The 113,455-nt window shown below is 36.3% G+C and overlaps 4 protein-coding genes across 7 annotated transcripts; 2 read left to right on the top strand and 2 right to left on the bottom strand.

Moving 5' to 3' along the window:
• The first annotated feature begins 430 nt into the window (after positions 1-430).
• On the top strand, positions 431-5,048 carry Droj2 (DnaJ heat shock protein family (Hsp40) member A4-like). Its single transcript, XM_076115625.1, has 8 exons — positions 431-647; positions 1,085-1,292; positions 1,462-1,706; positions 1,994-2,152; positions 2,352-2,507; positions 2,936-3,107; positions 3,201-3,328; positions 3,529-5,048. Exons 2-8 carry the CDS (start codon positions 1,094-1,096, stop codon positions 3,679-3,681), a joined length of 1,212 nt encoding a protein of 403 aa, XP_075971740.1. The 5' UTR covers positions 431-647; positions 1,085-1,093; the 3' UTR covers positions 3,682-5,048.
• A 2,257-nt stretch (positions 5,049-7,305) lies between these two features.
• On the bottom strand, positions 7,306-9,284 carry wcd (U3 small nucleolar RNA-associated protein 18 homolog wicked). The gene is made up of 2 exons (XM_076115624.1): positions 9,118-9,284; positions 7,306-8,601 (listed from the first exon to the last, which is right to left on the bottom strand). Exons 1-2 carry the CDS (start codon positions 9,156-9,158, stop codon positions 7,326-7,328), a joined length of 1,317 nt encoding a protein of 438 aa, XP_075971739.1. The 5' UTR covers positions 9,159-9,284; the 3' UTR covers positions 7,306-7,325.
• A 341-nt stretch (positions 9,285-9,625) lies between these two features.
• LOC142973673 (uncharacterized) lies at positions 9,626-54,701 on the top strand. 3 transcript variants are annotated; one of them, XR_012959520.1, is made up of 9 exons: positions 9,626-11,282; positions 22,704-22,827; positions 32,604-32,745; positions 44,953-45,077; positions 45,295-49,671; positions 50,079-50,184; positions 50,426-50,809; positions 51,424-51,674; positions 52,453-52,586. XR_012959520.1 is itself a non-coding variant. In XM_076115621.1 (9 exons), the coding sequence occupies exons 1-9, from the start codon at positions 10,264-10,266 to the stop codon at positions 52,733-52,735; spliced, it is 6,816 nt and encodes a 2,271-aa protein (XP_075971736.1). In that variant the 5' UTR covers positions 9,627-10,263; the 3' UTR covers positions 52,736-54,701. The 3 variants fall into 3 exon arrangements, 2 of the variants coding, with proteins under 2 accessions (XP_075971737.1, XP_075971736.1); XM_076115621.1 differs by lacking the exon at positions 51,424-51,674 and adding an exon at positions 52,058-52,313 and having other exon boundaries at positions 9,627-11,282; positions 52,453-54,701; XM_076115622.1 differs by lacking the exon at positions 51,424-51,674 and having other exon boundaries at positions 52,453-52,607.
• A 24,810-nt stretch (positions 54,702-79,511) lies between these two features.
• timeout (circadian regulator timeout) lies at positions 79,512-92,024 on the bottom strand. Of its 2 annotated transcripts, none has more exons than XM_076115619.1 (22): positions 91,625-92,024; positions 91,336-91,519; positions 90,951-91,085; positions 90,455-90,711; positions 90,033-90,230; positions 89,633-89,815; positions 89,064-89,351; positions 88,855-88,979; positions 88,249-88,405; positions 87,951-88,031; positions 87,754-87,863; positions 87,623-87,676; positions 86,887-86,962; positions 86,367-86,565; positions 84,929-85,077; positions 84,270-84,364; positions 83,288-83,494; positions 82,770-82,937; positions 81,303-81,500; positions 80,485-80,681; positions 79,884-80,340; positions 79,512-79,673 (listed from the first exon to the last, which is right to left on the bottom strand). In XM_076115619.1, the coding sequence occupies exons 1-22, from the start codon at positions 91,876-91,878 to the stop codon at positions 79,579-79,581; spliced, it is 3,867 nt and encodes a 1,288-aa protein (XP_075971734.1). In that variant the 5' UTR covers positions 91,879-92,024; the 3' UTR covers positions 79,512-79,578. The 2 variants fall into 2 exon arrangements, with proteins under 2 accessions (XP_075971734.1, XP_075971735.1); XM_076115620.1 differs by having other exon boundaries at positions 86,887-86,959.
• Between the last annotated feature and the right edge of the window lie 21,431 nt (positions 92,025-113,455).

Below are 113,455 nucleotides of genomic sequence, written 5' to 3'. Positions count from 1 at the left end.
ACTTCGACTGTTGGAAGAATGTTTAGAGGAAATTTTGTGATCAGTTTAGCGATCTCGAATAAAATTCATCAATGACGAAGACAACTTGTATAGTATTATGAAAAACGTAGACATTGCTAAAACACGTAACAAATTATAAACAGTGAATATCCTGCCTCAGGGTAAGATTACTATTGAGTAGGTATCTACCTCCTGTTATTTTTAAAAATTACGAAGGTTGGTACAATATATATTTTTTTCGTACCTATAAACAGTTATAATTAAACCACCAAGAAACGTAATTATCAATAACCCAGACATTATTTTAAAACTTTGAGGCGATTATTCATTTAAGGCGAGTTCCTGATCTCTATCGCCTAAAAATTCGTAGTGTAGGAGTGCCATTATTGCTATCGTTTATGCCCAGCACTATTTTGTAGAAGTTTCTGGAACTTACCAGCCATTGACTGACTCTGAAAACCTGCGGTACCCTTGTTCGATCAAATCAAACGTCATTTGAACGAATCTCGTGTGCCCGTGCGATCGACGACGTGTTTCAAGTGCTCATCTATTTTATCGTGGTAGTGCAATTTGTGAATCAGTGATTCTGGAAGTTTTCCGTGTTCTATTTATCATAAATAAGGTCTTTAAGCAAAAGAAAATTATAGGTAAGGTTATTATGACACTCTATTTCATCGATTTAGTTGAAGTTGAAAAGCGGAATGATAAATGGAGATTGTGCAGATTTCGTCAGAAATCGAATGATTTCACGATAGTTATGCCCAAAACTCCTCTTTTGGTAGTCCTATTTCATCGTAGTTTCTAATGTAGACTAATATTTAGGAATATTCCAGAGCTATGGTATTTATTGATATATGTTGCATGGTATTTGCTAGACACGTGAAATATCGAGACAACGCTAATGTATATTGATTTTTTATTCATACAGTCAACTTATTATTGTGTTAGCTGCTGATATGATATTAGTCTTCTTTTGATCGATAGTTTGTACGTTCACTATAGGTACCTACTAGAATTTTCCATAACTTTATGTTCATGAAAATGTATGTATCGGCCGACATAATAATGATTGTTCTATCCATAGGTTCTAAAGATGGTGAAAGAAACGACATATTACGATATCTTAGGTGTTAAAACCAACTGCACAACAGAAGAACTGAAAAAAGCCTATAGAAAATTAGCTTTGAAGTATCACCCTGATAAAAATCCAAATGAGGGAGAGAGGTTCAAACAAATTTCACAGGCATATGAAGTGCTATCAAATCCAGACAAGAGAAGAATCTATGACCAAGGTTTGTAAATAAGGTTATTTACAATAGTCAGTACTAGAAGAAAATCCTTTGTTATACTTTACCAACTTCCATCTTTGATTGTTTTACAGTGTCATTCATTTGTTTGTTTAAACATCTATCACATAAATACAAAACATTGCATATGCATAACATTTTTCTTATGTAACAGGTGGAGAGCAAGCCTTGAAGGAAGGAGGTGGTGGCAGTGGATTTTCATCACCTATGGACTTGTTTGACATGTTCTTTGGTGGTGGGTTCAGTGGAGGTCGTCGGCGAGACCGTGAAAGGAAATACAAAGATGTTATTCATCAACTGTCTGTAACACTTGAGGAGCTTTATTGTGGAGCAGTACGAAAATTAGCATTGCAGAAGAATGTTATCTGTGAGAAATGTGAGGGACGTGGTGGTAAGAAGGTATGTATATTAGTATGTTATTGATATTGTTCTTTTAGTGCAGGCATCAGTCATTCAGTATACTAGATGATCTCTCCAATGATTGACTGGTCCAATGCCAGTCATCCATACATCACTTCAATAATTCAGCCAGAAAACTGTATATCCGTTATATAAGAGCTGAAAATCATTTGTTTGTCAAGCATCAAAATTAACTTGCTTGTATTTTAGTCTATGTTCTGTGTTCATCAATTAATAAATTTGTTGGGACAAACCCTTTACTCATTTACTGTTTTTTTAATTCTCAGGGTGCAGTCCAAACTTGCCCTACTTGCCGTGGCACTGGCATGCAGGTTCAGATTCAACAGTTAGCTCCAGGCATGATCCATCAGATTCAGACTGTGTGTACTGAATGCCGTGGCCAGCGAGAGATCATTGACCCTAAGGACCGCTGTAAAGTCTGCCAGGTATGGTATCAATGCGTAACATTTTATGTTCCATGTATCTAAATTTAAATTTGTCAAGGTTCATTTAATTGGAACAAAGGAAATAAATAATAATCAGTATTAAATCAGAATACTTAATTTGTATTGTTAAGTTACAGCTTTACAGTTGACCATGTAAGTAGGTTAACAATTTTGAAATACCTATATATTTGGATTACAGGGCCGCAAAACTGTGCGTGATCGTAAAATCCTAGAAGTTCATGTTGACAAGGGTATGACTGATGGCCAAAAGATTGTGTTTGGAGGAGAAGGTGACCAAGAGCCCGGCCTGGAACCGGGTGACCTTGTTATCGTTTTAGAAGAAAAGGAACATGATGTAAGTTAAATAGTTACTAGTTATTAAATTATTATGCAAAGGGGAAACAATGTTGTATTGTAACAATGCACCATAGAAATGAATGATATAATTTAATCCAATTACTTTGCATGCATAGGTTAGCTAGTCTAACAGACTGACAAATCTAGCAGTGTTTACTGGAATTTCAATAGCAGTCAATATACAGTACAGTAATATGGATATACCTGTACTATTATTAAGTATATCCCAAACTAAATTAATTAATACAGACTACAACTATTTGATGGTTTTCGTGTCTCATGAGTGTTCTTTAGAGTTTATTGGAAATCCCTGACTTATTTTGTTAGCCTCCCACAAAGACAAGCAAATACAAAAAAATATGTAGGATAAGACAATCCACTGCCTATAAATAGTACAGATCTGATGTTTATTGTTTTCTTTTCTAGGTATTCAGACGTTCAGGCAATGATCTCATTATGCGCTTGAATATTGAACTTGTTGAAGCCTTGTGTGGATTCCAGAAAGTAATCCGAACTCTGGATGACAGAGACATTGTCATTACTGTATTGCCTGGCGAGGTTACCAAGCATGGTAGAGTCAAGTGTGTTCTGAATGAAGGTTTGTATTTCATCTAAGTTATCTGACATATCTGAACTAAATATTTTTGTCATTATGCTGTCATGAATTGTAAACTCAACACTCTCATTATAGGTATGCCAATGTACAAAAATCCATTTGAGAAGGGCCAACTCATCATACAATTCTTCGTGAACTTCCCTAATCGCATTCCCCCTGAAGTCATTCCTGCCCTGGAGAACTGTCTGCCAGCTAGACCAAGAGTAAGTCAAATTTTAATTACATTTATTCAAATATCTAAGACTAAAAGACGGCGTAAGTGTATTGCGTCATTTCACTTGGTTGGATTATGCAATGTCATGCTTAGTATAAATGTTCAATGTAAGTTCCTATGAAGAATGATTAGTGAATAACATATTCACTAATGATAAAGTTAATCAACACATAATTTGTTGTGTTTTAGATTGAGATTCCCGAACTAGCTGAAGAATGTCAGCTTATGGATTTGGATCCTCAACAAGAAGCACGTAGACAGCGTGCCCACCAATCATCAAATGCTCATGACGAGGATGAAGACCATCCTGGTATGAATAGAGTCCAATGTGCTACAAGCTAGACATCACCGCTTATCTGTCATATAAGTGCAGTCGATGGACCTAAACTAATCTATCACTTTATCACTATTTAAATACATAATATTATATTGGACACAATACTTCATACACATAATATAGACATACTTGAAATTATGTAATATGTTGCTAATTTCCTACTACATTTGGTTAGACAATGTTTTTAACATAACTAGATTTACTGAAATAACTGTCATTGTAGAACATTCTATTGTGATTGTAACTGGTGAAATTTGGAATTGATCCTTTAGACCTAGCTTCTAAGCAATGTCTAGAGTGCTGACTATACATGCAATCGTTTCTAGATTGGTATAATTCATAACAATTCCAGATTGAGCAATGATTTAACATACGCTTGTTTGTATTTTCATAATAATTTCATAAAATTCTTGACACAGTAGACAATAGTAAACTTTAGTTCTTCAATGTTTTTTACTTTAAAACATGTCTTAAGTTAGTAAGTGTTTCATTGTGTTAAAAAATGTATTGAGAACTAGCAGTATTAAGAATTCAGGCATCTTTTTTCTGTAGTGTTGCTATAGCCAATCGTTTGGGTTATCCAGTCTCAATTTAGGTCCATTGAAGTGTCTCACCTTCATGTATTGATTGACGTAACCATGCTGTGATTTTGGTTTTCTATATGTTTCTTTTATATGACAATTTATATGTATACTGATGCTTAACATTTACATTTTATTTTAGCTGCATACATTGTTTAAAACTCAGACGCGTTATATTCCTTACCGGTATAATGATGTGTAACATGTTTCCTGCCAGTAGCCATTGCATCATAATAATATACTATCTTTTTATTCTGCAGTACGCTATTAATTCTCCTAATGAACAGAATTCGGCATGTTATTTATCCTTGCTAGTAAACTCATTGCAATATAGGAAGAAGGGACTGTCATTGCATGCAAACATTTTTAAACAAAATGATCAGTTTTTATTTAATGTAAATAAATAAAAGCTTTACATTTTGTGAGAGACAAGGTAATTTAAGGAAATATGCGGAATATAATATATATTCCTAGATTTGATTTGATTTGATTGACACATTAACTCTGGCACTGTAATGAAAACATGAACACTTTCAAAAAGTTTTGTAATAATCCAGAAGCCCTATTTATTTAATTTATAATTTTGATCATAACTTATATTATACATCAGTTAGTTTAAGTTTTTAAAGGGAACATTTACTACCATCCTCTACATATTGTAGGTCTGTGATTTATTTTATTTCTTGAACTTGTGGTTGAATGGTTATGAGTACCCAATGGCTTGTGTTACAATTTTTCTGGTGAAATAGCTGAATAAATATTAGATTTAAATAAACTTTTTGTCTCATAAAGCTTGTTTTATTTTGTACCCATATATTTTTAGTTCTGTACATAGTCAGACGCATAAAAATACGCGTATTTTGGCACAGCTACGCGCACGAACGATGCGCAAACGCATATTATAGGCAGAAGACATTGTCACTGTGTGCTATTTATTCTACAGTTATTCACGGTAGGTATGGAGTGAGTGTTTTATAATAAATCCATTGTATTGTCTGTCCGCTAATGTCCGTATACCCAGCAGGGCCCTTCGTCTGATTCGATTGAATACTAAAGTTTCACTTAGGTAATATTTTATACCTTCCGAATAGTGTAAGTAAAATAATTGTACCTCAACAGTTATGCGAGAAAATTTAATTAATTTCCAGCAGGGCCCTCCGTGGTTTGAAGGTCTTCAGACCTGTAGTGTATGTGCCTGTATAGCGGTGCATTAGTACCTTTAGATTATCTTTGTTTTCTTGAAAAAAAGTTATTAGTTTATAAGAAATATACCTACAAAATGTTTATAATGCCAGCAGGGCCCTTTTTTGTTTTGGGGGTTTCAGTCCAAACAATCATATTTCCTAGCAGCATTCTATTTGTACTTTTCAAAAAACTTATCGCTTAATTCAAATAATGAATAATAATAAGTAAATAAATCAGATAAAAAAATCTAAAAAAATAAAATTACTCTGATATCTAAAGATGGCTATACTTATTATTTGATTATTTATGTGATGCGACCAATGAAATAAAAATCAGTTTGTATGTTATACTAGCTGTTGCCAGCGACTCCACCCGCGTGGTCAAATGAATGAGAGGTTTTACCGCGGTAAAAAGTAGCCTATGTCACTCTCCAGTCTCATAAATCTCCAAAATCATAATTACCATAACATCGCATATACTTATTGTTGTATTATTTATGTGATGCAAGCAATTAAATAAAAATCAGTTCGTATGTTATATCAGGTACGTATATTAATAATAATCAAATAATAAGTATAGCCATCTTTAGATATCAGAGTAATTTTATTTTTTTAGATTTTTTTTATCTGATTTATTTACTTATTATTATTCATTATTTGAATTAAGCGATAAGTTTTTTGAAAAGTACAAATAGAATGCTGCTAGGAAATATGATTGTTTGGACTGAAACCCCCAAAACAAAAAAGGGCCCTGCTGGCATTATAAACATTTTGTAGGTATATTTCTTATAAACTAATAACTTTTTTTCAAGAAAACGAAGATAATCTAAAGGTACTAATGCACCGCTATACAGGCACATACACTACAGGTCTGAAGACCTTCAAACCACGGAGGGCCCTGCTGGAAATTAATTCAATTTTCTCGCATAACTGTTGAGGTACAATTATTTTACTTACACTATTCGGAAGGTATAAAATATTACCTAAGTGAAACTTTAGTATTCAATCGAATCAGACGAAGGGCCCTGCTGGGTATACGGACATTGTCCGCTACCGCCGAGACCTCGATAAGAACCACAGATGATTTTTGAAGATAATTAGTTGACAGCGCAAAGGCAGGTATATCACACTGCGAAAATTATGCACTAAGGGCGCGTTCCCACTATGTCGTGACGACAGATAGTCGTGTAGTTCAAATGTCGTCTTTAGCTGTTCCCATTATATCGACTGTTTGTCATCAAAAAATGTTATCGTGCCCAGTCAACTTGGGTAACATTGAACGTGGGAATTTGAACTAGTTTCGCTTATTTTTTGATATGAAACCAACACAATTGATAAAGATTCATTTTAGTTTTGAAAACTTTTATTAATTGCGTTGGTTTCATATGAAAAAATAATCGAAACAAGTTTAAATACCCACGTTCAATGTTACCCAAATTGACTGTAGTGACTGTCGTATCTAGCTGTGCCCATTGGATCGCGATATTTTATCGTTTCATGGCAGTCGCTGTATCGTTTGCACATAATTAGCAAGCCGCCGATACCACTGCGTCGGGAGGTCGTGGGTTCGATTCCCATACGGAACAATTATTTGTGCGATGCACAAATAATCGTTTTGGGTCTGGTTGTACTTTATGTCCGTTGTTTTTATGTTTGTAAAAGTCACCGCGACACAAGAGCAATTCTTAGTGCGGGTGTTATCTAAAAAAAAAAAACAAAAAAAAACTTCTGCATCAGCCTCTTGGTCACACTAATTAAACTCTTCAATGCTTGAAATAAAGACATTGCTCAAATCAAATCAATGAAGATAACTTAATGCAATAATTAATAACAATGAAGATTTTTTTAAATAAAAACAAGTGTATTCTAGAAAAAACATATTTATTAATAATTTTTGTAATACTTCAGTCTGTACAAGTAAGCACACCCTTTATTGTTCCCCAAAGCCATGTAACCACTGTTAGGTGAAAAACTCATAGTGTTCACATGATTTACATTATTAGATTGATTGGGGAAATTTGCAAAAACATGATATGATGGAATATGAACAAGTTTAGCAGCATTTGGATAATAAGATGATGATGCCGCAAGTATTTCTGTAGTTGCATTAAACTTCAGTGTCGTTATTTTTGTTGTTAAGTTTGATATTACTTTAAATGGCAAAGGTTCTGATGTGGTTAAATTGTCTGTCTGATAAATGTTGACTATTCCCTCACCACTACCTGCAGCTAACAATTTGCCACAAGGGCTTGTTGTCAAACAAGATGCTGTGACACAACCATTATCATAGAACTTTTTTAGAACCCTATATGTTGATAGATCCCATATGGTAATTTGTCCATCAATACTATAACAGTACAGCTGACTACAGTCCTGGTTAAATGCTACTGATGCAATATTGGAGTTATGCTTTAAAGATTTCAAAAGTTCTTTAGAAGCTGAACATATCAAATATACCTCCTCAAACCCATCACATGTTACAATGTATTTGCCATCTGATGATAATTGGAAAATGTTTGGTCTTTTTACCACTTTTGGGAGTTGGATCAACTTAGGTTCAGCCTTAACTAGGTTGTAAACACAGTATGTGTGGCTGCTTTTAGCTGCTATGAATGCTTCAGATCCATCAGGAGTAAACTGTGCTGCACTAATATTCCATTTTTGTAAATCAAAACTGTGTATTTTGTTATTTTCATCACCACCAATGGAGAATAGAGACACAGCACCAGAATTTCCAGCAACAAGAGCAGCACTAATCTTGGGATGAAACTCTATGCAAGATATAATTGAACCCTCATTCTTAGTAGCTGCATTAATTTGTGGGAACTTTTTGATCTCTATAAAATCTTTTGGTAAAAGCTTCGATTTACTTTTATGCAAATGACCAACAGTTCGTAATATTTCATCTTGTTCATCATTATCCTTACTTCTTTTATTAAGAGCAGCCCAACTCGGTGTACCCATTAAAGTTTCATACTTCAGTTTAAGTTTTTCAGTGTACAATGATTTACTGTTCACATTTGGTATGATATTTGCTTGAAAATTCTCATCATCTTCATCAATCCATGCAGGCTTAAAGTCGGCGTGGACTTCATCTTTACTCTTAGCGTTTAAATTTTCTATGAAATTCTTTGATTTGTTGAACAGCAGCTGTGAAACCCTGTAATAAAAACAAGTAGTAAATAATAAATACATATTTAGACAACTTACACACATGGTCATCTAATTCTAAACAATGGGTGGAAATCAATTAACATAGATGTTATTTGACAACTCACACAAAATCATGTGTTTGTAAACTAAACAGAGCTTGTGCTGTGGTTATCGAAAAACTGAAATAAATATATACTACTAAATACATACCTGTATTCATAAATTATTAACTAGGCTCAGAACAACTACTCGTGATACACATACATACATTTATAAAATCACGCCTTCCTCTCACAGGGGAAGGAAGAGACCATATCCCTTTATTTATGTACATTAATTTAATTACATGCAAATATAACCTCATTTAAATTCACACCCTGAAGCAGATCTTAACAATAATACTCATAATTATCGTATCGAGGTATTGGATAAGATGATATATGAAAACGAAGTTAACGTGTTTTTTATGTTATAATTTACATTATTGTCGAAATAATAAGAGCAATAGCATAATTTTACATACTTGGCCTCTTCGTCGTGTAAATTGGACGATTTTCGCTTCATTATAGTAGCTTTTAATTAATACACAAGCTTGTGTTAGGATAACAATTCGATTCACGCTTTTAAAATAGGTTATAGGGTAGCACAGAACAACATTTTACATTCATAAACATATGACAAAAACGTCAAATTCAATAGTACGTCAAGTATGAATGAAAAAAAAAAATATATGACTTATTTTAAGTCTACCTATTTTTTTTTGCAAAAGCTAAAATACGACGAAATGATACAGTGCATGTTTAAATTATATAAAATAATAACGTTTTTATCCCATGCTACTATCAAATATGTACATGAATACAACTCATGAAATTAAACTAAAATGCAAAATCTCGTCGCTAACAACTACGAGAATGTCAATTTTAAATGTCGGTAAAACAGATGATTCCGAAGTTTTTCAATTAACAAATAGATGTCACTAATGCTTCATAATGCGTCCTTTTTCCTCCAATAGTAACATATTACGAGAAAAGAAAGAAAGAAGTGAGTTGTGATTTTATAAGTATACCTATTCATGTCGTATCGTTTATGTGCAAGTTCTTTTCTTTCATTCGTTATTTGCAGTGTCTCACTTTGTTAGCATCGGATTTTGATTGTGAGATATTAGTTTTGAATTCATCTCGCTTATGAACGGAGATCTATTGGAACAATTTGAATATGTTATTGTGATTAAAAGTGTAAAAGACGTGTGTAAATACGAAGATGAAGCGAAAGCTTATTATTCTGTGACCCTTTTACATCCTTTGAAGTGTGTCAATATGTGTTTCAATCCTATGAATGAGATACAATAACAGTAGTCCGCCTATTATCTACTTGTTTTACAACAAGCTATTGGAGATTTTACAATGGGTCCCAATCGGGCTCCGCCATAAAGTTATTAGTCGGTCGTAAGGCTGTCATAAAACAACTAAAACAAGATTGATGACTTTGGTCCATAAAAACCCAACAGCCGATGATGGTCCAGAGGCTTCAAGTGAGAAGGAGGCCGCCGAGCAATGATTCGAGGCTGCTCGAAAGCGATGCCAGGTGGAGTCCCATCAGTAGCTCGCGTTACGGCGCGTTCAGCTAGTAAGCAGCCGAGTTACGCGGCGTGTGATGTTTGTGCGCGATGTCAGGCAAGCCCGCGAGTGTGGGCGCGTCGCGAGCGGGCGTGCCGGGCACTCCGCGCGTGGTGGTGTACGTGGCGGACCCGCGCCAGCTAGAGCCCGGCGCCGCGGCCCCGGACCCGCCGCCCGTCGCCGCCTCCGTCGCGCCTGCCAACGTTCCGCCGCCTCCCTTGGATGCCCTCTACATCCCTGATAATCTACACCACCAAGTGAACCTGCCAAGAAATACAGTCTACAGAACACAACTGGATAGAAGTGATCAGAGGAACCTGCCTGGTACCATATTTTATAAACATTTGAATGATGGGCATGATGGAAAAGTTGGTGTTTATGGATCTCCTGATAACATCAGTCAAAGAACCGAATTTTATCCAGTTTCTCAACACTATAGCAAAGAAACATGTATAAAAACTGAAGACAGTAGAAGTGACCAACCAGGAGTCCTGAGTATCAAAAGAGATTGTGTTGATCAAGTGGGTGCAGAATATAACAGTGTTGAAACTTTTCATAGTAGATTACCAGTAGAAGCTGTAGATTTGGCAGCATACCAGGCAAGATGCTCTGGTCCTATAGGTGCAGATAATACTATGAGTTCTATTCACCCGGCAGCATTGCGTCATGGCCAAAGTCAATATAGTGAGAATATAACAGTACAGAGTGGTGGTGAAGGGGCAAACTGTAGTGAAAGAGAGCTATCTGTGTGCAAGAGTTTTGTGAACTATCAATTCTTAGAACAGAGTGTATCTCATCAATCTATTGTGAATCAAAGTATAAGCATACTTAATCAGCAAGTGGGAGTGAGTAGAGGTATAGTTAGTGAAGGTGAGAGTGGTGCACCACAGCTAGTGCGGACTGCAGATGGTGTTGTTCTAGCTGTGCTTCCAACTCCTGTTCTGCCTCACCCACCTGACACTCCAGAGCTAAGCTCTAGGACAGTGGTGCAAAGTGATTCTCCACAGACAATAACCGTGCCCTTAGGTTGGAAGAGAATTGTAAACGGCACATCAGTTCTCTACATCAGGTAAGTGGTTTTTGTGCTATTCTGCAGTCAGTTGTCATGCATTGTTCTTTAAAAATCCCATTTTATTAACCTTTCAGGGTTTGTTCTACATTTATGTCTATGAAATTTCAGTACTATATCTAACTAGGTACCCATATTTTTCTAACATTTTCATCAGTTTCCTTTACCTCTTTATCATCAAGGTTCTAACTCAAATGTATTTTAATTACCTAGGGTAGTGGTTCATGTAAATTAAGTAGTGTTTATCTATTTCTCACCCATAAAACCCTGTCAAACAGCTGTATTCATTAAGTGCCTAGTACCATAGGTAGTTAAAATGTGAAAGCATAACACATGAGACAACAGACTCTTACATACCAATATCTTGAAGGATTTATATACCTGTATACAGAAAAAAAATAGACAGCTGTGTGCTTTTCAAAATAGATACCTAGTTGTAAAACCAGGTAGGTAGACAGACACCCATGTAAACCAATTTAGTAGTTTTAGACAACTAACACCTACTTTTACATTCCTCCACTCACATAAAAAATGTTGGTGATAAAATTAAATGATGATTTACATATACCTTGTACTTTAAATTGGTTCAATAGTATGACCTTGAAAGCATAACAGAATCAAGAGAGACAATCATAGGTACCTCTAGCTTCTTTTGATATTCGGATACCTACCTATAACCTAGTGAGTGAGTTAGCTAACATCCATGGGCATTGTATATGGCAGTATGGATGTCTCACCAAGGATTACTCATACATAATGTGACCATTTTTTTATTTGGGTCAATGTAGGATTTTAGAATTTTTTACGTAAAATACATGTCGAATTGCACACAATTTAAAAATGCTTAACCACTGCTATTCATCTAATAAGTCTAAATACTAGCTGCTGGTAAGCAGTGAAAAAAGATCATAACTAGCTGTGAAAAGACCAAGAAAACACTTAATCTACGGCAAGTGGGAAATATCTAGGTTCAATAAAGTGAGACCATAGATTAGGGTACAAGGTGCGACAAACCTAAGTAATTGTCCAAGATTGGTCATTTTTACTCTTACTGGGGAAGCCCAGGAAGTGTGGTCATGCTAGTCAAACATAACTAGAGCGAAAAGTTCCAACACACGTGACGATATTTACTTTTAGGTAAGATATAATAAATCAGACATTAATCTAAGATACCTAGTCATTCTAAACATCGTTAAGTATTTTATTCAATCCGTGCTCAAGATGCTTAAGCGGTAATGAAGTATTGGAGGAATACGGCGGCGAAAGAGTACCGCGGATCGTGCGTTAACGTTAAATCAATCCGGCACAAGTGGACAAACCAGTCCGGCAGCTGTATGGACGTATTTCTCGGCGTAAGTGAAGAAAGTTAATTTACACCAACAAAAATAATTATTTGAAGCGATTCTTGGACCACTATCTAGAAACCCAATCGTGTTTTCTAAGACGCGCATTTATAGCGCACGATTAAATTATGTATTTCTCAATTTAGTTTAACACTTGTATATTAAATGGGTGATTAAAATAATAAAAATCGACACAGCTGTGAGGCCAAACAGGTTTTTTAAATCATTCTTTTAAACACATAATATTCTCTACAGTGACCATAATGCTAACATACAATTGGAGATGTTCGCCGACGATGGTCACAGTATTACATGAACAGGTTTTGATACTTGTAAAATAGCTAATAGGTAGGTACGTATAATTTTTCAAATAACTACTTTTAACCCTACGTTGCGTGTCACAACACATATTTGAAGAAATAATAAGTACAAGTTTAGTTAAAATTTGCTAACACCTGGTTATTTACCTATATAGTAGCTTTAAGTGCAAAAGAAGTAGACTGTGTTTAGTACCGTATGTGCGATAAAACAAGTTCTATTCTGTTATTTTCAAGACCCTATGATCAATTATCCATCAGATACATAATACAACATGCTAATAAACCACTGTTCCATATATAAAGTACGCTGTTGCTGACTCAGAATTCTTGACCTTGCAAGCCTTTCCCTAATAACACAAATGTACTAGGTCGGTTTTTGTCGATTTACATTTAAGCAATAACGTTTTCCTGCTTCTTTCAATTTCAGCCCAAAAGAACTGTAGGCTTGAACATAATTACAAATGTTGAATCATTGCTCCAACTGAATACTTACCTACCTGTTTAGTAAAAGTCAGTTAAATATTAGCTAAAAGATGTTGGTTTGTCGTGTTCTTGGTGCCTAGTCATTATCGAGTGCCTACGTGCCGTATCGGTAACTTTGGTAACTGCAGGGAACGTGGATTGGGCACACGAGATTCTATTGTATGTCGTCAGTGCACATTACGCTTCCCTTATCTGTCACTGTAGCTGAGTACAATGCCTTTAACAAATTGAACAATACCAACAAACAGTGCGTACGCACATTAAGTCTTTTATTTATTGGTAAATACCTATCCAAACTTTTCCCATAAAATATGTCAGGTTCTCATTATTACACATTTTGTTCAAAACTTTAACTAGGCTTTGCTTGCTACCTATGCACTATGCGTAAAATATGAACAGCTGATCCATAGGACCTAAAACATCGCACCGGTGTTTGCGCAAAGACGGAAATCAGTTCAGTTTCTGTATTCTTTCCTACGGCAAGATTACAAACTCAAACAGATGTTCTACGGTCGTAAATTACTTACAAGGAACAATAAAAAATCTTTTTCTTCCTCTTCTCTTTGTGTCAATTGTTAGTGTGCTTATTGACGGACGACTAACTATTGGCGGGACTGATTTACGGCCACCATCATAAATGAGGTAAAGAACAGTGTCAAGTTTTTTTTCGAAAGTTGCGCTTGAATGTATGGATTTCTCTGTCCTTCTTTGTGAGGCATTGCACAATGTTGGGATGGTCCTCCTTCAATGCTTATGCAGCTTGTTTTATTTTTTTGTTTCTTTCTTCGGACTTAATAGACATCACCAGGGCACACTGGTAAAATTCGTTCCGACTTTCTTTTATTTAAAAGACCGCACCGATTTTCAATATATTGTAATTTTTCTTCACTCGTTGAAACAGGCGATACATTGTTATTTGATTAAATACTTACCTACTTGGTAGGTGTTATATTAAATATTCACGGGAATAACTAATATTATACAATATCTCAACTATAGTTAATGGCTGTGGAGCTAAATACAAACAGTAACTTGCTGTAATCACATCAACATTTAAATAATGACATGTCACGATGTTCAAACAGTCCAGATTTAACTTCAGCAATTAAGAATAGTGAGACTAATGGCCGTATCATGGATATTAAATTCGTTTATTTGTTGTTGAGACGCTCTCCACCCAGAGCCGGCGGCGTGCCTCATTTAATGGAGCAATAAAAAATGTTCGACTGTGCTTACGTAATCCATATTATTTCCGCGTCGAAGCCACTGCGGAGGTCAACGCGCGTATGATCTCCCCTCCGAGCGCTATTGTCACTATCATTTTAAAAGCCCTTTGAGAGTATTAATTTATCTCAAGAATTCAGAAGCCAAAATGGTATTTCACTGCATTTAGATATCTACATTCTAAATTTCATATTTTGAAATGTTATGCATTGCAATGCCTACCGAATAACTATAAAGTACACATTCCACGACACGGCGCTGTTAATATCGCTTTATACATTGCTTTGTTTTTACTTACTAGGTCACCTATCGATCTGCTATCGTTATTGAACAATCCCAGGAAGTAACGCGAGTACTTTGATAAAGGAGAACATTTAAAAACCTTTAAAAGTCTATAATTAATATACCTACTTAGTTGTAAAAATATGTACCAAAACAATTAGGCCCGCGTATATGAGTTTGAAATTCTATTATTGATATTTAGACGATGATAATACACGATTCATTATGGACATTTAAGATCAGATACGATAACTGTATTACGTTGAATACAGGGTCCGTCTCTACACATAGTCTCAAGAGGATGTTTCTTACGCGCATTATTGCATCGTAAACAAAAATTCTCACAAGCATACTTATTTTGTACAGTTTCATAACTAACAAGGCGCTTTTCATGCCCGAGGTTCATTGCAGACGACTACACTGATTATCTAACTCAAATATTTCGAGTATTGTCTTATGTAGCTCTTTTATGTCCCCATCCCTAAAATATGGAGGGTCCTTCAAACAACAATACAAACTTTACTTTTTAAAATGTTATGAATGTAAATTACTAAGACTACATTAATAAGCTATGATAATGTCATTCACCAGTGACTGACTCTAACAATGAATTAATTACTAATCTTCACGGAGCTTACTTACATATTGACAACAATCAAACATACTGATTAACTGATAAAATTGGGAGTTGGTTTGTTTTGACCATAAAGTAACACATCGATTTGCTTTTTTATTTTAATATAACTAACGACTTTCCCTAATTTCAAACTAATTTCCATAATTTTAATTTATAATAATACCGAAATGAAAATATAACAATATGAATTTATAACAACTTTATTTGTAAATATTTCTTTATAAAACATCCTTAATCGCATAGTGTAATGTTTGTTAGGTGCTAAAGTATATTTGATAAATAAACCTGAATGACGACAACTGGCATAAGACTCTTGAGAGAAGTCGCCGGATGCGTCAGCTCACATGGGCTCCAGACGGTCGAAGTAAAATGAAACGTGTGTTCTCAATCGTTCCCACAGAAGCGTAGCCGAGGGGATCGAGTCAAGGTTGCCATGCGAATCTAAGAAAAACTGTTTGAAATATGTCTCGCAAAAACTAGGCGACGTTACACGTCCTGCAGTATTCAAGTGAATTTATTTGCTTTTCGATGCGGCGCTTGGCTTCGCTTGGCATGTGGCAGGTGTTACCTGCAAACCTGAACTTGACTGGACAACATTTTATTCACCTGTGATATCGTTTTATTTTAGTGCGTAATTACTTATCCTATGCCTATGTATTTACAGTAATGCACGCCACTGAATTCTTCTATTTTAGTAATATGTGTATGCGATTTTGGAAGTGGATGTTAAGTGACCCAGAAAATGATTATAGTGTCCTTTTAAACTATAGTATTTCTAATGACAAACTTTCAAAAACCTATATTTTACCCGAAATACGTTGATATCAACAAAATAATAAAACTCTATTGAACCCTTTAACAAACACAGGACTAAAAGTGTCCTTTATGGAGCGGCCTCGACCCATATCAACCTCGTTCCCCTCACATGAATAAATAAAAGCTCAATTTGTAACTTACTCGTTTAAACAACTCATCGATATAACATTATGTCTGCTCCAAATGAGATTCCTGTTTGGTCTTTACAGTGTGTGTAGGCATGAGGAAACAGATTAAAGCAAATTAACAACATACATTAGATAATAAAAGAGGCAATTTAAAATGGATCAGCAGTCAATGGGGTGAACGTTTTGTATTGATTTGTGAGTAGCGCGCCGCATTAAAGCCTGAGAAGTGAACTGCGTTTTATTAATATATGTTACTTCGCACAAAATGCTGTTGACGCAATCTGAATGTCATTTTAACATGCATACAAGCAAGTTTACGTTGAGCAAGAACTTGACGACACAAAAATATGTCAACCATCTTTTGTAAACTGGTTAAAATAACGATTTCAACATGATCGTAAAGTTTTAAAAGTTAGATCACATTTAAACAAACAGTATATAAACATGTTTTTATTTTCGATTCTGCCGCATATGCCTGCCAGTCCCCGATAACTTAAAAACTCCGACATAGATTTTCAGGCATTTTCTACCCACAGAAAGAGTGATTCATGAGGATAGTTTTTAGATGCATACATTGCACAACCAAATTAGGACTGACTAAAAGAAAAAATACAATTTCAATTCAACGAGTAACTTATAAGTTAGATTCTAAAGTGTGCTATGTTGCAGAATGGATAGAAATGGTCGTTATTGATTTTTTTTTATATAAATAGAGGTATTGTATGCAACTCATATGACATAAGTGATATGAGTTGACAGTTATTTTCGCAGCGTACCTCTTACTTTTCTATGCAGTGGGAACAATGCAGTATTATGTTAGAATCAGATGCTATGCAAACAAAATATAATTTAAAGTTTTATGTTTGTATGTATTTTTAGTGGGGTCGACGTAGCGAATGAGTCGGGCAAGTCGCTAGTGAGTCATTCAGGGAAACCCTTTCGTGACTCAACTTGTTATCGAACCGCATGCTTTGAGTCGACACTCACTTTGTTGATATTGATAATGTAGTTGCTGCCACAATTGTTACTTTGTTTAAAGAGTCTCTCAGTACCTCATTCTAGAATCGTGTTCGCTATCAATGGAACAATTTGACGTTTCTGACAGGTAATAACGTATCTGGAAAATCTGTTTAATACGTCATATCAAATGTATTCCTCAAATAAAGTTATATGACGATGGGAAAATAGGCCCTTGTTACTTTCGTATTATTTGACCATAATTACAACATTAATTTAAATATTTAGGGAGCTAACTGGGATGAGGGGTGATTTTATTTATCTTAATTTTACAATGTGCTGGGATTTAACAATGATTTTTAAGTATGAAGTATGAAATAAGTGATATTTTTCTTCTACTAAGGTAATTACTGATACTTCGTCTTGCTCTGTAGATCTGTTGTATATTCCTTTCCTGATATTCCTTGATCATATAAGTAAATACTATTCGCTTCGCCATTTAGAGAATCGGATCTTTGTATTCTAATAATGCCATTAAACATTTCACAGTGAAACAAAACGTCGTCATGTTTGTATGGCGTACATTGGCTTGATGCCAGAATATTTCACCCATTATACATTGCCCCGACGGTCACAAAGGAAATGAGATCAATCACAATACTAGGGGCCAATAATACCGATGTCTTTTGAAGACGTTACAGCTATCGATGCTATCTAAATGGCAAGAATAAGAAACTGTTCTCTTATTATTCTGGTGTTATGTTTGTCTTTCCTTACATGTCTATTCAGTTAAAGTCGTGAATAGCTCTATGAGATCTTTTTTTCTAAGGAGCCTTATTTTTTTGTAATAAACGTTATAGGTACTTGGGCTATGGTGCTGGTTAAAACTTTTCTGGAAAAATAGAAACCCGAGTAGGTAGACTAAGTTTTAGATAATTAAACATCTAGTTACTCAGTCTAAAACTTGTACCTGTATTGCAACGCGTCAATAATACCTCGAAAATGTCATGTTGAACACAAGCGATAAAATGAGTTGGTGCACGAATTACAAATGACTTCATTATGATAGTGATGTGGTACGTACTGCGATAATATTATGACGTGTGTTACCCTACTAATGCTTGACGTTCTAACTTCTAATACAGAATCGCTTTCACATCGTCTTAGTCGCGCCGTTAAACTAAACGAGCGTACTTTTGCAACTCTACATCCTCAACCTTTCGCTCGTAGTTAAACCCTAAGCGATTAACTGTTTGTGATAATAAGCTAAGCCAATGTGAAAGCCTTTTAAAGAAAGTCTGCTTTGTTATAATGAACAAAACATTAAGTATCTGGTTCAATACAAACAAACAAGCTACCTAGATAATTTGTATTGATCTGTCCCGTTTCCAATCCTTTAATATCTTTTATTCCATGATAGTTAAATAGAAGTATAGATTATAGTAGCTTAACTATTTATTTATCCATTTAGTTAACAAAAACAAATTCTTAAAATGTACGCGAGACTTGTTATTTGTATTAAGAATAATAATCGTGCTAAAGTCTGATTCAATTTAATGGTCTCGTAACCAATTAAGTAAAGAAATAACTTGTATGTATATTTTATTTTTACTATCTGTTTGTATCTTTGTCAATGAGGATAAATGGTACGACGACGACGATTAGTCATAAATATTTCTCAAGGCTATGGAAGATGACTGTCTGCATAATAACACAAGACTTGTGAGGTTTGTTTTCGTGGAACATTCTGTGACACATTGACTTAAAAGAACTAAAGTTTGAGACTTTTTATAGACGACAACTCCCTCACTAATAATTATCTCGTGTCGTGGACTACCTACTATAAACATCCAAACAATAGGCACAAAGTACAAATAGACCAGAGCAATTACTTCCAGAAGGCATACATATTTCTTCCGTGTAAGAGTTTTGATCATGATAATAATATGGCTTTTTTAAAAGCATTAATTTATATCATTTGTGAACAAGCTAATTAAAATCTAATAAAACGAAGTTAGCGAAACAGCAAATTATTTTTAGATTTACGTACACATCTGATGGGGCTACCTACTTAATTATTACAATTTATGCTTGACATTGAGCTTGTTAATTGCGTACACTGGATTTAAAAATATGGTTTTCGTTTCTGATATGGTATTTACGTTATTCTAAAGTATAATAAGTACGTATGTTGCTATAGCAAGTGTCATGCGAATAATGTATAGTATAGAATTATTAGTAGGTACCTAATGGTTTTACTTGTACAAACTTATCAAACTATGTAGGAAGATAAAGTAGGTATACAAAACAGATAATGATGTGTTATAAGTATAATTGCTATCTCATTGTGATTTTTTAATAATGCATAATTGAGGAGTTGATTTAATACATAAGCAAATGGGATAGTAGCGGTGGTGGCAAGGTGCGAAAGGGTTCACGTTTGCGTGTTGAGTAATTATTATCGGCAGCTGTCTACATACACGCTCCCCCAAACATGCACGCGATCGCAAAAAGCGAATTTCCCCGTTTACTCTCTATCCGACCGCGAACACTCCGTATAGTGGTCAAAGCCGCAGACTCCGCGTATGAATAAAAAAGCGGGTAAACAAAAATCTTTTTTGCGGTCGCGGTTTACCTTTACCAAGTGTACCAGACCGTGAACAATCGGCGTGAATTATCATGTGGAGCATTTATGAAAGAGGCTGTTTGTAAAACGAATCGAGGTGTAATAATGCCGCCGAGGTATGCTCGGCGCTGTCATCGTAAAAGGATTGTGTTGTTTGCAAATTATTCTTAATAGCCCTCCCTTCAGGTTATTGCGTGGTTGCCGTGCCTGTGTAACAGACAATCTGCGAAATCAGATGACATATTTTAGTCTGCAAATGTGCATTTTTTGGGCCGGCTTGAATAATTAAGGTTGCTTTTTCGCAAATAGAGGCAAAATACTTGCAATTTAGACCATTGTATAATTTAGTTTTTGTTCTAATTAAGCCCAACATATAAATATTTTATGATTATCAATGAAAACGTAAACTATTAACTTCTTGAGTTTAGTAGTTTCTAAATCACTAGTTTATTGACTAGCTAATATAACGTTAGGGGTATGATAGCCTCGATGTGGGGTTAAAAGGCTTAGAAATGAAATATCGATTGACCGCACAGCAGTCAGTTAGCCGCTTGATTACCTTGCTGGAGTTAGGGTGCGATCTGCGAACACGTTTGACTAGAGAGCTTTTGCATTGTTCATCTACAATTCCAGAACAAATATGCTTTCAAACGTTTACGTGAGTCACTGCTCCCCTTTGTCGCTACGGTAATATCACATTAAAATGTAATCGGATTTTGAATCTACGAATTAAGCAACTACATAAGTATCCCATTTTAATAAAATATTACATCTATATTTGATTTTTAACTAGTCTCTTTTCAGTCCTCTTAAACTTTATCAAAATATCAACTATTGGGGTGATTTTGGAAAGTATCTTCGTTTTTTTTATTAAACTGGGTATTATTTTGACACCAATTATAATTAATGTGAAACATCTCATAAAATTAAGTATCTTTTGAGCATTTGGCTCTATACCCTTTAAAATATAGCTTGATTAGAATGGCAGATGTCAAACTGTTTTGACTAGGGTTGTAGAAGTATTGATCAAAATCGATAGCGAAAAAATCGAATCTAAAATAATTATATTCGATTCAATTATTTTTGAATTAGCTTTTTACGAATTGTTGTTGTGAATCTTATTGTTTAAGCAAATTCGTATAGGACGACCAGCCCCACTTTTAACACCGCACGGAGACCTCTCCTAGTTTAGTATTAATTAGGATCAATTAAATAAAACAATGAAAACAGTTAAAAAAAAAAATATTCAGTTAATGGTGCAATTCTGATGATAGGGATGAGGATGATAGTATTATAGGATGCGCAGCTAATGGTGCGCATCCTAAATCAGTATCATTCTCATCGGTATCATCAGAATCGCTGGAACAATCTTGGAGATTAATTATTAATTCTTGGTCACAAATAGTATCAAAGTGTACTTCGCGATTAACGATTAATCAGTCGATTTACTCTTATCTATTGTGTCTCCTCACTAAAATTTTTGCAACATGACGTAGCCTTGTAGAGAGGTTGAAAATTATTAGGTTTATTTTTAAGACTAAAGAAAATAGTACTGATTTTTAGTTTAAAGGCTGATTGTACTGAATTATTCTGATTTCTTATTGAGGATCTGTATTTAAAAAATAGTTATAATGCTAGACAAGACAGATTTTTCGTGTTTCAATTTGTAATACTCGTGAGACGTCACTACAAAGTTGTGTCATCTGTTTTGCTTAGAACTGTCATTTTAATCAAGCTATATTTTAAAGAGTATAATACACATATGAACATTAAATGTAGTTCTTTACTTAGTTATTTTTCGTTTACAGCATGTCATTGTTCGGTCATTTTCAATTACATGTCAATTGGCAGTAATGTCACACTTATTTTATTCGCGGTATTAGTAATTGTAAGTAATTAATTATTATGATGGTTAGCGTCGTCTGCGCTTCGAAGAAATAGTGATTGTGTTTCGGCGCTTAAAATAAAAGCATCAGGCAGTAATGCAATTTTTTCCTACACGATTTTTCGTCCACGTTTTTTTGCATTACGTACTGCCATCTGGTCATCATAAAATAAATTGGAACGTAAAACTTGTAATTGTAAGGATTGCTATAAAATAGGAAATACATTGCCGAAACTTAGTTTCACACATGTATTTCACTTTATTATTGTTATAGAGCTTAATTTTATTAGTCTCGACATCAGCTCTTTAATGATAGGAAAAATGATGAAAAGTTGACATTGGGTTTCATAATTGTACTTAAATAATTATGTATGTTTTGTATTAAGAAGTGATTGAAATCCTCATAATGACTCAATAAACAATAATTTGTATCAATCATGGGTAAAAACCGCAATTATTGCCTCATAACCAGACGTACCATTTTAGTAAATACGCGATGTTAAAATTCATAAATCTCAGATATAATATAGCACTAGCTAATTAGTTGGTATGACTATAATATCGCGTGTTTAACTAATAGTGAGATAGCAATTAGAATGATTAAGTCACGCGACACCATCAACAAGTATATAAATATACCCACTGGGGCCAACACCCCATGCGCAAACTTGTTACTTAACATGATTTTTATAAAAATCTAACGAAAACTTGTTGTTGCAGTCCGAGCGGCACAGCATTGAGTACTCTCCCACAGTTACGAGATTATCTACAGACGGCGGGCACCTGCAAGTGTGGCCTACCCTGTCCACTGAGGCCAGAGACCGCCTTCAGTTTTGATTCAAAGGTAATGTTGAACTTACTATTTATTTAAACATCAATCACGCGTAAACTCTAAATCACAAAAATAATAAGTACATTGGATTTCCCGGAAGAGAATAAATAATCTGTTGATTTTTCCAGGATTATTTGTTCGTTATAACAGCGATGAGTTCAATTCCAATGAAGTTCGATACATTCCATAAAGCAATTGATCGGCAGAAGGAATGCCTGTTGTCGAGCCGTTCCACTTTTTCTGCTCTGGGAATGTTTCGATCGTAGCCGGTTAGCGAGTCGCGTTAAAACTTTTTACGTCTCCTTGACGATCTTACCAAGCGAAAATGTGTCATTTATATCCATTTATGAATGTTTATAGCGCAAGTACTGTACCATTGCTGCGATAATATCTTCTAAAATTTATTGTATTCCTTCGCAAAGTGTTGTGAGTGTATAGAGTACCTATATAAAATGATGTTTACGATAACAATGAATTTAATGTAACATATAACTTGCGTGTCATAAAATAACGAAATTTTGTAAATTGCGTGTCTCGTTATAGTAGTACATATATGCATACAAGGTATTGGAAATAGAAACAATACAAAAGTGATTGATTTGTCCTTGTACCTTTTGAATCTTTTCAGTAAATAGCTCAGCAGTTGCTGAAATTATAATAATCTAGTAAATAAATTTCATTTGATAAAATAAAAACGTATTGTTAGATTATCGAGTGAAGGGCCGACTCGGGGCACAGAAGGCGAGGCAAACATTAATAAATTAGGGCAATTATGATGTCAGTCAGTGTCACCTTGACATATACACGGACAGCACCGACTTATATCCGTCGCTCAATGTAATTCATCTGTCTCCATAAAAAATATGGTATGATTAGGAAATAAGTACAGATGTAGGTTGTTTACGTTATAACTCGCTGTCATTAGTTACTAGTATTAGCTAAGTACTAAATTAAAAATCATGTAAGTCCAAATTTTAAACTGAGTAAAGAAAACCCTAATAAATAAGACTTGGAAAAAAAACATGTTTGCTTTGGTGAAATGTGGTTAAAACGCAACTGCTATAACATAACCTCTGCAATTTATCGATCCGATCATGCGATATATTTTTTAGAGCAACCCAATAATTCATCACAATAATATATTATGTCAAATCATCGCAATTAGTTCAGCCGTTTAAGCATGAACGCGTTAAGGATAGGTACAGTTTTTTTCGTAGTAACATTTATACGGAAGATTTAAGTAGAATGACTGATGTCGCATCTGTAATTGCGTTTATTATATGTGAAGTCGTCATTGGGTGATAGAGTAACAAAAATCTGTTCATCTATCATTATTTTTTGGTACAAACTTTCAGTGAAGTTGCAAAATATTATATATGTTTAAAATGAGGTCCTTTTTAATTGGCCATAGTTAAACGGAAAGGATCCAACCCACTCTATGGGTAAAATGAGTTATGTATACCAAAACACTCCTTGAAGTTAAAATTTTAATATCACGAAAACAATCCAAGTAAAATTCAAACCCACCATGAAGATATAGTCCTGAGTTAGTCCCCAAAGTTAAAGTGATCTGAACTTAAAAGTTAAATATCTCGAAACTACGTCTGTGTGGGTTGGATCGTTTCCGTTTAACTATGGCCAATTGCAATTCGATCTTATAAGACTAAGCTACACTAAATGAGACTATCGTAGAGAATAATATCGTGTTATGAAGAGTCGTATGACTATCAAGAGCTGATTGGTAACATGGTTCTAGAAGAGCAGACTACCTTCTCATTAGTGCTTTATAAAAAGTGAAGGTCATTCTGTTAAGTATGTTTTATATTATCAGTTTTTTTATACGTTTCAGTCCTATAGGAGTTAACCGTTACAATAGGTAACTTTATCTGAAAGTATGGTACTTTTGCAAACTAGAATAAGTGTATTAAAATATTTTTTCTATTTTGATTTGTTGCCCTTTTGAAACAGATTAATTTTGCAATTACGTCAACCGTTATGGTGAACATTGCAAATTGGATATAATAAACCACAGTAACGAGGGAGGTAAAATACATGATGTTTATCACTTTTAACGTCGTTGTAGAGTAAAATATTAAGTACCTATTAACATAGGTATTAACAAAGTATTCTAGTAGGTTATTACTTAGCTCTGATTAGATATTCAATATACATATGGGTATGATTGCCTGCTCGTTTTCTAACAAGACCTATTACCTACTTATTAGAATTAATACAGGTTATTTTTAAATGACGCACAGAGTAAAACACAATTAAAATGGTCCTGCAATGCTTCACCAAAAGTTTAACGTTAAATTATTTGCAATATGTCTTTATATAGTAGTATCTGATTTACATTTAGTGGAATACCCGTGGACCTCGAAGCACGTGTAGTCGATAACAAGAAGAGCATTATACAGGGTCGAGCGGCCACTTTATATTTATTCAGAGCACATTGCCATTGCCTAACAAGTGACTCGTTATTTTACTCTAGTTTGTCCCACTTTGTTTACAATGGTCTTCTTGTGCAATTTCGGCTATTTGCGTTACTCATGTACTCACGCATACGATTTTTTTAGCAAAATTTTTAATGTCCTGGTTTTTATGTTTGCACATATCAATAACCCTATATTGTAATCACGTTAAGAACCTCCTCTAATTCATATTTGGGAATATGATGCTGCAGATTTTGTGGAAAAGAGAGATGTTTTGTTAAGGTATGATAATGAAACCGTGACCAATTCTGGTTGTAGTAATTTGGTGCCAATTTAATTAACCATTCGTCTACAATCCGTATGACTCTACTTTCTGCAGCAAACAACCAAATATAACAGGAAAATACACGCTTCTAAAATCCCGTGTCGTTTATGCAGGCGATCCAATAAAGGTGAGCCTTCGCAGTTGTGCGACGGACAAGTTAATTCTGTCAAAGCTTGCAGCGACCTCCTCGCATCGCCTTTGTGTGCACTTGAAATGTACAAATTGCACCGCGGCCCGTAGGGGTGGGGGGAGGTCGGTGCACTTGCCTGTATCCCCACACTCCCGTACTCTCATCGATTCCTCTTTGTTCAGTACATTCGTCTTGAGATACACTCGGCGAGATCTCGATTTCACATTCAGACGAAGCACTGAACTGATCCACTCGTCTCTACATTATTAACTGCCGGTAATAATGCAACCGGGATCGATTTATGACATAAACTTACATCAGACATTTATTTTCTATCTTATTGCCTGGTATTTTATGTGGTCCTATTGACTCAATTAATTGCAAAACAGCTAATCCCCTGAAACATACTTATTGATATTGCTACAACATTACGCTGGCAAAATGGCGTATGTACTTAAGTACTTATTACGTTAAAATTTTATTAAAACGAGTGAAAATCCATATTTGTATTGCAAAATTTACATCTGAAAGGTGCCCAGAATCAGAATTTTACTCGATTGAGTAATTACGAAAAGTTACAATTACTGCTCGATCGAGTAATACTGTGTAAGTATGTGCCTCTGTGGTTTGGACATAAATATATGTATACGATTGCTTATAACGAAGCCTCCATACAAGTATCATATAGTGATTTTTCTAGAAGCTGTTAATTCCCGGGGACATTTACCTATAAAATGTGATTAAATAATTTGAAGGCACGCCTACACTTTACATTATTGTTAGCGCCTGTTTGTGAAGTCGCTGTGATTATCTTGTTACAAACTAGTTTCAATTATTTAATATGACGACATCTTTTGTTAACCTTCAGGTTCTCCGTGTCTTAATTTTTTTGTGTAGATTATCAAGTTTGTTTAAATATATTTCTTATTACAAGGGTTGTACGTATTTTTAATTTAATGATTCTAAGACAATAAGTAACAATTAAGCTATCGTCATTACTTGATCTCAAAGATCAAATACAGAAATCGGTTAAACTGAAGTGAAATTTATGCGCGCGCCACGTTTGCAGATATTTTCTAGCATAATTCGACATCATACTCGACGGGAATTATATTTTGAATGTTGATAACGTTCATTGCGAGTATTGGACGTGAAGCATATTTGTTAAAGGCTACTATGAATGGATTCACACATGGGGACGGTGAAGTCGACGTTCCCCAATAACACTAAACCGCTTTTGATACTGACAACTAGTTCGATATAGCGTAGAGCAGAAATAAGAGTCAGCGCACAATAAAATATGTGACATTCTCCTTCTAATAACGGTTATGTGTGAATGATATGTGCTCAATCAATGATCGGGACTTATGTTAAATGTGTTTATTCTGATACTATAACTTATTAGGTACTTACCTAATTTGAGGACAGTGAAACTTATCGCAAAACCAATTTTAACTTGTCTGAAAAGGATTTAAGTGAATTTGCTTTTGTTCGCAAAGTAAAGTATTTATCATAGTGCAGCCAGTGAGACCTGGTAGCCAGTAACTCGTAATTCGTGGCGGTACAGTGTCGTGGTCGTCGTTCTTCTCTGTCGTGAGGTACCCGCTACCCCCGGGCGCTGACAGCGATTGTATCGCGACTTCGCGACTACACTTTCAGCTGTTGCTAAGACGTTTATAGACCATTATGTTACTATTTATGATGCACTGATCCCAAGCTTACGTAAATCAAAAATATTGTGAATTGCCTGACACGACTGTCTTAGGATGCACGAAATACTGAATATTCTTTAAGACTTAATTGATTACAAAAGCTTTTAAAAAATAAAATCACATTAACATACTTAGTAATTTAATTGTTTAAATATGTATTTTAACTAGCATTGAAACTGACATCTCTTATTGTTTTAAAAAAGTTTTGCGACCGTGACATTTGCTGACTGTCAACATTACAAAGTTACCTTGGCTTGGTTGGTAAACAATCTCGATTTATCGGAAATGTTCACAGCGTTGAGATACTATCTCATTGTTTTGACTTGTCTTCATCTGCGAACAAAGAGCCACATCTCTTCCGCGTGGCAACTGCTACAAGTGACATTTAAGCGATCGATCGAGGTCGTGATCCTTATGTTCAATGCTATCCGATTGAAATTACTACTTTCAATCGGTTATTAATCGTGCCTTTTTAACGTTTTTGTGATTTCTTTTTTATACATTTATGTCATGCATATTTTATAAATATTAGTTTTGGTGTACTCGTTGCTGACGCACTTACCTAGATGTCAGTAAGTGTAGAAAAGGATTAAAATCAGAATGCTGTAAAATGTTACCGACGTAGTTATAAAATTCAATAGTAATGTAGTTAGAATATTGTGCGAGCAAGTTTTAATAAACGTTTAGCCGGTCTCTAAACGCTGCCAACTTTCCAACAGTGAGGTGAAAGTGGCGACCGCGCAGGGCAGTACGTAACATTCCGATCCGATAGGAACCTCGTTTGGAATAAAGCGAGAGCTAGAACATTAAATAAATTGTATCCGCACCATGACTTTATGCTTTTGTGTTTACTGTTATTTCTGCTTGGTCTTATTTGCTGTTGCTATTGTTTAAAGTTTCGTCATTCTTTCACATGGATATTATATATTATACATCTCATTTTATTTCTCACTTTAGATTTATTATCTTCAGATGACGACAATTACAATGAATAATAGCAACTTTAATCATTTTTATTTAGCGCCATACTTCACTAACTTGCGTTTAAATCGATTATGAAATCGAATGTGCAGTGATTAAGTACCAGCCACCATTCAAACTTACTCACGTTAGTGAAACTATAAAGATAAATAATTGGAAACAGTTTGCTGTAATTGCATTTTTACTTAGATAGATGTCGTATTTGTATTTAATGTTTTCGCATTATATTATTATTTATGTCTTTAACCATCCATGATAATTAATGTTCTTTTGCTTGATCTTGCCCAGGAACTCGGTACAAAAAAAAACAATATAGGTAATTATGATATAATATTTACATATTTTAAAGTTAATATCAATAGGGGTTACTTCTACAGTTCTACACCGAATGTTGGATATATGTATGTGAATGTAAGTTAACATGCGTGCATATGGGACAATAAAATGTATTCACCGACAGTCGTAAGCGACACGCTTCGCCGCCCCGATCGTGATGGTGAGATACGGCGAGCTAGCCACCGACGCCGGCATTGTCTACAATCTACGAGCTTTGTTTATTGACCATTGTACACCCCGACTCCCGAGATCAACTTCCCAATACAGAATGGAGTCAGACAGTCCTATCCTTAAACAGTGCCTCGTTGGAATTCCCCATTTTGTAAGCTTATTACGTGACTATCAAATATCACGTTTCTTTATTAACATGACCTTGCTTCCATTGCTTAATGGCCATATTAACTTGCAATCACTTTGCTTAACAACAACACAAGTATTTTGTGACGAGTATTTTCGTAATCGGGGTCAAGGCTGTCGATACTCAATACACAATATACAGTATACAAGATACTTCCCTCACCCCAAGTGACGAACACTGTTTGTTATTAGGATTGAAGGATTTATTGCCACGATAACAAAATAAACCAGTATCAAGTATCCCACGGTTAAATAGTTATACAAGTGTTTTTGTGTCTGTGGCAATCTGTATTTTGTGATGGGTTTTTACGTTAAACTATGCTTATTATATTTTGTTACAAGCAAACCTCTTGTGGGTATTTATCTGTTTCCTCGAGTGTTTGACCCAAATTACGCAAGGGTAAATCCTGCAGAATAGGAACATTAATTTACTTTTACGGCCGCTCACCTACCATTCAACGACAAGATAACGACTTCCAAAGCTTCACGTTCATGTGCTTCTTATATGGAAATAAGATCCATTATATTGTACATTATTTGCTGTGTTGTTAATTCCTTTATTGACTGCCGATTAGCTTAAATTATTGCTTCCAATAACATCTATTCGCCGGACACTACCAACGGTGGTTGATATTCGAGTATAATTTAACGGTAGTGACGAAGCTACAAACTAACAGAGAATGCACTGTTGCCACTGCTAAAGGGGTGTGGAAATATTTGGGGCTCCTGTTGTACAGATACAGGGGCTATTTACAAGTTTGGCACGTTTAAATGTCCCCGTTAATTTGTGGAGGGTTTTCGACGATATACCGACAAACTACTTTCCTATTATATTTTTTAAACACATAGTTGGGCAGTTTCCCTAAATTACTACCAACTTTCATATTTCATATATACTCACTGGAAGTTCAGTCCTTAAAGCATAACACATAGATTGAATTACCTTTCTACAACACTATCGACCGAATTAATCTTTAATTTTCATGTTAAAAACTACACAATCTAATATAATTTGTAGAAACAGATCCATCCATGACAGCTTATAAATAAATTCATTTGTTTTACACAACACCGTTTGTTAGTGCGCATGGGATATTTGAGTGAAATAATTTATTCAGCTGCGATACGTAGCTATTAATTAGAGTCCAGTCATTAGTTAGTGCGACGTGTTCAGTCCAGGACGCGTCTGTCACGCCGATGTAGCCGCGTCCATCACATTGATTGGTTTCATATTGTAATCACCGACTGCATTGTGTTGCACAAGCTTATCTATCTGTTCAGACGTACATCCCATTAAGGTAGAATCGCTATTAACTCGCTGCGACAAAGACTGTACTGACAGTTTTGGTTGTCCTGCTCGTTTCAACAGACAATGCTGTAATGTGTCCAATTGGACTACAAGAATTTGCACGTTTGGAATTCCAATTAATATTTGAATATGTAATGAAGTTTCTAGACTCTGTGCACGTGCAGTTTGTATTTTTGCGAATGATAAAGCGATTATGATAAAATGAGCTAAAATAAATATAATCTGATTCGCTCAAAATAACACTAAGGAAATGAAATCAACACATTTTTAATCCGAACCGGTATTTATTCAACAATAAATACTTATGCTGTAACTACTTATCAAAAACTGTTGCCTAAATCTGATTTTTAATGCCTAATGTTTGGCTGTTGTACACAGCAAACAATTGACATAAACTAAAATGCCGAGTAAGTTTCCCAAGTAAATAATCATTTGGTTAAAGTGACTATTTTTATTAGGATCGGAATCGAATTACTGAAAATTTTAAATAAATTATTATGAAATGGAGAAATCCATCTACACTTGCCTATAAAAACGTCTGATCAGAGTAAATTTTACTAACTTTACTCTTGTTGTCGCTAGAGACAGCAGGACAGCACATAGATATGATCAATGCCCATCTTTTACTGTTAAATCTGAATTAAATATGGTATATTTAATAGATATAATAAAGCACTTTATTAATCAAAATTAAAGAAAAGTAGTAATGATGTTTTAAGCGTGCACGCAATCGGTTATGTCTTCTATAAGTCATAATTTGACGTTTAACTGCAAATGTGATTGCACGCTAACTGGTACAAGGACGCACACGACCTTCTGTTTGCGCCGCACGAACGTACTTATTACTGTCTTGTTTAGTTTCATTAAAAAACATACGTTCATATCAATTAATCATCTTTAACTTAATTATACTTAATCGTTCTAGAGAGATAATAAAATAAAAACAATACACCGGTCAAACCCATATCCTGGATGGAGATTTAACTCCTTTTATAGATTCAATAACCTTAAATAAGAATTGTCTTTAGCAATTACGTAGAGAGCTGTTGAAATCAGTGTGACATTTTGCATTTTTCCATGTATGTAACTGCTCATAGCATCAGCAGATCGTCGTATGCGCATTATTCATTACAAATTTACTTTCGCAGCTTTTCCGAACTGCTCTATCCTCTCATTACCATGATAGTGCTAACGCGCCAGTTACTTAGAGCCGCGGGAACGACAATTTCCTCGTTTTGTACAAACATTGGGTACAAGTCGTATGCAGCTGTGTCAGCGGGCGAGCGTGGAGCAATTTGCGTGTGCAGCCGTGCACAGTGGGCGTCCGTCCATAATGAATGGCGGACGTGTTCGCAGATCGAGCACAATATTATCGCAACCTAACTGTATTCAATGCATACTCTGTTGCATTGTGAACACTTAGCTAAATCGAATACTGGCCACATACAGTTCAATGTGATTGCAGCGCATTGACGATAGATTAATTTATTATTGTACAACAGCTGTCACTATTGGCTAAAAGGGGTATGGCAAATAGATGTGTTAATATCTGTTTTATTAACAGCAAACTAAGAGCTTAACGTGTTTTCTGTTTTGGTATTAGAGCTTATATATTTTCTGTTTTTAACAATGCGTTCAGTTCAGTAATTGCAATATGCTCATTAGGTGCAGGAACTATTTCATACTATAGCATAAATGTTATTATCTTATCATTGACTCTTGATTGTGGATATCATCTCTGATCATGAAGGCTGCTTCATTTTGTGGACTCCATGATTAATTATAATTACTATTATTATAATTTACATCAGACCAAGCAAGGAGCCGTGTTAGATCTGCGATCTAGATCGTAACTAGTGGTTTTACTGGCGTGAAATCAGGAAATGCAACGCTCTATGATTGGTTACACTCGCTAGTAATACTGAAGTAGCCTAGTTTACAATCGATTCCGCTTAATAATTTGTTATGAAAATATGCGTAATGAAGAACAGGATATTATTTATGACTCAATTTGTAGTTGACTGTATAATCAATGTTTTGAATGGGTAACATAGTTATCTATTATGTATTGGACAAAGAAGTCATGAATACATTACCATATAAAATGTTGTCGTGTGATTAGGTTGCTACACGTACTCGAAGAATAACTTATATCTCTTATTTTGGTTTTAATCAAAAGTGATAAATGGTGTTTGTTTTTTTAAAGGTGGTGAGCAAACCATATCAAGCAGCTTCAGGTGCAGAGTTGACAAAGCTCTGCAACCACAAGCGGAAATTGCTGACAACGCTACAAGCGCGAGCGCAGTCTCCTGCGACACCACCCCCACAGAACATCGAACAGAAAAAAGGTACCACAACTCTTTATGTATTTAATGTTATAGCGTCTAGATAATAGAGAGCCAGGGTATGCGCGAGGCAAAGGGTGTTTGCGAATGCAACGCTAATTATTTCAGTACATTTGTTACTACCTAAAATAGAATCATAACATTGGAAATGATATACCAGAATAATATTTGTAATGTCTTTTCTGAACATGGCACTCTATGCCATCTCTATGAGATTAAAAATCCGGGTGATATGATATGATGAGGTGACATATTGCTTGGAATAACTTATACTTATTAACGTCCGACTTATCTAGACAATGATAATTCCGTGTATGTCTAAAGAAAAGCAGCAATAGCCAACAGGCAACGCCCGCTGCACAAGTCAGCAAGTGACTGACGTCCCAAATTTTAAATTTTGTATACGTCCTCCACTCTTACACCCTTACATCTTACACCCCAGCTCTCGACTTGCTTGACATTGCAGGACTTTAAGAGGTCCCTGAAATAAATGACCTGTGTCTCTGCTCGTGAAGCATATTATACATTTATAATTGATAACTTTAAAATAAAATCATCAAATCAGAGTACAAAAAATATTCAGATTATGTGTATTTACTACCTTTTCAAAATGCAGATAATCTTCCATACAATTTGGTCAATCAATTTCTAACATAACTCAATTTATTTGTGACTAACAAGCACGAAAAATTTGGAAAAATGGTTAATGCTTTTTTTATGCCGTAAGGTACTGAAAATATTATAGATATGCAAGAAGCATATTTCACTAAATACCATGCTTACATTCTTTCCTGTATCTATCCTTCAGATTCGATTTTAGCATCTTAAAACCGAATGTTCGTGTAAGCTCTTCCCTACAATTGCCACTGACTCGGATCCTGCAAAAAAAATGATTCGACAGAGTTAGACACGACTCTGTGTGAACGAAGCCTTATAAGTTAGGTTTCATACATTTCGTAGTGTTAGTAACGGTATCTCAACAGTTCTTAATATAATCGATAAATCTGAAAGTGCTTGACTTTGACGTAACATTTGTGATCTTTGCTCTTTAAATTCAGAATGTATTATCGAAGTTCATAAATACTTTGAAAGACATTTCGATACGCACACATATTTAGATGTCTCTCTTAAAAGGCAAGTAGGTGGGAATACCAAGGTGGTATTGGCTTTTTAGTTTAAATTGTCAACATTAAACCTGGAACGTCATTTTCGTGTGTATTAGTAATAGTAGTACTTGCTTAACGGCGAAATAAATCTGATTAATTGCATACTTAAGTTTCTCAAACACGTCATTTTAAATAAATGATTGCTCAGCGTGATATGCTCAAGATAAAATCCCTCTCCTTGCAGGATATAATAGAGTGGTGTTCAGCACTAACACTGTATCGGGTTAATTTGTTTTTATGATATTCTATTGACATTACCGAATAATTTACGTTAGTTCGTACATACGGCTTTAATATCAAAATTAAATGTTGGTAATACACGTAATCTCTGTTTACAGAGATGTGTTTAAGTGTCGCTTGAAATGTCTACGTTCATCGTTAGAACGCTAAATGTGCCACCACCCTCTAGGGGCATTTACCTCTAAATTAAAAGCTTTTGTGTTACACTGAAACTAACTAACTTAGCACTGAATAAACTACGTTTTATTCGTTCCGTTTAACGTTTCACTTTACTTCCCTCTTTGTCTTTGTCTATGATTTTTGTAACGTACATTATGAGCATTGATAGGTAATTCACATTAGTCCCTTTATTGTGAACAATACAATTAAAAACTCACATGTATTATGAAATAAAACACAATTTTTATATATTTTTTTGGGTTATGCCACTTAACTCCAAATCCATTGTTCTCAAAACTTTAACATCCCATACATTATTTCCACTTTGACTCCAAAGCAATAACATAAATTAATTTACAGCTAGAAATATTTCCCTACATCAATTCCACTTAACTCCAAAAGAGTTTTTGTAGAGTCAACAGCAAAAAATTTATATCTTGACGATATTTTGGTGTAAGCCCACGTACCAAACGTCCTGGTAATTTTTCACAAAACAGCAATTTTGATTTAAGTTATTATAATTATGTTAGTCAGTTCATCGGCCTCAAAAACGAACACCGTAGGATCCTCTCCCTCTTGGACCTCGGTAACGAGCTGACGTGTGCAAAGTATTACGCAGTCTTATTTAAATAATTTAATTCAATAATTAACAAATAAAAACAAAGAAAATAATAGGAGTGCATAAGCAGTGAAGAGGTCGCCGAGCCGTCGTGCGCCACCATTACCAACAAGTCAACTCCGCCCACGGGTGAGAGAGATAAACATATGTTACTAATTTCTCTTCGGAAACAAGTACCAGGAGCACAGAACTTGATCAAGAGGTTGCTACTGAGAATACACAACGCTATTTCATCGTATTTGTCAACGGTCATCGTAACCTAGTACCGTGGAACTGCCCTTACTACCGGGGTGACTCGAGTTCAAAACCTAGGCAACGTGTTTTCTTTTTGTCATTTTAGAAGTTTTATACTACTAAATATTACACTTAATTATTAGAAAACTTCAATATTTGTATATTATATAAAAGAAAAATATTTATTTTTGTTCTGGAAATACATAACTATTTCAAAATAATATGCCGAAGCAACATTCCCCTTCTCCGGCTCAATCTAAATCTACACGAACACTGTTAGTCCCTGATAATGAAATCGTCATATCACAAGAGTCGGACACTGCTTCTGAAAACTTGCAATCTGATACCGACCGAGGATCCGCCAATATTTCAAGGAGGCCTAAGCGAAAACATGGCGATGTAGCCAATGCAGAGATTAAAGATCTGCTCTGTGATATCCAGAAAAAGCAAGAAGCGGAATTTCAAGCTATCAAGCAGGACATGGCAGCCATTAAGAATCAAAATATTGAGTCGCAGAAGTCATTGGAATTTCTTTCTACTATGTACGACAGCTTATTGCAAAAATTCGAAGCAGCTACAAAAGAAAATTCATCACAGAAAAACCGCATAAAATTATTAGAATCTAAGGTGGAGCAATTGGAGCGAAGCCTGAAATCGTCGTCTATGGAAATCCGCAATATACCGTTAGCCCAGACAGAGACAAAACAGAGCCTCACAGCTCACGTTCTGCACTTAGGTGAAGCTGTAAATCATCCGCTTCAGGACTCCGAAATACGTGACATTTTTAGAATAAAAACTAAGAATGAACCAGGGCCCATTGTGGTGGACTTAACTTCGACGTTGCGAAAGGAAACTTTGATAAAAGCAGTGGTTGCCTTTAACAAAGAAAAAGGCAAAGCAGATAAACTTAATACAGGCCATCTTAAAATTAAAGGTAATCCTGCCCCTGTCTATGTAACAGATAATTTAACTAGCAAGACAAGGCGTCTTTATTATTTGGCCCGTGAGTTTACAAAAACTCACCACCAAGCTGCATGCTGGACTGCGTTCGGAAAGGTGTTTATTCGGCCCAAGGATTCACTACCCGCTATCCGTATAGAATGTGAAGATGACATTGCCAATCTAAACAAACAAACATGACTAGTACATATTAGTGTCCTAATTTTCGATTTGTCTCCTATTTTTGCCTTGTGTCTTAGTAATAATTTGTTAAAATTTACATACTTAACCTCACCCTATACATTTCTAAACAAACAACCACAGATTTCCTACACTACACACACATTCAATATTACAACAAACCTCATAAATCATAAAATAAACTTTACAAATCTCATTATACTCACATTACAAAACCGTACTTCCCGTGCTTTAATTTTTGTCAATCCCGGAACATTAGAATACCATGTTATTACCATTACTGTATTGCTGTACTACATAGATTATGCTAAGTTAAACAACTCTTACATTATCATTCGATCAGAGTAACGACCACATTACCTCCGATATAGATAGTTTTACTTTGGCTGATAGTGGCACCTGTGACATAGATAATATCTGCGCTAACATGCCTTACCCGACCAACAAGTCACTTAATTTGATTGTCCAAAATATACGTAGTATCCATTGCAATATTATGCATTTTCAAACTTTATTACATAGCTCGAATATCAACTGGGATCTACTTATATTGACCGAATGTTGGCTACATAGAAATAATTGTATACCAGAGCTGGATGGTTACAATCATGCGTACACAACAAAAAACTATACGCAAAATGAAGGTGTTGTGGTGTACTACAAATCTACTCTTAATTACAATATTTCCGAACCCAAACTTATAGATGCCAATTGTCTTATGATAGAAGTTAATAACTCCACTCTTATACTTGCTATATATAGACGCCCTGGTGAAAAAAATACGACATATTTTCTAGAATCTTTAGATAATTTACTTATTAAGTTAGCATCATATAAAAATATAATTATAACCGGAGACATCAACTTGGACATTTCGATTACATCTAAAGATAGTAGAGCTCAAAGTTATCTTAATCTCCTAGCCGCACATGGAATGCTACCAGCGCATTATATTCCAACCCATACCAATACCTGCCTTGACCATGCCATACTTAAAGCTAAATTTCCCGTAAAATGTTATATTGCTAACACTACTATAACGGACCACCACAGCGTTATACTAAGCCTGAATATGCATCCTGCTAATCTAAAATCTACCAGAATAGTCAAAAAAGTTGATTACACCTCCCTGGATAAGGCGCTGTCTAAACCTGACCTTGATCCTATACTTTCGATGACCGACGTCAATGACGCTGTAAACTTTCTCGTCACTACCTTAAATCAAAAACAAGATGAATGTACTAAAATCGTAAATACTTCTAAAAGACATCAAATCCTTAAACCTTGGATCACAAAAGGAATGTTAAGGTGCATAAGAAATAGGGATCAATTATTTAAAAAGACAAGAAACGACCCAAGTAACGAAGTATACAAAGTGACTTACAATCGTTATCGAAATTTTTGTAATACTCTAATCAAAAATGCTAAAAGAGACTATGAGAGGACTGAAATTGCCAATGCTAAACATGATACCAAAATGCTTTGGAAGGTTATCAAAAACATCACATACACTAATAAACCTAAAGCTCCAGCCACTGATTTAATAGCCAATAACAATCCCATGGAGTCAGCCAACTCGGTAAATCAATACTTTGTTAATATTGGTAAAACCTTAGCAGAGAACATTCAAAAGCCTAACTCACCGACCAGCTTTATACTTCCCCATGACCAGAGTCAGTCCCAATGTTTTGTTCTTTTTCCAACAGATGCTGATGAAGTTGATTTGGTTATAAATAATCTCAAAAAAGATTGTACTATTGGCTTGGATGGCATTTCTAACAACTTTATCAAAAGATACAAACATATACTCACTGAACCCCTTGTACACATTTGTAATTTGGCATTCTCATCAGGCGTCTTCCCGAGGGCATTTAAACGAGCTCTTGTCCTTCCAATCCATAAAAGTGGTGACAGGGACTGTGTTAATAACTATCGACCCATATCTATTTTACCGGCTTTGTCTAAAATTATTGAAAAAATCACAAACAAAAGACTGGTCAACTACCTAGAAAAGAAAAATCTCCTTTCTCCGTCACAATTTGGTTTTCGTAGAGGAAAGTCGACTGACAATGCAGTTCATGAGCTCACAAATACTGTCATTACCAGTATGGACGGAAAGAAAAAAGTCATTGCCATATTTTTGGACTTAGCCAAAGCATTTGACACGGTCTCTGTCCCACTGTTATTGGATAAACTTGAAAAGATGGGTATCCGTGGCTTGCAAAATCGGTTCTTTGCGAGTTATCTTGCTGACCGCACCCAGTGTGTTCAGCTGGGTGGAGTGCGTAGTAATGACCTTACAGTTGACATAGGCTTACCACAAGGCAGCATCCTCGGACCTACGTTATTTCTAACTTATATTAACGACCTCTGTCAGTTAGAATTGACAAATGGAAAGGTTGTCACCTTTGCAGATGACACTGCGCTTGTCTTTCGTGGTGAATCTTGGAATGACGCTTATAGATTTGCGCAAGATGGTATGAACCGTGTCACTAACTGGCTAAAGTATAATTTATTATCTTTAAATATCAATAAGTCAAAATACATAGCATTTAGTATTCATAACAATAGACCAAGCCTCGAAGCCCCAATCCCAATCATAGTCCATAACTGCTTAACTTACAACGTCTCTCCATTTCAATGTTCTTGCCATGGGCTTGAATCGGTAGATTCGATTAAATATTTAGGAATCATCATTGATAAAAATCTAAACTTTCAAGCTCATGTTGAGTTATTAACATCTAGAGTTAGAAAACTAATTTATATTTTTAAAAACCTGCGCCATATTTCAGACAACAGCATAATTAAAATGACCTACCTCGCACTATGTCAATCTATATTGACATACTGCATTACTGCTTGGGGTGGTGCTGCTAAAACCATTCTCATTAAACTTGAGCGCGCACAGAGAGCAGTCCTAAAAGTAGCTCATTTTCTGCCCTTCTGGCACCCTACAACCGATTTATATAAAACCACTAAAGTACTTACTGTTCGACAGCTCTTTATTCTTCACACTGTTTTCAAATCTCACTCACTGACAGACTATAATCCCACTATCAACTCAACAAAACGTCGTAAATATAAAATATTTCACACTGATACAATATATAAAACTACTTTATCGCATAGATTCTTTTGCTTTTTGGGTCCGTATCTCTACAATAAGATTAATTCTTCCATTACGATATATAACCTTAATAAATTCAAATTAAAAACTGTATTGTCAACATGGTTGCAAAATCTGTCATACATTGATACTGAAAACCTTCTTACTCCCTTAATTTAAATTTGAAGCACTCACGCATTGACTCTCATCCGCACACACGTACATACACGCACACTCATATGCAAATACACAGACACACACTCATACACACACACACACACACACACACACACACACACACACACACACACACACACACACACACACACACACACACACACACACACACACACACACACACACACACACACACACACACACACACCCACACATACTCACCCACTCACACACTTACATATGCATGCTATTTGTATAAAATTAATTTCTCTTTTTGTAAAATACATAGATTAAGTTCTAGGTATAAAATATCTCTACGCTTTGTCTAAGAGGTGCGAGCCTGGTGATCTGTAACACAGGGAATCCTACTTCAGACACCAGTCTCTCACAAAGGACCGACTGTTTGTTTATACTGTGCTTCATTCTGTAAACTGCCTTTGTGAAAGAGAAATAAATACTTATTATTATTATTATTATGTATGTCTGTTTAACATCTCGGGACTATAGAGTCCCGGACTTTTAGAAGGCGTGCGTGGGGCCGAAGCCAACACGTAGAGGCCCATTTAGACAGCTTTAATATGCAAAAAATATGTAAGGTGTCACAATCCGGTGATTATCCCTATGAACACTATGAAATGCTCCCAAGGACAATCACCGGGCTGCGGGGAACTATGACATAACTACAGGAATAAACTACTATGGCTATTGGATGAGGTGCTGATGGATTGAAAATATGGGAACTACGGGTGCTATGGCGCCTGCCGACGACAATGTTCAAAACACGTGAAAATGGCAGGCGGAGACTTGCCAACTCACAAACTGGGCCACCCTAAACAAGTCGCATCAATAGCAACAAGGGGGCAACAGGGACGTGAGCGGCTGAAGGACGGAGAGGCCTCGCTGGACGTTAAACTCAGCTCACGCGCCTTTGCTAGGCTCAGGCATCACTGGCCCACTAGCCATCTTACGCTCAGCATCCGTCCTCCGAACAGAGTGGGAGCTCTGCTCTTGCGACTCCACTCTGGACGGCCAATGAAGGCAAGCCAGAGGCGGGGGACCGCTTCCTCGTCAGTTTTCACTCCGACCAGCCAACTAAGGCAAGCCGGAGATGAGGAAGGGTGACTTCCCCCTGGAGCACTCAGGTACCGCGGGGTCGCTACTCCCCGTCACCTGGCCTCAAGGTGCCCTGCGGGCTTATTATTATTTTTGTTAAGTGTATTTTTTCTCAGCTTGAAGCTGGTTTTTAACTGCATCTACGGGTGGGTACCAAGTAGATGCAGCGTGTGTGAGTTTAGGTGTGTAGTGTGTCGTGTTGGTGAGTAATGTCAGTTTCTTCAATTTCTAAAAACTTTCGCACAATCCTACATGTATTTAAAATTGCTGCTTTTTGTAAAGTAATATATGTGTTTTTTTTATTATTATTTTGGGGTATTTAATTTTTTATCTCAGCCTTGTGCTGGTAGTGTGAACCTATCACGGGCTTACGCCAAGTGGGTCGGTTCGTCGTGTAATGTTGTGGGTGTTTGTGTAGTGGATGTGAGGAAACGCCGGACTATGGAACATGTGTCGATAATTACGGATCTCTGCAATGGAATGAATGTATTTTTATGGAGCCCTAGTTCTCTCAGTGATGTATGTAATGATTTTGGAATGAGTCCTGTTGATGAAAGAATGATTGGTATGATTTTTACGGTGTGTTGATGCCACATTTGTCTAATCTCGTCTGCGAGAGGAATATATTTTTGTATTTTCTCCGTGTATTTTTTTCTAATATTTTCGGAATTAGGTATAGCTATATCTATTAGATAAGTGATTTTTTTCATCTTTTCATCTTTTAGTGTTAGTTATTATTATTATTATCAAAAGTGCTATCCTGTTGAAAAGATTGGAAGTCAAGGACGACAGGATTAAGCTGAAATAATAAAATATGATAATATGTAATGATGTAATTTTTAATATGTAAGACGACAGATGTGTTTTTTCTTGGTTGTCCTGGCAAGGGAGAAAAAACACATCGCGAGAGCGAGTGCGTACGCCTCGGATGTTACGTCAGTTGAAGGCCCATAGTGACTTCAAGAAGAATACTCCGATGGATATTGCTGTCACTTATAAGAGGACGAGGAACTGATGTGAGAGCTCGCCCGAGGAAAAAATGGGAAAGGGAAAGATAAGAAAGATCTGAAGGTGCTGTGAATAGAGCCGTTGAAGGTCTGGAATTTACAATAGCCTATCTGGATCAGGCATGTTGTCAAATGAGTAAGGGTCATGACTCGACGCAAAAGATGCTTCGTGCATTTGACAGCGGCCTCCCAAATGCCATCAAAATGCGGAGAGTACCCTGGAATGAATTTAAACTCTATGCCTTTGTTGGCTATGTCTGATTCTAGACTCTCGTAAGAAGTCTGTAAGAAGCGTAAAAGCTCGTTAAACGCTCGCACAAAAGTGGAGTACACGCGCTGTTCGCTTCTATGTTCTTATAATTTTAGTCAAGTGATGTTTGCTACGTAATAAGATTGGATGTTCAACATTATAATTATTCAGGGCCTGACCATCAAAGTGTGGAGGCGCTGTTGCAATCAGCCTTCACCCCCCAAGAAGTGAGGTTAGCAAGTATGCATTTAGAAGGCACGTAGCTCCACGTCTGGTGGACTGTAGTTTCTTGTATCGCATTACTGTTGTAATATAAATTTATCCTGAACAAAACATAACAAGTATAAGGTATTAAGTTCTGTATAATATAATAAATTGTAAATACTATTTCATTTATGCACTAGAGGCCGCCACGACTTCGTCCGCGTCCGCGAAAATTCATTTTAGGCAGACGAACGAAGTCGTGTTTGCAGTCAGATCGTCCATCGTCGTGGGAGACAGGAGACGCGAGCGCCGGCAAGGAAGAACGCACGGTGGCGAGGAATGCCCTCGCGCGCCCCACCTGCGCGTAGTGCAGCGACTCGAACTGCTCCATGTCGTCCGTATTATGGCTAAATATTTTAAGCTGCTGACTCTACTTCTGCTGATTTCTTGGAGTTAAAGTGGAATGAATTATATTTAAATAAAATATTTATTAAAACTGTTTTGGAGTTAAAGTGGAACGTTTTTTTGGAGTTAAGTGGAATAACCCATTTTTTTAAGGTGCTTAGTTTAGTAGACTGCATATGTAGTTACAAACTTCTTCGCTAATCTTGCAAACATATTATTTCCGTATATGTAATTTAATTGGCTCTGAGTTATGTAAATTGTTATATATCATTCCGTAAATTCTAAAATGCATAATTAGTTATACAAGTAATAGAAAATATAATATGTTAATCGTGATGACGTAATAGTAGGTTGATCTGGGGCATTATTATCCGATTAGCGGGTGGGTGTTCCGGCGCAATCTCCGCGCTCGGCCCTCCTTCATCCAATTACATGAGTGTGAACCGAACGGGATTAGCCGGGGAAACGCCGGCCCGCACCTTACCGGCATCTCCTCACTTAAACTTCCTACATTGATTCTAACTAGATTTTGCAACTACCGTTAATTTTACTCTGTGGATAAAGAGGGGGTAAAACATTACTACATACTTTCGGATTGATTTAGTTTCAACTGTTTACTTTTACTTTTATAATTTGCAACTAATCACATTAAAAACACAAAAACTTGAGGTGCCTTGCTGTAAAATAATACGAAAAACAGTTGATGAAAGAACAGTAAAGGTTGTCATTATACGTCGGCACTAAGTATTTCTAAAGGACTAAACTAACACTGAAAAGTGGTTGTTCGTAGGACGGAGTTGTTTCTTGTAACAAAGAGGGTAGAGCGGTCTCTTTGTTGTTAAGTGGCAGCAACTGTGGGAGGGGCGCGGGGGTGCATTTAGTGTGGCATGAATAGCGGGTAACTGCACTTCGTCAGTCGTCCGTCCGGGAGTAACAACCTGCACTGCGCCCGACACCCCCTTGCATTTCTCAACCTGTATGCTTCTACAATTACAATAAACGATGGTATTTTACACTTATAATAAGTGCGATAATAATTTATAATGTATTAACATGGACACGACACAACTCTAGATGTAGACGACATTCATTAGTAATACATTTTACACGATTACTACGCGACGTTGTAAGGGGCTCTGCCTAGACTACTGCACTAGTTTTAGTGTGGGTGCTTACATAACTCATTAAATTTATATATGGTCGAAAGTAAATATATGTTCAGAGTACAAATGTTTACAAACACAGTTAAGTACATTGGCAGTGAATCGGGAAATCTGTACGGCTCACCGCAGAATGCGTAATTACCGTAAAGGAAGTCGGCCGTTTAGAGCAAACAAAAACGCAGGCGACTCGATCAGTGGCAGTGGCGGGAACAAAGGCGGTGTAATTTGAAACAATCGGCGGTGGTGCAGAACGGCCGGTGGCGTGGGCGCGCGCCCCGCCGACTATTGATCTGACGAGTCGCGGCCACCCTGCGCCCGTGGCACCCGCGCCACCCGCCCCGTCCCACCGCGCCCTGGCGCCTAGCGCCTCCGAGACCACCCTTGCCTCCGCTCGCTCAGCACACAACCCGTATTTTAATTGCAAATCTGCTAGATAATGTGCAAATAGATAACGGCATTATAGTCCGCTTGCCAACTAATTATGAAACACTCATACCTAATTATTACGTATACACACTATTTAAACTTGTATTTTGTATATGTTTTATACATAGGTCCGTTCATAATAATTCAGAACAGAATGATGTTGCCATAATGCCCCTTAATTGCGTTACTATTAAATTGGAATCTCATAAACCGTTTTAATTACACTACCAGTGTCAGCTGTGCTGTAAACGTCACTCTTGTAGATTGATGGACCATTTGTTTATCTTACGTCATTGTTCTACGTCGGCTATGTAGATTAAAAATTGAATGAATGGGTATTTTCTTTTTTGAAATGACCTGAAACAATTTCTTTATAAATTATACTACTATGAGATGATATTTAAATAGCCCAAAAACTAAAGTTAATCAAAATGATAAAGCCTTACTTCAGCAAATCTATTGTGAAACTCTTACTTTTATTGTATATTATTGTTTTAAATTATTAGGTCGTCTGGAGAGCAGCGCAAAGTCACCCGGTCGGTCTCCCACACCTCACCTCACTCAATGACGTTGCGTACAATGTGTTTTACTCTTCTATTTAAGTTATATTTATCAATTTGTTTTTGTTACGAATCAATGCGTGAACTTTATATGAGAAATTTTGTTATAGTGACGTTATAGCGAATACTTATCTCTAGACAAAAAGCATTTGCTTTTATATAGACTTAATACAATTGATAAACACCCAAAGAAAATAAAATATGAGGATGGTGTTAATTAGTATTTGACGTTTATTTCCAGTGACGGGCACTGAGGTCGCGGTATTGAAGAAAGGGAAGATGAAGAAACGGTCCGGATTCCCGCCTAACAACGTGAGCGTGTCCCAACTGATGGTGCAGAGGGAACGACCCCTCAACGAGTTTAAGGTAAGCGTATCATTAAGTATTCATAGCCATGATAAGAACTGAACCGCTGCCAAAGTCATTACCTATCTAAGGCTATTTCTTGCTTTTATTACGTACGTCGTCGGCGAAACTTAAACGTTTATTATAGACTCAGTACTTTTTTACTTGGATCATGCTTATTTTAGATTTTGTGTAAGTAGTTTCGTTAGTATAACTGAAATAAATTTATTTTTTACAGACGCATGAACCCGATACGAATCGCGATTCTTCAAGTGGAATGGGACCGCAACGCACTAATGCAGCTCAGCTTTCTTGCTTACCAACGTATACGTCTGTTCAACAACAAAACGTCATGAGCTCTATGTCTCAAGACACTGAAGTCAAACATGAGACGCACGTACAACGAAGCTCCCATTATCTAACGGTCAACAGCGGCTGGATTTCACAACATTCACAGCCTCGCCTAGAAAATTTGGAATCTGGTCAAAAGCAAAATCCTGCAACGGGTCCTATGAATAACTCACCCGGTCCGGGTTTGCCGGTTTTAGGTACCAATGGCCAAATAATTGGGGTAAATACGTCTCATGGCAAACAAACCAATAACTACAAAAATGTACCGGGTGTAACTCAAAACGTGCCTGAGCCAGAAATTAAAGAAGAAAAGAAAGATGCTGTTCCCATAACGCAACAAAATATTCAGACGGCAATGGGCCCGAAATATTCATTCAAAGAAGAAGAATCACAGATTTTCTGCGGTTTGAATCAGGCATTAACACCGGAAGTTATGCAAAAGATAAACGAACAACAACAGATATTTATACAGCAAAATCAAAAACAGATAGAAATGGCTATGAAAGGTTATAGATCGCAGCTAGCAGAAAACTTGAATCAAAATAAATCGCCCAACATGTCACAGTACGTGCCTCAGGGACAGTTAGTAATACAAAACGGTACGGTGGTTAAAACTAATCCTGCTAAAACTCCTCCTTGGCAAGTAAAGCGCAATGAACCAAATACCTCAAATCCTATGGCTAGTCCTAATCCTAAACTTCAGAAATCTGAGAATGATTACGAGGAAACCAATACCAGCATATCGGAAGATTCGTCGGGATCTTACAGCTCCTTTTCGAGTAACGAACAACTCAATAGTAATCAAGGGATGTGCCCGCGCGTGCCACCGTTACCTCAACATTATAACATGATGGGACAGCAGTGGCCGGCCGCGGCAGATACAAACAAGAAAAAGACAAAGGGAAGTGGGAAAGGCGCTAAAAAGAAAAATAACCCTCCAGAAAATAAGCTGGTAAACTTCGGCAACAATGGTATGAGATTGATGCAGCAGGAATCTAAAGGCGTAGGCGATGAAGTACCAAATAACAATGTACCATCTTTCATGGATGATCCCAGCGGATACTTGGCACAGCAGACGGTATTATTGAACAACACCATTTCGAAGCAAGTCGGTATAAACTCTACATACGACGCTAATCAGTATGATAATACTAATCCAGCTTCTTGCTGCATTCCACAAAGTCACCAAAGCCAAATGGACAAGATGAAGATGTCTAAACCGAGTGAAATGCCTAATAATTACAGAAATAATGTGCCAAATTCATCACTATCGCCTACTACTGCACCGGACAGCAGCGTGTTATCAGAGAAAGGAATGGAAAACTCTATGCCTCAATGTTGCAAGGGCTGCACTGTGTCATTGAAAAATAACAGTCCAGAATATTCTGACAATCAAATGCGCATGAAATATATGAAGCATCCAATGTATAAAATGGAGTTGGAGAGCAATTCGACCACATCTAGTCCAAAACATGGGTTTGACGACAATCCAGTCACATCGTCTACATTTATTGAGAGAAGTCCCAATGTGAATGACAGCTGCGGCCCTATACAAGCGGCGACAGTAAGCACTAGCAATGTGTCAATGACTGAGACGCTACAACCACCCGAGCCTTCCCCCACGTTATCAAACAGTTCGCGTAGCACGGATACGCCGCATAGCAACGGTAGTAACAGTTCGCAAATACAACCAAACTGTACATATCCAATGCCCAGTCCAGCTTATTCGAGCTCGGGATCTTGCAGAGATCATTTTAGTAGCAACCCTTCCACACCAGGAAGTAATCAAGTATACCCATACAATTCACCTGGTCCGCCTAATAACCAGTCAATTACTGGAACTCAAGTCATGCATTTCATATCAAATCATAACGTAAATAAAAATCTCATGGAAGTTGATAACATATCAATGGTTGGAGTGAAGCCCGGCTTGAAAACATCACAGGATATGTTCAGATTAGAAGCGAGGCGAAGAGTTGAGAATAGCATGCCCGGTTACTGCCCACCTCCTCACCTGGGTGGCGGACCCGCGCATACCTTAATTCAGGCTTGCTATGTACAAACTTTTGTTACTACTATGGCGAGTGGATTTTCTGTAACTCGGGATACCGTAACATCAGTCTTAGCAGGAAAAGCAAATACTGCGACAACCTCTATTAATGCGTCTCAAGCGAACTTTATTAGGCCGCCACCACCGCCGAGTGTCAATCTGGCTACTACTTATGCAATTCCAAATAATCAACCGGATCCATTCATCAATTCTGTTAATTTGCCGACAAGTTATCCGTTACATATAGCCGGAACGACAGCACAAAATATGATATCCAAGTCGCCACTGGAAATGGTACAAAATGTAATCGGTAGTTTGCCTTCAAAGCCCGAGACAAGTAATACCCAGTCTACCTCGCTATCTCATTTAAACAGGAGAGCTTGTACTACTCCTGGGCAGATATTAATATCTTCGACAGGTCAGATCATCGTATCAAATAATCAGATGCCACCGCCACCTCCAAAGACCTCTACCACCGTAGCGTCGATGCAAGGTAACGTGACTAATGTTACGACATCTGTAACTCAGGTGGTCCCCGCCGTCGGTGGCATGCAGCCCATGGTGAACCAGCCTACGGTGGTAGTTAACACGTTACCAGCGCCTTTTGTTATTCAACCACCTATGATGGCTGTAGACGGCCAAGTGATGCAACAAAATTCTGTCTTACCCCAGATAGTCACAGGTGGCATTGTTCCCCCGAATGAAAGCTCTCGTCAAATTGATAATAATATAAAGAACAGTCAAAGTTTCGTGCAAGGAGTGGCGATGTTATCACCTGAAAGTTTAAAAAAGAGAAGTAAGAAAAAGAAAAATACAACTAATATAACAAATGTTTTACAAATAACTGCACCGCAACAAAATCCTAACAACATAATGGTGCATCATACATCACCACAACACAGTTCTAGTCCACAGTTTTCTCCACGCGGGTTCCAGTTGTCACCTAATAATAATATATCGCCAACACCTATGTTGCAAGCGCTAACCATAGTGCCCGGTAAATCTGGGACGCCCGCGCATATAGTTATGAATGGCCAAGGAAATACAAACAACTTCGGATCGCAACAAATAATCACAAATACGTCACCATCACAACAAATAAATCTACTTCAGCCTGTTAATTTAATTAACAACGCGAGTAGTGTAGTTCCAAATTTTCCGGCGTTCCAGCAATTTATTGTGCCAAATCTCGGAGGAATGGTTATGACGGCGGATGGCACCGCCATCATTCAGGATAACTCTACCGGAATGCCCATGCAGTTACAATTACAAACAGTTAACGGGCAAAACGTCTTAACACCCGTACAAAACCCAGGGGTGTTTACCGCAGGCGCTAACGGCGGTGTCGTCATCCGAGCTCAAAATCAACAAGGCAAAATAATACAGTCTCAACACAGCCCTGGCGCCCAATTCTTATCTCCCAATAGTCAAGTCATGATGAACAGTCCAAACTTCAACGGGCAGCTCAGTCCTCTGCTCGCTAATCTGAGTCCGACCAACGTAGCGTTCAATGCTAATCCTCAGGTGAGGTCCGGTAACGTACAGACGCAAGAATTCATTCAAACGAATCAAATGGGCCAAGCTCTGATGGTTCCGTTGTCCCCTAAACAAGCGTCGATGGCGTCCGGATCGAGTAATCGAAGTAATTCCACGTTCGTGCACCAGAACACTACGATCGTGCAGCAGCAGACCACGCTCGTGTCCAACTCGCACAACGCGCAAATGTCGGCGATAACGACCAACCTGCAAGGCGGGAACGCCTCGAGACTGAGCATAGATCCGAACCTGTTGCTGGCCAACAAAAATGCGCCGACGAATCAGAAGAGAGGCTTCGCCGAGTCGCCGCCCGACCACGGCCGAGCGGAGGACGCGCGGGACGAGAGGCACCAGAGCGCGCCGTTCCGGGGCCGGGCCGAGAGCGAGGCGAAGGCGGACACCGCGGACGGGTACACGAAGTTCGCGAACGAGTTCTCGATGCTCGGCCAGGGCTTCTCGCACGTGCGCCACTCGGTGTCGACGCAGACGCTCGTGAACCGCAAGTCGCCGGCGGCGGGCGCCGCGTCGCCGCCCGACACCACGACGCACAGCCCGCTGGGCGCGCTGGAGCCCGCGCGCTCCCCGCGCCTGTACCCCGGCGCCGCGCGCCCGCCCGCCACGCCCAGCCTCGCCGACACCACCACCGAGTCGCCCGAGCCCGCCGACGCCAGCTCCTCGGTGAGTGCCCACTCTCTCCGTTTCACGATATTTCTCACGTCGACCTGAATATTGATTTGCTTATTTCGAAGCCTTAATGCTTCCGTTAAGTTAGTTTTAGGCGTCACGAAAATACGTACGAAGAATCTTGCACTCAACAAAAAAAATATAAATTTTCTACTTCACGCAGAACGGACACGCTCTATAAAATAATTAATAATCGCTTACGACTGCTTAACGAGGCGTTACTGCGGATTTTTTTTAGCTAAACATGTCATGGATTAATGGTTTAAGCTGAAATGTGAAAAAACTTGTGCAATTTTCTTCTCGTGCAAGGTTCTTTCCGGTTTTTAGCAGTACCAGTATGTATATAAATGAATTGTATAGACAGATCGATGTTTTTAACATGTACAAATTTAATATTGCAGGCTATGGTGCAATGCGTGTCCAGTAGTGAGCCAGATATCGCCGAGTCGCGTGACCACGCTTGGCCCGTGACACGTAACGATTTCAACTCGGACACAGATACCCACAGTACGTATATATTATTTTATTGTAATAGTTTATGTTGTTTATGAACTGAGCAGAATTATTTACCATACCGAAGGTTGTCAGTCAACAGTCATTCTAAATACACGATAATAAATCACGTTCATTAGAACACAATTTATTTTATTTTTGAGTTCTAAGAGCAGTAACACTTACCCTAGTTTTAGTCCTTTCTGTAACAAAATGAAATGTATAAGTAATAAGGCATTATGTTTTGTCATTTCAGGCATAATATTAAACGCACCAATGATGCGTCAAAGTCGGCCACATAACCCCGTTGAATCAACCGACATGCACTATGGTCAGAATATGAACACGTCATCAATAAACAATCAGCAGGTTATGCCAATGGCTTCTAACTACTACGACAGAACTCCAGCTTATAAAAGAAAGAATGATTTCGGCGACACATCGTCATATAAACCTGACAAAATAATGAGGACGAGTAGTTATAATATGGTTCATGGTCTTCCAAAGGAGACGGATTTTGATATGGGTATGAGTTCCCCAGATAAAACGCAGCCTAGACATTTTCCTCCTTCTGGTACAAGTTCAGATACATCGACGATGCCCAAAGTATATGACAGGCATAACTTGGGGTCTGGCGACGGTAAGTCCACTTTCTTCTAAACCTTTCGCTACGCTTCCAAATCTTAGCTATTTACAATAAAAACATGCACTATGGCAGGAATTTGTATTTTTAGCTTCAATGTCTGTTCAATACACTTCTTTCTAATTTTATCAAGGAAGTTAGAGATTAAAATAATTTGATTGATAACATCAACGTTTATATTTGTAATAAATCAGCGTAATGAGCACCACGCCAAACCAGAGATTATGAATTATTTTTCAGAATAATAGATTTTTTTCTATTTTTACAGCGTTATTTTTATAATGCCTTGTTTACTAAAATAACTTTTAAACACTTCCTATTCTCAATAACAGGCTCCCATTGCAAATGTTCTTGATCTAACTCTCATTTCTTCACATTCCTGTCAAATTGTGCGGTCAATGGTCCTCGTGTTGATTGCCTTAGTACTAATATATCCAGAACCATCTCACGCTTCAGTCACAGCTAACAAAATTCAAAATTGACCATGATGTTGTGTCTTGTATTGGTTTTGGATTGAGTCTCTGCAAGCGGATGTACTAAATGGTATGATATGTTTGTAGAGTCACATGTCGACGAATACTCATAATGATGTGTATTGTGGTATATTTCAGCTTCTACATAATGCGATACTATTGGTCATTGGTTTTCTTTTGGTTGGGTTAATACAAGATACAGCTGTTAATAAAGGGTGTACTGGAAACTAATCAGAATAAATCAGTGATGTGCAGCGTTCAAACGTACTCACCCGGCTTTCTGTCGCTTTCCATTGCACCACATTCGAAGTAACAAATTGGCTCACAAATTGGGATTCCATTACTAACGCATCATTGTAAAGCCATCATCATATCATCTGTTTATCATTGTAAGTAAGCACGAACCTCATTATTACTACAAATTAAGTAACGTAAATATCTTCTTAGGTGTCGGGAGAGAGTACACACTCGCGTTTAAAAATACAGAAGATCGATTCTTACATTACTTGATTTCGTACACTACTTTTTGTCACACTCACCCGAGTCACTATTTTCTTCACTAGCCAACGTACAGCTCCTTCAATCCTGCCGCTTTTTGAACGTCCGATAACTTCAAAGTAACAAAAGAACACCTAAACTCCATTAAAATAACGCTCGGACCGGTTCACGCTTCGCTCCCTCCACTCGAACATCGTCGGTGGCGGACTCCCGGTGGAGGTTCTCTCGCGTAACTCGCAGCGGACGTGACGCTAAACGGCTGATCGCTCGATAGATACCAAGAGCTCGGACGAGTCGGAGTCGCGCTCGGGCGCGGGGGGCGGCCGGTTCCAGGTGGGCGACCTGGTGTGGGGCCCCGTCAAGGGCCACGCGTCGTGGCCCGGCAAGCTGCGGGCGCGGGCGCAGGGCGGGCGCTGGGCCGTGCACTGGTTCGGGGCCGAGGCGCCGCCCGCCGCGCTGCACCACTCGCGCCTGCTCACGCTCAGCGAGGGGCTGGAGGCGCACCACGCCGCGCGCACCAAGCACCGGAAGTGAGTTCCGCGACCCGCGTCGCGCTCGCGCTATTAACCCAACCGACGGCACCGACGTCCATCGCGTGGCGAGGCTGTAATATCCACAATACTTTCTCGTTCGCTTTCACGTTACTAACGATCGTTTTACTGAAAACAGGAGTAGAAAACTGAATACGCTCCTCGAGAACGCGATTCAAGAGGCGATGGCGGAGCTCGACAAGAAGACCGAGGGGACGAGCGAGCTCGGGACCTCGGCGCCGGAGGACGGCGAGCCCGAGCGCGAGGTTCCGGAGCGGCGCGGCCCCAGGCACGAGCGTCGCCGGCGCCGCCCGGCGCGGAGCAACCAGGAGCGGGGCGGAGAGCGGGGCGAGGAGCGGGGCGGGGAGCGGGGCGGGGCGGAGCGCGGCGGCGGCGACACGCGGCTGCGCAGCGCGCGATGACGCCCGGCGCCGCGCACCGAGCTGCTCGACCTGAAGACTCAGCTCCTGAACCTGCGCTACAATTCCCCGATGTTGCCGTGACTCGGGGAGGCGCGAGTTCTAGTTTCGGATCGGGAGTTCGTTCGGTGTCCGTTTCGGCACGCGGTCCGCCTTATCCGGACGTTATGTAGAGTTAGATGTTACGAAATAGATTGTATATCGACAGATTCGCGTTAGCGAAGTGATTTTTGTTACGAGATGACTTGTCGTTTTCATAAAACACATCACATCGACTCTTAATTTTACGATGTTAACTTATAACACTAGCTAGAACAATTATGTTGAGATTCATAAGATTAAAGACTTCTTGTAAATGTGTATGTTGAATCTACCGTTCAGTGATTATATACCATTCCGTATTACCTATTGTTTAATTGGGATCACTGTATATAAGGTTGGTAAAGTTTGTGTTCGTTACGTGTCATCGTTGGATCAAAATTCCTTCTAGACATTAGATGTTCCTAAAATATTCAAATTATTATATTTCCATTCTATTGACGAAATACAGTGAAATTATCACAATTTTATTAAATTATAAAAAGATGTGCATTGTTTAGGTGTAACGATCATGATTTAAAATCATTGTTGTTCACGTTATAAATGTATTAGTGTAAGTAAAGATTATACTTTAAGTAGAATTTTCTTGATATTAAAAATAATTAAATTCCACACCTGTCATCGATGTATTGTACAATTTTAGTAAACTGTAAATTGATAAGAAATTATGCTATATATCTTGTAAATTTTATGTGTTTTGTTAGAAAGTAATAAGTATAACATGATTTCTAGTCAAAATATTGAGCATATTAAAATGTAGATATTATAGATGAGATAATTGACAATAACACTGGCCTGGCGCAAGTCGATGCGGGATTGCGGACGCAACGCGTTGACATTGTTTCGGTTAAATAATTAATAAGTACAGTACATTATTAATTTTGACATTGTGGTACTTGTTTGCGTTAATAATTTTATACTTTTGTTAATATTTTAGAAATAGTTCTAATAAACAATAAATAATTATTTAAATGGGAAACTCAAACAAAAACACCTGATGTAAGAGTCAGTCAGATTTTTATCTATTTATATAAAACTGCTATGATCTATCGTAGGAAAAAAACAGCAGGCATATTTATACGTTTTTGTATACAATTTTATGAAAGTATATCTTGAAATGATAGTAGGCCTACATAATATATACAAAGATAGTTTTCGTGTAATAAGTGGCATTCGACGTTGTTTTACATGGATACTAGACATCACAGCGACATCACATGTTAGCACGTTTAGATACTAATCTCATCATCATTTCGTTCTATTTAAATCTAAGATATCTCTGTAAGTGTCGCTTAATTGATAAATGTTTGATTTGTGGTACAAGGGAGATTATTTTAAATCATTTAAAAATGCTTTTTAATCACAATATTCAAGTAATGTTTAGATAAGAAAAGGTTGAAAAGAATCTAGGTAATATTAAGTAATAAGTCATGCCATGAATACATTTGATAGATAATTTGTTATCAACAGTCATTGTTAGATTGATCAATGTGCAAAATTACGTTGTGATCTTTGGATGTCCGATGAATATAATATATATCAAGGAATTATCATAGCTTACTGTTTTATATTAACTATCGTATTTTATCGTAATTTAGAGATTCCACTTAAATTTTCCTAAATAATAAATGTGACTCCAAATATCGACATAGTATTTAAATGTTAAATGGATATTGTTTATTATATTATAGTCGGATAGCACTTCCCTGTGAGATGGTATTATGTACATAATCTTAATGTAGTTATGTATAGTATTTTATTTCAATGAAATTAATGTTTTATAGACTAATATACAACATAAGATTATTTATTTGTTTTGCTGTGTACATATTTTTTTCAATAAAATGTACCTGTTTTATTTAAATCTTTATTTTTTGTTTAATTCAAGGAAAATTGTATTATTATATTATTCAGAAACGGTTGTTGAAATAGGTAAGTATAAATACTTTGTGTTTACCGATTGATAAATCAGTGATAGAATCTAAACCAGCTAGGATCAATTGGATATGGTAAGAATGTGTTTAAAAAAAGTCAAAAAGGAAACTCACACCATCCAGCTCAATTTACTAAAAGGAAGCATTTTTCATAAAAACCCCATACAAGATTTTTTAAGTCTTTGAACTCTGAATCATAATCACATAACCCAAACTACTGTACCTAGTCAATAAATAATATGAGATTTAGACTAGCTATTCTTCTTTATGAGGATTCTTTATGAATATTCTATATATATGAGTTAAAACGAAGATATAAGCTTTTGGAGGTTCGTCATTTTGATGTTTGGGTCTGTAGATTTTAGACATTAATAAATACTTTCCTCCTCCGGCATTATTACCAAAGGTTTGTTCTTTAGGGATCGAATTAGAGTCTCTAACCGATTAGTTGGGTATACTTACGGTAAACCTAACTAAAGCATCTTAAGTTCAGGGCGCTTACTATAATTCAACGAATGCCAAACCTCGCAATAAATTAAAATCTAAATTCTAAACCTACTATTAATCGCGAAAGCACGATTTCAAAACAATATTAAGACACAAGTAGGTACATAACAGTAATTGAACGAAACTTAAGGCGTAAAGAACTAAAACCTCTGTTGGCCAAGCTTTTATACATTGCAAGCTTAGTACATGTAATGAAACACATAATATATGTATGGCTACCCACTATCCAATGGTCTGATCGCGTCATAAACACAGAAGTGTTACGACGCACTAACACCTGCGGTATCGAGACGACACGTCTTGCTGCATCGTCGACTGCTACATTGCAGGTGTGATCTTGTGTCCACAAAAATGTTCAAGAAATGCGTCAATAAGGGAGACTTATATAGTGAGTACAACCAGTGTTTCGTGGGAGTCATAATATGATCCACGAATGATTTTGATATTTAAAATTTTCAGGATGATTATTAAAAAAAAAAAAAATTAACCCATTAATGTCCCACTGCTGGGCAAGGGTCTCCTCCCGTAATGAGGGAGGGGTTAGGCCTCGAGTCCACCACGCTGGCCAAGTGCGGGTTGGGGACTTTGCATGCCCTCAATAAATGTATTAAACAAATTTTAGGCATGTAAGGTTTTCTCACGATGTTTTCCTTCACCGTTGGAGCATGTGATAATCTATACTAATATTATAAAGCTGAAGAGTTTGTTTGTTTGTTTGTTTGTTTGTTTGAACGCGCTAATCTCGGGATCTACTGATCCGATTTGAAAAATTCTTTCATTGTTAGATAGCCCATTTATCGAGGAAGGCTATAGGCTATATATCATCACGCTACGACCAATAGGAGCAGAGTACCAGTGAAAAATGTTACAAAAACGGGGAAAATTATGATTCTCTTATGTGACGCAAGCGAAGTTGCGCGGGTCAGCTAGTTATTTATAATACACACATAACTTCGAAAAGTCATTGGTGTGTTGCCTCGGATTCGAACCTGCGACCACTGGCGTGGGAGGTGTCAACTTATACCACTCGGCTATCACTGTTATATAGGATGACTAGCTGACCCGCGCAACTTCGCTTGCGTCACCTAAGAGAATTGGTAAAAATGTTCCCCGTTTTTGTAACATTTTTCGTTGCTACTCCGTTCCTAATGACCGTAGCGTGATGTTATATAGCCTATAACCTTCCTCGATAAATGGTCTATCTAACACTGAAAGAATTTTTCAAATCGGACCAGTAGTTCCTGAGATTAGCGCGTTCAAACAAACAAACAAACAAACTCTTCAGCTTTATTATATTAGTATATATTATAGATTATTATTACACTTTATTTTTAATATACTTACATAGTGGTCCCTGCTAACAAGAATAATATAAAAGTGGTCCCGGACTAAGAAAAAATTGAGAACCTCTGAGCTTAAGGGAAAGCGCAAGTAAAGCGGTCTGCTCCTGCAAAACAAAGACTATGGTGTAAATTAATAAATATGGCAGCAATCCTTCCGATTGGAAACCGCTGGCAACTGGTCAGAGTTAAGGGTTCTCGTTAGGAATTCGAATTCACTTTCGAGGGCCAAGAATAAAAGTTGTTGATAAAATAATAAAGATGAACAGCAAATGCAAGACCATCTGTCACATCATACGTGGCTTGCTATGGTGGTGTCCAGCATTGGGCAATATTTGTAAAAAAGTTAGTAAATAAGAGACCTACTATAAAAGACATCCATTATGTTCACTACATACTTACATACATACACGACCTTATTAAACATCGTGCAGGTTATTAAACAAATGCTAGATTAAGAGCGATAAGTAAGTATTATAGTATTTTAAAGAGGAAGTTACAGAATTTTCGTAAAAGTATTTTGAGTTAGTAGTTTATAAATGCATGGCAGAAATACGAAGATGGCTTCGTAAATGTTATTTCCACGAAGCCGACCAAAATAGATTTTATATTTTTTCTGGCATGCTAGCCGGCCTGACGCCCTAGACTAAAATTGAAAAATCAAATAAAAAATAGCATAAGCCTTTCAGTTCAAACTTTTCTTTTATTTTCTCGGCAAGCCGTAGAGGAAATAACCTGTTTCATTATTCAGTGGGTATTTACTCTGCGATTTTACACGCTAGGCATGGAGATTACACTACACTTATCTTTTGGCAAAATATATTTTCACAACCCTGTACCTATGCCAATAATGATGCTTACTTAAAGTATAAGCATTGAAAACTTATAGACGCTACCTATTTTTGAACGCTTATCGAATCGTGTTTGTAAAAAGCTTGACATGGAAAAGAACTTCAGTGTTGAGTGTGAGCTGCGTTATTATTTATTTACTGATTATGTGGGAGTATTTTCTCGCACAATTTCCTTCCAGAGATGGAGAAATTTGCACCCACCTACCTACACTACCGTCTACGTATGCTTACCTACATATGTATAATGTAGATATAAGCTTGTAATGTGAGTCTTTCATCTGGTTCTTATTGTCAACAAAGTGATATAGTTTAATGTTATAAACAATATATTAAATGCTCACAAGTCACATTGATTTATGAATACTTACGTACTGCAACACGAGGATAATTTTGTGATGTAGCTACATGCACCCATATAATTTTAAGAAAGGATAAGCCTATTTACTACAGCAATATACCATTGTTAACATTCAACCTTGCGAAATATTCGGGATCCTAGCCATTTCTAGCTATGTAAAAATATAGCACTGGGTAAAGTTGATCTTACTTCCGTATTTATGTTTTGAAATAAGTTACAAGGCTAATGTTTGATGTTAAATAATACTGTAATACAATTTTGAAAGCGTTATGAAAACAATTAAGATCTTACAGGCGTTAATATCACTCTACCACTACTAACACTGTTTGTAGGGGCTTTGTTTAGTAATTCAGTCCTATTAAATTACATCTAATGTGTTCTGGTAGGTGGATTTCAACATTTTCTCTATAAACGACGAGTTCTATGATCCGCGAAGAAACTAGTTTCCTGACTTATTGATTCGCATTGAAAGTTTTACTTTACGTTGCGATACGTGTATGACGACAGTTACTTGCTACGAAAACATTGCTCTTTTCTTTTTACAGAAGCTTTGCTCATAACTCATAACGTGACTCGAGATGTAAATAATTTTGGACGCAATGTAAATCTAGTATTCAGTGCAATTCTAGATCGTACGTTCCGTGACCTGTTGTAACTATTACATTTCGTACAGATACCAAGTACACCGTATCTAATCGTGTCAGGCCATTGTAGAATTGGTTTTAGAAGTAGATTTAGGTTGATAGGTAGGCACTTGACTGTCTGAACACAACAAACTGGTGCAGCGCTGCCTCGTTGCAGTACGTACAACGCTACATAAAGCATTCTGCATGCTATTTGTACATCACACCGCAGCGCAGTGCCTCTATTCAAACCTTCACGAATTCACACGATAAACAAACACAATCTGGTAGAAGCGAGCGTCCTAGAAAAGTTTCCGCCTGCAATATGTTCGGATTAGGTACAAAATAATATTGCGTTTGTTTGCAGACGTATTGAGGATTCTGCAATGGTTCACTTTATAAAACAACATTTATGAATAGCTGCCGCTACGAAAAGAGGCGTAAAATTCTGCATTTCGTCGACATTCCTATTTCATTGCAATTTAGTACACCAATTGACGCTTGCTGTAGAGGTTTAACTTCATTTATCTTCCACGCAAGTTGTATCACTGTCATTACCTACATACTTCAAAATAATTTGTACATAATCTAAACGATGGATTATTTACTAGTTATACCAGTATATATTATTAATTTTGGCGGAATAAAAGTTCACCTAGGTAAATACTTTTTATGTAGATAAACTATTACCTACAATTTTCAGTCTAAATTTATGCTACCACTATGATCTCTTAAGTTTTTGGACAATTACTTAATACTCGCCAAAGAAGCGACTTGGGTATTATTCAGTTATATAATATTTGAGCGAGGTAGGTACCACAATGTTCTAGTCTACGTAGCATCTTGGAAGATACGTTGTAATAAATAATGTTATAATAATTAATAATGGGTGATGGCTTTTAGTTTTAACACTCAGCTGTGAATGATAAGTAGTAATGTCACCATGTTGTGAACACCATAATGACCAAGTCCACGGATATGGATATCGTAGTTCCTATGCAAAATTATAGATGGCGTTGCCATACTGGTTTACGCTTCTCAGTAAAGATAAAATATTTTCAGTGAATATAATATGTTTAACGGTTAATGTCGAAGAAATGTAATATTTTCTTAAACACTACACAAATGAAATTCATGCTGTTTATTTCGCTTTAAGTTCAGTCAAAAATAATAATAAGTGTCGCAATTTTAAAAGAAAACTTTAGTTTTATAGGCTGTTCATTCTGTTTTTTATTACCTCGTCAACTACCTACTGCTTCTAAGAAAAACTATATAATATGTTTATGTCGGGGTCGCAAGCAATTTTACACTTTCAATACTAACGACACGTGTGACAGAAATTCTATTTCCGCAAAGAGGATTAACTGGCAGGTGAATGTGTGTTATAAATACAGGTTGCATTCCTTTCAAGACATCGTTGCAGTACGAACATAGTTGCATTATGTTCCAGATTATTATCCAACTTTATGATAAAACAGAAATATGACAATGATAACGGATAACAGTTTATAAGCAATTTTCACTGCATTGTTAAATACAGCAAGATTAATGTAACCTGTATTACTGATTTGATTTGATTTAAATTTCTCAGTCTAAATATTTATGTTACTTCACCAAAAGTATACAACAGCGAAAAAATAGTGTAGTTACCTATTGAATAGGTACATTATTTTGGACTAGGCCCTGTTCGTAGCAGTTTGCTACGAGGCTACAACATTTCGTAGCACTTCGCAATGAATCATACAGTAGAAGTCATTTTCAAATTCATGTAAATAGTTAAAGGTAATTCAAAATATGTTGCAATTACGGTCTTATTACGTAAAATAATTATTTTGTATATAATTTTTTATTTTTTATAATAATTTCTAAACCAGTCTTCTTCCTTGGAGCTATTCTTGTAAAATATATTGCGTTCACATTTTTTTCTATTACCGATACAAATGTATATTTAGATACGTATACACTAATTTATAGACATCGACCGTTTCATAGGCCTGCCGAGAACAGAAAATCGGATCGTCATTAATCTAGTGGGAGACGGGTCCGTGGCCGCACCGATCGCAAATGAATGGTCATTGAAATGAAGACGTATGGAGCAAACATATCACTCGGACATTTTATTTCATTTGCCAGCTGCAACCTGTCTTCTAACATTACACAAGACGTTTGTTTAGTTTAAGATAGAACAACTTTTCCGATTTTCCGCGAGGCTAATTTCAAAAGTTTGCGTCTTTGTACACTTTTCTCTCCAAATGTAATTGCACAAAATGGCTCAAACTATGCCGCAAATCATGATGTGCTGGTTAAGCCTCGTGTTTTAGCTTCGTAATGGTTCTCTTGGGTATAAGTGATATTTTACAAAGTCGGTCGATACGACATATTTCATAACCGCTCATAACCTTGGGCAAAGTATCAATTCACAACAAGTTGTTTAAGTTTATTAAACTCGCAATATGAAATAATTGAGGGTAATGCAGTAACAACTTACAGAGGTGAAAAGATCTTCCAAAAGAATATGATTTAAAAATATAATGAAAGATAAAGCACCTGTTTAAAGCTTTGACAAAATCTCGAATTACTTCTAAATTTGTCATGTTTGTAACATTGCGTTACTCTGCTGGCAATATTCTCTCCAACTATTTTTATTGCATGAATACAAATGTCTTACTTCTATTGACAAAAAGAAAAATGGCGTTAAATTCTTGTAAGACAAACAACAGGTAATCGTCGCAAGACGTCAGTACATTGTGTTGTTCGACTTACTGATTACTGGCAATCAACTGCATAATGTTGAGGTCGAGCCCCATCCTACACATATTAGGGAAGGGACATGAATGATGATGATGTGGGTATGCAATTATGGGAGCAACGGCATATACCCATGAGTAACTAGGCCATCATTTCCAATGGATGCCTTCAGAGGTAAATTTAGGTATGACCATTATGTCTAATAGTTTCACTAGGTATACATAGAGCTGGGGTTGGACACATGGATTTTTGTAACTAAATTCACAATCACATTGCTGACCTAGCTTGTTACCGCGAGGCTAACGCCACCATATTTACAAAAGAATGTTCACTATTCTCTGGACCCTAGTTTGTTTTTGGAGGGTCCGACTGTCGCAAGTACTAGACTATAGGGAAACGTTAAAAAAAATGCTGAGCCGGCTGGCTAGATGTAACGAATATTGTATGATTAAGATGCTAACCTACACATTTCCAATAGAGACATTCATTGAAAGTTATGATTTTTCCTTAGTGCAAAATTCCGTAAAGCGATAGCCAAATATAGATCAATAAAGTGCTGTCGTGTTTAGTAAGTGGCTATCAGGGTGGTGTCATGTCACATTATCCAGTATGTTGGACCAGTAAGGGATGGCGGCATTGTGCCCGCAGACCGACTTCACGATAAATGGCTCTGATGCTGATCGAACGAGCGCTTATATAGAACAACAGTTAGCTGTAAAATACGGGGCTGAGTAAGCGATTCTACGATCAATAGTATTGCCGACCTATATCTATTCGTTTGGCCCACAATCATTTCAAATTATATCACTACGTTAGTTCCAAGGATAACTGCAGTAACTCTTTTTTATTAACCGAACTAACCTACAATATATTACACTTTTTTGTATAGGATTGAGCTTACTTACTACCTAAGCTTTAAACCTTGACAATAAGAGAGTTATTTACGCTCTTCTAACTGGCTGTGCTAATATTACCAATGATTTAAATCATTGGTAACAAGCCAGCAGATTTTAAAGAGGAAGTTAGACAATCGAAAGTGTCAAAAATTCTGGCGGTTAGGCATCTGTGCCCTAAACAGCTGTGTGCTAATTATAGCTGTCTGTGCTATGACATCACTTGTTTTGCTTACCTGTATTATGCTTTGAAATTCTAGGTACCGTTCCGTTCAGCCCACTTTTACCAACTGTTGAGTATAGGCCTCCCATTTAATACTTCACTTTATACGGTCCGTTCATCCGTTGATAAATTATTTGAATTAAGTGTTATGGAACATTTCTTTAGTTTTCGTAGCATTTTCCCTAGTTAAGAAAACGTCAAAACTTGTCAGTTGCGTAAGTACAATAAGTAGATACGACGGTATCAGAAGAGTATAGAAACGAGTAGCATATGGGTGCAGCGTTGTAATGATATATCAGCAGACATTAGTCTGGCCCCTAATGTGATGTTGCGCCTGGTAGTGCGTTGGCAAGCGCACCGCTGTCGATGTCGCCGTCCGAGATTTATCTTCCGAGCCCCGCCCCCGGACGCAGGACCGTCTTGTTCCCAGTCCATTTCACGTAAACGGCCAACTTTAATTTTTCTTTTCGTCTTGTAACTGTTATAGACAGCTGAATGTTGTACCATCTGCAAAACATCGAAGTCGTTAAGAAGTAAAAAAACCGCACGGCCACTTTCAATTTGAAAATGAAATGCATAATGTTTTCCAATATTGCTGTAAAGCGCCGAACGCGCGAGCCGTTGCAAAATTAATGCGACCAGTGGGAAATATTTCACTATGGCTTCTCTTTCTATTGCCACTACAAGTTTTTTGTTTCCAGGTGATAGCTATTTGAAAATTTAAGAACAAAAAAGGTCGTGAAAGTGGGACATTTTATGGTTGTCTGTGCAAGCAGCTAGTCTTGTATAACGTCATGAAAAAGTCGTAAATGTTGCGTACTGGCGTGTACGAGTGAAATTTTCTACTTGAGCGGTCGCGCGATCTACGGAACATGCAAAATTTTATGATTCTTGCCTCTCACTCCCGAGGTTTATCCTTTTACCTAAGGTTTCTATTTTATGACTTCAACTGTTAAAGTTATGGCAACGTGAGGTGAGTTTGGAATGTGATATATCAGATGGTACCTAGTATCGGGACATAGTTACTGCTAGTGCTGTGTTTTGCATTTGCTTGTTGCGTTAGCCAGATTTAATTTTGCTTAGACCCGGCATCACAATTAGCTTGCCTGAAGTATGACCTGAATTTTATTCTTCTTTTATATACCGTATAAGGTAAACAGAGTGCAAGTTTATAATTAACGCGCGGAACTATAAAGCACCGAAGTCCTACTTCGTTTGTGTTTGTTCTGCATATTTCTTTATGTTAGCCATTGTACGGCAATTATAATTTACTTATTCTACATCTCATATTCTAAGTCTTTATTAATTGCGTCATTTGTCCGAGTATTGATTTATATACACGGAATTAACAAATGATTGCGGTAATCCCCGTATGTCTAGATAAAAAATATGTTAAGTAAATAAGATAATTGTCACGTAAAACCCTGGTAAATAAATTTTACTGTAATAAATTTGAAGATAAGTTAAATTATAATTTAGCAAAAAAGTATACCTACATATGAATTTATTGGGCAAGTTCAAAAAAGACTAGCTATGCTTTAATAGATCTGGAAATGTTTCGAATAACATTTTAAACTACGCGTGGTCCTTAATTTGCAGTCGAATATTAGGTTATAATAATAATGGACTACAATTAAACACACTAGCCGCGGAGGCTCACTAGCCTTATTATACTCTGCACTCAGAATACATAATTTTACCTGAAACTAGGTTAACACACCAAGCACTCGGCAAACTAAATTTAGATATTTTGAGTATCACAACAAATAGCTATACCATATTGTAAGCCTACAAAAATAGGGAAGTTATTTACATACACACATTTACTTTAGTTTTGGTGAACGATTCCTATGCAAATATTAGTTAAATTATTTCCGGGTTACTTATAGTTTGGTTGGTAACGAGGCCCGTAGCAGTATTCAACGAAAGTTACGATGCTTGTGAAAACAGCTATGAGTAATAGAGCTGATATTTGAACAACCCTACCAGTAAACATCAATTATGTTGGTCTTGACACTTGTTATAAATACATATACGATATTAGCATTGTATTTTACGCAACTGTGATTTTGAGACTTAGTTGTAGAGCGCCGTTTAACAGTAATTTATACAGACTAATGTCCAAATTAACTGCATATGTGGGCGCCGCGTGCTGCAGCAACGGCCGATCAATAAGCATTACTCTATACCAGTTTCATAAACAAAAAACTGTAGAATAATACTTACATGAACGTACTCCACACATTAGGTAACTATATTTTGCTCCTCGCTCAGGCTTCCTAATTACATGCTCGTACATGGTAGAAAATTTATTGTAGAAGTAAATCTTTCAGATTTACTGCTAATTACACGTTTCACGGTTAAGTAAGTGTTCCTGAGTGACTGCCGATGTAAGGTGCTTCATCTTATGATATCGTTCCGATCTTTGCGCTGTGTAAGCTTAGTTTTTGACCGTTTTTGCTTCTTACTACTTCTTATAATTGTCAAGTGTGTGTTTTGAGCATGAATGTTGTGGCAAACGTATTTAATATTAATATATTGAAGCATGAATTAAATCAGCACCAGATTTCAGATAAATCATACGTTGTAATGGCCGGCTCGTCCTTACTATGGCTCTATCATTTCGCAATACATCATCATAAATCTCGTCGAACGCTGTACTGGATATTTGTTGGCGTGGCGTCTCATGCATGTCCTTCATTTAAGTGGTCGGGACTTGCGACCGATATGTCCCCGGTATGCTTGCCCCAGATATGTTAAATACAGATTTGTCTACTCAGGCTTATTTGTGTACCTATTAAAATAATGAAAAAATGATTTTTTAAACGATCCAATTCAAGTAACATGTGATGGAAACTAAAACGACTTATTGGTATATGTAGAAATCAAAATAGGTATAGGAGGTACATATATGACTGTAATAGTTACGAATGTCAAATCGATAGTATAGACTAAAATGAAACGGGTATAATATTGACATAGAAAAACACCTGAGTATTAAAAAAGCGTTTTATAGAAGTGTGAACGTGCTATATTTTAAATGTAATGGGTCAGCCGTTCGGCGCGAATTGTAATAAATTACCTTACATTTATCTCGCTCTCGGTTCAATTAATTGGCTGTGTGTGGGCTCTACGCTCTATATTTGAGTTGTATTTAACAATTTTATCACATTTGCAAATATTGCTGTGATACGATGATTTGAAAATGAAAGCAAAACAGACCGCTTCATATTTATTTTTTAAAGGTGGGTATTAATTAACGTAAACAGGAAATCAGCAGTGCTTGCTTAAGCTTGGGGTTTGCTATTTATGAGATTGGCACCCTTTTCCTAATTCTTGCAAAATTAATCTTATTAATGAAAGGTTTAAGCGACGTTAATTTAATGACGTCATTAGGATTATGAATCTTTAGCCATTGTTTACTTTGAGGAACCTCGCAACCGGAACTTTATATAGAGTAACCGTCAAAATGATGTACATAATATTTTTAAAGCAGTTAGTTTTTGCACAAATAGTCACAAATGTTTTCCCGTCGCTGTCGTATCTCTGAAACTTTTTCCATAGCGAAATCCAATTGAGTCAGCGTTTTTATATTCCCCTTATCGGTGATTTAGCTCAGGCTCTTTTCGGCTGTTAAATATAAATCTAACTTACGGATGTTGAAAAATCATTCTTCGCGTCATAAATTGTGCCGTACCAGCAGGGGTGGGCAACAGTGAAAAATTGCACTCGCTGTGTAATCGTTGTGTCGAACTAGAGGGTGCTAATGTTGCAACTTCAATTTATCTGGTAAAACATTTATTATGAGCAAAACTACACTCCCTCTACGGTGACTCATCTGCCGTTGTAGGGAGATTGCATTTTATCAAAATGTTTTGTGCACGTTTCAGTTTAGTAAATTTGAAGTTTATATTTTACAATTGCTTTTGGTTTATATTTTAAGGCTTCGCGTTTTTACAGTCTTTGTCATTAAATCTTTTTGTATATCTAGGGTATAATAAATTTTAAGCAGTAATTTTATAACCGCGATACTAAAGGGTCGGCTTTTTATCTTTGTACTAAAATAAAATAAAAAAGTAATAATTTAAATTATGCCAGAGAACAAGCAATTGTATCCAAACTTTGTACGACTCTACTAAAGTGTGCTGTTAAGTGGGTCGCTGAAGTAATGAATGATATTATCACATCATAGTTATTTAACTCACAAAGCTAGTTTTATTACTGGCATAGTTCACTTGATTTGATTTATATAAATACACTAATACAGGAGTACTATTTTATTATGATGATAGTTTTAAACAAAGATATAACTTGCTACTTATGTATTTATATGGAATTCAAATGTCATAATGTGTTTCGCGCTCACTCACCACGTTGACTATTTAACAAGGACTGACAGCACTAGCCCAGAGGAAGCCCCTTTAGACGTGTGGGTGCGTCTCTGTCGCCTACCCTTTGCGGTCCTACCCTCAAGCGAATTATAAGCCTACAGCCTTGGAATACTAAGAGGGACGGATAAAAATTCACCCCTCAGGTAGCCACATCTAAGCCGACAGATAACTTTGCCTTGCAACCATGAGACAAGGACGAAATCCTAAAGGAACAAATCAATCCCTCGTATGTAGGATTGGGAGATCAAGCGAACAGGTAAATAAAACGGTACACGAGTGTGCTCGCTGATCCTCCACTAACAACGTAAAAATAAGGGAGTCTGTGTTTGGCTTTCATAAAACACAACGGTTTAATTTTGTGTAAGTAATAGTTGTTTCGCTTGAATCTATATGGAAGTGGTTAACGACTGCTCGTTTGTGAGACGTAGGCGGTGTGCTATGTGTGTGTTTTGTTCAAATTACGTGCAGCGGGCGCGGCCTATTTCCCGTCACGTAGTCAAGGCGCAAACGAGTAGACATCGCAAACGAGCTGAATGTCGCGTACAGTGTCGTCACCACTACCATGCCAAATGTCACTGTAATTAATAATAAACCTTATTTGCAAATTATTTTGAGCTTTGCAACGTCTCTTGATACGGAACTTAGTCCTTTTAAGCTTGAGGTTACACTTAACACAAAAAGTTGACTTAATTTATTTACTCCCGAGTTTTTATGTTGATAAATATTTGGTGCATAGATTAATTAGTAGGTTAACTGTTTAAAATTTAGTTTATAATTACTATTCACATATCAATGTTTAGGAACAGCTGTGTAAGTTAAGTGGTTGTTTATATATCTAGGTTTATCCAATCGATTCGATCGATTGAAAAAGTCTTACCGACCGAGCCGTTTCAAATAGCGATTAATTAGAAAAAATCTGGTAGCTCAATAGCAGCGTCAGGTAATATATTTAAGTATATTAAACATAAAGAGTAGCTCTCGATCGATAGTAATGATGGAAGTAATCTTCATACATAAGACACAACAGTCTTACAGAACTCGTAGCAAGAGCTTCTACGACTCGCCTTTCATCATACGTGTTTTCTCACTGACACAATTTCTTTGTAAAACACCACTTTTATGAAGTGGCAACACACGAAAATACGAAGCCGGAATTTTAACATCCACACAGAATAATTTTTAAGATAAGCCTGCTAGTGGCGGTACGGATACTTTTATCTTACATCTAGGTTAAAACCTTCTGGAAAGTATGTACATTCAGGTTTTTCAATGAACGTGTGCTTTTCTTTATAGAGTTTAAGTCCCTATATTTACCTATTTAAGTAAGTTTTGTGAGCTTAATATAAACCAAAATATAAAAATAAATTGAATAACTGGTCGTTTTAAGAAATTATTATCTTTCTTCATGTCAATCGACGTGTCTTTTATTGGAGGAAGTTCTCAAAATAGTATGCACAAATTTTCTGGACAAAAATAAGTTTCAAGAAATATTTTAATAAAATAATTATTTGGAAAGCAGCCGAGTTTGTGGTTAAAATTAAATAAAGAGTCTACTAATGAGTATTCTTGATGCACTTGCACAAAACTAATTGGCTGGCGTTGCTGCAACGGAATAAATAAAAATCCATTAGGGCACCGCTCTGCGCCTCGACTTTAGTGTTGTTCAAATATCATAGCAGTTAAACTGACCAATTAAATGTCCACCAATTACAGACAATTCTACTTTTTTAAGACTGTCAGTTTGAACTGATAAAGTAAAAGCAAAACAATGTAAAGTATTTCAAACGATGGGAGAGAAAAGACGGTGGCAGCGACACGTCACTCAAGTAAAATAAAGGTTAGTGAGGAGCACGATTCAGGGGGCTCTTACCGGGATTACCGGTGTCGTATTAACGCGTGATCGATAGCGTGTATCGCGGTGCAGGCCGCAGCACTGGCTTCCATCTTGTCGGTCAGTCCCATCACGTACGTAACGAATGAAGGATCTGCGACCCCTACCGCTCACCGTTCGGACAACTCTCACACTTTGTACCGTATTTCACATAGCGCAAGATAGTGAACTGTAATTTAAGTTTTTTTGTTCACTGTAAAATTCACAACTTATGTTTTTCCTTATTAAACGTAAGGGTTTTAGATAGAATTATTTCATACACGTAAAATGTATAAGCTCACACTTCGTGTATTGGGTAGGTACCTTTTATATTGTATGGCAGTCGTTAAAGACATTTATTTACTTTTAACATTTATAAACTACGTTGACGCCAGATAGCTATCAAACGCCACATAATTGTCGTTTCCATTTTCAGTAACCGATAACAGAGCGAGACTTATAAAGTCTTGACATTGATTTATTATAAAGATTTGTTCTATTTCAATTTCAGATATAACGCAATATAAGAAAACAATGACCTCAGCGATCTTCTTGTTTGCATTACTGCTAATTTTTAAAAGTTTTTATTGTTTTTAAACACAGACAAATAATTGGTATGATTAACATTCTTATGCTTATGCATAAACATGTCTCGGTATACGGCAATTAAATATCAGAGAACAATTTGTAATTAATAATAATATAATCTAGCAGGTAATACACCTCAGAAAATCTCTTGAGATAGGAGAATCCCTACAATAAGGTATTAATCAGGATTCAATGGGTAATCAATGAATATGTAAACATATATAATATCGTGCTGTGTATGCAAGTGGACTATAGACATTGTATTACAAGAGGGTTGACGCCCATTTAATTAGCGCGCTCCATTAGTGTCGGTGGTCCGAACAAATAAAAGTCGTATTATGAATAGCGGCCCAGTCGGAACTGTCACTATTAACGTGATTGCTTCCGTGAACGACGAGCTCGTACATGTACCTACCCCCATATTTACGCGAACCCTGTTTACTAGGATTTTTGTTTGTGTTGGCTACAACAAATACAAATATTATTAGTTTCCTTGTACAAATCTTTGCCTAGAACTCGACCTTATTATACAAAGAACACTTTATGGTCAATAAGTATAGTATCATGTTCGTTGCCTTGAATACTCAAATGATATAAAAACGCAAGTAGTTCAAAAATGTGATTTAAAGCGCAACCACAACATTTTATAAGTATACTCGTAGCATGTCGAGGATTTGCAAGCTTTCAAGCGCCATATTAACCCATTTTTCTTACTTTCAGCCAGCGCAAGATGAAGAACAACATACAAACAGCATTTTTTATCACTAAACTCAGACTGTATAAAAGTGAAATTTTACATTGCATTACGTAAAGCACACTGTTAGTAAGTAATCGACAAGAGAGCTCGTTTTATTGAGATTGTAAAGAGACCTAGTTCAGATAATATCCCAATTTTCCGCGTCATTGCTTCTCAATAGGAAGTGTTCTATTTGTCATGAGGGGCCGCTACCTACTTTAAAATTATTATGTTCGACCTCCACCATTTATGTAGATCGCCAAATGAATATCACGTTGATTTACATTGATTAATTGAATGTTTACCGCCCCGACTGCTATTAAATGATATCTGGGCATTTTTCCCTTTTCGTATTTAACTTTGACGGTAGAACGATAATGTAAGCAGATGTCTAAAGAATATATTAGTCTCGAGAATCGCTAGGGACGACTTGATTGCGAAATAAACCTTGAAAACACAAGAGCTCTCGTGGAGATCGTTCCGAACTAAATAGCCCGAGTTGACGTCGAGTCGCATAGCAGTCGAGGGAATTGGAGCCCGCCGTTGGAGCGCTAGTGCCGCTAGTATTACGCTAGAAAAATACATCTGTTGCACGTGTCTTAAGACAATCTTGTACAATATAAAGCAAATAAAGGTGAAGGAGAATGTATCTAAAATTTTAAAACTTTTATTAATGTTTCATTACGCTAGAGTTTAGTGTAAACATGTCGTCCAATGCTGGATGAGATATTAATAGGGATTAATATTTCATACAATTTATAATTAAGTATCGTAAGTCATAACAAGTTTAAGCTTGCAACAATAATACTATGTTGGTAAACACACTAGCAGCTATTCTAACTGACTAGCTGTATTATGATTCAACTATAATGATTTAAAAGCGGTGCAAGTTTTACTGCGGGGAATAGTCTAACTAATAGTTTTGAATTGCCAAACAACACAGAAACTAACGGCTATTGTAAAATGTTTTTCACGATAGCTTGATTTCCGGCCAACTGCCCCGAGGGACATGCGATGGGAATGCATGGGACTTCCTACTTCATACCACTTTATATTTGAATCGCTTTTTGAATTTTTCAACAACGCAATTGGTTTCATTTTATATTTTTTTATATTACGATAAAGAGTAGGTTTTGTGTAGGTTTTATTGTGCAAATGTTTTTATGGGGTTCAATATGGATGAAACTAAATTAAATCGTATATTAAAATATGGCAATATGTTTATTCAAGGATTCACGTCTGATTACATTCCATTAGCCATAGAATATCACGAAGAAACATGAATTATATAAGTCACCTCTCACTCTCGTAGCATCTTGTAGAGTTCTCTTAGTGCAGCGCTACGATTCTACGAAGACGGCTGATGTCTACGGACAATAGAGTTGGTACGTAACCGAGCTCACAGGCAACGTTAGCTGAAATCTTTTGAGCTCCCGTCAGACGGAATAGACACGAGGTTTCGTGTGCAAACTCTACTTGTTGTTCCAAGTGCTTACAAGTGCCTAATTTAGACAAACGATTAGATTTTTTGGGAAATTAAAATAACGTTAATTTTCGGACTGTTGATTATATTGTTTGTTATCATTTTGTGTAGGTACTGCAAATAAAAAAGATAAAAAGAAAATGGAATTTAAAAATTCTTTTAGCTTTCATTTTGATAAAATATGGATTTTCCGGCGGCGTTTTATGGAGTTAGGAACACTTCGTAATCTACCTTTGCGAGGATTAACGTAAAATCGACGGCAGCTAAAAATATTCTGCTCTGTATCGACGCGGCGCGGTGGTTAATTACTCTTGAATATTTATTGGTCGTTTGAATAAATCGCTTGCGGCGGATAAGCCTTTAACTTGTATTATATTCATTTTTCCCGCCGCTAATTTTTGGTTCCTCTTTAAACAATTTTTTGAGGACGTTTTCATTAGTAACAAATTCAGAAAGTTTACAGATACAAGATCCAAATTAGTGTTAATTAAAATGTTTTTGCTAGCAGGCTTTAATATTACCATGCAAAGGGATATCTTAATTAATTTATTTAGGTTTGTAAATATATATTTTCGTAAATAAAGGCGGCCTAGCAGTATTTTTAGAGAAGTTTATGTTCTCAGCATCTGTTGCCCTTTCCGCGTAGACGCTTAACGTGATAGCCTGTAACGGGTTGGTATTGTAAATAACCCCTGTTTAGCAAAGTCAGAGGAGGGAATTACTTTCGCTGATCCCCGGAAAAGTTTCACTATTACGGAGCGCAAGTGTGATCCCTTTCGTATTACTTTTATGAGTACGCCAGCAGTTGACGGGACCTATGCAAATGTTATGTCGTTTGCTAAGGAAACAGCGCCGCTGGATTCGAGTACTACACTACTACAGTTACTGAAGAGTGTATGAACGCATTGCTTCTTCAAATGACAATATAGTATCTCTGAATGTATCCTTCTGCTATTGAAGGTATTGTCGTAAATACCAACATACGTAATTCATGACAATATCGGAATTAATAGCCGTTTTTACTAGTTACGGAGTTTCTACAAGTTGGCATGGCCAGTCATAAAGTATATTCTTAGTCAGTGATTATCTGAATGTATGCGAACGGCGGTGGGTGCGCGGCGGAGATAACTCGTAATATTGTGGAATACTTGTGCGCGCAGAGAGAAAGAGGTCTGCGGCGGCGCGCCCACTACTAATGAATCAACTTCGATGGAGGCTGCCACTGCCGCCCTGCGCCCTGGCGCGCTGCCCGCCGAATTCAACTTTTAATTGATTTGACATTATTCCGTTTGTGGATCCCGAGCGATTGCGCTGCGCCCCTTCAATTATAACTCATCTCTCAATAAAATGATCAAATGAAAATTAATTTAGGAAAGTTAAATGAAGTTATTTAAACCCTGGGGAAATGTCGTTCACCATAACAATTGATTCGCGATTGACAAAACATATCTGCTAACTGAACAACTTGATTAATTTAGTAACAATTGAACGACATCTATATTAAATAAGCGTCAACAGTACCAACTTTTATATACATACATATGTACCAAAATTATTATCTGATACTGTTATTGTATTTATTGATTATACAATTAGGTTTTGACAAACAAACTCATTCTAACGAATAGTTATAAATATTTCTTATTTGAGGGTTATTAGTCGCTGTTTTTGCGTTTTATGACCTTTTAATAATAAACGCGCAACGCGGCGCAGTCACGAGACTTTAAACATTGCTTAACTTAAATACTTACAAAATGTAAGATGCTACATAGATGCGTTAAAACTTTAAAGTACTCTTATACTAACATGCCCCAGTGGCCCGACGTCACATATTCTACATATCGTGAATGAGTGCAAAGTTGCCGCGATAGCTCGCGAGGTTCGTTCCAAACTTGCAAATGAAAAGTTAATGCACAACTTTGTGACAGGCGCGGTCGCCAGCTTCGGCCGCGTTCGACCTCCTAACGCCGCTCAAATGAATCTAAACTTTTTAATTATATGCTACGACAAGTCTCAGATTTGTCATCGGTGCCTACCGTTCTTGACGTTAAACAAGTATAATATGTTACGAGATTTGTGACAGTCTATATATCAGCATTACGGTTTTCTTAAGAGTGATTGTCGGCAAATTGTCTTTATAGCTATCTGCGCCCAGTAACTTTCACAAGAGTCTACGTGTGACAGAAATTTATACTTGCGAATAAGCACTCTAACTTTCACGGGAGCTTTAAGAAAGAAAAATAGTTTTTATTTTCTCTAAGGGAGAATAAGGCGATCTTTATTTTTTAGGCGCTTGAACGTTATTAAACGGGTAGGCACTTCAATAAATATTTTTATATCGTTTCGCTAGCTGTGGGTTGAGTGGCGAACATAGGTACGTATATAGTATAGAGCTTTATATAACCGATTTGTGCAAACTATTACCTCCGATTAGTTGGAAATACGCCGAATTCTGATTACACATCCTATTCAGCGATTAAGTGATAATATTGGCAACTTGGTGTGTTTGCTTCATAACCTGATCAAAAATGAACCTACATGTTAATCCAATATCAACAAGCATCTAAGTACTCATATTACCAAATTAGTGGATGTAATGAGTTCTGGCCTCATATTTATATGCATACCTAATTCACGCTTACTGTATTAGGAACCTAAGCAGTGTTTATTAGTAAAGGCGCCGAAGACTATAACAATTCATAAAGGAAATCCGATATCTACTTATTAAATATACTTGGCATAAGTGTAGTATTTAAAATCGACCTACTTAAAGATAGAATTTGTAGCGGTCATTAGGCCTCATTTAAGTTAATTTAAATTACTGCAATTGTGTAGAAATTGCACGTTAGTATGTGCAGTGTACGTTGTTAGATCTCAAGCCAGCAATAGTGACCATTTTCGTTTATAACAAGCACTTCAGTCGGTTTTTATGACTCCCGAGAAACTCTTTACGTATATGACAACAACTATACGAGGCAGTACAGTATTACCATAATCTAATTCTTAGAATGGACTAGCCTTTCAGGGTATAAAAATGTAATTTTGGCTATTTTATGTTTTTGACCTGTGTTTTGTTTTATTTTTTTACAAGGGAGTTCAGATAACATGCAGTATCTTTTACTTATTTGTATACCTTCTGCAATCAAATGCCAAATGCAATATTCATTGCTACCATAAAAAGATACGTACTAATTGAAATTTTGTTTATTTCTCTCTCAAGTAAGTCGTAGTTGTTTGCTTGTTACTAAGTTACTAACTCAGACCCACAGTGTGCCCATTGCCCAAACTTGATTAGGTACGTTACATTTGGTTAAACCTTTAATGCAAGTTTCATAAGCTAAGACGAACAATCACTCTTAACAAATTTATTATGTATGCAGGTAAATTTGCTCAAGCTGTGCTGTACTTAGGTACTTAATCATTACCCTGCACCACAAGGGACAGATGTGCCTTAATATAATAATAGTACGGCATACTAATTTCAATCGCTGTACGTTTATGTCTCAGGTCCCTAGAGGTTCGGTCCGCTCACAGCAGCGAGTCCCGCCGCTCTCGCAGTTCAAATTAAACGCACGCCTAAGACCCGTTATAAAATTACATTAACTTTATAATGCCGTAAAGCGTGGTTAGAAGCACTCGATTAAAAGGGTCCATATAAAGATAATTATTCCGCAGGTTATAACGCTCACCGTGATCTCATTAGTATGATATCGGTGTCTTTTGCAAATGTTCTGTATTGCTTTAATAAAATTTTATGTGGTTTACCCACTGTATTGTTTTACGTAAGCATCTTACTATGCACACATTGACTTTAATATGAGCGCCATCGTAGAATCGATTAACGTTTAAAATGGCTATTACGAGCCCTCGTAATAAGCACTCTCTTCTTCCTATAAAATCTTTTTAAATACGAATAATTTTGTCAATAAAATATTGTGGTTAAATAATATCTATTTAATTAATATGCGAAACACTTAGATCTTTACATCTAAGAATTACTTAGATCTTTTTATTTTTAAACTAGCTGACCCGGCGAACATTGTACCGCCTAACAATTAATGAAAAAATCAGATGTTGCACAAAAAATAATTTTAATTCTGACTACAGGATAAAATCCAAACTTACCGGCAAACCGAACGATGCTGATCTCTTTCGAGGTCATATCGTGTCAAATCAAAGTGCTTGTGAATGTAAGCCAATAATTCAAAAGTTAGAGGAATCGAGTTGGAATTCCAGCGGTGGGATATCTGGCACAAATTAAAACTTCCAACATTCAGTGTTTTCACTTCCACTTTTTCTATTTACTTTTCTATTAAACTTTGTTTTCTGTAGATACGGGATGAGGCAGCCTCGAGATTTATCTACGCGATACCGTTCTATTTGGCCGAGGGAAAATTCAATTTGGTTTTTACCTGAGGGTGCTTCGTGCGAACCCTCGCATCCTCTCTTTAATGTTGTTGGATTCTTCGTAAGAAAATATAACCATGATATTTTTACTGCATATTGTACGATTCAAATCTACACGGTGCCAGGTAATTAGAGTGTTATTAAATTTACTTACACTGAGGGGAAAATAAAATTGTTTATTATTTGTAAGCAATCTACCTAATTCTCTCCATTTGTGTTATTCATTCTCCGAGAAGTGTGAATTAGCGGGTAGGTAATACTTAAGTCTGCAAAGAATAAAAATGTTAATTATACGAGATTACAACGTGTTTTACAACAGAAAGTCTCTCGGTACCTAAACGTTACTTGGAAAAATATGTACATTTTTCCTTTGAGAGCATCCTTCCTGAAAATGTCTGTTATAAATTCATCTGCTGAATTCGTAAGATACCATAACTTCGGCTGTGTATTTAAGACGTTTTTAGAAAACATTTCTGAATGTCGACAATGGATGAAGAAAAACAGTTGACAAAAGCGATTTTGCTGTTTTCATTTACTTTCCATTATTCTTTAACTCGTTTGTCATTCTTTTCTCTCCGCCCGAGGCGCGTAAAGAAGAAGAATGAAGGTTGTTTATATTTACGCAGCTAAGTGACTGGTGGAAAGAAATAAGTAACATTTGCAGCAAAGATTTGCCGTTTGCTGTTTGTAACACGCAGGGGCGAAGTTTATGTGCAAATCATTAGCGCTATCAAAGGATTGTTAAAAAATACCCTTGCGCAGATACATTCTTTCATAAAAATGGAAATTGGCTCACATTGTTGCAGACACAACTTTAAATTGCGAAGACATATAGACATAATGTATGCTTGTATCCGTGTAATAGATATAAATGAGAATTCTGTGAAAGCGTGTAAAGCGCGCGCGGTTCACTATCATTTCAGAGTTGGTATTAATCACTTAGTCAGACAAGCTCTCGTCTCACTGAGATATCGTTAATTTAACACTTAAAACGTTTTTATTCGAGTGGATAATTGCAAGGGGGCGGTCGTAATGGGCCACGTTCGAGCTCGGCTAAGATTGATGGCGTGCTGTGTTGAAACATTAAAATAGCCGACTGAACATTTGAATAAGAAATACTTGATCGCCCGCGGGATTACGCGATGAAACGATCGTTTGTGTTTTTTTGGTTCGCGCTTCAGAATGTATTCCACGAGACGAGGAGCGATTGGCGGTGTTTAAACGCTTTTCCATACAAGCAATGCAAATGGTGCTCATAAATATACGATATTGGTATCGGTACTATTACCTTAATATTTGTTTGTGAGGTTTCAACCTGAAAGTGAAGAGTAAAAGAGAACTACGCTCATGGATTCATTTTGAGTTACGTAATGTATGACGGTATTCAACTAGTCTGCTTGAAACGATGCACCTCTGCAGTAATTAGATGTAGCAATCCAATCTGTACGTTCAGACAAACACGTTTCAGTTTCAGATCCCTGTGAAAGTTTCTATTTATCCATCGCTTGGTATTGCGTCCACATATGCATGAATGAATTACGGCGAGTTTAAATGTTATTTCAGGTAACGTTTCACCCCACTGCCCGCGTACGGCGCTTGTTTTCAATGTTAAGATAATGTTAGAAAAACAACGATACGTAAGGGGGAGGGTCGGGTGCGCTAATCTGATGCCGAGTGAAAAGATTTAGAGCACACCCCACGGCATTAATCTATATAGATTATATAGCTATAAATGTATTACTTTGAATGTAAATAAACTGTACCAATACTTTGTTATGCATAGAAAATATATTTGCATAAAAAGTATTTAAATTCACTTGGGCTAATCATTCATTACATAGGGATTGAATTAGGTATGTGATAGTACTTATTTATATGTACTAAGTTAATCTAAAAACGGTACAGAGGGTTTTATCTATGTTCCTACATACGTAATTTAGATACTTAGGTAGTGAGTGACCGACTTTTACCATTATCGAGCAGAGCACGTAGTTTATTGGTCCCGGTGGTCGTACGGTCGTCTGTGACTATTGTTACAGGAATTCAGTAGCTTGAATAATTCTTACAACTGTTTTCTTCCTCTAAGTTTAGGCATCCCGCTCGTTTCGTCCGCAGACGACAGTCGTTTCGTAGAATAACGGTCGAGCCGAGAACGACCCTCCCGCATTGCGAGTGGCCACCTAATGATGATGATGTTGTATTTCAACGTAGGCTTTGGTTTCTAAATACAAAACGCTCAATAAATAAGGGCAAGCTATTTTAAAATAAATCAACGCTATTATAAAGATAAATCGTATTCATTTAACGGATCCCTATCACAATGTTTCTGAGAGCCTGTCTGTCCAATCAATCCGATCTCGGACGATAGAATGTAATTAGAATTTTTTAATTTAAAAAAATCCCAATTAAAACTAGGGTCCCTCTATTAATTATCTGTGGAACTTCGCTCAATAAATGTCAATACCGAATTACCGATGAAACAACGCTGGTATCTACAGTTAGACTGGCACATTAACGTAGATAAGTGGAAAATTATTTTTTTTAGGTGTGGTTTCATCTAAAGAGAGTATGTCAGGATCAGACGCATGTCTAAGAGCTACTAGAAATATAAATAACCTCTCGAGCGCCCAACGTCAAAATTCAAATATACCGTTAAGCGTCCGGGCCAAAAATGGCGCGCGAAATTGAATTGGCGGTTGGCGTTTAAGCGCCGATTCCGTCATATTTTAATACTAACACCCTAGTCATACCTTATATATTTGAAATCTACATAAAATTTGCTATAGATTAAAAAAATAAACCACGAATAATATTTGATAGTTTTAGTACAATAGTCCGTTTAATCTGAATATTGTGTGCTTTAGGCATGTGTTTGAAGAAAGTCTAAAAAATATTTTTAGGCAAAAAAAATAATATGACGAAAGGTCTTATCGTGTAGTTAATGAATAATGACATTAAAATCCACCTGTAAAATATACTCAAATCTTTAAAATTAGTTAGAAAAAGGATTTACAATATTGGTCATAAAGGAACATGTCGTTGGGTCAGATGTTGTTTAAGGTGCTCTCTGGCCTATATCAACCACTTATTCAAGTGTGTGCATTAGATCGTCGTCTCGTTTCATCAGCTTCAATGTCAAATATGTTTAAAAGGGATAAACATAGTTTTAGCATTTCGTTTTTACGTTTTTTAAATGTAAGATCGTTTTGCCGTACCACGGTGGCGGGGCGCTTGACGGGGGTAGCACATTCAACCGTGACACGGTGGCCGGGCGCTTGAGAGGATAACTGATTAGTTTAATAAACATTCTCAACAGCATCATTCTACTGATAAATTAATAATGCTTGCTAAACAATACAAGCGATCAGCCGGAGTAGTCACAAGTGTACAAACAGTACCTAATAATGACAGTATTGTTCCTACTTAGATAAACATTGGCAGTATCACAAATACATTTTTTTCCAATTCCACTCGGTTATATTGCACAATATTTGCAATATCGAATGCGCGAGGACACACGATCCCTTGCAATGGGAGGAAAATACCGACTGAGCTCACTATGAGTATATTGCTATTCGATGGCGGGATGATATTGGAATTCCTATGTGAAATAATAACATAACAAATGTACAACGACCTGTTTATTTAAAGTTCGTTTCGAGCGAATACGAAATACTTGTTTGTTCTAAATTGAGTGGTTTGTAGGTAACAATGAAATTGCGTTTTATACGGAAGTAACAATTTTATTTAGAAGATCAACTTACAATATATTAAACTTAATTTATTTCCGAAATATTAATCGGAATCGTCGTCAATAACTATTCTGCGTTTCTTTTTGTCGCGTTTTGCCGGCGCTATTACGTCGTCATTATCTTCAACATCACTGTTATCTGTGGAGAAATAAGAATATTATTTAATTAAATAAATATGTCACGTACGTTGCAGCAAGTCGGTATTTCTGAGTAATAATTGATCCAACACGAGAGTTATATTTGTATGGGTTACAGTTATTTGTTTTACGTGTATGCGGAACGCACTCAACTTGTGTAAACAATATCGTTCCAATATATAACAATGTATAAAGTTGATAATGTTCTTACCGCTGTAAACTTTAGGTACGTTGCTCATGAACTCTTCAGTATCGGGTAAGTGTTCTTGTTGTAATGTTTTCTTAGCAAACGACAGTATGTCGTCGTCGTCATCGTCGCCACTATTTTCTTCGCCCTCGTCTATTTTCTGCATCTTCCTGCTATTTTCATGGTCGGAATCACTGCGGGTACGCTTCCGATTACGTGTTATTTCATTATTGGGTTTCGCACCGCTACTTTTGTTGATAACAGTTTCTACGTTATTTTCCCGCATTTTCCTTAAATTATCGAACAAATCATCGTCATCACTCGAATCGTCCGCTTTCTGCGACGTGTCGGCATGAGGAGCACTCTCGACGTTTTCGCTAGTGTCGATAATAAGTTCTTTGTGAATTGCTTTCATAATTATTTCGCGTCGCTTCCTAATTGTCTCGAAGTGTAAGCTGCTCGGTATTCGCCAATATTTTTCCTGTAACGATTTATTAAGTGGTTTGTCTCGTTTATTTGGTAATTGTTTTTGTTTTTCGAAGGAAACAACTACGGTAAATTATATAGTTAGCATAATGTATTGGTAGGATAGCTTGTTTTATGGAGTATAAAAGAATAATGTTACCTGTTCGTCGCTGGGAGGGTTGACGCCTACACCTAACAATACTTTCTTGAACAGTTCACTGCCCATGGCTTCTACGGATTCCTCAGATATCGGCACAATAGGAGTACCTTCTGAGGTCGGGTCGAATCCTTCCGCCTCTTGGTCCAATGCCACTTCTTCTAAATTCTCGGCGAGCCATTTCAAAGCTTCAGTAAAACCTGGTATTGAGACACGTTTTATATGAAACCATTAAATTAAATGTGAAACTGCAACTACACGCGGAGCAAATATCGTAGCAAGTAAAATTATTAGAAAACGGAGAACTAATAAACTGACTTTACTCGAACAAATATGAAACTTAAAACAGCGAACTACAGAACAATGAGACCGTTCCGGGTTTATTAGAAAATACTTTTTTCTTTTCTTGCTTTATTAATTATAGTAAAGGAAACAGAAGCCATTTTACATTATTAATATTGCAGCATAATATGCAGATTGCTTACCTTCTGGGTAATATACTTTAGTGCTAATTACACATACTAACTTATCGAAAAGACTTAACTAACGTATGTTAATTTACTGCCTTTGCAGTCTTAATTTATTATTAGAATTATTATTAGAATACTTCTTAATAGTAGCCCGGAGTTTGGTAACGTGCCCGAAATATGGCGATAGGCTCGCCCCTATTACATGAGACTAAAAAAGTAAACCACAAAATGCGAGTGTACTGTATACACCTTCGGGTATTACAGGCGTGATGATGTACATGATAATTAATTATCCGTTTTTCTTTAAATACGATAAACATTAGTAGAATTCATAAAGGCATAGTTACGTACCATTATCGACAGCTTGAACCAGGAGCTTAGCGATTTCATTAGCAGTAAGCTCGACGCGCTTAGCTTGTTTCTTCTCATTCGCTTTAGGTTTATCGTTGTTCTTTTTCAATGGTTTCTTTTTAACCGGCTGAGGTTGACGTGACGAAGTGTCGTCGTCAGTGTCTGAATGATCCGATGATTCGGATTCAGATGAGCTACCTAAAATTTAAAAGTTATGTACCAAAAAAGGAAATAATCTTGAAATTGTAAGTGGACGAAGTGTTTTACAGTAAAATTTAACAGAGTGACATATAATATTGATAGTAAGTATCTATTATAGCAAATTATTACTCAAATTCCACCTGCGCCCAAACACAAAATAACCCGTTCAACCTATAATTCGCTAATGTCATTATTGAGGGTAAATCCACAGACAATTAAGCAATAACGACATCAGGTTGATACCATTTATTCAATGATAGTTTATAAAATATAGTTGGGATCCACACTACTAAAGGTTTATAAAACCTTCGATGTTACGACAGCCAAGCGAAGTAATTGGACGATCTATTCTTACCGAGGCCAGCCGGATTAGAATCTCATTTTACTTTATTAATTTCACCGAGTTTATGGGTTGTTTTAAACTGCAGACTTTATGAACAAAAGTCGTAAAAGATGTATTAAATTAGTATTTTATCCAGTGGTTTTAACTGCCGTACAAACCTTGAAGAGGTTAAGCGTATAGCGTTGTTCCATACATAATCGATTTAAATATAACACAAAGTTGAAGCAGTGAAGGAAAACAGAAAAAGTAACTCACGCGGATATGAATAATAAAACATAAACGCTATACGTTACAAAGTGATAGGCCATGGCATGATTTTCTTATACACAATTAGCACCAATATTTTAACATTAAAAATATCATGTTTAGTTAAAATAAAAGCATTTTTTGTATTAGCTCTTTTGCTAGTAAGTGTACCTTGGTGATAAACAATGACATCGCATTCAACCGATACAATATGTTAGTCGCCTTTTACGACGCTCGCCGGTATTCCACCCCATTACACGTAAGGCAGAATCTTTTAAGAGAATAAAAAAATACCTGCTCTGATGTCTTGACCTCAAATCTTAACATTTGGCCACACGAAAAAGGTTTATTTGGTGAGAAAATCTCATCACAGGTCGGGTCCGTAACTGGCCGTTTAACGATCCAGGCTCGCCTCATCACATTAGGACTTAAACCCAGCGTAGACGAAACGAGTGCAATAATGACATGACCGCGTAAAATTGGCGTAACGACATGTCATTTATTTCATAAAACGTATTTTTATCCCGCTCAGCTATTTTGGAAGTATAAATAAAAAAGTGAATCCGTTTAATGACGTGGGGGCTGGGCGGGAGCGGTAAAGGCATGCGGGTGGCGCGATGGCGAGCGTACGTCACTGCGCTAAGAATAAAGCTAAGTGAAGTTGTTTAGCAACTTACTGTTCGATTTATCGTCATCTCCGCCAGTGCTTTTAGCATTAGATTTCTTTTGTCTCTTTTTACGACATTCCCTTTTGTCCCGAATCAGGCCTAACTCCAGTAATCTGTCGACGTAGCTTCGCTTTTGACGCTTCCGAGGCATACGAGGTATTATTACGCCCATTGGATCTGAAAGAACTCTTCCTTTTGTAACACGACGCTATACAATACCTACATGTAATTATCTAATGTCGTTGGACAATGTACTTACAAGCATCAATGCTAGCAAGTAAAACATTTTATAAAGATATTTACATTATTTTCCTTGTAGTTAAAATAAAAATACTTTAACACTTATGAAACTACAAAATAAATTGTAATGCTTGGTTAAGAGAGGATTTATTTAATATTTCACACAAAGAGCTACATATAAGTTCTATGTCGTGGTTTCTGTTAAAGTCCCAAAAAAATGGATGCACAAATAGTAGTGACTATAGTTTAGATAAGGTTTTACAAGATTCATTAAACATGTTACTCACCGGAGACGTCTTTGTATTCCTCCCACAGTTGCTTGAGCAGTTGATCTTCCTCTTCACTGAACTCTTTGGGTACCTTCTCTCTGGGCTCCTTGTGGCTGCGTTTGGTCGGCGCACGGAATATAAGCCCCAGTTCCTTTAATTTCTTTATAACGCCACGCCTTGTTCGCGTCTGGTCTATCAGATTCTCCAATATCCAGTCGATCACATCTTTAAGGATATTACATTTTATTTATCAAACAATATATGCAAATTTTATCGATTAACATTTTAGTTATTTACTACCTGATTATAATGTAACTCTTAGTAGTTATCATTAATTCTCTTTATAATATACGAATCGATTCTCTGAGCAACATGTATGAAACGAAAATGTAGGGTTATGTAGAAACGTGCGGTACACGAGCATTAAAATGTCCTATTACACGCATTAGTCGACTTCCATTACAAATTACGTTTCCTTTGAAGTATTCCTTTATGAGTGGCCCACAAACCAACTAACACACATTATGTTAATGTTTCTTTAACACTCACCCTTAGTAATCATCACACGTCAGCAAGAATCGTGTATAATATTATTTTTGTATACAAACAGGTCCCTAAACAAGCTTCGTTAGTTTAAGTGTGTTGTGTTGTGTGTTGAGGAAACAACATAAACATACAGATATGTAAGCACTTGTTAAGCTCGCTCGTGTAATTACGGCGCCAGGTAATGATACCGAACCTTTATTCAAATTATAACGCCACAACAAAAATCCTAGATTATACAGGATCAAGCGTATTCAGTTTATTTTTGGTGTGTCAACGTTTTACTGAAGCTAACTATATTTAAACCTTAGCTAGGTTTATATTTAACTTCAGTTGTAATGGTTATGCTTTGATATTATATGAATGTGTATACATTATGTGACTTTATTTTTTTGGATTGAACGCCTGGTACAAAAGTTAATCCCAGGATTAAGAGACCATAAAAGTAAGTGCAAACCTTGGTCAGTCTCCGGATTGCTTTGATTCTCCATGTATAATCTACGTAGTTCTTCCTCTTGTTCTTCACTCCAAATTCCTTTGCCAGGCTTGTCTCTGTTACCAAAATAATGCCGAGATTAAAAGTAAAATATTTATACAAAGAAACCTCTTTTTTTTCAATTAGGACTTAAAACACCAAACCAGCATTTTTCAAGACCTAGTTCAGAACAAGTTTTAAATAAAGATGAAAAAACAAAATTCACGAGTGTAGCAAAGTTACCGCCGGCTGGCTAGCATTTCAGCTGGCACTATCTCTGAATACATTAAACAAAGTTACAGGTGTCCTTGCATTCTGAAACGTCTCTACACAAAAATATCAACATTTACATTTTAAGCGCAATTAAGACACAACCTTAAAAGTAGTTCAGGCACTATATAAATTTGACCTCGCTGTAATCAATCATAGTTTACAGACGCGACCTTTATCAACATTATCATGTCCAATTAGAAGGCTCAAAGGTTTACAAACGTTGGACAAAGATTGATGATAGTAAATGTGAAAATCTTGTTACGAGAGGTCCTATTCACCTTGCAGACTCCATGTTTTGTATCCGAGATAAAATTACACCTACATGCTCTACATATTACAAAGTTTCACAATGTTCGGTAAACACTTACCTATTGTCAGTATATAAATCATATCCATGTTCAATATCGGCCGAATCCTTCATGTTTGTCCAAAACAGGAGCTCAATAAATACTTTGGGATTTTTGGCCGCCACTTCCGTAAACTTCCTCAAAACAAATATAGCGAACTTTTCCAATTCCTGTTAATCATTATCACAACATTTTAATTACTTTGGAAGACAGCAAAGGAATTACAATAACGGACGAGTTTTATAATTTTGTCATTTTATGGCTCTCCAAAAAGGGTATATTTATGATAGCTCAGGTGAAATATGGAAAGTATTTTTGGATGATACCAACGACGGTACAATTTTAGAATTGTTGACGTAATGCCGCAATATTTTTCCCTTTTCTCTCTTAAATGTACGCCACTTAAGATTCTTTGTCAGTTTTATTTACATTTCAATTTAGAAAAATGTAAATGATGCTTGAGTAACGTGGAGACAAACATTTTATTAGGCAGTTACTGATAGAAATCAAATTCTGCGCCAGGTTAATTTAGATTCTCGATACATTTGGAGGGTACCTACGACACCCCTAAACGTGCTCGGCGATAAAATCTGTCCCCTGCTCTACCCTCCACACGTCGTATGCACGCCGGAGAAAAAAGCTTAAATTTGGTCACACGTGTGTCGTAATATGGGAAAAATATCGCGCTATAACACCCAGTTCAACTTATCGAACAGAAAATTGCACTATTTTACATAACTTGCCAGCTAGTATGTGTTACTATACTGTAAGGCTTAGTGGATATTAAAGTACGAAAATGAATAAAATCATCATAATTTTTTGTAGAGCCTTGAGAAGTAGGTATCTTAAAGGTGGATCAAGAGCCCAAGCACTCTGGTTATGCAGTAGTACAACAGATAAGGACAAAGTAGGTGCCAGAAAGCAGAAACGAAATTTGTTTAACGTCCTTAATTATTAAGCCTAACAACATTTTTATTACTGTTTTTGTTTTTGTTTCTAGATTTTTACTTATTGTTTTGAATTTCTGTAAATGTTTTATGTTTGTATAATTTTTGCATACCTCTAGGTTAAATATGGCTGAACAATGTTAAATTTAAGTACCTAACACCTGTAACATATTTTGTACCCATATTTGCAAAATAAAATATTATCTTATCTTATCTTATCTTATCTTATCAGGTGATATACAAAAATAGATGACAGTTTACAGTTTATCGGTTGCGAGCGTCACATTTGTCTATCCCTTTGTTGACCTTTACGAGTTGCGGGGGTGCGCATACATTGTTCCCATGATTTTATTATGTTAACCTTAGATTTACATGTGTAATGTTTAATACATATAGTTTAACATACGTATCTCTCGTATATAAATTGGCGATTTAATTCGTAATATAAAAGCCGCAGAAGATATTTCCGTCCACGACCTTTTGAAAGGCACACATAGATAACGATCACTTACCTTGAATTGAGGCATTCGGTCGTCGAGTATCTTTTGAAATATGAGGAATAAGGAGGCTTGAAACATCATAGAGGGTCGCTTACAATCCCATGCTATTCTGTGCAACATTTTAGCGATGCAGTGATTCGTGTAAGGCAGATTTTTATCGTATCTTTCCAGTAGAGTCACGCACGCACTCACTACTTTTGGGCTACAAAACCTACAATGCAATTTTCTTCATTAATAACCACGAGAAAATACAGGTTGTGATATTCTATAAGATAAAAAACATCTTAACTTTATATTCTGGAGGGCGGATGGCAAATCTCAGTCTTTTAATAAATGCGGCACGTTATCGATTCTCGATCACAAATATAATGTGTGTAATCTGTGGATTATGTCGGGTCCAGAGTGTATTTAATGCCAGTGAATTAATGTTTTCAAAAGGCCTTGCGGTGAGAGATTTTATTTTTGAGTTATTTCGTATTCAAACACCTACAGTAATAAAATATTGTTACTTTGTTATATTAATTCGCAGTACCTTATCACGAAGTCTTGAAAATCAAAGTCTGTTTCGACTATAGCCATCTGTCTTCTTTCTTCCTCGTCTTCTTCTTCTAGAAGAAAAAGGAACATTAAGAGTGGAATATCTCCTATTCGTGCGTAATAAGAGAGAATGGGTCAACATTTTCCCCGTTTTTGTAATATTTTTTACTGGTACTCTGCTCCTATTTGTCGTAGCGTGACGATATATAGCCTTCCTCGATAAATGGCCCATCTAACTCTGAAAGAATTTTTAAAATCGGTCCAGTAGTTCCTGAGATTAGCGCGTTCACACAAACAAACTCTTTAGCTTTATAATATTATAGATGTGACATAAAGGAGGAGCTCGTGGCTTAGTTAACAACAGCCGCGCGGATCGATCTCTGAGGTTAAGCCATGCTTGCCGAGGTTGATTTGTGGATGGGTGACCATCTTATTCATATCGAGTTCGTCCGTGTTTCGGAAGGCACGTTAAATTGTGGGTCCCTGTTGTCATTTTCGATGATCTTTGACAGTCGTTAACAGTAGTCAGAAGCTTGAGTCTGACAACCAGTCTTACCGAAGGGTATCGTGTTATCCCAGGTAACTGGGTTGCGGAGGTCAGATAGGCAGTCGTTCCATGTAAAACACTGATATTCAGCTGCATCCGGTGAGACTGGAAGCCGACTCCAACATAGCTTGGAAGAAAGGCTAGGCTGATATATATAATATGTTACATAAAAAAGCCCACTCACCATCATCTTCGTATTCTGAATTCTCTTGCGTTTCCTCCACATCGTCTATGTTCTCTACGAGACAATAGTTTCCATTAGTAAACGTACGTGCGAAACACAATATATCTGATATAACAAATAACACAACTAACCAGTCGCCTCGACTCCTAAATCTGCGTTGTATACAGTTTCAAGCATAGTGAGTTCCTCGTCTTCAGTTATTCCATTTGTACCGAATATTCCTTCCTCGGGCCACACCTCCCTAGTATATAACAATACAAAGAATAATTTAAAAATATAGTTTTTTTTATGATTAAGTACTCATATGAATAAACGTTAAAGGACAAACCTTGCAGCTCGAAACATTCCAACGGCATCTTCAAATTTGTAGTCCTTCAATAACTTTTGGACTTTCTTCATACAGTCTTCCCTATAAAATAAAGAGTTAAGTGAGTGAAGTTTCACGAAAAACAGCAAACTATAACTGACATTTAAGTTAACTCAAGCTTAATTACAATAGTTGTAAAGCCATATAAATATATTCATCTCGTCTGAAGTTACTGAAAAGCATAATAATTATATAGAAAAGCAAAGGAGTTAATGAAAAACAACAGCAAAGAGTGAAAAGTAAAGCTGTAAAGTCGTACTTCTGTTGGTCTATGGGCACGTGGGAGGCGGCGTCGAAGGGCGCGGCGCGCGGCTCGGGCCCGGCGCGCAGCACGGCCGCCAGCTGCGCCCGCACCTCCTCCCATGCGGGGCCCGCCGTGTCCGCGCCCTTAGCCTTTTGTGCACTCGCCTTTTGTTCTGTATCACAATATTAATTAGCTCTCTTTCCTTTATCACTTCTGCTCATAAATTATCTCGCCTAAATCTAACCTTTTTAAAATAAAACGCGGTCGGTTCGCGCGTTTCGAGGGCGACCGGGTCGAAGTATGTTTATGAAAGAGTGACCGTCTTTATATAGCGTCGTCTCGTTGACCCTAAATAAATATAGAGAGTGAATATTAGCAGTCGTCGAAGTAAACGGTGAGACGTTTGAATATGTAGGCTCGTAATGCGGGCGGTTGCGTTTAGCGTGATGTATGGCCGCACCTATCGTTGTGTTCGCTGCATTAGGTACACACGTTACGTTAGCTTTGTGCGTTTGCTAAATTTGCGTATTTCCGCGCCGAGCTCTGTGTGCGTGTTTTCATAATCCGAAAGATAATAGAATTGACAGAGTGAAAATGATTAAACGAAAATGGGAAACTCACTTTTAGGCTTTGATTTGGCCTTTTTACGAACTTTTTTTTGTACCACCAGTCCAGTTTTCTTACAGTAATGTTCCAACATTTTAAGAAACAAGTGCACGGTCTCGACTAGGTCCACTAAATAAGACCTAAAAATAAAAAGTTAGTTACAATTCGTAATAAAAGTCCTAGAATAACATTCTGAAGTGAGATGGTAAAGGGTAGGTACTAACCTTGGCATTTTATTTTCATCATAATTCAAGAATGTGGAGAGAATAAACTCTCGGTATTCTAACACGTAGAAAATGTTGCTCTTTAGAACTTTTGCAGATTCTTTGACAGTGGGATCCGTACTCTTATCCATAGCAAGAAGAGTATTCAACAACTCTTTGTAAGCTCTTAGAGCTAAATGTAGCCGGCGAACCCACGATGTATATTTCTTCTTTTCAACTTTGATCATATCGTAATACTTCTCCATTTGTTGTTGCACGTAATGGAACATTGGAACTGACATTGTTTCACTGAAATGTTCACGAATAAAGTTTGAACTTACATAATTACCGTACATTGTGTGACTTCAACCATCCCATGACTGAGTAAAATTTTATTGACACATCTGAACCACAGAACACATGCGTAGCAGATTAAACTATGCGTATATCAAGCGAAACTATCGCTATTTTTGCGATACATTGCGTTTTTAAAAGCTATCAGTTTATAAAAACATGTATCAAGCCTCAATATATTGGAAAGTACCTATTTACTACAGAAAAAAAAAACATCAGTAGGTGCATCAACATACCTTACAAGGCCAACTTGGAAATTATGTCCTCTATTGAACTCCATAAAAAATTTCACTGCCCATAAATAATACGATTCGTCATTTTGCTGAGCTTTTGCTCTGACTAAAACATCTTTCACATAATGCATGAGCGGATTGTAGGAGCTGTTTAAAAATTCTATACAAAATTCTTTTAAAAATAATCTGCAAATAAACAAAAATTTGAAATGGTTATCTTCACTATGGCCCATTTAACAGCATTTCATGGGTAAGTATCAAGTAACTTATCCAATAGATAAGGTGACCGAAAATGAAAAAAAGACCTCATCATATTCCACTGGATAAGTAAACCAATACTTATACAGAAAAAGTGAGACTGGCCATTAGTTATTGGGATGTATAATTCGAAGGATTTGCTTACCGGATTGCAAAAGCTGATCGCCTTTCCAAAATACCACTCTCGACAGGTCTTAGATTTTTGGGCTTAACTAATTTAGATTTTTTACTACCATTGAAGTCTAAATTAGATATTTTGTTCAGTGGCTTCAAACAGATGATCTCATTGTCTGATATTGACTTCATGTTTTGCACAACATATGTGCCTCCAAAACGAGAGTGCCTAAAATAATTTTAGAATAAAATATATAATGCTTGATTAGATTACAATTTAAAAAATCATCGGACTTGGTTAAAAGTTAGCAATATAATTAATAAACAAATAATTTTGCTCCCCTGCAAGAAAACATGATTCTTAACCAGTTTTATAGACACACTGTACAGAAATCTTCATGTGCGAGTCAGACCAGCAATTAGCCGATTTGTTACAATCTTTAAAAATCTTACCTAGTTCCAGTGTATTGTTTAATTTTGTTAATTCTTTGCTTATTTTCTGTCATTCTGATTGACAGAAGTTCCTGGTCGTCTCTGAGTTTTTCATCAACACTTCTTTGTAACGCAGCATCAGCCAGACTGCTTGGATTCTGTTCCCTCAATAAGTGAGATATGATCTCAAGAATGTGCATAAAGTACTGTTTCTCATTCTCTGAGGACATGTATAGTATTATGTCTAAAATACCAGACTGGTTCAGAGCCCAGAGTACCTGAAAAAATATAATTATATAATAGATTGATATATATAATATAATAGATGAATATGATAGATTGCTTAAAATATAACTGTGAACTTAATGCAATGGGACCATTGCACATTCATTAGTTCATAAAGTATTTTGCAAAAAAGGAAGGTATGTCATCCAGCTAGTTTAAATATAACATTGTAAGTATATATTAGATTATGTACCTGGGTTAAGTTTATCATTATATATGTTGTATATCATACCTGATCATGTACACTTGCGTCATTCTCTGGACGTCTTTCCTTATCCAAGTCTGCAGGAACATGAAGTACATTTCTGATAAGAATTAAAATTCTCTCTATAATCAAGCCTGTGTCTTCATCCCTTTCTGACCAGTCCTAGAGAACAAAATAAATCAATGTGACTGTTGTTGCACTATCTATAATTATGTTGAGGTTTCAAACATTACCCCTTTTAACGAGTGAGAGATTATTTGAGTATTGTGGCAGTAGAGAATAATTATGTCTATTATACCTTTTTTTTTTGATCTGGGGTGCGACAAAATTGTTGTACTTCTCTGTTTGAAAGTCAAGTTAGTCTGTGATGGTCCACAGTTGTCAATCTATTTTTAGTTCCTTTAATACTTACGATTTCTAAAATCTTTGCCAGTTTTTTGGCAAAAAGAGTCCACGTTTCAACTTTGGTGAATGCTTCTTCTTTGTATGCTTGTAAATGTAGTAAAATTTGCAAATAGTTGTGCCTAGCTGTTCTCTCAACTGGAATTTCCTCTCTATATAATAGGAGCGCTGGGTTTGTTAGGTTAACAAGCAGCCTAGAACAAAGTTAGTGATAATATTAAATTATAAATATTAATAGCATATAATGGAAGTTGATGTAATTTATTGTTAGAGCAATATAACATTACACGTTTATTTACCGAAGTGTTACGTCAAATAGTTCAGCGTTCTCCCAGTGGTCTATCAACATCGGCAAAAGATCGGTTTGTAACACTTTTGTTTGACCAAAGTGTCGACGGATCTCGTGGTCTTCTCCATCACGACGCAGATACCTGATCAAATCCTTGACTGTGTTAAGAGTGTAGTCATCAATTAAATACTTTCCAGTTCTTTTGTCAAATGTCCCTAAGGCATTGCATGTAGCGGAAAGTTCAGCTGATAAAAGTGAAGACATGTTGGTGAATCTATAAAAACACGGTCACTAAACACTACTAACTGAAGTCATTTCGTTATTTGTCACCATTAATTAGAACTTAAATACGTTTAAAACATTTGTTTGAGTTAATTTTATTAACATAACTTTTTTGACATATTTTAAGATTGACATCAAAAAACCCGCGAACACGATCTTGACACTTGACAGCTGACCGACATTGCGTTTAGTTTTATCTTTAGAAAATAAAATAGCTTCAACATTTAATTTTATGAATTATGAAAATATGAGGAAATGTTACAACCTTTATTAATTATGATAGAGTTGGACTCTAAGTATAGGACCTCATAAGTAGGTAAATTTAGTAGCGGGAACGGCTAATAAAGAAAACGACTTTATATTTCCTTTAGCCGCATAGGTAAATAGACAATATAGACATTAGCTCTCAGGTATTCACTTATAAATAAAATTTTGGCTTTAGTTTCTAGAAGCAATTTCTTCATAATTAATTAAACAGTTATTTTTTAAATCAGTAAATGTAAGTATTTACATAAGCAGGTACATTAAGTAATTATTAGATTCAGTATGCCTAGTAAGATATGTGCTGATAGTTTTTATTTAGTCGAAAGTTATAATTAGGTACCTAACTACCTATAAGCTACACGGACGGTTAAGCTACGCGGATTTGTACTAAAGGATCTAAGTAGGTAGGTACTTAAGATCCTTCTTAGATGAGTAGGTGCTTGTTGTATGATACATTAGGTACATTGAACTGTTGGCATACGATGTCTACAGAGAAACACAAACATAGAGCAGACATAAACTTTTGTTACTACTGCAGTATTTTCTTTGGTTTAAATGAAGGAATGCTTACGATCGCTATCGGTTAGCTTCCAGCAAAAATAAAAGAGTAAAAACACAAGTAAATAGATGAAGCATGAAGATAAAACATTTCGTTTATAAAAAGATCCTAGTAGGTAGTTCCTATTAATACAGTAGGTAAAGTTAAGAAGACAAGTTTGGTTGTTAGAGTAAGTTAGTTGGGGTGACGTAAAAAAGTGCTTACTTTTTTATGTCACCCAAACAAAGTAGGTATCAACCTACTTACCTACCTAGTTACTTTTAAGTATTTTGCTATTTCGGTTCTCTGAGTTAAGTAAGAAACATCGTAATGTTATATTACATACATATTTATATTAGGTGTTCGATTACGATGTTTGAAACAAGAACACCATGGTTACACAAACAATACTTACATATGTTGGTAAATTATGCCTGAAGTTATTATAATCAGTTCCGAATACCTTTATGATGTACTTACATTGTAACTAAATGGATGAATGTATCTTTGTTATCTATGTACATACTTAAAGAAGGAGGTCTTTAGATTGACAGGGATCCGCATCCGCACTCACTTACGACAGGTTTCAAGAAACTGTATTCTACTTCACCCTATCGAAAGCGGATCTTTTATTTCGTTTGTAATTTTATTATTTATTTTGATACTAGGCTTTGTACTAGAACTTTAATTGGCTAAATAATATCTACTTTTTTATTTAGAATTGAAAAAATATTTACAAAGGTATATCAAAATATAGTCAATAAAGAACGTGTTAGTGTGTAACCAGGCATCGAGATATGATATCGTCGGACATTATGTTACGTAGGTGGTCCTTAATCGGCGTGCATAAAAAGTATAATTTTTAAGCTTTTAGTAATTAATTAGGCATTTTAATTCTCAAATACTGCGTAGGGACCGTATTTTGTTCTAGCAAATAATAAATAGTCCGGGAAAACAACAATAATAGCAGCATGTTGTTTAGTTCAGCAGTAAACACAAAAAGCTAATATAAACGCACTAAATACGGAACCGTAGTAAATCTTGTATTTTGCGTTCTAGCTATTGCTAGTGGGACGAGATAATCCAGGCTATTGGTGTTGTGCCAGAACGTAGCCTGAGCATTGTCGGCGTGTTGGCTCTCGGCCAGGGATAATGGGCTTTACACCGAATGGATTTGCGTACCCGGGTCAACGTAAAACTTGGAAGGTACAGATTACCGACAAATAAATCCTTTAAATCACTTCATTTTATAGACATATCACTTCGATGAATAATAATTGAAGTATTCAATGTTTGTTATTTAAAATATATTATGTATAATACATATTTTATTATGTAGGTAGGTAAGTTACTCGTCTTTACTGCTCCTTCCTGGAAGGGACCAATACGTATCTAAGTCTTCGTAATCCTCCATTTACAAATAATAATGTAACAACTATCTAAAAAGATAGTTTCAATGAAACTTAGATCCATACATATTTAATCATAAGCAAATCACTTTGTTTTACACAAGTTGTTTAAATCTAGTCCATGTTCCAAAATAAATATGATGTATAAATTAGAGTAGCAATATACATATAACTAGGTACTACCGTACTCAAACAGGCTGGTATCTACTACAAAGGTTCAAATACAAGCTTTCTTTCTTAATTGTTGAAGGATGATAACCACATTCGTAAAATATTTTTAAGCGAATAATAAAGGCTTAAAGAGATACCAAGAAAACGATTCAAACCTAAACAAATAGCTAGGTATAAATAAAGCGTGTCTATTGAAAAGGTTAGTACTTAGATACAAGTTTAAAAAAAAAACAATTCGAAGGAAAGCAAAAAAATACCTCTTGTAGTTTATGTAGGCGTGCAAATCTTTTTGATATTCCGTTAGATACGTGAGCTACATTTTAAGCTTTCAAGACAATACGAGCGACGACGTTAGCCCTGGATTTTGTTTTACCTTTTTCACCTGTGACAGTGTTAGTATTCATGTACAATTATGTAATACGTGACATGAGAAGGCAAGTCGCACACAATTAAGTTTAGGAATTTTAAAATTTCTGCGGGTCTAGTTTAACACATAATAATTAGTAAGCATTAATTTAAAATTGCAATGCCCATCTACAATTTTCGTCGACAATTAAGAACTAAGAAATGTTAACCCTAGATTACTTTGGGAGGCTTGGCTAACAGACTGTAATTGGTAATTTTTAATTAGAATTCTCGGCTAATATATGAGTGACTTGTATCCTTGTATGTGAACAATAGTGGACATACTCCGTTATTTTTAACATTTCTGGGTGTTTATGTAAAGTGATCACTTTGTCAAAAAATAGTTTCAAAGGTAAATAAGCTTAGCAAGTAATAACTATCCTGATACACAGTTAAATAAGTATTTATAAATACGTAACTGTTAGTCTCAAACCAGCGGCAATCAATTTATATTAACGTTTCAAATAATCGAAGCCTATCTATTTCGTCAAACACACTTACCTAGCTAATTAGGGTTGTGTTTAGAGATGGTTATACATCTGATTCAGATCCTTTTTATCTGTTTTGAGAAATTTTATTTCAACCGTCCCGTGTAAATATTTCGACCCTTTCGCCGCTGTATCAACAGTCTTTGATCCTTTTAATTGATATTTGGTTTCAAGTTAATTTCCTGAATACAAAGTATTCTCAGGTTAGACGTTCACCTAAAATTAAAAAGTGTTTGTTATTTAAACTGACAGTTATAAATTATGTCTGACGGGTTACTTAACTTAACGGCCAGTAGGGACGCAGCTTTAAGCTCAATTCATTGAACGGAGAGAGCATATTATAAGCGAAAATTATTATAATTAGGTATAACGTAATAAGCCATTCAATCGTCAACTTGGTAAAACAGAAAATTCATTTTGTTACCGTTTCTCTCTCTTTTATGATACTTTTTGCAGTCGCAGAACTTTTTGCGAAAAATATAAAAGGGTTTACCCACCGCTGCGAGACGGAAGATTCCGTATTCTTTGGGGATCGTGAGCACAATGAACGTGGCATAATGAAACTGTTCCCTTAGCGGTGCTACGTATCATTCATTATTTATTGAAGTTGTTTAGTTTAAACATCTGCTGTAAATAAGGAATGAATCTTGTATAGAAATGCCATTTGAATTTATGAAAACAAATTCAAAGATTAAAGCTGAAATAAAGCTAAGAATACCAGATTCTGCTTATACTGAAAGATTTACTGGATTATAATACTTTTAGTTTGATAAAATACATTTTTTTTTAAGTAACAAGGTACATAAATCAAATACTTATTAAATAAGATGCGCATACCTATAGTGAGCGTAAAATTATGACATTTGGAAACAATATTAATAAATCTACTTCCTACTCGTCAATTTAAAGTCGTGTGTTTCAGTTTGAATATATAGCAACAATCCTCCGCTGGGTAAGCAAATCATCCCTATAAGTAGTCGTGGGTCGTAGTTGACCGGCCGGGAAAGCAGAGGCGTAGTATAAAACTTGTTAAATTTTAATTGCTGCTTACTATAATTGCTTTGTAATCAACACCACAACAATCGACTCCACGCTATGCCTCTTTCTAATCTCTTGGTAAAGCGGGAGCGAACCTTCGCGCTCTTCCGGTAGTTGCCGCATAAGCTTCATATTCTAAATTGTGAGAGCATGGTTCTTGCTACACTTTTATTCCTTACGGCTTCCATTCAGGTGTCATTTTACGGGAAATGTTCCGGTGGCGTCTTCACTCACTCTACGTCCTAAAAGCAACCCACTTTTCTACTAAATATTTATTCATATACCTTCCCAAGAATGAGATATGTGCCCGCGAGTAGCATGAGGGCACAAAGATATTTTTTTGGCCTTGTTGCTATATACAACACAACTAAAAGTATTAGTCACATATATCTACATAATCCCGCTTCAGAATGGTCTGCATTCACATTTAATACCGAAATGCATTGAATTTGTATTGTATGGGAGAATTCAAGGACCGCAACGAGTGATAAGATGTTTGGCCAACAATGGTACAGTTTTATTTATAGCCGCTACTTGGAGCGGGCAATAAACGAAGTGGTCATCCGTCAGCCGCACTCTTGAGTCACAGGAATGTAATCAAGACATTCATCACAGGCTCACATCACTCAAACGACCAAAAACACTGTGCGGTATGTAGCCTCTGTGAAAGAATGATTACTTACATTTTTACGTTTGACGGATGGGGATCTTTTGTCACATTTCGTTTCTATGTAAGGTAGGTAGGTACTTTTAAATAAATGAAATATTAAAAATGCTGTTTGATATTTAATATACATAGGCAAAATGAGTTCCTGTGACAAAGTGTAGCGTCACGAGTTGATCCGCAAAAAGGATATATTATATGAGGACGGTTCGTTGGTTCGGTATCTCCCAAGCGCGATGGTGAACCCTGTACTCACGGGTGGGTACCCATGCACGACGCTAAACGCTCCTCATTTTTCTATAGTTGGAGGAAAATTGCTGTCGTATTTCCGGCTCACATGTCCTTAAGCCGGAGACAACGAGATTATCCGCGGGGAAATAAAATGGAGACATGAGAATCATCAATCTTTCCCCCACAATCTTGTTGATGGGCTTAACTATATTGGTGATTATAAAAATGTTGAGGAATCCCACACTTAAGAAAAGTACATAATTAACTTAATGGCTGGTCAGGTAAGTTAAATTACCTAACCTAACACATTTATACAGTTAATACTGGAAAATAATCAAAACTTTTATGTTTCTCGTTTTTTTAATAGCTAATAGTAAAAGTAATTATAGAGGAACAAGTAAAAGTTGGCCGCAGTCCCACAGCCGTCGTTCTGGCCTAGCAAAACTTGAGCCAATTATAGCTGAGGTGACCACGCCTGTTCATCTTTTGTATACATTTTCTGCAGGTAAAATACCTGCCAGAATACAAATTGTACTTCTTACTAGAGAAACACAAAGTTCCAAAATATTTCCTTGGCGGATTTTCTTTTAGGCTTTGTATTGTCATTTATTGTTTTTATAGTATTTATAAGGGTTTATACAGGGGAGATAAAGTCAACCATAATTCTTGTGGGATCTCGAGGATTTCCACATTAAGCACGCTGAGCGGAAAATCACCAAACGTTTGAATTTAATAGGCTCTTCTAATCACATTCGGAGACAGTTCAAGAAACTCGGGGTGTAGGGCCACCCTGTTAATAGCCCGAGCACCACGCTGAGGGGCGCCACTAGGTCTTATCTCGCCGCTTCCGACGACGTTGACTTACATTTAATTGTCCAAGTTTTATTGTAGCCACCCTAATAGCAATATTGGAACCAAAGAACTGATATTGATCGGAGTTTTGAATAACATTACTGATACCGAATTCACATTCAGATTAGAATGACAATTTCCATATGTACGTATCTAAACTTCTTTGTTACGCAAAAGTCGTAAAGGGAATGGAAACGAGGCAAAGAAGAAAAGGTTATTTTAAGAATTTCAAAAGCTTTTTTCTAACTTAATCAAGTAGATAAGTATAAAAGGAAACTTATTCAGTTTCCGTTTTCTTTCACAGACGTTTTTATTTTTAGAGTCATACAAGAGACCGTAAGGCGGCAGTTTGCTGTAAAATCATAAAGTTAAAAACGTAACGTAGCTGCTAGCGGGCATTGGCTTCTGCAGCAAGAAACAACAGCCCAGAGAACAATTCAATTTACTTTTATAGCCTGTGCTGATCCCCTTGTGCGGATCAGCTTCCACGGGAACTAATCATCGAATCTACGCCTTGATTCGTTATCTGCTCTTCGCAACTGATTGCTTTTAAATCCCAATACTCGGCCGTAAAATACAGTATTTGATGGCATATTGGAAATAAAATACACTGTACAAATAACACTATTATAGCTTTAACGTATTATATTTTTGACTTGATAGATTTTATAGATGGAATATAACGTATCAGTATGTATATGTTTTACGGTTATCTGTAAAAAATATAACACAACGATCCCAACGCAAAGGTACGCAGTATTTTTTTAAGAAAAAACAAGACGTAAACAAAAGCCAGTTCCGCAAAGTTTTAAAGATTCACGTTGAGTTATTCAAAGCATATTGTCTTCGCTTTAAATCACTGATGTGAGTAAACCAAGAAGCCAACCTAGTTTGAAAAATTGTTCTCAGAGGAGGACCCTTACTGTAACCTTTTTCTTTTATCCTCGCACTGCCTAAACTACAATTCTCTCAATTTACTTTCCACAAAAGGAATGTATTATGTTTTCTGCGGTATACAGTACTGGGAATCCAATAGTAACATCACATTATATATCACCTGTAGGTATGTTATTAAGTATAATACCAATTGCTAAAAGTAGTTTGAATTTAATTTCGTAATTATAATATAATAAATCAAATATTATATTTAAAATATACCTTTGTACAATAAAGCATGTATAAAACTTAAAATGATGTATTTGACGGAAATATATTTGTAAAAAAATCAATTGTGATCGCTTTTCAATTATTATCTACTGTATGAGGAGAGGAGCAACTACATTATCTATATTACCTACCATACAACCCAAAGCTATAAATAGCCCAAGGTAGTCTACGTTAGTAACTGGTTTAAATGCAAACATATTCCGGGATAGTTAATGCAGTCACCTGGGAAATGTCAATTAGGCAGGACGGAATTGTGTCGAGTTAACAATCGCATACCATTTTTTGCTTCATCAACAAACTAATTCAAATTCTGTGTTTAGGGGTTACTATTTAATACCTCGGTTTACTCATATGGTACGTTTAGTAAAATATTTTTTAAGTTAATTGTCTTTTAATTTTATTCTTTTTACTCTTCCTTCATTCCGGGACGAAGACCCTTGTTCAGCAGTGGGGCGTTAATGGGTTAAATTTGTTATGATTATGATTCCAAAAGAAGAAAATAGAATACTATTTTCTTCTTTTGGAATCATAATGTTTAGATTAAGGTGTTAATCATTAATGCTTGCTGTATCACACAATCTGATAGATTGAACTATGGTTTGATCTTATCTACTTTCGAGTAACATTATATTATTTTTCATTTGCCAAAGAACAAAAGAAGTCTTCTAATACTTAATACCTTCTTATATCGACGTTTAAAATAATATTTTACAAGAGTAAAGTAGCAACACAAACTATAAGTTCGTTCTACAATCTGTTAAGTTATTTTTTCTACTGTATAAATAACTGCTGATAGCATTGCGAGGGAACATCTATTTTGATAGCGATTGAACAAAACAGGAGAGATCCTATCAAATCTTTATTTCCTTTCCTTTATCACGTTGTTCTATTGTTAGAATATAATAATAGAAACACAATCCATTTATCTCAAGAAGAAGAAATTCGTCCTTAAGAAGGCAATACTTTACAAGTGATCGTGTATGTTTTTCTATCAAAAGTTTTATAACAAAATCCCGGTGGCTCCGTACTTCCATGTTGAAATTTACGTATTACGACTATAAATAAAATAACAGCAGTAAATATGTATCCCGACTGTACCTACTTTAGGTCCACAAGAGAAATCGGACCAAGTTTTATGAGTCGGGCAGCGCGTCCCGTCGTCCCATGTAAATTTTATCGTCTCCCTGAACAAAGCATCTCTTGCTTCGCTTGCTGTTCATTCCTTTTATTATTCACTTACCAAGCAACATGTGAAATGTGTTACAAATGTTATCCAATAGGTAGTGCTGACAACATGTAGCCTAGCTCCGATCTAACTTACCATTTTAACATAGAATTTTATTATATTTATTCCAGTACCGAGACAAAGTAGCTAGCGTACTTTGTAGGGAAAGTAATAAATTTTATTTAAATTATTATAAGTACTTTCTGTGTATTAAAGATTTATTTTATCTAAATGTAGAATGAGACGTGTATGTAATCATTACAGCCACATATGACGTACGAGCTCTGGTGTCGGTTGATGGCGTAGTGCACGGACTGCACAGAGTGGCCAGGCCACAGACGGGTGCGGGCGATGCGGCCCGGCGCCGGCGGCGGCCGCAACCACAACGCGTCACTCATACGTCTGTCTAGCCGCATACCATTCATAAATAACCATATCACATCATTACACATTTCACTGTTCTTAAGCGCTATAGCAGAACACAATAAAGGTTTTTATACTACTTTTGTCTTAACGTCATCGTTCTAAAGCTGCTTTCATTAGCTTTAAACTTTTTATGCAAGCTTAATGAACAAGCTACGGAACTTAAAACGGCAAATAAAATGAGTTTTATTTAATGACGTACTACAACATTTTATCCTCGGCTTTTATTTAAGTACATGTTGTTTCACTTAAGTACCATTTATGTATTGTCTATGTAATTAAGTAAGTAATAGTATATATAAAACGGATACACAAACAGCTAGACTAGGAAGTAATAACTGTGGGTCATACGTATATTTCATGTGTAGGTACTATTAAGTATCTAAGTATGCTAATGTACAGATAATAACAATATCATAAAAAGTAATGTAGTGCCGTACATAAAAAGTACGGAATGAAAAATATTTTCACGCTTCTTTCTCTTTCAGAATCTGTGAAGATATTTAAGCGGCTGTAAGTCACTGTGATGAATGGAACATAGCGTACAATATTCGTATTCCGATATTTTCCTACTCGGTACTACTTTCTCATGTTCAATATTGCTTGAGGCAAAACTTATTGGCATTCTAAAACACTATTTCTACCATTTTTGATTTTATGTCTCAAAATCGAAATAGCATTCATGCTTCTCAATTCTAACGATAATTTATCAAAGTAATATGTTATATTTAGAGCGTATTTTAAAGCAGTATATTGTAATACATGCCAACAAAACAATAATTACTAAAAACAGAAACAGTCAAAGACATTAAATACATATATATATATATATATATATATATATATATATATATATATATATATATATATAATTAAAATTGCACGTCATACGTATTTAACCGCTAATTAAATCTCTCAATTCGTAAACGGATAAAAAGTATCAAATACACAGAATGTATGTTTGTTCTTTTGTCTCGTCCTATATCTTATGTTTTGTTTATTTTACTTCAGTGTTGTCTTAATGAATCAAAGAAGTCAGTAAATCTTAAAGGCTACGTGGGCGAGGGCACGTACCAGATTACACACACACATCTTATATCCTTTCTATAGACCATTTTTATACTATTCTTAATATTTCTTATTTGTCCTGACTGAACCTTTTACGCGCCTTAGTAATACAAAATTGATAAACAGAGGACGATGTGTTGTAAACTAAAAATATTGCGAACTCATCATGGCCGGCGCCAACATAAGATATTGGAATAGGGTTAGGCAGCCCCACAAAATCTGTACCTATTATGGTAATAGAGCCCGACGTCCAACAGTTTTGATGATAGAGAGAACAGTAATAAAATATTTCATCTAACATCAATATTTATTCAGTGTACCATCGACCATACTTTCATATTGAAATGGGACAATGGAATAGTTGAGAGAATATTCACCGGATTGTTTTTAGTATGAATTCTCTATTCCCGAATGTGTAACCTCACCGGGCTATCAACGTGAAGTTAATATTAGGACGATCGGACGTATGATGATTTTTTAAACCAAATTTGTTTCTCTTGACCAACAACTAATCAGTAGTGTTAGTAGTGTAAACCTCGAGCAAATAAATATCGTTTAAATGTTGTCGATTGCTTTCTTTAGGGATACGTAGTGGATCGTGGGGACGGACGCAGACGGAATGCTCGAGAGCTCACTCCATTCGCCCCTTGTTTGTCTGTCAACACAAATATTGAAAATCCATTAGCAACCACCGTTGGAGCGCAAAAAAGTCGATATTAAAAATAACAAAGAAATCGGGCCGTTCAAAGTTTCCGTTGCGAAGGGAAGTTACTTTGAGATGTTTACGTTGTATACGACTTGTACAAGTATCTGCATACGAAAATTCGCAGAACATTCCGCTGGTTTATATTGTGAATTAGTGTTTTCGAAGCACTGTTTTACAGGCTACTCCCCAGGCACGCATTTATGCTGCGTTTCGTTGTCAGATTATTGTTCTCTAACATAACTGCGTGTTTAAAGATAATATTTCTGAGAGTGGGAAGTAGAGCGGCGATTACAAACTTTTTTATTATTTTATTGCCGTTTCCGGGCGGTGACAATTTAAAGATTTAATCTCACTCGAAAGTTTGGCGAGTATTCCCTTTTCTGAACTGGCTCATCCAGTCGCAAAATTGTCGGATTTTTTTCTGAATTATACCAACTAAATGTAATTTCTTACACAGGTGACTCGGCTTGATATTCTTTTTTTACATCGTTCCGACTGTTGTAACCGAATGTTTAGGCAGGTGTAGGAAATATTTTTAAGTTTTGCCACTTACAATGTTAGTGCCATTCCTATTTAATAGTAAGTGACCTTATCAAGCACACAACAAAAATTCAATAACATTTTACCGACCTGAGAATTAAACCTTGTGATCAGAGGCAAATACATGCACTACCTTTCAGACTACAGGCAGGTTTGACATCAAAAATTCTTATACACGTATATAAGTGTTAACGTTGATATGGTATAAGCACCCGAATTCATGTATTTAGCTGGCATGTAGTGTAAAGTGTAACAATGCGGTACAAATTGGCAGTAGAGTGAAACCACGCGTGTGGGAGAGGCGCTCGCGTCGTCGGTGCGCACACAACGCCGGCTAATTGCGACAGACGTGACTGACGACATGTACTTGTGCCCTATACACCACCATATATTATCTACAACAACTGCTGAATACGTAATACCATAAATATGAATGTACACTCTTTAAAAACGGGCATTTATAAAGAAGCACGATTAAAAAAAAATCACAGCAAAACGGACATTTGTTATCAAACAAGTTACGTGGTCAGTAGCAGGAAGCAATTATCGCATGTAACTCCGGTACATGAACACAAATGATAAGTACTTACCCATGTGGATATTCGATATTTCGTGTGTATTAATTTAATTAGTCGTACAATAATTGAGTTCACAATTGATATCCCCGGGGTGATGTCACGTGTTCCGCCTACGTTCGGGGAGCAAAATCCAGTTATCGTCGGTGATTGGGCCCACAACGCCTAGCAATGCGATTAGACGCGGGATCAATATCAAACTAAGCGGGATATAGCTTCGAAACAATAGAATAGAAGGTATGCGTACCGATTAATATTGCATTCGGTTAACATCATTAATTTATAATCATCTGTGTTGAAAGGTTTGATGTAGTTAATGAGGCATAATGAACTGATTGTTTGCGAGTGACGAATTATATCACGGAAACGTACGTTTTACAATGAAAGTCTTCCATTCCAAAAAAACGCGATAGCAATATAGATGTGAAATTTTATTTATGTTATATATTACAATCAAAAGTACCCAGCCATTGTTTCCTTCGATATTGATGGAACAAGCCATTGAGATGAATTTTCGACCCGCCTAAAGCCTGTAATTGGCTAATTTCGCCCGTATTTATTACTATTGGCCTTTGTTTAATCAAGCACCAGCTGTTATTGCGCATTGTTAAACATTTGATAAACCTATTTCTAGCTCATTGTTTCTGATCTTTCGATACTTAAGGCATCATTATGTCATTTTAAATCGTTTTATGATGTTTTGTATGTTATTGGAAAGATAAAGTTCATTTGATAAGTCAAATTATTATATTATATATATCCAGCATTGAAGTTGATTATTAAATGCCACTGCTTGTTCATAACATAATTTACTTATATTATTTCGATCACTTTGATCCTGTATGTCTGTGTAACGATGTCGAACTTAATATAAACGCTTTCACTGTTATAATTCAAGTTATAATAGTCCTAGAGAGATACTTCGACATCGTTTGATAGCCTCAGACGCCGCTTTCTTTGAAATAAAAGTTTCAAGTGAGATCATGTATCGTACAGCAATTTGTATTTGCTGTCAGGCTAACACAAACGCACGGGATTTTGTGTCTTTTGTCTTCGGCATACCGGATCACTATGCACAGACATCTCACATGCTTCAATGATAACGTCTGAATTGAACTTTCTTTCAGATGGGAGTATTCGCATTCCTAGTTCACGCAAGAATTCACTCCACGTTAAGTTTTTCTCTAACAAGAGCCATTGAAACTTCGCCTATTCAACACAAAGTGTATGTATGAGAGTTAAATGGGATATGACTGTTGTCGATGACGTGTTGACTGTTTTAGCTTTCCCGAGTTTGCAACTTGCATTTAGGTCACATACGACTAAGTTTGTATTCGTTCTTCTTCGAGTATAATTTGATTGCAGTTATTTGTTTTCTAGCTCGTGGCTTAGTTTACAACAGCCGCACGGATCGATCTCTGAGGTTAAGCTACGCTTGCCGAGGTTGTTCCGTGGATGGGTGACCATCCTAAACATATTGAGTTCCTCCGTGTTTCGGAAGGCACGTTAAATTGTGGGTCCCGGCTGTCATTTTCGAAGATGTTTGACAGTCGTTAACAGTAGTCAGAAGCTTGAAAGTCTGACAACCAGTCTTACCGAAGGGTATCGTGTTAATACCTAAGTAACTGGGTTGTGGAGGTCAGATAGGCAGTCGCTCCATGTAAAACACTGGTATCCAGCTGCATCCGGTGAGACTGGAAGCCGACTCCAACATAGTTTGGAACAAAGGCTAAGCGAATATATAGTACTTAGACAACTAATGTAGCTGAAATAGTCTGATATTTAACGTTGACTTTTTCGTGTGGTGATAGTGCATGGTGGTAGGTGTTAGTGTTGAACTAGGACTAACGCTAGTGGCTCATACAAGATCTAATCCCGACAACGTTCCAGAATGGTTTCATCGATTGGCTTTACTGTACCCATTACGGCAGTAGCCGTCAAATTGCCTGCCATAAAATAAAATTAAAGGATTTTCAGGTGTGTCGATTAACAGTGTTCATAAAATAGACACCACAAACTGTATGCGCGCTAACATTAAGATAAAACTACCAAATTCTGATTTTATGCAACAAAGAAGAGTGATATTTACAAAATATTAGTGTGTTTATAAAACATCTCGCTCATGCAGGTAGTGTAAAAAGTTCAACAACCTTGGATTTTACTTCAATAAACTTTAATTTTCATCAATGTCATTTAATTACTAAGTTAATTAAATTAATCTTAACATTAACACAATACACCTTCAACCACATACGAGTATATGACAGTCTGTCAATCAAATTGCAACGATTCGGTGTTGATGACGAAGAATCTTTTACTTTAATATCGCGGGTCCCAACTGTGTTTAAAGGAATAATTAATAGGATTTCCTTCTGAAGCCCACCCACCAACTAATTTACATCGGGCCCTAAACAATAACAGTGAATGAAGACGCGCTCAATAACGAAAATTGCCTGAAAATGACTTGCCAACGCTCTGTAATACTTCCAAAGAAAATTGATTTATTGTAAAATAATTTGTCGACGAATTGTCAAATTGAATCAACGATCAAAGAAAACAATCCTATGGAATGTTGTTATTAAATAACATGTACTTAGCTATTTATATTTGCTTCTTTGTTATAATACCTTGTGTATTTAGATATTTAATTTGTTTCAACGTTACGGATTGGTTATGCTCAAAACGTTATAAGCTTATTATTGTTTCATTAAAATTCCGTATTTAACATATAAATAGAATTATATTGTTTGTATTATTGTATATTACTTATATGTGTAACTACGTCTATACGTATTTGTATTTATTTAAATACATAAAAGATATGCCTAGAATAGCTACAGGTAGCTTTATAGCGAAATTACAACTTTTATACGAAGTTTAAACGGAGCTCGCGAAATAAAATTTGTAAGGGTATAGACAGACAAAGAACGATAGATATTGAATTTTCTTTATCCTCGAAAAGTAATGAGATTTGCCGACACGCGTACGTTTATGGAGCTAGAATCCCCCGGTCGAAGTACGAGTAAGAGATTTACTTATCGTCTTTGATCATCCAAAAAATATTTCTGTTTTGTGTTTTACGTCAATACAAGGAATATGAAAACGTACGTTTATTCTTTGCAAGTTTTACTGTTTCATTTGGGTACTAGTGTTCACGTTCATAATATTATTCCGTCTTGAGGTAAGATTAGTTTTAAATAACAACAACTCTTTATGAAACAACATAAAATTGTTATTCTCAGAAATTGTACATGTTGCTTTTGCATCAGCAATGTAATGTGTAGCTTTATTTATACCTACACTTAGAATACAGACGTGTCGGTATCAGGCGATATTATAAAACGTATTCGTCGTGTTCCCTCGGTGGCATAAAACAACAGCGCTTGTCAGACAAGCTTTCGTTTCCGCAACCTAATAGAATCAACATTGTGTGTGCTACTCGACACAATGGCTGTGTTATGAATACATAACGAGACATTAGCCCACATATGTTGTGAGCGTTTATTAGCTGTACAAATATTATAATACACTATAATACCGTTAATAAATTCAACAAAAGCTTTCAGTGATAGGTAAAAAGTTAAATGAAAACTCTAAAGTAAATCCTTTGTAAATTCGTTATAACAGTTTTCACAGCGGATTACCATTAGTTAAAGTGACTTTTAACTGCACTACTAAGAAGTTTATAACTAATATTAACTTTGCTTTATTTACCTGAACTCCTATAAATATCATTGTCTAAGTTGCTGTTGAGTTTCTCATATCAGTTGTTTTTAAATCTTGTGAATGAGATCTGTCCAGCATGCCGACAAATGTTTTGTCATCTAGTTTCATACATTCTCTCCCTTCTGAACTCTTTAACTCTGTAACAAATACCAACAAGTATCCCCATAAAGTTCAAACACTCTTACATTTCTACAAAATTAACACGTATGTTTTTCTTTGCATCGAACCGTACTGGAGCAAGTAAGTTTATCTTTTCGTGGGAAGTGAACCCCAATATCCTTTTGTTTTGCCAGGTGCAGAAGTTATAGAGAAGGTGTGTTTTAGGTAAATTCTATTTTTGAGCTCCCGGAAGCTTCATGCTCGTAGCTAATAATTACAAAATACTCGTTTGTATGTAAATTACTACGGCGCAGCATGTAATGCCTCGGTGTAGATACGATTTTACTTTATTTTGTTTCGTTAAATGAAAAAATCGAGCAGAATTTCAGAGTAAACTTTATCGAAGTTTTTAAGTAGGGGCTTCCGTGAGGCTTTAAAGATGCTTAGGCCTAAGTCCTTTTACAAATATAAAAAAACGAAAGTCAATGTATCTTTTTTTATATCATGCTTGTCAAACAATGTGGCGAAAGGGATGTTACCAGTTGTAGAGTACAACTGATAAAAATGTAAAAAGTTGAAATATAGATAAACGACGTGATACACATTATTAAGTAAGTACATCATACGTTTACCAAAGCACCTTTGTCTGCGACCTCTACAAAGGTAACGTTTAGCTTTGACACATCATCGTGTCGCTGTATTTCGTGCAACAGTAAATATCACATATCAATCAGATAAGCCGCTTTGTGCGAATCCGCTGAAAGCAAATATCAAAAACATATCAGTTTATTATATTCAACGATAGCAATTACCATAATAAGTTGCATTGATTCATTAATTAAAATGTTTTTGTCAGATGGACTAACTCCGATAAAATGTTATGGCACGTAGGATTATTAATTATATGACAATATTTTTTATAGATACGTAGTTTTGAAACTATGCTCATTACTACAAACTATGTATTACTATAATAAAATGAAGCAGGCAGACAACAATGGTAAACAACAACGTCGGGGCAAAGAATCAGTTGTTAAAGTGAATAAGTTATATCTGTACGCGGTAGGGTGCCCATTGTCGACGACAAATTACGGGATTCTATTTAGGGCACAATAAATTATCCTCTTTATTCAACGTTATTTATGCAGTATATTACAATTTCTACTTTACTAGGCAAGGTTGTAACGCGCATTTGGCGAATTAGATATCTTGCGTACGTTTTCCTGTCGACGCGTGAAGGCGGAAAGCGTGGTGTAAGATTTTTTCAGCGTAAGACGTAAAGACGGAATGTGTAGCTAGGGCCAGGACTGTAACAAGGTATTTAAGCAGAAGTTACGATATACCCCCGGCTCCAATAGCCGCTGTAAATAACGCTCTATCTGCGAAGCGCCGCCGCGCGCACTGCCAAATTGCTTGGCAACCTCCTCAGACTTCCTCTTTGAATAATATTATAACAAACCGTACAACAAAGCAAAAATAAAACTTATTACGTCCCCTGCTCGTACGATCACATAGGGCGCGCTGTGCTCTACAGTCGCTCTCAGTTGCGACATAATCTGTCGTTTTACGCAGATTTATTAAAAATTGTTCGTACACGTTATTGCGTGCGGCACGTTATCACAATAGTAGGAGCCGCGTGCCCTCCGGCTCAAATAAATAAGTAAATATTAAACGCGAAGAAGTCCGTTATAATCCAATTTACGAAAAAATATGTTGATAAAAAAGCATTTTGATAAAATTCTTCCGATCTTGAATAGGAATTAATCTTTACAAAAGAATGGCGCTTTCAAGAAAATTACTGTCATTGTTAGCACAGGCGGTGTTAGAGATTAAACATCGAAAATATAAACACAGAATAATTCCGATGTCTCAGGACCGATACGACGCCAAACATCAAGGGTGACGTGAGACGAGGGGGCCGGGGTAGATCCATATTATTGCCATAAATCGGCAGCAGCAATATTGTAAAATAATATTTTTGATTTTCAGATAATTATTATAAAAATAAATTTGTCAATGAGCCGTTTTGGTTGTGTGTCGTATGGAGACTATCACTGCGAGACTAGGTACTTCGTACGTACGGGTGTGCTACGAGGCTGCTACGAGGACGCTACGAGGATGCTACGAAATAAGTACAAGTAGACGACGAGCCAACGCTACGTTAAACATACAACCTAACACCACGACGGTGGATGGACAGACCATATTTTTTCACAAAATATCGTCGTGAACGCGTTCAACCTACAATTGAATTATAAATCCAATACTTTAAATAGAAATAAATTTTTAAACATGGAACATTCGCATGAATGCAATCTAAATGCTATTGCCATCTTCCTTTTTTATAGGTCAGGCTCCCCCAGCTAATACAGTTACAGAGTATATTTCTACTTTGTTCTAAGAATGTGGCAATTAATATCGTTTGATTCATATGAAATGTACCTACGGTTTAGTCGCATGCATAATGCATACATTACAGGTAACCATACCATGTTTGGTTGCCAAGATAACACTTTTAGTACAAGATTCAATGTAAATTTACGGGTTGAAAATTGCTCAGTGCAAAATGTTAGAGGGAAATAGTGCTACAAATAGTAATAGATCAACTGTCAATAGTTGCTCCTCTTGAGCGGTTCAACTTTGGTTACTGTTTCCAAACGCTCGCAACTAAAGCATTCATTTTAACTTCCACAGATTATTACTCTCGAGTTTTAATATTAATGCGCTTTAATTTTATGTAAATAGTAATCAACATTGTCAACAGTTTCATTTAGCTTCGAAAAACGTTTTCATTTTCTGAAATTGGTTTTTAAATTTATTTGTGTTTTGTCTACTTGTCTGAAACATCTTTTTAATATAAAATAGCTTAGTTGTAATTAATCCTTTGTTTGATGACGCGCTGTGTGTAATTAGTGTTTCTTTTAATTAAATATTAAGTGAGAGAGTTTCATACATTCAGACTAGCTTGGCCAAAATGAAAGAAAACTCCTATTTTATTTTTAAGATTCAATACTGTGATTTGAAGTTTAATCGGCTTATGTGACTAAAGTATTGGATTCATTTGTTTAAGTATGTCAGCTACGTTTAAACGTTTTAAAGTCGTGATTGCAATGTAAAGCATCCACTCTCCGTTCCCTTTTCTTCTACAACAAAGAGAAAGTAGAAAAACCATCAAACGTTAAATTAACAAAAAAGCAGCTGGTAATTTGGATTTTTCCGAAGGCTTTATTTGAACAATATTATAAAAAATCCAGGACTCATTAGCTGACAGCTGTGCGTCAATTAAACGTAAAATATAGTCCTTGGAGACAGCGGTCCCTCTCGCCCCGCTACTCTGTTTCACCCCTTAGCATCCCTTGTGCCACAACTCAACCCCTCCCTCCGCGATCTCATTAGTGGAGCTCTGAATGTACAATTTGTTCTGAAACAGACACCGATTGCTACTCTAAAAAGCGTAGCCACTCGTTTAAGGTCAATTTTTTTCTTCTGTTTTACTAAGATTTTAGTCCCTTAATGAACGTATTTTATACTTAATTAATGTATCGCTAAAATGTTTACTCCCGAAAGTTTATTATACTGACAAAGTTTCAAACACGTACTTACATATTAAGTTTAGAAAATTAGGTTTTAGCTTAAATAATTACCGGCTGGCAACTTATGATTCTTAGGACTAAGTTTAAAAATATGTATGGGTCATTGTCATAACCGCATAAAATTGTGTTACAAGTGGAAATTCATAGTTTAAATGTTTATTAGGGAGCATAGTCTAATTTTATAGTCAAGATGATATTAACTATTTCATGATTACGTATTTAGAAATACAGATATAATAAAAATTAAATATATATAAAATAGTTTCGAAAGAAAAGTCCGTCTCGGTGGACTGTTACTGTGCTGTCTTGTCACATAAATTTGTAAATATAAAAAAATATATATAATTGTGTTAGCTTTTAAGGATATTTTCCTAAACTAGACATTTTGTTTATCATAATAAGAAAATGACAAAAAAATTGGATTAAAATCAAGACACTTCCTGCAGTCTAAAATAATGTTATTAAAAAAAACATCTATTCGATGGACTTATGTATTTACACTAGATAGCTACGAAAAAAATAAAATTTTGCGAAGGGAACGTTATTTATGAACACGTTATATACTCAGTTGCCCCCGTGTAGCGTCAGTTTCCTGTTGAACACGCACGAATAAAGTTACAGGTGATCGAAGGTAAATAGTTGGCTGTGTCAAAGGTGAGTGTGTCTTTTCGGTTCCTTCTGAATTTCGGTAATTAATATCTTAATAATTTATAGGTTTACATAATAGTTAAGGGTAATATGTGATTTATCATTATAGGCTTGTAACTGTAACATAAGCTAAAACTAATGCTTGGTATGGGACATTTTGTTATGAAAGTATATTCGGTGGACATCTTTTCTGTGGACTTTCTTTTAATTTGTGTCCGCCGAAAAGACGAATGTCCACCGAATGAATCAAATGTTACGTATTTTGTATGTATATATGTTTTGCAAGTTGCTGTTTTATTGTTTGTGCCTTGTTTAGGGTACTGCTTGTTTTTTTCCGCCATTTTAGAATACTTATGTCCAGAACCAGATAAAAAATGACTGACGACAAGAAGAAGAAAAAAAGACGCGAACAGAAGAAATTAAGTATGAGGAAAGCAAGAAAACGGCTTAAGAAAGACCCAGTAGCTTTAGAAGAAAAGCGGAAGAAAGATAGAGAGTATAGGAAAAATCGCAAGGAAAAATTATTACGACTATAAATGATTTATCAGATAGACGTATGCCCGTGCCGATTTCTATTCTCAGCCCCCTACCAAGTATGCCAGGCCCTCTTAGTCCTAACCGGAGTCCAATTGTTCAACAGCTGTTTCAGTCGATAGACAGGAAAAAGTCAGGACCAAGAACTATTAGCCCCCAAATCAACGAATTTGAACCAACTTGTTCCGAGTTTCTGCGTGGACTAAGAAGTCGAATACGCCTAGAGTATGCTGATATTTACTTCGACAGTTCAAGTTCACCACCTGTATCAAGACCAGACACACCAAAAAAGTGCACCAGAAGCAAGTACAACATTTTTTGTCATCATCAGAGGTTGAAGATATATTGTCCACCAAAAATACATAATCTTTTCGGTGGACACAGTGAGATATTTTTTTTTAAATGTTTTATGACACCTCATTATGTTTTTGTTGATTTCTTTATAAATTGAAGAAGGTTTAATATTATTTTATTGTGAGTTAATTTGATTATGTTGATTAATTTCTTACTTAATTGCACTTTTAGTACATTCGGTAGACACCTATGTCTTTCCGGTAGAACAATAAAAACGTTTTTTTTAAATATCTTTTGTAATTCTTTACTTTGATCTCAAACAACAATTTATATTTGCTTTGATTGATATGTTTTATTTCATAAATGTTTAATTCTTTGAAAAAACAGTATTTTTTTTTATTTTTTTATTTAGACCCTGTTTTGACAATGACCCGTATATGAGTTATTTGGTATATTGAGTTTTAACAGTTTTGTTCCATATGTGGGTGTAATCAAAACAAATAAAGTTAAATATTGTAATCTGTATGTATGTGGGAACATACGTTTGAACGTACATCGAACATGGCCGTGTATGTGACACGGTACGCCAGGAGAAAATTTATGTTGTGGTGTCGAACGTCTAGTTTAATCCAACGCGAACGCCGAGATTCTTGGAAGCCACACAATCTAAGTAAGCCGAGCGCGTTAGAACTTTCATTTCCATCATTGGTTCATGGCGTCGAACCTGGAAGCCATCCTAATTCGTTCCCTCACGTTCAAACCATTCACGCTCTCTTTGTATCCACCACGACAAAGTTCCGAATTAAAATCAAGAAAGTGACTTTGTAAATGTATTTCATAACTATTTGATTTCGTTAAATCTACCTGAGTTTGTGGAAACACGAATTTAACACAGCTGTTA

This window comes from Anticarsia gemmatalis, chromosome 6, assembly GCF_050436995.1.
Source record: "Anticarsia gemmatalis isolate Benzon Research Colony breed Stoneville strain chromosome 6, ilAntGemm2 primary, whole genome shotgun sequence".
Lineage (NCBI taxonomy): Eukaryota > Metazoa > Arthropoda > Insecta > Lepidoptera > Erebidae > Anticarsia > Anticarsia gemmatalis.
Note: the sequence above shows the minus strand (reverse complement) of the source record. Positions and strands in the feature narration are given on the sequence as shown.

What these genes read in the sequence shown, in the direction of transcription:
- timeout (XM_076115619.1), bottom strand. Translation starts at nt 91,878, where the DNA reads ATGTCTTCACTTTTATCAGCTGAACTTTCCGCTACATGCAATGCCTTA. An exon ending in TGGCAAAGATTTTAGAAATC is followed by an intron (nt 91,086 to 91,335) that starts GTAAGTATTAAA and finishes TTTGTTCTCTAG; the next exon opens with GACTGGTCAGAAAGGGATGA. An exon ending in AGATGACGATAAATCGAACA is followed by an intron (nt 81,501 to 82,769) that starts GTAAGTTGCTAA and finishes TTTAAATTTTAG; the next exon opens with GTAGCTCATCTGAATCCGAA.
- wcd (XM_076115624.1), bottom strand. Translation starts at nt 9,158, where the DNA reads ATGAAGCGAAAATCGTCCAATTTACACGACGAAGAGGCCAA. An exon ending in TTACACGACGAAGAGGCCAA is followed by an intron (nt 8,602 to 9,117) that starts GTATGTAAAATT and finishes TTTTTATTACAG; the next exon opens with GGTTTCACAGCTGCTGTTCA.
- Droj2 (XM_076115625.1), top strand. Translation starts at nt 1,094, where the DNA reads ATGGTGAAAGAAACGACATATTACGATATCTTAGGTGTTAAAACCAAC. An exon ending in GAGAAGAATCTATGACCAAG is followed by an intron (nt 1,293 to 1,461) that starts GTTTGTAAATAA and finishes CTTATGTAACAG; the next exon opens with GTGGAGAGCAAGCCTTGAAG. An exon ending in ACCGCTGTAAAGTCTGCCAG is followed by an intron (nt 2,153 to 2,351) that starts GTATGGTATCAA and finishes TTTGGATTACAG; the next exon opens with GGCCGCAAAACTGTGCGTGA.
- LOC142973673 (XM_076115621.1), top strand. Translation starts at nt 10,264, where the DNA reads ATGTCAGGCAAGCCCGCGAGTGTGGGCGCGTCGCGAGCGGGCGTGCCG. An exon ending in GAACATCGAACAGAAAAAAG is followed by an intron (nt 32,746 to 44,952) that starts GTACCACAACTC and finishes GTTTATTTCCAG; the next exon opens with TGACGGGCACTGAGGTCGCG. An exon ending in GCGCGCACCAAGCACCGGAA is followed by an intron (nt 52,314 to 52,452) that starts GTGAGTTCCGCG and finishes TACTGAAAACAG; the next exon opens with GAGTAGAAAACTGAATACGC.